Source organism: Callorhinchus milii, unplaced genomic scaffold, assembly GCF_018977255.1.
Source record: "Callorhinchus milii isolate IMCB2004 unplaced genomic scaffold, IMCB_Cmil_1.0 Scaffold2, whole genome shotgun sequence".
Classification (NCBI taxonomy): Eukaryota; Metazoa; Chordata; class Chondrichthyes; order Chimaeriformes; family Callorhinchidae; genus Callorhinchus; species Callorhinchus milii.
The window spans coordinates 40847364-40991542 of record NW_024704743.1 but is presented as its reverse complement, the minus strand read 5'-3'; the positions used below and the strand labels follow the sequence as shown (position 1 = coordinate 40991542).

Below are 144179 nucleotides of genomic sequence, written 5' to 3'. Positions count from 1 at the left end.
GTAAACGGGGAGCGGAGTTTGGTGCGGGTGAGAATGCGGACGGCAGAGTTTTGTATAAACTGGATTTTGTGGATGGTAGTGGAGGGGAGACCGGCGACGAGGGCATTAGAATATTCCAGCCGAGAGGTGACAAAGGCATGGACCAGGGTTTCAGCACGTTTCGGAGAGAGGTATTATCTTGTATCACTTTTCAGGGGAAACTAATGATTGCTAACATTACCTTCAAGTAACAATAAATACTAGCTGAGAATAAGGATATGAAGTGGGAAGTAACAGTCCATTTAATTTTTAGTTGGGGAAAACCCTTGTTATTATAATATGGAATGCTTCAAATGTTCATGTACGGCTTAAGAAACAATATCTAATATGTCACACATCTACAGTAACTCTTTGAAGAAATAATTAAAATGAATGGATGAGGGATACATAGTTGATATATTTTGGGTTTTTAGAAAGCAGTTGATAAAGTTCCCTATACCTTTTAGTGATGGTTAAGGCTCATGGGATTAATGGGGGTGTAAAAAGTGATATTCACAAATCCGAAGCTGCTGCATTGTCTGACGTTGCATAATTTGCAAACAAATTTACTAAATCATCAACAGAATAAAATGCAAGGATTATTATTATTATAAAAATTGTCGTTATGATCCAAAAAGGCCATTTAGCAGGTGGTATTTTGCGTACCAACAATTTGCCAGACTTTTCAAGACTTTCCCCATTCAAGAAATGTCTTGAAAGCAAAATTCTGCCAATGATTGCATTCTGCCAATAAGTTTCAATTAACTTGGATTCAAAATAGACTGTAATAGGACAAATCCAAAGAAAGCTGTCCTGTGTCCCACATGCTTTTCATATTATTTATATTTTGTAATATTGTAACAGTTACTCATGGTGCTACGTTATGGCGATGAAAATGAAAAAGCATTCAAAGCAATCCGCATCAATGAAGCTAGGAAATATTAGGTGGATTTTGATGTGAATAAAAAATAGACAATAGACAACTTTTACTGCAATTCTCAAATCAATGTGAAGCTGTTAACAAGGCTAATCAAGAACAAAGAAATACCTCAAGAGCAATTGATTAGATAATAATCCTTGTATTTGACATAGCATGTTAACACATCATCAAAAAATACCCAAATGCTTCACAGGATTTAACGTAGAATGTTGTGACTATATTTTGTAGTCAAACGCTGTGCCAATTTGTGCATAGCAATGTAGCACAATCATCCATTAAGTGAATGGTCAGTTTTATTTGAGGAATTGTTGGTGAGGACGCATGGAGAAACTCCCTTGACTGTTCAAATAGTGCCATGGGATCTTTATTGTCAACAGCCACAACAACATGCATGTATGTAGCAGCCTGGCACTCATATAGGACTCTTCAAATGAGGTTATCTCGAAGCAATTAACCTTTGCGGAGCTTGGTGCTGGGGAGAGGAGGGAGGTGAGCATAGGCACAGTTGAGGAGGAGGGTCTTCAGATGGGCAAGGAAGAGGCAAGGTGGAGGGATTGAGATAGAATGTTCCATAGTTTGGAGGCGTAGTGGCTAAAAGCACATCCACCGATAGTGGAGCAGAGATGATGGGGGACATGCAGGAGGCCAGAGCCAGCTGAGAGCAAGCAGCAGGCAGTGGAATAGATTTAAGCAGGCCAGAGGTAGGGAGGTGAATTGTACATGAGTGTGAGGATCTTGAAATCGATCTGTTCTGCAATTGATGGGGCCACAATCAGTTTCTCTGCAGTTTTGAGAGTTCAGAAAAGTAATGATCCCAGAATTTAAGGCTCTAATGGCTTAATTATGCTGCAGAAAGAAGTGTAATTGGACAAAGCAGATTTTTAAAATCTCCTTTCCCTGGCAATTCTAAGGAATGATGCACATGTATAGAAATAGGGCTGTGGTGCAAAACCACCTGTCCGTTATAGTTTTAATACACAGGTGCACAACATTGCCACTCACACAAATGGAGCACAGGATCCTTGTAGTCGGGTCAAGGAGAGAGGGAGAGAGAGAGCCAGGGAAGCGGATATAATAGAAGATGTGAAGGTGGTTTTATGAGAATACTAAATATCAAAGCAACAGACTGAATCCCTAAATGTACCACGCATTTCGTGTACAATGAATGGTACTATAGGCTAATCAAGTAACTAAGTCACATGGTTTCAATTGCTGTCTTTAGAGGAAAAGAAAACTGAGAGGGGACATGATGAAGCTCTTCAAAATGCTAAGAGTCACAGACCATGACATCTCAATTGCTTATTTATTAACTGGATTCCTTAAAACAGAATCCGATCAGGCACAGACAGCAACTCCTTCCAGAATCCCAAAGTTCAGAATGATGACCACTGGGAATTCCACTTTAACGCAATCTATTTCCAGAGCAGAGGTCGATGGGATTCCTTTCCAATAAGACACTCCGCAAATTAGACCCCACTATCGAGAAACAAGGTATTTAACTCTTACAATTCCAGAACAGTCGAGAAATTTTGTTGTTGCTGTCCTTGATATTTAGTTTTGTTTCACAAATATCCAACTGGACACAGAATAATTGCACACTCAGTTTGATAGTCAAATTTGAGCAGTAGCTTCATCAAATGCAGTTATTCATTGGCTGACAACTGATTACGTGCCCACAGCACAAAACTCCCTTTCCTATCGAAGGTCCTTGAGAGAGCCATTGCCTCCCAGCTTCACACTTTCCTCTCCTCCCACTCCCTCCATGAACACCTCCAATTGGATTTCTGTGCCATCCACAGGACAGAAACTGCTCTGGTCAAGGTCACAAATGACATCCTGACAATGTGAGACCAGGACTTCCTCTGTCTCGTCGTCCTCCTCGACCTCTCCACTGCTTTTGATACTGCGGATCATTCAACCATTCTCCACCGCCTCTCCTCCCACCTCAACCTCCAAGGTTCTGCCCTTGACTGGTTCAGGTCCTACCTTTCACACCACCTCCACTTTGTCTCTGCAAACGGCTTTTCCTCCAAACCCCGCACCGTCTTGTGCAGTGTTCCTCAGGGCTCTGTCCTCGGTCCCCTCCTCTTCACCCTCTACATGCTCCCCCTTGGTGACATCATCCACAGACATGGAGTAAATTTCTACATGTATGCAGATGACACCCAACTCTATCTGTCTGTCTCCACCCTCAACTCCAGGAGTACTGGTGTCCTGACCGACAGTCTGTCCAACATCAAGTCCTGGAAAAGGAACAATTTTCTCTAGCTGAACATTAGCAAGACCGAGGCCCTCCTGATTGGCTCGCGCCAGTGCCTCCGCACCCCGGGCGCTGGCAGCATCAGCCCCAACGGCTGCACACTCAACCTCACTAAGCCAGTCAGGAACCTGGGTATCTTGTTTGACCCTGAACCTATCCTTTCTCCCCCACATCCGCACCATGACCGGCTCTGCTTACCACCACCTCCGCAACATTGCCCAGACTCTACCACTGCCTCACCCCTCAGGCTGTCGAAACCCTTACCCACGAATTCATCACATCAAGGCTCAATTAGGAAATTCCCTCCTCATCGGACTTCCCAACTCTTCCCTTCACAAGCGGCAGATCTTCCAAAACTCTGCAGCTTGTGTACTCTTGCGCACCAGGTTCCGTGACCCCATCACTCTCACCCTCGCCCGACACCACTGGCTCCCCTTCCCCCAGAGGATCAAATTCAAGATCCTCGTCCTCACTTTAAAGGCCATCCATGGTCTTGCCCCATCCTATCTCTCTGGCCTGCTGACTCCCTACCAACCTGCCTGCTCCCTCCACTCAGCGGGCTCTGGTCTGCTCCATATCTCCCGCCCGACCCACCTTACCATCGGTGGCTGGGCTTTCAGCCTCTCTGTCCCCACACTCTGGAACTCCATCCCACAGTCCCTTTGCCTCGCTTCCTCCCTTGCCTCCTTTAAGACCTGTGTGAAGACCCTCCCCTTTGATCATGCCTTCAGTCGCCCTCCCACCTCTCTGCCTCCCCTCATCCCTACCCCACTTCTCCCCCATGTTCTGGTCCAGAACCCTGACTGTCGAGCACTTTGGGACATCCTCCCGACGTGAAATGCGGTCTATAAATATAATTTTGTTGTTGTTGTTGCATGTTCTAGCCATTTTGGATTGTGCCATAAGAGTGAACATGTCAAACGTTTGAAATTGTTTTTATAAATAGCACCTGAATGGTTAAATAATAAAATAATAATAATCCTTGCATTTGATATAGTGCCTTATCACATCTTCAAGACATCTCAAAGCACTTTACAGAATATACTGAGTGAATTGACTGTATATTTTGTGGGCGAAACAGAGAATGTTTAGCATAGAACTAGATTTACATAGATTTGCATTGACTACACAGCATGGAAACAAATCATTCAGCCAAACCAATCCATGCTGGGATTTATACTCCACATGAGTATCCACCATCTCCTCACTCTCTCTCATAGCTTTCTTTTCACAGCTCCCTTCTGTGTATATCTAGCTTCCTCTTAAATGCATTTATACTATCTGCATCCACCACGGCTTTGTACAGCGTGTTCCATGTTCCCACTACCCACTGCGTGAAGAAGTTCCTCCTAAATTTTCTTTTGGATTCCCTTATCACTATATTATGCAGAAAACACAAGTGCAGAATTAAATCCCTAAAGCAAGACAAGCCATTAGAAGTCTTTGTTTCTACAGAGTGATGGAATTATGAAACAGACTCGCAGGCAAATGCAGTTCAGGTGCTGATAAACTATTTGAAAAATTAGCTGGTTAAATATCTGGTTAGGAAATAGATTGAGTGTTCTTAGGATGAGTATGGATGGAAATAATTAAGTACTCCACCACTGACAATGCTCGCTGTGCCACTGAGACCAGTGAAATGTCATCATAGAAATGAACCATCAGGAATGAATGGTGGAGATATGGGGATAGAAAAATATGCTGGAGTTTCACTTGATTAACTTTGGGAGTCAGGGAAGAATTAGAAGGCGATTAAATATATGATCAGGGTATACAATTGGATGGATTTACTTTTTAAAAAAAAATCTATTTTACATTTCCTGAATGAGACTTTAAATCAATGTTTGATTATGTGTAGGGTAAAGATTCTATTGCACTGTTCAAAGTGAGTGGACTTCCTCAGAGTGTCCTCATTAATTCTCAATCCTCTTTATAAATCAGTCAGGTCTTATTTTTCTACAAAAATACTAGTTTGACAATACTTAGTGTAAAACACTTGGCAAATATTCATGATGATAAGGTACTGTAAAACTCCAACTATGTTACAGTAGCCATGTTGTTGTTGTTGCATTACATTTTGTATATGCTTTGTGCTAGACTGTCAATATATATCCAACATAACATAGGTTAGGATAGTGTAGATTAATGAGCAGTGGTTTGTGCATATGTCTGGTAGCCTATCTTACTTTTTATCATAACTTCTGGGGGAGAGTTGAGAAGATCATTTTAATGGTTTGATTTATGTTTTTGTTTTTGTTTTTATGCTTTTTTTATTGTTTATTTGTTTTACGTCAACGTAATTTTACAAGATTTACACTTTTTCTTGTGTCGAGGAGCATTACCGGTTCTATGATCCAATTCAAACTCAAGGTTATTGCCTCTCCGGGGATCATGGTCAAGCCCATGGTTTGCCCATCCAAGTCCTGCTGATGAGCCCGACTGGGTAGGCTGTCATCGGCAGAGCACTGGAGTATTGCAGACTCATGTGGCTCAGGAACTGGACTACCGAGACCGCCACAGAGCATTGGCTCATATCCGACATTCCCTTGCCAAGCAGGTCACCTTGGAGTCATTTTAGGAATTTCTAACAGCAATTAAGCAGCAATTTCTCCAGTGAATCTCCTGTACAGCACATAGAATTGCGAGAGTTGAGCCTCAGGTCTAAACCAAAATATTACACTCTGTAGAGGTGATTCCCCGGAGAAATATTGTTCAGGTAGCGTGTGTTTGCCATTAGGCACATGATAAGATTACAAGGGTGTTTCAGATGAAAAAGGCCTGTTGCCAATATGATAGTATCCTTCCACAACCTCTATCCTATTATCCTAATGGTGACACCGCTGGCTGGAGCACGATTTGGATACCATTGTCTGGGGCCTCAAGTTCTAATTATCAAATCCCTTTCAGCAAGTGATTTCAATGTTGCAGAAGGTTGAGAACAATTTTGATTGAAAGAAATAATGTGATGCAGGGACAAACTTCTACCTGATTCTGGAATTCACTCTATTTTCTTAGCATTTCAGAGTGTCCAGAATTTGGCAAATTCTTAAATACGGTCAACATTTGAAAGCAGATTTTGTTATAATTTTAAGACATACAGATAAATGGCTGCAGAGTTAAGACTGAATTCAAAAATTTGCCTCATTCTGCATGCTCTGAAATATGAAGAAAAATAAAATAAATCTAAACCCAGGTGGAATTTCTCTACATTCTCAATATTTTTTATATTGTTTGATTACAAACTTACAAGCAAATTGCTAAAACTTAAGTGTGAGTTACAGATTTTAAAGAAGTCTTTTCTGCAAAATGCTTTTATAGTTTGTGACTTCCTGCTGAAAATAAGCTTGTAATACTCCAGCACCCACCATATGGTGCCTTGTACCTTGTGGTTGAATGTCACAGCTACATCATTAGTCTTTCATCTGTGTCAGACAGTTTCCACCTCAGAATTGGGCCCAGTATGCTTCTGCGTGACAATAAGGAGTGAAAGGCTTAACATGTAAAAGAAAAACTCAGTGTACATTTAGAATAATGAACAGCTCCCATTGAGTTAAATGCTTTAATTCAATTTTGGATCTCTCCTGATGTGTAGAAATCACTTGACCTTTATTCTTGTGGTTTTATGATAGCCTCTGAGAACTCAACAATGGGAGGTCAAGCTGGGTACAAAGCAGGGAGGAGGGTAGATGAGGGAGTGGTCCAAATTATATGTTTTATACCGGTTTTGAAAGCAGAGAGGGAAAGAACACGGCAGAGAGATCTTGGAAGAGAGTTCCAGACAGCGATGGTAAAAGAGTTGAAAATTATTGATGGTGGAAAGGCAGCGGATATGAAGCAGACTGAAGTGGTGTTAGAATAAAAATCATGGAAACAATGTTCAGTAGCTTTACTTTTTCCTAGTTTCCACCATGACTCGTTCTCCAATTATAGGCTGATCTCACAAATCTGACAGTTAAATGGTGGGCAACTCTCTCAGAGGCCAGATTTCCACTGCTGGCCTCCTGGGTGTGAAAGCAGATACTAAACAGATTTCCAAAGAATCTTGACACTTCACAATATGTCTATCCATCTAGGAATATGCATCTTTTTTTCCATTGTTGCAGAGAGAATGGAGAGTGTCTGTGATAATATTGAGAGCCTGTCCATATCTGGAAACGCTACAGCTGTTTGAGGCAGTTGTAAGTTCCCAGTTTTTAATCTATTCCTAATGTCGGCCACAGGTGTCCAAAGTTGGAAAACCTCTTCCTGTGGCTAACGAGAAAGACCACCGGTGCTCTGAATTTCCGTACAAAATAAAAACAAAGAGGAATTATTTTTCAAAGGTATATGTTCATCCACATTCAAAATGTGACCTGAAGTCCTGTTCCAGAGGCTTTACTGGATCAAATATTTCTACAGAGGATCAATAATTGCAGAGACAGTATGAATTCTACATTATACTGTCTTCCCAGAGGTCTGAGATTTGATCAAATGCCCTGTTGTGAACAAAAAAGGAATGCAAAGTGAATCTAACATTTCAACTCAAGGCTACCATGCAATTACGTTCAGTAGGTCTGTGCTTGCCAATGAAGGACCATTTACGTGAATGGTCAGCAACTCAGGCTCAACACATGACTGCTTAATCTTTAGTAGTTGTATCTGGCTGCATCAGAACCCTGGTGATCCAGTACTGAATATGCATCAGATCTCTGGTGATCTAACATTGTGAGTCAAATATCTAGCAATTAAATGGCTTAGGATGCATCTGGAGCTGTAAAATATGTCCTCGCATTCTGTTGGAGAAAATAGTACGTGAACATGTCCTGCCAATCTAAAGGATGATTCTCTGTTTGCAATAGATTTCTTTGACGGACTGAGGAACCTAATTCTCCATCTTCACTGGTTAGAGCCCTGTAGAATTGGATGCCTTCAACTGTGAAGGAAATTCTACTCACTAGTGATAGTAAGAAGGTGATTATATTTGCTAAGACCTCGATGCCAATATGGTAGCAACTGATATACTCTTAAGTTTCATCTGTGAAGAACCAAAGTTTGGAACTGTAATTTGATGTAAAATCAGTACAGCTTCATATCCTTGTTTTTTATTCTCTCCTCTAATACATATCTGTCATCCACCCTTGGGCAAGTAAATGTTGCAGTACTTTGAAGTTAAACTGGGTTGTTAAATATCTCCTCTAAAAGTGTAATATTTCCTATTTCAGTTTATTGAGCAGTATGTTTAAGGATGCCAGCTGGAACCTTACCAACATGCCACAGGCTGAACATCCCAGGAACACACAAGCGGCACATAATAATCGATGGATAGAGGAAGGAAAGAGTAAACATTGTAAATTTTAACGATAGTGGAGTCAAAATCTGTTAGCTGGAAAATGCGTAGCATAATCCATAGTTAATAGAAGAATTTAAATGTTAGTTAAGTGGCTGGGGAGAAAACATGTCCAGCCTTGGGCTATTAGGTCGCATCTGGACTTGTTCTTAAGTATCCTAAAGTGGGTCAATTGGGATCACTTCTTAATGGCACATCTTCAGTTAATTACAAGGAGAAGGGCAGCATGGAAGGGATTGAATGTCTCTTTAGACGAGCTCCAATGTCAAATTATGTGTCCTAGTCTCAGTTTTCCATTGTTATAGTGGTTAATCGTCACCTTCTGTCATTGCTAGATAGACAATAATAATCGTGTTTCACTTGATTTGATTTTAAAAAATTAAAATGGCTCAGTAGGTAAATTCACTGTCCCATTGTACAACTGAGCCAAACAGACTGAAAATCTTGTCATTTCAGGCACAGATAGTGCTGAGTTAGCTAGAGAAACAGTTGCATCACGACAATTGGATTCATATCCCCTTAGATATAGAGGGAGGAATTCAGCTGTTGTTTCCATTATTAATAATTATTCATGCATGTGGACGGTGATGAGTATAGGATCAGGCTGAGCTGTAATATACTAGCTTGTTGATGCTGATTGTCTGGGTGCAGAAACATAGAACAGTTATTTGTCAAGATACCAGCAGATAATTGGTACACATGGATATATATCTTAGCATGAATGAGTTCCTCAGGAGAGAATTGGAGGAGAAAAAAAAGGAAATCTTAAAAGAATTGTAATTATTTATGATTTTTTCCCTAACATAAAATGTATTTGTTGAGGAGTGGTCCGTGGAGTCCTGTAACATACTGATTAGAGCGATTGCCTCGCAAGCGAGAGACCTGGGTTCGATTCCCAGCAGGGCGAAATGTTGTGCAAGTTTCATTACTTCACACGCCTCAGTTCACCTAGCAGTAAGTAGGAACCTGGTTGTTAGTCGATTGGAGGATAGCTTTTTCGAGGCTAATAATCCCTCAAAAAAAATGAAAAATACTTGGTCACTCAATCCAGTACTGTTTGTGGGACACTGTTATGAGCAATTGGCTGCCATGTTTCGCGCACAAAATATACAGTTAATTCACTTGACAGTTTATTCTGCTGATGAAATGCTACCTGCTGATGAAATGATGGAGCTCAGTATGTTTTCTGTTCCACGATGTCTATAATTGTTTCCAATCTTGTCGGGACTATATCTTTCATGAATACTATTTGCATTGGTTAGTGAGCCGGAAACCATAGATTTAAGGTAATTATCAGAAGAACATAGAGAAAGGTAAGGAGANTTTTTTTTACACAGAGGGATTTTAGAGCATGGAATGTCCTACTTTGAAGCAAGGTTGAAGCAGAATCTATCTAACTTTTTAAGAGTGAATTAGATAATTTATTTATTTATATATAAATATCTGAAAAGGAGAAGCTAAGTAGGGACTAAATAAATGGCCCTGTCTGAGAGTCAGAAGGGAGAAGTCATTCTGAACTGTACATTTCTATGGTTCTAGGTTCCAAAACTGACAATCAAGAGATCATATGCTTTTTGTGAGATCCAATATCTTTGCTTTATCCAAACATGGCTTTAACTTGTCAATTAAAAACATCTCTTCTTACTTCTGAAATTAAAACCTTATTGATTTATTTTTCGGTTTGTAAACAAAATAATATGTGGAAGAAAACTTTAAAAACTTCTGCAGCCATTAGGCACACCAATATATTTCTGGTGTTGTTCACTGTCAAATCAATTTTGCTCCAATTGTGGAATTGATCAAAGTCGAACATTTTGCTTTTCATCTTTCACAGCACAGAGCAGCCATAATGCTAAATGTAGTGCAGGTACTTGTCAATGCTAACTAAAATGTACATACTTAACAACCCTGGCAATGGCACAAATACATAGCAACATTTGCTAAAGTTTATAACAATTCTAGCTGTATTATAGATAAATATAATAATAATCTCTTTATTTTATATGGGGCCTTATCACATCTTTGAGACGCCTCAAAGCACTTCACAGATTATACTGTAAAGTGAATGGACTGTATATTTTGTGGGAGAAACGCGGCAGCCAATTGCACACAGCAGTGCCCCAAAATAGTCGTGGATTTATTATTATAATTTGCTTTAAAGAATTATTACCCCCAGAAAAGCATTCCACCAATCAACCAACAACCGGGTTCCTACTTACTGCTAGGTAAAGAGAGACGCATGGAGTAACAAAACTTGGCCAAAATTTGCCCTGCCAGGAATCAAACCCAGATCTCTCGCTTCCGAGGCAAGCGCTCTAACCACTGAGCTACAGGACTCCACGAATAACGTGGAATTATACATAGAGTGATACAGCACAGAACTCTTTGGGGAAAGCAATTGGGGGAGGGGGCAGATGTTTGTATAGCTAGTTTTTCAGATGGAACAACCATCCATTGAGCTGGATTTGCATCAGTAAACTGTAGATATTCTTTCCCTGGTTGAGACACATCAGTCAGGAAATCAGTACCCCCACTAAAAAAGCACCTGTTAACCAGATCACAAGAGGTCCATGGAGCCATCGGAAATTACAATATAGAACATAACCATTTAGCCCATCGTATCTGTTCTGGCTCTTTTAAAAGAGCAATATATTCAATCTCATTTCGCCCTGCAAATGATTCTTTTGTAGATATCTATCTAGTTACCTCTTAAAAGCTAATATGGATCCTAACAACTCTCTGTGTAAAAAAAATCTTTCTAATCTCCCCTTAACTGTTCATTGAAACTAAAATGCTCTGGATGTCCTTGATGTGGGAGTGTGGCCTGGTGCCTAAGGCATTTATGTGTAACAGTATGCTAAGCTATATATGGCTGTAATCTTAAGGATTTACAAACCAAGATGATCAAAAATCCTATTATAAAAATGAGCTATTTGATAGAACCAAGAGTTTGTGCTGGAGGGCTAGAGAGAAAAAAAGAGAATTAAACACAAGTATCAAATTAACAAGCTTTAAAAAGAGGTTAGATAAAAAGAGTTTATTGCCATAGAGCAAAAGATACAGAATAAATTAGCAGAAAAAGGAATTATGATGTGCTGATTGGCACCTATAAAAAGAACAGGATAATTATCGGATTAGTAACATGAGAGAAGATTTTAAGGTTAAGTGTAGAAAGTTGGATGAATGTAGTTTGGAATATGATGGTTGTCGCTTCTATAAATGAGAAATAGTGGTCACATTTGTTCTATTTCTTGACTGATTTTTCAATAATAAATGTGTGATTATCACATTTTTAAACGCATATTTAATAACAAATATCTTAATAAGAAATATGTCTTTATCACATTTCTAACCTTCCAAAATTAAATTTCTCAACTATTTTTATTTTATAAAAACATTAAACCACAGTACCTAACATGTGGGTAAATGAGGCAATTGTGATACTAGAATCACATACAGCCAGCAACTATCATTACTAATTCCACCGATAAAACAAATCAGGAGACAATACAACGAAAAAAACTACACAAAGCATACAGGGTGACCGAAAAGTTGTGATATCTACCCTTTGATCTAAAAAAAATCATAATTTCTTTGAGACATATTAGACAATGTAATGGTATCACTACTTTTTGGTCACCCTGTATTCACATAACCACTTGAGTGAAAATAACAACGTCCAGGATGGGTACAGGAGTGGCCCAGAGCTCTGTAATAGACATGGAAAATTGATGCTGAAATGTTCAACACACCCAGAGGGAAGATGAGAATTTGAGCTTTGAGAAGGTGTGAAGTCAAGAGTCTAAGTGCTCCAGATCAGTCAGCAGTCAGCCTCGACTATCTGAAGCCCCAAATAACATCGTTTTGGAGGGTTTCGGAGCCTGTCATGATCTCTTCTATCAATCAGTCCTAGTTCATCTGGACCCCTAAGACTATTAGAGGAACCTACAACTAGGAGATACATACAGTTTTTTAAAAATTAAGAAATATGTGAAGGGATTCTGCAAATCGGATCATATGCAATCCTAGAAATTGAACCAAAGGAGGAGACCAGTCGACCCATTGAGCCTAACCTGCTGCTAGCTCCCCAATGGAGCTGACTGTACTAATTTCAAATGTCTCCCCTTTCTGCATACCAAGGAATGCAGAAGGTATATCAATGATGTAGAGTGTAAGGTCACATATATATTCTGGATTTTGAGTTGTGTATGTGTGTGTGTATGTTTGTGTGTGTGTGTCTGTGTGTGGACAGAGGTGTTAACCATGAGAAAGTTTACTGAAACTTTTGAAAGTAGATTTTAAATGATTATTGAATGTTACAGCACATGAATTGACCTTTCTGTCCATTTAGTGTGGCGTAATTTTTTTTCAAGTGAGACACTTAATCTAATCCCTGCCTCCTGCTTGATCCCCATCTCTTTTATTGTTCCATTTTGTCCAACCATCTATCTAATCCCCTTTTAAAATAAGATATGGATTTTGCTTTAGCGACAGTTTGTGGCAGAGAATTGCATACCCCAACTAATTTCTGGGTAAAGATTCCGTTTTCTAACCTCTCCTTTATTGATTTGTGTGATTTGATTTACCTTAAATTTGTGTTGCTGGCTTGCTGGATATTTATTTCTACTGATCTTCATATTCTGAAAGACCACTATCAGGGCACCCCTTAACCCTTTTAGCTTGAATGATAAAAGCTCTAATTTCCAGTCTCTAGTTGTAACTGGTTGATAACTGAACCCTGATAAAAGGTGCAGCAATAGGGATAGGATAATTTTATGAGCCAAATTATCTTTTCTCATCTCATCATTTCTTATGATCCATTACGGTGGTCCTTCCTAACTTTTGACCAGTTCATAGACAATTAAAGGAAGTTTCACTCTCTGATTGCCATAATAACTTTTTAAGATTGAAGGGAAATGTTTGTTATTGAAGCAATGCATAACCAGAGAACCAAATAAATTTACAGCAAATAAGAAGACCATTTGGCCATGTGTCTGTGCTGGATATGACCTATTATTTATCAAATTGGCAATCTAGATGTAAAATATTCAATATATTCCTCTTTACTAACAGGAGAAATCTAAGTCTGAAAATGTTCAATATTGAATAAGGTGATCAATAAATACTTAGGAAGTGAGGGTATTAATGGTTTTGAAAAAATCAGATTGACAAATTGGTTTATTTTTTATTTGGGCAGCTGGATACCTGCCACAAATAGAAACCCATCACCATGTTTAAGATCTGCCATGAACTAATGAAATAGTGGAATTTTTTGTCTTGGTCAGCAAGGTGTCAAACACATGAGGAAACCTATCGCAATGTTAAAAACCAACTGAGATTTCCATGCATCCCACCTACACATGGAAATTCGTGTCTTTTGGATTGGAATGCAAACTCTGTCCCCAAAGGGAGACATATCCTGCTTACCTAATTCCGAGAATATTAGGTGTGGAACTGGCTTAATGGTCCAACTGCTATTATTCCTATGTTCAGTTACATATCTCTCGTGATCTTTCAAATTGTGCACAAATGGAACTATACTGATGGTTTCATTTGATGTATTAGCATATTTTTCTTCAGCAGTTATTGTATGGAGCTGATCAGCTCACAGAGACAACAGTGACTGTACTTCTGCCAACAGTGCAATGGTTAATTTAATAATTGTTTTGGATTTTCAGATAAACTTGTGTGCTCCCGGCATACCATGGATCATTAACTAAAAAGAGATATTGTTTCCAATATATGGATAACATTTACTTAAAGTAAAAAAGAAGTTTCATTCAATGCATGCCTTCAGCTTATTCAATGTAAGACTTAATCAATTTAACTATAACCCGGGCAGATTGACACAAACATTTTGAAGTTGTCAATCTTTTGAGATGTATTATTGTGGAACGACTTTCATTGTATCTTCTGTGGGATTACCTTCTACACTTCAATCACTCCTAGACATTATGTGTAGGGTCTATATAAATGCAAGTTGCTTTTATTGAAGTTAATGAAGTGTTTCAATTTGTGAAACAGGTGACTTAGAATACAATATCCAAGTTTACATTTCTATAGCACCTTTGACATCGGGAGGACACCCCAAGGGGCTTAATGATACTAGCTCAACATCTGAGCTGGGGATGGGAGCTGAGTGGGGGAGGAGGGAAAAGATGTCCCCAAAGCATGGTAGAAGATGTAGGACTTGAGATGGACCTTGTACTTGAGTGCCAGATGATCCTGTTTGGCATGTAATGGGAGACCTACACTTGTTGAAGTGACCAGACAATTTACTTAAACTGGGCTCTGTTTTGATTTTTTAATATATCTGTTGGAGCAAACTCCTGCAAGTAAATATTCATCGAAAATTTACAAATAGAATCTAAATAAACCTGACTTGAGTGATTAAAATCTGAAGAAGGGAAAAATTTGGTCTTCTTTCAGTCTGTTAGGAAATTTGTTGATGGTGCCTGGACCTAAGTGTTTTATCGTATTAAAAAAATCCATCAAATCTGCTATTTGGGAGGTAGGATTGTATGAGTACATTTTTGGATGGATAAGTTAATGTCTGTCTGTCAGTTTGTGTGATTGATCTGTATTTGTTTGGATTGATATACTGTAATTGCTATTGCTGACTTTTTTTGTTGAGTTAACAGAAAGTCAGAATAAAACAATAGAGGTTCAAAAAATGCTCACTGGGAAAAGGGCAGCATAAATGAAGCCAGAAAAAATGCCTTGGAACATAAAGTAGGTCTCCTCCAGGGAACATAATATATGATTTGCAGACTTGACAGAACTTGACTCCAAACTAATCTCGATTGAGGGCTAACTTCTTGCAAGTTGGTGTGACATATATATGCTTGCCTGGGGAGATGTACTTTACATCCCGAGGTGACATTTCCAACGTCAAACAGTCATTCATGCTGATATCTTTCCCAACAAGCCTCACTGTCAGGATTAAATGCAAGAACAAAGACTTACCATTCATTCACTCAAATTTGTTACTAATAATTCATTCTGATTACTGTAAATATACAGCACACACATATTCTATTGAGTAATTCACAATTTTAGTCACATCCAATAGTTGGCCTTTCATTTAAAGTAACACTTTGAAGCACTTTTAATAATAATAATAATTCCTGCATTTGATATAGTGCCCTATCACATCTTTGAGATGTCTCAAAGCGCTTCACAGAATATACTGTGAATATATGGAGAATAATCACTTTACAGAGATGGTGCCAGGCATCAAGTTGGGAGGAGGGAAGTGCCTGAAGAATAGTCGAAGAGGTAGGTTTGCAGGAGGCTTTTAAATGCAGATAGGAAGGCAATGAGGTGGAAGGATTTATGGAGGAAGTTCAGGGGGTATGAGTCCAGTGACTGAAGTTTCAGACAACAATATTGAGGCACAGGGGTCGAGGAATGCAGAGGGACAAGTGAAGCTGGAAGGGAGGGGAGGGGTGGGGCATATATGGATTTGTAGATGAATGTGAGGGTCCTGAAGTCAGTCCACTGGGAGCCAGGGATCCAATGAAACCTAGCAATATGGGTAAAAAATATAAAACTGGGCGCACCTGAACAGAAGCAAGGTTTACATTCCTTTGACTGGTTCCCTTCTAGTTTATTGTAATTGTATTAGTGGTTCATGAAATAAATGCATCTTGTGTATGACTGTGTGTTGAAATACAGACATGAAACATGGCATTCCGGCTGTAATTGCTTGTGTTTCATCAATGTTTATTCATGTAAGGAAATATTGCAACTTCCCTGATTCAGACATATTTAAATCCGAGTGAAGGCGCCTCGGGAGTGGACAGCCTAACAGAGAATACAAGCTTGAGACTGAATTCACTGTGGATCTAAGGTGGCAGTCATGCAATTATATTGTCAGAGCCTTAAAGGCAGATGATGCTGCCTGCTTCTTCCTCTACAGCTGCCTGACCCCTGAACAAAATTAATATAACGAGAGTACGCATAATGCAAATTGGTTACAGTGAAAACAATGTTCTATCAGGAGCTGTACTGTCTCAGCACCTTTGGATGTCCTCCTGACACGAAAGACGCTATACAAAAGTAATAACACATTTATTATTATTATAAATAATAAATAATATTAATATAATATAATAATAATTGTGTTATGATATTAATATTATTAATGATATTGTAATAATAATATTATTGTAATGTTATTACAACAATTATTGTTGTTGTAATAACACACTGTGCCAGCTCTTTTTCTCTCTATGATTTTTTCTTCTCTATGACTCTCTGTTTCTATAACATATACTTTCTCTCTCTCTCTCTCTCTCTCTCTCACCAATGCAGTCTCTTTCCGTACCTCATTCTCTCTCTACCTCAGTCGGTGTGTCTCTCTGTCTCTGCCTGCCCTTCTCTCTCACTGATCCTTCCATGTCTGACTCCGAGTCCCTCTCTCTGTCTCACATTTCTATCTTCGCTTTTACACTACAAGTCAGTATTAAGGACTTGCTAGCAAAAAAATTTAATGGTCACCATGGGCACTCAAAACACTGTTAACAGTGCTGCTCATATCGGCAACTTGATTCACAATGCATTACATTCATTGCCAGAAACTGATGTGTGCACATCACTGCAAAAAAAAAGCTCAGTTCATTTTTAGATCAAATTTGGGAGAATACAGTGTTTTTAGCAATATGAGCATATAATTGGTGAAAACTGTTTAAAAAAAACCTGTTATGATCCTTACATATATCACAACATTCCTTGCAGTAGTATGAACAAGGAGCCGTGTTTATTTTGTCTGCTTGCACTGTTCACCAACTGAGTAAAAATCAGAGCTTCACGCATGTTTACTTCAGTATACTCCCGCAGCTCTGCTCATTGAACTCCCAACTGTTAGAGAAATTTCAAAAGCAAAATGATATCTGGCAGAATAGTCCACTCTTTTCTAAAATTATAATTTTTAAATGTACAGCGGGCAGCCTGAGTACTTTTCAAAGGTTATTTTTAAAAGGTTAGCTGTGGAGTGGCTTCCGTTACATTAATCCTGATGCACAGCACAAGTAATCCACAGCACAAGTAACAAGGAGTCCCGACTGATTCCAGACTGCTGATTTCTGCAAAACAATCAATGTTACACTATACGTGACGTTTGCCATCAGTACAGTGCAAACATTTAACTCCAACAATGCTGAATATTGAGTTCCATGGGGGCATAAAGCTCTCATGGTTTTGCTCAGTTTTAGAAAGCACTCATTGAAAATAGATATTCCAATGACTTTGGTTTGCATGTAGACTAAGGCCTCAGAAGTAAAATAGGTGTCCTAACATGACGGCTTATAGAGTTCAAGGATTAAGGAACTTTAAGGTGGACAAAACAAATGGCATTCGGATCATATTCAATCCAGATGCATTTCTCTCATTGTCTCCAAATCTAAACAGACAATCGTTGAACTGGCTCTAAGTAAGTCAGTTACATAAAAATGTGGGAGACAGGTTTCTCTTCAATTCATAGCGAGTGTCTCTTATCAGTCTAACGTTGATCTCTTTGATACCTCTGTCCTTCATTATGAGCCAAACGCAAAGTGACAGGAGCACTCTGATTCATTGTGCAAATGAGCACTTGCATGTACCACAGTGTTAAGGCAGTAATAAAATCTGTAGCTTCAATCACTTTGTGAAATAGCTGGCCACCCATATGAAATACTTTGGGAATAATAGTAAACGTGACTGGCTCCAGTAGGACTGAATTATTTATTTTGGAGACGGAATCTATACTTGCCTCGAATCAGCCTTCTGCGTACCCCTATTGAGAAGGGATGAAAAAACAGGACAAAAATACAAGTATTATCCATTTGCAAACTACTTTATTCAATTCATGATTGTAGATATTCCCCATTAAGATTTTTGCTTTTTCTTAAACATCTATCATTTTGTTGGGGAAAAAATATACAGACATTAAGGCAATTTTCAGTCAAGTGCATAACTCTTGGAGATGATCTTCACAGCAAAATGAAGACACATTTTTCGATGGTTTTAATATCAGTGACTAGTACATAGAGGCAGATTCAGATAATGATTGGACCAGCTGTGAGATTCAACCAGGCCATCATCGCTAAATATATAGCTTGAAATCCAGAGTGATAAAGCGCTCGGTTGGTTTAGTGAAACTGAAAGAGAAATCATTTTGACAGAGTCTAGATCTTGATTTGGCTGCTAAACAGCTGTTCTCAAGGTCACTGAACCTGTACAATGTACGTTTTTTATGGAAGTGTTGGAAAGTACTGTCGAGATTGGGTTAATGAATTTAGTCTGCGGTGTAGTATGAAGATTAACATAAATATCTGTATTCTCCTGAGTGAATTAAATATCCAATTGTATCAACCTCCATAGTCCCAGCATGACATGCCAAGGCACTTCTTTCCTCTGAGGAATTATTTAATGACTTAGAGCTTTTGACTCATCTGGGCAATTTCCACTCAGCTGAGCTAATTCCATTATCCGTTAGTCATGTTTAGAGGCAGCTGACAGCTAGTAACTCATGTGCTACTCTACAACCGTGTGTAATCTTGCTCTTCTTTCGACTGGGAACTACCCACACACAGCGCAATTATCACAGACGATGTGCACCCGTCAGTCAGAGAGCAGCCCATTCTATCAGCAGTGTTGTTGTCCAGGCTTGCGGCTTGCTAATGTGCTGCTGGATTATAAACTGTTGGAATATATGCAGTAGTAAAGCTATGAAATCCTAGTTCAATGGAAAAAGGGTAAGTTAAATCTTGTATAAAAATGTCTTTCATGGCGGAAATGGTTTGTTCATGTGCATGAATTAAATGTATGTATTTCATCACTTCCATCTACGAGTGGCTCAATGCATACATCACATTTTCCTTCAGCGTGGAGTATGGTAAATGTGCTCAGTTTCCTGTCAGCACCACTATCCTGCCTCTGCTTTATGTGTATATTAAGTTTTTTTTATGAACTTCTCTCTCCCTAAGAAAAGTAAGAATGATCTGAGTTATGCCTGAAAGTCAAATTCTGGTGAATAATTTAGTTTTTCTCATCTTTGATCCAAATTAAACCATATATTTTAACTGTGATGCCTGTTCCTCCCCATAATATATAGTTGTACTGGTTTCTTGAAGTGTTTCTGGCAGAGCAAAAGAAAACAATTTTGTTTTCATTGGGCTTTTATACTGGGGTAGTTAATAGGAATACCACAATTATCTATTGTGGTATTGCTATTGTCTATTGCGCATTTATATTCTTTAACAAGCGATTTTTAAAAAAATATATTTAGTTTTGTGATTTATTTAGTAATAATGACTCAGAATCACTCAAGGACTCCTGACAGTAACAGGCAGTATGTTGATGCTAATTTATGTGAACCCCACGATTTACTTCTGGCCCTCCAAAGTGGGGACTATGTGAGTCAACCGTGATGTCCTGCCAGTTAGAAGCTGGATTCTTCATCAATGACTGTGAGTCTGTTACTCAGTTTCTGTCGAGTGACCCTGAGTTTCTGTACCTCACTCGTTCCAAAGTAACTGTGAGTCTCCTGTATAACTCTGTTAATCACTTTTACTGAGTGCCAAATGCTGTTTAATTTGACTCCCAATACAATGGTATCAGAGGAAAATCAACAGGGGAAAAAAGAAGAGGAGCTAACCGCATAATAAAGTATTATACCCCTACATAACTTGTACAAAACAAATCTGTAGTAATGAAACTATGCATTTTCAACTCAGGGAGAAGGTAAAATAATGGAAATATAGTATCACACAGGTCCATTCAAGATTGTAAGACAGGCTCATTAAATTTGTTATAAAGAGAGGAGATTGGTTGAATAGAAATGTAGCTCTGCTGATTGACATTATCAAATAAAATAATATCCTGCTCATGTGTGCTGCTAGTGCTGATAATAGAGGCACAGTCACATATAACAAGTACAAAGTGATTCTCTTCCCCTTTTCTATTCTCCAATCTCCTTGTACTCATCGGTCTCTGTCTGGGAAAGGTCTCATCCACCTGCAAGTGCAATGATGCGGGTCTGAAGGGTGCTCTGCAGTCATTTAGCATTCTCTACAGCCTTTCTAAAGAGTGTCTCTTTCCCCATAATGTTTCTTACAGTTTCTGTAAATGGAGAATCATGGTGTTGAAGGCTCTCCTGTTAATGAGTTGGAGGTTCTATTTGACTATATCAAGCAAAACAGGATGAATATCATTATATTCCTTGCATTTGATTTAGCGCATTTCATATCAAGAATGTGTATCAAAGCACTAAGTAGAAAGTGTAATGAGGGTATATTTTGTAGCAGAACATATTCTCTGTAAGGTAGTCAATTCTTTCAATATCTTCATATATTTTGTTTGAATCTAAGCCTACGTTTTGGATCATTAAACTTTGCCAGCTTTGTGATGATAACTATTGATTGATTCAGTTTATGAGTATTTTCCAATTTTACTGAAAGTTGCTTTATACGGAGTCCTGTAGCTCAGTGGTTAGAGCACTCGCCTTGCAAGCGAGACACCTGGGTTCAATTCCAGGCAGGGCGAAACCTTGGGCAAGTTTCCTTACTCCACAAGCCTAATAATAATCCCTTCAAAAAAAACAATAATAAATTGGTCATTTTCAATCCATGACTGTTTGTGGGACACTGCTGTGTGCAATTGGCTGCCGAGTTTCGCCCACAAATATACGGTCAATTCACTTTACAGCATATTCTGTGAAGCATTTGAGACGTCGAGAAGACATAAAAAACGTTATATCAAATGGAAGGATTATTATTTATTTATATGCCTGAGATGAGTTTGTCCTGTTTTACAGTGGCAAGGGTGATGAGCCCCCCCCCTGTAAATGGTCTGGTTTAAATCAGGCATGTTCACTTATGATAATCTCTTGTAACATCACATCAAGATCCTAAATAGGTCATATTTCACCTTTACGTTATGGCACGGTTAGTAGATTTCACAGTTTGTAACTAGAAGTCCTTAATATGATGGACGAGTTGTAGAGAGGTCCCCAGCCTCTCCTACATTTTCATGTGGTGCCTTCAAATCCAGTAAATCTGGGCTCAGTTGTTACAGAAAATTAAAATCCATAACAGGGATTGCAATAGATCTTACATTGTATCTTAAAACCAGCAGCAGCGATTCCAAAAGACTTTGTCTAGTTCATTTATTAAACTTGTAAACTTGGCATATCTTAAAACGTACTTCTTTCAATTAATTTACCTCTCCCCAGCCCCTCCTCGGCTCGCATCCCCGGGTCGGCTGCCCATCCAGCACTGAGAAGTGTTTTGAGATGTCCTACTGACATGAGAGGAGCTATATAAATGTAAATTGTGTTGTATTGTGCTTTTCTCTAAACATTGAAGAACACCTGTAACATTGATGAAGAATAGTCAATTTTACACTTTGCAGATAATGTCTGCTTTGCTGAAGAACAAGCACTTTGTATGATTCTGCAATGAAATGACAGTCAAACCTGTTAAGGCAACCACCTCTATTCAGCAACCACTTGTCTATCACAACCAGTGGCCATTCATTTTGTAGTCCTGTTGGTTATTTGTAAGAGAATTTAAGTGTATTTACCAAGAATGAATTACCAATTTCCATAGACTCCTTTAGACTCCTAGCACATAGCTTCCCTCCTCACCAGTGGTAAATGCACTAGGAGTCTAACTGGAGCTTAGCTCCCGGGACCATGGAAATATTTGACCAGTGAAAATGTTTTTAAAAAAATTCGGACCTGGCTAACAAACCAACAAACCCTTATGCAGAGGCCACTCTTATATAAATACACTTTGATCCAGTCCCCTGAGTGGTTGCTGAAAACAGGTTTGACTGCAGTTGGATTATTCGTGGGGTTTCCTGTAATACGCATTACAATGAACACATTATGAAAAAAATCCAAATTTCACCGCTGTCTCATTTGGACAAACTGTACTTATAAGCCGCAAGTAATTGTTTATTTTCCTGTTACATACACGAGGGAGAAGGGAATAAAGGAGTACGGGAAAGGGGTTGGGATAAGGAATTAGGAGGGGTGGAGGCGCCTGTGGAGGTTAAACATTAGCACAGGTCAGGTGGGATGAATGGTGATCCTTTTGTCAGGGGGACAACTGTCAGATATCTAATGAAATTTAGTTTACCATTTGAAGTTCGCTGCAGTGCTTTAAATGTGTTTGTTTTCAAAAGCAGAAGTGGTTTGCTATCTTGGATCAATATTATTTGTGAAAATATAAATTCCTGATAAGAATACATTTTATTTTATAAAATCAGAATTGATTCTTAGACAAATGGACCGCAGTGAATGTATGAGATGTACATTACCAGACAGAATAGGTCACAGGGCAATTGCAGTGCTGACTCCTTTAACATTAGTATCAGGACCAAAATTATATGTCTGATCTTGGGGCATTCAACCTTAGCTAGACTGCTGAATTAAATATCCAATCTGGAGCAGTTTTGTACTGTAGATTCAACCACTATGAGCTTTATTGAAACTGACAGAACAGAAAGACAGACAAACAGACAGATTAATTGCTTGTGTCTTCTGAGAGCTGAATCTCCGGAAGTGGTAGAAACAAGTGCTTCTGAATGATCTTGTATATTGTGCTACCTTATTCTCGTGTGAGGCACTGAACACACATCTTTAAATAAGATGAACTGACCTTAGCATATTAGCTACTTCTAGACAAGTTTTTTTTAAAATATATAATTAGAACTAAATCCAGAGTGAAAATCTATTTTAATTCTGTGCATACTTCTTAACAGAATCAGAAGTGGGAATTTGATGTATCGAATGGCACTCAGCATCAGTGCTCCTACACAGAAGATTGTTTACATCTGAACTGTGAAGACGGAAAACTTACAGAGACCTGACTGCCTACTTGAATGCCAAGTCATCTTTATAGCCAGCAAATCTATTTTTATATATATGCTGAGCTGTACTCTGTCACATACAAATGCTGATTGTGAATTGCTTGTCGCTGCTTCTTTGGATCCTGTTTGATGAGGGTCTTTTAACACCTCTGCAATCGCTGTCACCAAGGACTTCAGGACGCATAGACAGTGACCAAATAATTGATCTGTCAGGAGATGGAGCTCCTATGCTCCAACGTGTTAGACGTGGCTGGATCTGGAACCAGTTCTTTGTGCTGGAAGAATATATGGGGTCAGAACCCCAATATGTGGGAAAGGTAAAATATTTTACTTTATTTTTCAATCAAATGCATATTACTTACTACTTATGAGCTATTACTTATTTTGTATGATCAATAGTACTTGCTTGGCATACTTCTTTAAAGTTCTAATAATATTTATTTTATACAATCACAGTTCATTTCACAGTTGTTTTATTTCTTGCATTTTGCACACAGACAATGAAATGCAATGTAGTGAATGATCACAAAATATTTTCTCATGCACTCTGTTGTCAAAATATTAAGTAAGTGTTTCATTTGGATGTAATGGGATTTAAAATGCAGGTCAGGCCAATAGCACATAGGGTAACATGCTCTAATATACAGGTGCTCTCAGTTATGCAATAAAATGATTACAGAATCACCAGAAATTATTTTCATTGGTGGTTGATTATATAATTGAGTGTTAAGTGTGTGTTTGAACAAGGTTAGCCCACAGACAAATAACCCAACACACGTTTTAGACCCCACTATTATTTCTAAATTATGTATTTATCATTTTAATACTCCCTCTACATCACTTATTTCAATATTTTATCTGTTGTAGTTCTATTCCTTGAACCATGTCTTTGTCCCACCATTCATTTAGAAACTGTCAGCAAGTGCCACAATACATTATCGTCAATGACAAAGCAGAAAGAGCAAGTTTTAAATGCAACCTTTTCTTATCTTTCTTTTTTATCTGTTGTTTAACATTTAGAAAAAAAAAGTGGAGTAAATATTTAACCTGAATCAGAATTCTTCTAGGGACCCTGAAGCACGTTTTGCAAATTTTCATGTCTTCGGTAACAGCTGTGTCACATTTGTCGGGTATCGTTTTGGAAAAAGGATGCCATGCCTGTTCTTGTAGGGAAAGCTTATCTTTGCTTCAGCTCACATATCTACAGTATGTAGTTATAATAAGAAGATGCATAATAATAATCATTGAAGCACTTCATAGAGTGTACTGTAAAGTGAATTGACTATTTAAATGTTTGAATTTAATATTTTCTGGGCGAAGTGGAGCAGCCAATTGTGAACAGCAGTGTCCCACAAACAGTCGTGGATTGAGTGACCAAATTATTTTTTGGACAAGTTTAGTTGGCAAGTTGAACTGGAACAATACTACCAAACATACCAAATTGCGTTTAGATTTGTTTAGGCATTGAAATTCTTCTTTTTGTCTCTGTACCAGCAATTCACTGAACTGAGTCCCTCCCTTTCCCTCCACCTACGGTTTGTTTGTAACCATCACTGTGATATCTTAGTACCTCCACTCGCCCTCATCACAACATTAACACAGGTACCTTTTTTAGTTTTAAGATAACAATTCCAACGATCACAAATCTAGCGTACCATTTAAGAGGGGAGAAAATAGGTTATGTGATGTGATACATCACAGGATGAGTGTGTCAGCCTGATGTAGCTTGTAGCGCTAATGCCTCTGAGTCAGAAGGTTGTGGGTTCAAGGCCAACATTGTGACTTTGAACTCATATAATCTAGGCTGATACTCCAACACAGTACAGGTGGTTGCTGCTTGTTGGAGGTGCCATCCTCAGATAACATCTTAAACCATCCCATCTGCATGGAGAATGTCAACTCAATGTGGATTAGATGAAAACTTTCCCCTTCAGTTTCAGCCTTTGTTGCCTCACTTTCCACTCTGACATTCCTCAGCCTTCCTGGACTCTCTCAAATATCCTGACTGGTGCGCAACTTTGGCATCCAATCTGATCCCCAGCTTCTTTACTCCCTCACATCTGGCCCCTTACCAAGCCTGTCTTCCTTCATCTCCACCACATCGCCCACCTCCATTTCTATCTCACACCCAATAGCGTTGAAATACCTATTCACATCTTCATCATATTCCACTTAGACTTTTTCAATGCATTCCTCGCTGATCTACCGAGCTCCACTGTTCACCAGTGGCAACCCATTCAAAACTCCACTATCCGAATTCGCACCCGCATCAAACTTTGCACACTTATCAAACCAGTTCTCATCTATCTCTAATTAATCCCTGTCCCATAGCAGATTGAATTCAAGGTCTTCACCCTCACCTATAAATCCAGGTGAAAACTCCCTTCAACTCCCTGACCCAATTATCTCTCTAACCTTCCCGCAAACTTACTCCTCCACTCTCCCCTCCGCTCAGCTAGTTCGGGCTTGTTGTGCACTCCTTCCCTTTCCATGCCAGCATAGGTGGGTGAGCCTTCAATTACTACACCCCTAATCTCTAGAACTCCCTCTACCACCCAGTCTCACCCTCACTCTCTCATTTTATCTTTTTACCCTTCTTAAATCCTACCTCTTTGAATAGACTTATCACTATCTCCACCTCCTCTCTCTCCCATCACCCTTGTGCAGCATCCATCCCTGTCTCTCCAAGGCGTTACCATATATATACATATGTATAATTGTTTTTGTTGCTTACCTCAAAGATCCTATGCCAGTATCTGAAAGAGAAAGGAATATCTTCCAGCATCCTAGCTAGACGTTCTCCAAATAAAATTGAAATCATTCATTTCACAGCTATTCGTGGGACATCTGCTGTGCAAATTGGCTGCTGAGTTTGACGACTCAATGCACACAGTCACTACACTATACGGTACATCCTGGGCAGTGCTCTGAGGCTTATTATATCAAAAGCAAAGATCACTCTTATAATACACATCACTTTCCCTCCCCATGACATTGAATTAAAATGAACTTAATGATTTTTACAAACAGTTAGGAATTGTGAAGTCATCCACTATGCATCCAAATATAACAAAACAGAATATTTTCTAAATGGTGAGAAACTAAGAAATGCAGAGGAGCAAAGGAATTTGGGTATAAACGTACACAAATCACTAAACTCCAACTCACTGGAACAAAAAGTTATCAAAAAGGCTAATGGGATGTTGGCCTTTATCTCAAGAGCATGGAATGTAAAGTAGAGGAAATGATGCTTCAACTGTATAGAGCCTTGGTCAGACCCCATCTGGAGTACTTAGTTCAGTTTTGGGCACCGTACCTCAGGAAGGATATATTAGCGCTGGAGGGGGTGCAGCACAGATTCACCAGAATACTACTGGGTCTTAAGGGGTTAAATTATGAGGAGAGGTTGCATAAACTCAGTCTGTATTCCCTTGAGTTTAGAAGGTTGAGGGGTGATCTGATTGAGGTTTTTAAAATAATAAAGGGATTCGATAAGGTAGATACGGAGAAGCTATTTCCTCTGGTGGGGGAATCCAGAACAAGGGGGCATAATCTTAATATTAGAGCTGGGCCATTTAGGTGTGAAATCAGGAGGCAGTTTTTCACCCAAAGGGTAGTGAAAATCTGTAACTCTCCCCCCTAAAAGGCAGTTGATGCTGGATCCATTTACATTTTCAAGACTGAGGTGGATAGATATGTGTTAGTTCAGGGCATCAAGGGATATGGAGCAAGGGCGAGTAATTGTAGTTGAAGTACAGATCAGCCATGATCTTATAGAATGGCGGAACAGGCTCTGGGCCTGAATGGTCTACTCCTGTGTCTACGTTACTATTTAAGTTTGTCACTTGTCATTTATCCAACCACACTACCTTCAACAGTGTAGGTGATTCACTCTCTATCTTGGTGCCACAATTGGTTTACTAAAAACAGTGCTGGTATCAAATATACTTCTCGACGATCTTATGTTTTATGATCAGCAATTTGAAAAAGAAAATCCTCTCCTGCTAAGCATGACTTCCTTGTTGTGGTGGCCACTGGCTTTGTCTCTCACAGGCTATCAAATCATCTAATGTTGCAGCACAGATACAGGTTTTTCAACCCATCAAGTCTGTGTTGGAATGTTTTTGTGCATGAGCCTCCTCAACTAATCATACTCTCCTGGTCGCTCCCCAAATCCTATAATATTCCTCTTTCTAATTTATTTTAACAAATGTATCTAATTCTCTTTTAAATAAAATTAAGGACTCTACTTCAACAAACTAATGAGAGTGTTGCTATCCCTAGTGGTATAAATCTTATGTTCAGTTTATGTTAAACTCTTTCTTATGCAGTTACACATAGAGCATACGATAGTCCAGGGTGTAATCTTAGACTGCAGCGACCCGGGAAGCTAAGTGTTTCACTTGGGTTACAGATAAAATCAATGAGTGATTCCTAGATTGTCCTCAATACATGGCACAGATTAGCTGCTTTATTTACCTGCACATCCCAACATTCTTTCTATATACAAATTTTTTTCAAATTTATTTCCAAATCACCATCCCATTCTTTCACTGTGCTATGAATTTTCGGTCCTGTCTGCCTTGTGATTCAGGTGGATGTAAAGGGACTGTACTTCCATTGATATTTTTTCAAATAAATAACTTGCAATTTCTTCCTCAACTGAAATTCATCCAAATTCAAATGATTTGGTTCTGCAGCTTATTGTGGATTGTGGAACAATGCTGTGGATTAGTTTGCTGTGTTTGCTGACATAATAACATTCACTACATTTTCTAAAGTGCACTGAGATATTTATATTAATGTGAAAGGCGTTACTACATAAATCCAAGTTGTAGCTGTACTGATCTGGGTGAGATTGCTTATCTTATTTTGTGTTGGTTAGTAAACATCTGAATATCATCTCATAACAGCTGGGAAGATAATAAGGTACAATTGCCCACAACATTGTTAAATTGATCAGCAACTGGAAATTCACCTTTAGCTTTATCTCTGACACGGTAATGGGAAAGCTTACTGTACAATATAAAACTGATTCACAAGATTCAGAAGGTCTGAGGTTCAATCTCTGACCTCTACTTATTTAGATGATTGTTTTAGCTGATTGATCCAGTCCTTTGGATGAGCTATTAAATCAAGGTCTTGTCTGCCTATTCAAGTGGATGTTTAAGATCCCTTGGCACCACTTAAAAACAGAAGGGAGTTTCTCCCAGTGTGTTCGTCAATAATCTGGCAGATAAAATTGGCCATTCACTTTGTGGCTGTTTTGGGGTCATTATTATGTACAAAGTCACTGCCACATTTGTCTACAAACTACATAGTCACTACACTTTGCAGTAAAATCCTGTGATGCACTTTGACACACCTTCCAAATGTGATAAGGCTCAATATTAAATGCAACGAATATTGGATTTTTAACTCATTCAGTGGTAGGGAGGGAACAACAAACCACCTTTCCTGCTTCTGATCTCTATTTAGTGGCTATATATTTATATATATATTTATGTGTGAAGGTGGGGGTCAGAACAGGACTGGGCACAACTGTGATGAGCCTACGGTTGAATAGCCTCACAATGTCAATACTCACACATAAACTACCCAGGTACGAGTGGGTATATGTTGCTCAATATGAGCAGTGTAGTGTGGATGAACACCCTTAGCAAAGAAAGATCGAACATTTGAAAATTTGAGGGGGCAAAAAGAAATAGATTTACTTAGTAAATAAATTCCACCCTTTGCTATGTAACCGGAGATTACTTGCCTGTGCTGTACAAGCAACAATGAAAGAAAGGATTTGTGTATGTTGGGGGCGGGAGAACCACTGTTTTGATCGTGATACAGAATCATGGCAATATTCAGGGCACAATCATGCCCACAAATAATAGTGATACATTATATATATATGACATATAATATATACTCTATATTGTATAAGCCGATTGAAGCACTCATTCCCTGAGAAGTTTAGTAGCCCAAACATTTAATTTCTGACCAGGAACACTGTGTAGTTGAGATGCAGGATAATGGTGGGTTCTCAGTCAGGCCACTAGATGGAGATCTGAACAAAAACAAGGGAGGTGAGAGGAAGAGCGAACAACATTCTTGATCTTCCCTTATTCAAATAAGGGGAGAAGGTCGGGAAAAGGAGAATATCCAATATGTAAAAAGCAAATTCTCTATAAAATAGAAATAAATGATCTTTCTTAATTATTTATTATTATATTTCTGCACAGTACATTTAATTCTCCTTTTATATTAAAAAAATCCCTAATTTGTTGTAGTGCCTTTCACGTCGGAAGGACATATCATAGTGCTATACTGTAAAGTGTAGTGACTGTGTGGTTGGTAGGCAAACACAGCAGCCAATTTGTGCATAGCAATGTCCCACAAATAGCCATGAAGTGAATTGCCATTTTTATTTCTGGCATTGATGGCCAGGACACAGGGATAAACAGAGGCTCTCCTGCTTGGCTCCTGTCTGCACATCCTCACCTCAGGCTTCAACCTGCAAGGATGCACACACTAACTTGTTGAGCCAGTGTGGAACCTCTGTGCCTTGTCTGACTCCCATCTTCTTTTAAACCCCCCAGTCCATACTCCAACCTGCTCAGCTTTCCTCCACCTCTGAAATATCACCTATCTTCGCAAGAACCTACTTCTTTCCTAGGGCTGCTGAGACCCTCACCCATATATTTATCCGTCTAGGCTTGACTACAGCAATGCTCTCCTCACCAGACTGCCCAGCTCTTCCCTAAATAAGCTGCAGGATGTTCATAACTCTGTAGCTCATGCCCTTTTCCACACTAGGCTCCATAAGCCTATCACCCTCATCCTTGCTCAGCTCCATTGGCTTCTCATTCCCCAGGGCACCTAGTTCAAGATACTGGTCATAACATTCAAAGTACTTTATGGTCTCATCCAGCCCTCCCTCTGTGATCTCCTCAAAGCATAAAAACCTGCCTGTTCCCACCACATATCTGCTTCATATCTCCCCCGCCCCCACCCAATCGGAGTCGTGGAGTCCCTCGGATGACTGACTCTCTCCCTCACCTTGTTCAGGGTCTGTCTCAAGTCAAATCCTTTTCTTTCGATCATCTTTTCCTTCCCACACCCCTCAGCTCCACCCTAACCCACCACCTTGACCCCGAGTGTCCAGACAATATTGTTAAGCCCCATGGGACGTCATCCTGAATTGAAAGACGCTATATAAGTGTAAATTTGTATTAAACATCCCCACCATCCATTGTTCTATTAGATTTTTAATCAGTCGATAGTTGAATTTGTTTTGCATGCTGATGAAATAAGATGTCATTATTAATGTACAAATAAACCATAATTATAGAACATATTATTCAGTTATCATTATAATCTGAGAGCCAGTAGTAATGAACACCAAGAATAAGAATTAGCTGTTCAGCTCTGATCTGAATGAAAGATGTTTTTCACATTACCTGTGTTGTGAATTAGATCTCTACAAATTTATTTAGACTGTACAGCACCAAAACAGGCCATTTGGCCAAACTCGTCCGTTCTGATCTTTATACTCCACAGGAGCCACAGGCACTTCCCTATTCTCCTTCCCTCATGTATAATTTATCCCCTGAATTATAGGTTGGCTGAATGCAATAATTATGCATAATAATGCCAAGTATAACAATCTGGAACGAAATAAATGCTGATTCCAAAGGAATCGCCTGCCCTTCAGCAGTAGATCAATACTAAGGTTGTTCTGCTGGTCAAGCGGTTTAACATCAGCAATGCAGGGTTGAATTTCAACCTGATGTAGTGTTCAGACATGAACTTATCTCAGGGCCCACAATTTCTCTATATCATATGCATGCAGATGGGGCACACAGCGAGTTCCGTGTCTTAACTTTGGCATCAGGAGCTGGTGCCAAGTAGAAGCCAGGCACTTCCCTCAGGGAACACAAAATGAAAATCCCAAAGCCTGCGATCATGGATTGCTGTCCTGCAATTACTGGCACCTATCCACAGTGCAACATTCACAGATGCTGCCATCAGATCTCCAATCTGTCAACTTGGCCAGGAAGGTGCCTGCTTTGGAGAGACTCTGAATGGCAATGGAGAAAACACATAAATAAAACATCATCTCTAAATAAAAATAATAATAAATAACATGCATTATTTCTTTCACCATTTTAACCCAGTTATTGATGTTTTTACAAGCCAGACTAAGATTTGGTTGACAAGTAGACATCAAAGCTTGTTGACAGATTTTGAATTTGGAGGTAGTGTGAGCATTCTATAATCTCCTTTAATACTACAGCGTTTATACAGATGTGCTCTATAATGCTCATTGAAATATCTCTGCCAGAATTTCATTCATGAGCATTGTTAGGTGGTGCCTGCAGCAGCTGATAAGTTCACATTCAGGTTAATGTTATTAATTTACAAAGTCATTTCTTATTGTTATTTATTCTACTGTAATGATAATTGAGTACATATTTTGTTTACAGAATAAACTTGCCAAAAACATGCCAATTTATTATTTATTCTTACTATGATCAACAAAGTCCCAGATAAATTTGGTCATTCACTTCATAGCTCTTTGTAAGACATAACTGCATGTTAACTGGCTGCAGTTTGTCTACAAATGCAGTCTCTGCAGTTCATAATAATTCCTGCACTATGAGATATCTCAACGACATGGTGGAGTGCTATATTAAATGCAAGGATGATTATTTTGTTGTATATAACACATGCACTCACACATACACACACAACCACATGCATTCTGCTTTAGAATGTGAATATATTTTGCCAGAATTAAGCTTTTAGTCTTCATAACAGTGTTTTTTGTCCAAGTTGAGAACAGATGAGAGAAAATGGGATGACAATCTGTTCCTACTTAAAATATAATGTGACCACTTAATATTGGGGCATGCATGGGTTAGAATGCATTGCTTTTTACCTCTGGGACCAGTGTTTATGTCTCATCTAGAATGGTAGAACCAAAGTATTCTTTCTCTCAGATGCCTAGAGGGAGTCTAAGTGAAATTAGTTCAGGCAGATTCAATCCCACTGGGTGCAAGTCTATACTGCAAACTGCCCACAATTTGGCACTTAATTGATAATAAATTAGCAATCTTGTTCAGAGAGATTACAGAGATGGCTGGTGTGCATAATAGAACTGTTATACTTGTGCAGCAGCCAGTGTGCTGATCTTGTGGTTGAATTGAGCTGGAGTAAAACGATCTTTGTTTCAAAGTATGAAAATGTTCTAGTCTCCAGGTCAAATATCCCAAACCTTATCATGAGCACAAAAGTTAACCTCTACCCCCAAAATGTTTAAAAATATAAGGGTGAAAAATGTGGTTTGTGAACCAATCTGGGAATCTCCATTCTTTTTTAACTCGTGTAAAGTTGGCATTCAACAAACCGGCACTAAAATGCAGGGATCAGTGTGATGGCAGGAACACAGACATTGCCAGCAAAAGTAACTAGCTTTTGAATGAAATCAATTAAATAAAGTTGAGGCGTGTTGGAGGGTGGGGGGAAGTTCCCATAACAGGCATCGACTGGGCATCTCCATGAGTGGATTGTCACATGTTTGTTAACCATTATATCGCAAATGGCTCTTTTCACCCAATAAAATATTTGCAGATAACTGAAGTGTAGTCAAATAAAACATGGTATTGAGTGCCATTGGAATTTTGTGAAAGAATGACCTATTTGTGAACATCGGTCTTGTGTTGTGCGCCACTGTAATGTGATTGTCGTTGATAAAACATGACAAATAACTTTAATTCCTGTGTTAACTGCATTGTTAACACAGGCACTGACAATATCACCATACAAGGATGCACACTTCACCTTACTAAGCCAATCCGGAACCTTTGTGTCTTGTTTGACCCTCAATTAATCTTTCTACATCAATGCCATGTCCCGCTCTGCCTTCCGCCACCTCCGCAACATTGCCCGGCTATGCTACTGTCTCACACCGCAGGCCGCCGAGACCCTCATGCATGCATTCATAACATCCAGGCACAACTACACAAAGTCCCTGCTTGTCAGCCTCCCCAACTCCTCACTCCACATGCTCCAGATCATCCAGAACTCTGCAGCTCTTGTCCACACCAGGCTTCATGACCCTATCACCCCCATACTCGCTTGACTCTACTGGCTTCCCATCATACGGAGGATACATTTCAAGATCCTGGTCCTCACCTTCAAAGCCCTCCATGGCCTTGCTTCCCCCTACCTCTGCGACCTCCTAAGCCCCTACCAACCTACACTCTCCCTCTGCTCAGCAGGTTCCAGCCTGCTTCACGTCCCCCACCTCGCCCGCCCCACCATTGGCGGGCGGGCCTTCTGCCGATCTGCTCCCACCCTCTGGAAATCCATCCGGCCGACCCCCCACTTTGTTCCCTCCCTTGCCTCTTTCAAGACTCATCTCAAGACCCTCCTCTTTGACCATGTCTTCGGTCACCCTCCTTCCCTCCAGCTCTCCACCCTCCCCTAACCCGACCTACGGCTCAGGTCCGAAACATTGATTGTCCAATGCCTTGGGACATCCTCCCGACATAATGGGCACTCAAATTTTATTTTGTTGCTGTTGTTCAGAGTTCCATAAGAATAACAAACATGCACCATACTTGCAGTTACCAAGTCTAATAACATTTTGTTGAGAAACACTTACAGATATAAACAAACACATTGGGATTTCTATATTTTTGCCCACAAAATATACAGTCAATTCACTTTATAGTATATTTTGTGAAGTGCTTTGAGATGTTTCAAAGACGTGATAAGGTGCTTTATCAAATGCAAGAATTATTATTATTACCATCTGATCTCCTTTTGCAATTCAAAACATTTTAAAATGCACCAAATGGAAACATGCAAGTGGTCTAGGACTGTTCCATTGAAGGGTCTTTGTTAGTTTTGATGAGTTTTCTGCTAGGAGCCACTTAGCTAAAACTCCACTCAAACATTGTCATCCTTGTCACTGAATATATTTTTTATTATAGCAGACACCTTATCCCTTGCAGCATGAAGACTCTTGCACTGGACTTGATTGACAATTCAATGGTGCTACATCAGCAACTGCATCACTGTAGTTTTCTCCCTCTAAATTATTCACGAACCACTCATCACAAACTGTCTTTCAAAACAATATTTCTTTGAATTAACTGTTTGACATAGCATCATATTAAAACATTTCAGAGAATTATTGACCCAAAAAGGCAATGAAATCATATTTCTTCTTATTTGACTTTTTCCCCCTATCTTTCTTTAATTTGGACCTAATTCTTATGTCTGATATAGTGCTTTTCATGTTGGTAAGACATTTCAAAGAGCTTCACAGAATACATCGTAAAGAATAGTGTAAGAGTATTGTTTCAGGTGAACACGGCAGCCAATGTGCACACAGCAATTTTACACAAATAGCCATGAGGTGAATGACCAATTTTATTTGTGGGATTGTTGGCCAGGACACTGGGAGAAACAATTCCTTTCCGAGTAGTAATTTCATATCATTAACTTAACTGACCACGTTTGCATCTTTAAATTTCCTGTTTGTGGGCTTGCTTCACCACTATATAAATACTTGGGGATGCCTTCCTGACCTGAAAGACACTATATAAATGTAAATTTGAATCATATCTTCAATGGATCTTCTTTACAGATGGAATAAATAACTGACTGCGATATCCATTGGAACCATAGCTTACAGGACATAGTCACACATTTGCAAATACTAAATGTATTAATAAGTGGGATGGCACGAGCAAAAATTGATTATCCGATGATCTGAACATTGGGTTAGTTCTCTATTACAGTCTTTAAATTGCATTTCACGTGTTTTCTTTGAAAACCACACTTATTATTGCAGAGAACCATCTTTTCCAATTTTCTTTTTAGACTTCCAGAGCATCGTGGATTTTTTGTTTGGAAATGCAAAGTCTACAGTTCTTCAAATAGTTCTGAGAGAAGTCAACAAAGAAACGGTTATTTGTAGTGTTTCAATTTGATTTTATAGTCCAAATTGTTAAATATCTAATTTTTAAAGGTTATCATTGCAACTAAAGGGATGATCAAGGAAATAGCAGTGTAAGAAGCATGTGAAAGGGAAGAATTCCCAGCTCATAAAGTGAATCTACTGCAGGGAATCCTTTTAGAGCAGAGTTCTCATGTGTCAGTATAACATACATAAGGTTTTTTGGAAGAGATTCAGTTTACGTTCTCATGAACTTTTTACAGCAAGTTAACATTACTACTTTTCTGTTGTGAGCTTTTTAACCATTATATTTGCTGCCTACAAGATAAATAGTGGCTAAATTTTACATTTTACAGTAAATCCAGTGAAGTGCTTTGAGATGTCCTACTGATGTGAAAAATGTATATTAAATGCAAGGATTACTCTTATTATGTTGTTGTTTTACCATTATTCTGTAAATAATAGTTTGCTTTCTCTCTGTTTTCCTAGTTGCATTCTGACTTGGATAATGGTGATGGTGCTGTAAAGTACACCCTCTTGGGTCAAGGAGCTGGCACCATTTTCACCATTGATGAGATAACAGGAGATATTCATGCTATCAGGAGCCTGAACCGTGAAGAAAAGTCTTACTATGTTCTAAGTGCACAGGCTGTGGACACAGAGACAAGTAAACCTCTGGAGCCTCAATCTGAGTTCATCATCAAGGTTCAGGATATTAATGATAATGAGCCAAAGTTTCTCGATGGACCCTATACTGCCAGTGTTCCTGAAATGTCTCCAGCAGGTAAATGCAGCACATTTCAATCTCCGAATTCTACTTTTATGGTACCTCATGCCTATTTGTTGAATGTTGCTGTGTGCTAAATGGTTGTGTGCCTAAAAAAAATCACTGTATACTTACAGTAATTAGCTTTGAGACAATTTCTGCGATAAGGTGTTCTAAAAATGCTTTTTTTGGTTCTCTTAGTTTAACTTTGCTTCAGCTTTATCCAGATCAAATGGCCAAGCTAGCAAGTGTGAGGAAAACTAAATATTTAATTTCATGAAATTTAAGGCTGATGACCTGATTATTCTAGACACCATACTAGACTGCCAGAGTGAGATGAGAAAGTGCTGTCATTCCTGCTCAGCTCTTCCTTCTCGGAAAAGCCATTCAAATAACAAGTATTTTGAGGAGGACGGGGAGTGAAGAAATCAGCAGGTTGTGTCTTCCACAATGGTATATCTTCAGCTAATAAATAAATAATCAACGTAGCATTGACAGTGGCATCCTTAAAGTCCTTGTCTCAAACCGTTACATAGATTTACATAGACTGCACAGCATAGAAACAGGTCATTTAATCCATCCATTCCATATTGGTGTTTATACTCCACATGAGTCTCCACACAGTCTTTACTCCCTCCCACACTGCTCTATTCCCTTCGCCCTTGTGTGTATGTCTAGCTTGCTCTTAAATGCATGCCTTCCTTCTTAGTTTGAAAAAGACTTCAAAAAGTGCCTGTTACAGTTTAGCATCGTTTTTATTCCCAGCAGTCTCACAGCTGTTCTCTTTCGCGAGCATTTTGTCCCCACTATCTGGAATACTGTCTATGCTATGCCTTTACTATTTGAACAATAACACCATGTGCTACTAGTACTGCTTGCTTTTCCTCCATATTATCAAGTCTTTCTGAAACACAAATATTATGACACGGATCAGCAGTTTGTAATCTAAAGTAAACACTAGGTTTGCTTACATTGCTATTTGGAAATTGATACACACTCTCTAAATATTCACTGCACAGCATAATTAAACTGCAATAAAATCATCTTTTCAGGCTTCAAAAGGCTACGTTATCTATCCAGTGTCTCTCAGTGCTTTCAAGTGGTTCAGCTTCTGTATTGTTTCTTACCATTTATTAAGTGTTTATCTTTCTTCTGGCCTGTGATATTGGGTTCTAATTTGCAACATACATAACTTACAGTGCCAAATTGAGCCACCAAGATTGGTCTGACTATTGGATAAGGGTTGGAGATTTTGGAAAGCCACCAAGGTACAACAATACAATACAAAATTACATTTGTATAGCGCCTTTCATATCAGGAAGATGTCCTAAGGTGATAAACAGTCAAGGGTTTGCACCTGGGCAGGTGCAAGAGAGGTGGAGGGCAAGGGAGGTGGGGGTGGGAGGATGATCAAAGGCATGCTCAAAGAGGAAAGCCTTGAGATGGGCCTTGAAGGGGACGAGAGGGGATGAGGTGGAGGGGGTTGGGGATGGAGTTCCACAGGGAGGGGCCAGGAAACCTGAAGGTCTGCTCACCCATGGTCGGATGGACAGAACAGGGGACGTGGAACAGGCCTACCGTGCAGAGGGAGCGGGCAGGTTTGTATGGTTTTAGTAGGTCGCAGAGGTCGGGAGGAGCAAGACTGAGGAGGGCTTTATAAATCAGGATGAAGATCTTAAACTTGATCCTCTGGGAGATGGGAGGCTGGACAAGGGTGGGCTTGATTGGCTCACAGAGCTTTATGCAGAAGAAGCCACAAGCTGCAGAGTTCTGCATCTTGTGGAGGCAAGAATTGGGAAGTCCGACAAGCAGAGAATTAGGATAGTCAAACCTGAACACAATGAAAGAATGGATAAGGGTCTCAGCAGCCAGTGGGGAGAGGTAGTGGCGGAGGTGAGCAATGTTGCGGAGATGCGGCAAGGCAGAATAGATCATGTTCAGATGGGCAACAAAATGCCATAGAGTTAAGCAACATTTTGCCTTGGGCAACTCTTTCAATATCCAACCCTTTTTTGTATCTACAGTCAAACTAAGATTGAGGAGTGACGTAATAGAGCTCTTTAAAATTATGAGAGGGTTGATAGAGTCAATTGGAAAAATTATTTCCACTGGTCAGTAACTAGGAGAAGTGAATTTAAAACAGTAAACGATCAAATGGAAAGGTTAGGAGAAAGTATTTCATGTACAGATAGGCTACGGAATGCTGTGCTGACAAAAATCCATATTGGCCTTCAAGAGGGAACTAGACCAACATCTTAAACGTGTCAGCTGCAGAGTTACAGGGAAAGGGGTTTGAAATGATTGCTCTTGATGGAGCTGGCGTGGACCTAATGGGATGAATGGTCATCTTCTATGCCATGAATTTCTATGGTTCTATAGTTCTAATGCTCACCATCCTTTTTGATAATATTTGTGAGACCAAAAGTAACAAAATTCTCCTTGTCCACAGTATCAGCAGCTTCAGCCTGACTCAGCGGTAAAACTCATGAGTTTGAGTCAGATGGTTGTTAGTTCAATCCCCACGTGAGGACTTGGTATAAGCCTGACACTCCAATGCAGTGTTGAGTTGTCAGAGGTGCCGACGTGAAAAGCGCTATATCAAATGCAAGGATTATTATTATTATTATTATCCTTTGATCCCATCTGCCTATTTAGGTGGATGTTAAAGATTCATGGCACTATTCGAAAAGCAAAGGGAGTTTGTCCTGGTGTCCTGACCAACAATCCCCCGAATAAAATTGGTCACTCACTCCATGCTTGTTTGTGGGACATTGTTGTGCACAACTAGCTGCCATGTTTTGCCTATCAAATACATGGTCAATCCACTTTACAATATCCTGTGAAGCGATTTGAGACATATCAATGACATAATTAGGCACTATATCAAATGCAAGGTTTATTATTATTATTAATAAGTTACAGTACATGGTTTGCATATTGTCAAATAGGCATTGCTCCACAGATTACAATATTTACACTACTCCTCTTCGACCGTGCCTTTGGCCACCATCCTACCCTCCCTGCCCTCCACCCTCCCCGATCCTGACCCACAGTTTGGGTCCAAATGCCTGTCTGTCCAGCGCCTTGGGATATCCTCCCGATGTGAAAGGCACTATACAAATGTAATTTTATGTTGAATTGTACAATAAATAACAATAAAAAATTACATTTGTATAGCACCTTTCATGTCGGGAGCACGTCCCAAGGCTCTGGATAGTCAGGGATTTGGACCTGAGAATGTGTTTGGGATCAGAAGTGTTCGAGGGCAGGGAGGGTAAATGTAGGAGTGTGGCCAAAGGCGGTCGAAGAGGAGGTTCTTAAGACATGCCTTGAAGGAGGCAAGGGAGGGAGCGAGGCAAAGGTACTGAGGGATGGAGTTCCAATGGGTGGGAGTAGTGAGGCTGTAGGCCCGACCGGCAATAAATGATGTGGCGCTGGGCGGGGGATATGGAGCAGTCCAGAGTCTGCTGAGTGGAGAGAGCAGACAAGTTGATTGATGTTAGCAGGTCACACAGGTAGGAAGGAGCAAGGCCATGGAGGGAGTAGTTGAGAAGGCTGATAAGCAGGGAGTTGACTTAGTTAAGCCTGAATGTAATAAATGCATGGATGAGGGTTTCGGCAGCTTGAGGGAAGAGGCAATGGCAGAGTCAGGCGATGTTGCAGAAGTGGGTGAAGGTAGATTGGGGCATGGCAAGCACTTGGCTGCATCTAGAATTAAAACTAGCTTCAACATCTCAAAGATGTGATAATGTGGTATTTGTGGAGTCCTGTAGCTCAGTGGTTAGACCACTCGCTTTGCAAGCGAGAGACCTGAGTTCAATTCCAGGCAGGGCGAAACCTTGGGCAAGTTTCCTTACTCCACACGCCTAATAATAATCCCTCCAAAACTAAAAACAATAATAAATTGGTCATTTTCAATCTACGACTGTTTGTGGGACATTGCTGTGCGCAATTGGCTGCCGCGTTCGCCCACAAATATACAGTCAATTCAATTTACAGTCTACTCTGTGAAGCGCTTTGGGACGTCCTCCCGACGTGAAAAGCGCTATATCAAAATGCAAGGATTATTATTATTATTATTTCAAATACAAGGAAAATTATTCTTATTATATCAAGGTTATAGAAGCATTCAGTGCTTGCTTGATCCTCAATTGAAATTCGGTATACACCCAGTTGGATTTTGTTTTACAAAGGAGGACACTAAAACCTCTTTAACTATGCCTGCAGCCACCTCCCTCTTTCCTCTTCCTCTTCTTACTTGCTCGGTGTCCAACCCTGTCCTGCACATTTTATGTTGTGACAATATCCCACAACACTTTACAGTATTTTACTACAAAGTATAGTAACTGTGTATTTTGTAAGTGAATACAGTAGCCAATTTATATACAGCAATGTCCCACAAACAACCATGAAGTGAATAGCCAATTATATTTTGGGAGTTTGTTGGCCAGGAAACAGGGAGAAACTCCTTTCTCTTTTCGAATACTGCCTTGGGATCTTTAACGTTCACCTGAACGGGCAGAAAGGACTTTGGTTAACATCTCATACAAAGGACCGAATGCAAATATTGAACATAATGTTATATCATTTGTTTGAAGGGGACATAAATTTAACAAAATTACTAATTTGTTTGGTGCGAAATATATTTCTTCAAGCAGGAACATGTTAGATATGAACAACGACAGCTTGCACTTATAATTTATTAATCATCTGATTGTTCAGTTTAAGAAGAACACCCCTCCCCTGACCTTTGAAGTGGGCAAATCAGTATAATTCCTATCATGCACTCTCCAGGCATTTAACCCCTCAACAAAACCTACAAAAGTGTAAGGGACTTAAAAACAAATAAACTAGTACAAGGATAGGTAAATAAACTGGAGAATTATTCAAAATATATCAATTGAGAAGTTCCTAGCCACAGCTTTTGACGTCAGTTCATAGTATCATATAATTATAATAATAATAAATAATCTTCATTTGATGTACTGCCTTTAATATCATGACACAGTCTCAAACATTCACAGGATTTACTGAGAATTTCATAGGCAAATGTTTTGAAAGGAGCATTGAAAGGAGCCATTTCTGTCCACTTAGTCTAACCTGGGGATTTTCTCCACATGAGGCAACAAAGCTAATTTCACTCTCCTACTACCTCTCCAAGTACTATAAGCTTTTTTTCTACAAGCCTTTGAACTATAGTGCTCTTTTTTAAGTACCTATCTAATTTATTTTCAGAAGAAGCATTTCAATAGTAATGCAATGTAATAAAGTAATTCTTTAATTTTTATCCATATTTTCATTTCTTTAAAAAAAATTGCTGAATACAAAGGTAAAAGAATTTAACAGAGCAGACTGTATTATTCAAGGCGCACACAGGAACAGATTATGCTTTTCCAATTATTCTTGTTTCATTAAGTATTAACCGTTCTTCAATGGTAGCATTTGTCAGTCAGTAAAGCTACAGGAAAACCATGTATTGATGTACGCACATTCGACCCACAGCTATGGCAATATTTTCTAAGTATCCATCCAACTTGCTTAGGATATCCTCAATATTTAAACTAATTGGTATAAGCAACAGAGGACGAATGAATTACAAGGCAATTGAAAGGCAGATTTTCATCATAGAATCATAGAATTATAAAGCACAGAAGGAGGCGTTTCAGCCCATTGTGTCTGTGCTGGCTCTTGATCAACTGTGAAAGCATACGAATTGGGTGGTGCAGCCCTTTCATCACTGAGACCTGGATTCAAATTGATCTGAGCTGATGTAATGTACCTTTCTCTGCTTGCTGTAAGTGTCTGTAGGAAGATTAGTTTGAGCAATGTTTAACCGGTCCTGGTGGATGAAAGAGTTGAAAATTGTCTATCTTTCATCTCTAATTGGTACTCGACCAAGGCTCATACTCTGAGAGTGTGAGGATGGTTGATGTGGGAAAAGAATAAAAGTCCCAAAGCAGGAGATGCTATATTGAGGCTGAAGTTATTATATATATATAGGGGAGTTACAGGGTCACTTACACTGGATTTTACTTGTGCTATATCTGACCTGAGAATACTAGATAGTAGAACTGTATGAAAAGCTTTGACCCACTTTTATCACATACAAAACACCATCACCTCTACCTGATAGTTATGAGTAGATACGAAAGGAGGATGGAAGTGTGAAGGGTTGTCGAAATCCCAGTCAATGAAGTGAGTCTCAAAGTGAGCTTCAAAAATGGGGAGGGAGGTGTCAGTCAGATGCAGTTTCAAACAGAGGATTTTCTCCACATGAGACACCAAAGCTAATCCTACTTTCCTACTCTCTCTCTCTCCGTGTACTATAACCTACGCTTCTATAACCTTTTTAAATGTAGTCCTCTTTTTTAAGTATCAAATTCCCTTTCAAAACAAGCATTTCAACATTTAATACAATGTAATAATGTAACTTATATTTTTATCTTTTTTTCCATTCTTCTATAAATAGTGCTGAAGACAAAGGTAAAATGATTTTGTCTGAAAGTTCACATTTTATTACACATTGTAAACAAAGCAAATGCAAGCTGTTGCAAAACAAATATTTGTTAATAACTGTACGATTGACAGAATAAAATATGACAAGGTCATTTCCCTGTGTCAGATAAATTATTTACTCTGTTTATAGCAGAAAAATACTGATGTTGAAGTGTGTCAGGACATGCAAAAAGAGATACACAGAACCCAATTTAACATGACAGAAATTACATTTTACTGATTGAGTTAGGAAGAAATTAAATGGGGATAAAAATGTGATTCTTTCAAATCTGCATATAAATGGATTTGATTGCATGCCAATCGGATAGATCAAATTGTGACTCAAATTGCATGTTGCTAACATTTTAATAGTCACCTGATGGTGATAACGCCTACAGTCCCAAGCCTTTGTAAAATTGAAATTCTCAATAGATAGCTGGTGGTTCCATACTTGGCCGCTTGCCTGCCTTTTCAGTTGGAGAAATTGCATTAAATTGAAACAGCAACACAATGCGGAGAGGAGGAGAGTGGCAAGGATCATTTGCCGGTTGGCAAGAAATTGTTCTTTATGAAACACTGCTGCTATTTAAGGCAGTTGTTTATCTTTATGTTAATTGACCATAATATAGATTGCTCATTAGTTTATTCAGTTCCAACGCTTGGTGCAAAAATTACATGCAAATTATACACTTTTTTATATTTTCACCAACAAAGTAGAAACCTTTTCGTTTCCTTGCAGTTGCCTTCTGGCTTTGCTGATGACAGTTTTCCCAATAGCAGTGATACCTGGTTAAACAGGTTATCGAGGGTAATAGGCTGAAGTATAGTGTTGCGATTAAGTGTTTCATATTGTACGTTCCATCTGGTGTTATTTTTACTGGAAATCTTGTCTGGCAGCAAACAGAAAGATGTGTTGGTAGCAACTAAAATCTTCACGGTTTTATTCTGTGCAATTTTTCCTGCTCCATTCTGATCCTCCTGTCCCCCTGTCACTTCATAACAAATCAGCTCCTCCAATGTCACATGAAGTTAATTCAATGCATAGATTGAGTCAGTGATGTGTTAATTTCTACCAAATCAGCAATTAGAGCTACAATTAGATTTAAACGTGACTTGGTGGAAGGAATAAAATCACACATGGTTTCTGATCCTTTCTCTGTATGGGGGTGAAAGAGTGGAAAGATGGGCGTAGTGTTGTTATGTCAAGTTTGAAGAGATAATACCTGCCAAGGCATAATGGAAGAAATGATCTCCTGTGGTGTTGCAAACCTTCGCTAATTCCTGAAAGGCATAGATCAAAATAAGACCATTCAGATAAGTCCATCCAGTCCACTCCCTCCACAGCCACACAAAACCTGCCCCCACATTGATTTCAGCTCTTTCATGTTATTCCTTGAGAAGAAGTATCATATATATACTCTACTTACTATTTCACACCCAACACCACTGAAACACTTATTCATGCCTTTGGCACATCCTGCCTAAACGTATGCAATGCACTTGTTTCTGATCACCCTATTCCCAAGCTTGGGAGCAACCAAGCAATTCACAAACTACAACTCAGCCAGAACTTGCTGTCCCTTGTGATCAGCACCAAACTCCATCACCCATCATCTCAGTCCTTGCCAGTCTCCACTGGTTTCTTGTACCTCAAGCTGATTGATTTCAAGGTTCCCACCCTCACCTCCAAATCCTCTCCCTGGCATCTCCCTATTTCTCCAATCTTTTTCTGCTCTATTCATCTGCATTCCCCTCCGTTCAACAAACTTGGGCTTGCTGCACATCTCCAACTTCTCCAAACCACCAACACTGGCCAAGCCTTGAGTTCCTATGCCCCTAAGATTCCATCTCACCCAGTGTCTTTCTATCTTTATCTCCAGCTTCAAATCTTACCTCTTCAAACCTGCCTTTGACCATCTCCCCATCGCCCGCTCCCTTACACAGTGCCAACCTGTGTCTATAAAGCACTCTGTGACATTGGACTATGTGATATGTGCAACATAAATGTAATTTGTTGTTGTTGTCCTGTAGAAGTTTGTTAATGTTAAACTATAACCGGTAGTTGTGTTCATGAGGTCTCTGTTATTTGTTAGCATCTACATGACTGATAAATAATCTTAATTCTTGACTGATATTATGCCTTTTATGCTGTGATTATATCTCAAAGCACTTTACAGGATTTACTGCAATGTATAGTGAATATGCATTTTGTGGGTGAAAGTGGCAGCCATTTATTCACAGCAATACCTCATAGCCAGGAAGTGAATGATTAATTTTATTCAGGGAATTCTTAGCCAGGAACCCAGAGAAACTCCCCTTTTCTAATAGTGCCATGAAATCTTTAACATCCACCCAAACAAGCAGCCGTGACTTTAGTTTAACATCTCATCCAAAAGACTGCATCTCCACCAATGCAATGCAGCCCCAACACTGCATTGGAATGACAGATTAGACAATATGGGTTCAAAGTACAAATGTTTGTCTTGAATCCTCAACCTTCTAACTCAGAGGCGAGAGTACCTCCGACTGATCCAGGCTGACACTGGTCCATTGCTCATAATTTGAAAGATTATGACTTATAACTTCCTTCAAACTTTTTTTTCTGAAATGAACGTTTTAATCATTTCTCTTTATATAGAACTCTAAAATCAGGAATCATTCCGATTGTTCCTATCTGTTGCCTATATTTTACTCATTTGGTATCATATTTATTACCTGGCAGGTATTTCTATGTTGTTACTGAAGCTCAGTGTCCTCATTTTTTTTAATTACTGGAATCCTCATTACTGCTGACATTCTGTCCCATTCTTTATTCCCTATATTCTGTGAAATGCTTTGAGATGTCTCAAAGATGTGCTAAGACACTACATCAAATGCAAGGATTATTATTATTATTAGCCTCATCTCGCTAGCTGTGATTGGATTATACAGTCTTGTAACCAAGCATGTTTGAATCTGCGTTGGCGGCAAGTCACTGAGCATCAATGTTCCTATGTCCTTTTTTAGCAGCCAAAGTTCTGTGACTTCCTGGACTATCTTTACCATAATTGCATTCTGACTTTCAAATTTGACCTGATGGAAATCTACCTTGACTCCCATGTATCCTTCATTTAGTTGAAAAATATTATTTTTTGTTTCAAAATGTACTGGGCAGTTATGGGATGGTATGATTGGGATGAGTGACTACCAAGCACTGCTTGTATACACATCTCATTACCTCAATTTCATTCTTATTTGTCTTTGTTCCAGTGTTTCTATAATTTTTGTTCACAGATATTACAATAGTACCTTTTGACTGCATCTGATATAAATAGTGCTGGATCATCCTTTGCATGAATTCCTCTGCTGTGTATGATACAGTTAAATGAAAAAGTTATAGAAAATCTGTTCCCGACTTACAAAGAACGTAATGTGTACCATCAACTTACATTAATTGAATTGAACTGTATTATATCAAGTACTAGGTTCTTTATCTCTCTGGAGATAAAGATATGTAATCTTGTTGTTGTTTGGAAAATTATGACTAATACATCTGGAATTTTCCACCCTAATTCTTTTAATACCCTGAGGTGGAATCTATCAGGTCCTGGAGAGTTGTTTATCTTTAGTCCCATTATTTTCTCCATTACCATTTTTTATTTATATTATGTCCTGTTGGTACTTTTGTTTGGCTTATATTTGTACTGCTGTTAATTTGTCCTCTTCCTCTACGATGAAAACGGAAACAAAGTATTCATGCAACAATCCTGCCATTTCCTTATTGTCCATTATAATCTCAACTTCATTTGTCTTTTACATCTGTTTTTAACGGGCCCACATTCCCCTTTACCACTCTCTTTATCCTAATACATTTATTAAACCTTACTGTTGTCGTTGATATCCCTTGCAATTTTTTTTCTCATATTCCTTTTTTGCACCTCTTATTACTTTCTTTGTATCTCTTTGTTGCTTTTTATAAGTCTCCCAGTCTTCTTGAGATCCACTTTCTCTTGCATTGGTGTAAGACTGTTCTTATGTTATAAAATACAGATTTTTGTTGCTATAATTCAGCCCTTCTGGCATTACTAGATTTATTCATTTTTGTAGCATTTTACATTGTCCCAAATTTAGCAAAATATTAAATGCAGCCTTTAATTTTCAAGCAGGTTTTCTGTAGGTTAGTTTTAAGAACCACAGAAAAATTATCTCAAAGTAAAGACTGAATTCAATAATTCACAAATTCAGTTTGCTCCAAAATGTTACATAAATAGAGTTGAAATGATCGTGTTGTCCATCTTTTATTCCTCAAGTTTGTAATTCATTTACCGCAATACATGGCTCGGGGTATCTCAAAATTGTAACAATGAAAAAAATGCTTTACTATTATATGGATTATCCTCACATGAAATACAACAACAATTTGCATTTATGTTCTCCCCTTCACCTAGATAACATCTCAGAGAGCTTAAATACATTTATGTACCGCTATATAATGGCTCTAAGCTGATAGCCTGCTGAGAACCAACTTAAGAATATATTTCACCAATTTAATCATCCATTGTTCTGTATTTATACTTATATTCAGGATACACATAGATATTTTCACTCACATTTGTATCAGATGTAGTCCAAATGTGTTTGCCTTTGGGTTCCACTGCTGTTTTCACCACAGAAGCACTAAGCTTCCTTCTTTTGCTTTAGGGAAGAAACAATTCATCCTGTGGTTTTCTCCATAGCAGCTGTCAACACCATGGTTTAGTCCCCAACAGGAGATGAGCTTATGCGAGGTGGGACTGGTGCTTGAGAGCAATGAGGATGATTCCCTCATGTTAGAAGAATGAGCAACGTGCAATGATTAGACAAACTAGGGCTTTTCAGTCTTGAAAAGATACATCTCATAGGGACCTTATATAGGTGTATAAAATTTTAAAAGAAATTGAAAAAGTAACACAACATAAGAACATAAGAAATGGTAAATGCAAAAAGACCAAGGTCCATCATGTTAGGTCTCCACCATCCTGGAGGTCGCATGGATATATGTCCCGAACTGCTTATGTACTGTAGAAAGCTATCTAATCCGTGTTTGAAAGAATCAACACTTCAAATCAAGATCAATAGTACATCCAGATTAATAGTTTAGGAAGCACAAAGGCAGTACAAATTGCAAAGGCCAGTTTCAGGGCAAATGGAAGGTAGTTGAGAAATGATAGTTGAGGCCCGGTGTTGGACTCACTTTTAGTTTAAAAAAAGCTTGATGCTGTAATAGGAGTAAAGTAGGGTGAGTATTCTGTAAGGATGTGATCAAATAGTTCAAAGGACGTTTGTCCTTTTGATCTTGTTCTAGTGTTTCTCCTCCCCATTATTTTCAGATTTGACCTAGTGTAAATCTTCCTCAACTTCCTGCCTCCTTCATTTAGTTGAAAAATATTAATATTTCTTTGAATTGTTGAATCATCTGCGCAGTTATGGAATACTGTGATACTGCATTGGTGGGTGAGTGAAGCAAACTGTCTGTTTAGTGCACTATGTTATTGGGCTTGCACATAACAGTACATTGAGAATTATTATGGGCAAGCAAGCTACTGCTTTCCCAAAGAAAATAGCTGAGGTTTAGTCTTTTGAGGTTGGCATTAGGCCCTACTGTTTGTTTGAATAATTTACAACTAAGAGCTACCAACTTGTCATTTTCATAATGCTTTTATGTGTAAAAGGGAAAGAAGACACAAAGAGGAATTTGACTGATGTATAGAGGGGTACAGGAGGGGTGAAGAATTATGTGGAATATAAACACACAGACTAATTGGGCTGAATGGCCTGTTTCCGTACTGTGGTGTTCATTATAATCCTTTGTAATTCCCAACTTTGGAAGTGACTATTTTTTTAAGAGAAAAGATATTGTTGGACAGAATATATTTTCCCTCCCAAAGGGTAGACAATATAAGGAATCAGCTCCCAGATAAAGCACTTGATGAACAATAGCAACAACAAATTATAATTTTTATAGCACCTTTCACATCGGGAGGATATCCCAAGGCGCTGAAACACACGATGAAATCAATCAACATGTTTTGAAAATAATTCGATAAATATACTTTGAGGAAATTAATTGAGAAATATAAGGAAATAAATGGTCAGAGATAACAATAATGGCAATTTCAGAGAGAATCATAAACATTTACAGCACAGAAGGAGGCCATTCGGCCTATCAAGTCTATGCCATATCGCAGGGCAAGGTGCTCACTCAATCCCACTGCCCTGCCTTATCCCCACACCTCTTCAAGACTTTCTTTCATAATACACCATAATACAAACAGGCAAATGGCATCTTGGTTTAATATGCCCTCCAAAGCACAGCGGCTCAAATAATGCAACAGCCCTTCCCTGTTATAGCATTGCAGCAGACTTGAGTCCCAACATCCCAACATTTTGCTTGAACCCCATAGCATTTTTGACCTAGAGGCAAAAGTGCTTGATAATCCTCGGAAGGGAGAGGTGTACAGGAAAACAGTAGAGTACATTTTCTAGAAGAGGTTCGAATGCATGGGAAAGGAGAAGTACAATAACAGGATAGTTGTGGATGGATTATAGAAAGAGCTTGTATTTTTATTAGCATTTCTTGTTTCAGCCTTTCTCATTGTTCTTTTAATTGATGATAATAATAATGTTTAATATTAAAGTTATTCTTTCATACAGAAGGCCTGCACTGACGAATTTACTCTGTATTTGTGCAAATATTACTAGTTATGAGCTCTTCTTTTGCTTGTGAATACGCTGGAAGGAAATAGGAATATAATCTGTGAAATCTGTGATTGCTTTTTTTTAGGTGCCTTTGTGAGACAGGTGACAGCCACAGATGCTGATGACCCCACATATGGAAACAGTGCCAGAGTGGTGTACAGTATCCTGCATGGACAGCCCTACTTCTCTGTGGATCCCAAAACAGGTAGTTATTTATCCCTTTGGGATTAATATTACGTTATCTCAATGTTTATCCAAAAATACTTTTACTCAAAAACAAACTCAATAAGGAACAAGCCTGCTGCGATAATTATTTAGGAACTGTAAGCTGTCAGGCTACTAAGTGTATAAAATCAATCCAGCAGTCAACAGCAGGGGCTCCGTAATATCTGCAAGATATTTCAGAAAAATACAATGTCTTAAAGACCATGCTCAAATGTGAATGCATTGGAAGTTAAACATAGTCAGACAATGGCCACATTCTTTCACACCTCACACTTGAATAAGTCCTTTGAAACCCCAATGAACTTCAAGGATTTGCTAAGATCAAAGCCTTTTGTTCAGATGTGAGCAGACTCAGTGATATCAACCAAAGATATGGGATCAACTTCTCTGTGTTTATTGATGGCATCCAAATCTACTTTTCCTCCTTTGGCCTCGACCCCATGTTGACCAATTGTTCTGTCCTTCTGCTTGTCTGACATCAAGGCCCGGATGAGCGCCAAATTTCTGCAGCTGAATATGAACAAGACAGAAGCTATACTACTTGGCTCCTGTTAATGTCTTCTCACCTGCGGCTTGGGCCTCCTTAAGCTCTATCACCCATCCCTCAGACTTAATGAACCTGTGCACAACATTTGACAACAGGTTTGATCCCTGGTTATCTTTACTACCTCACAGCTGGTCCCTAACCAATGCCACTTTCCTCCACCTCTACCAAGTAACAGGAGCCAAGATCACCTACAAATCACTTCAGGTCCTCAAACCTCTGTACCTCTCCAACATGTTCACATCCCATTCCTCTACTCACCATATGAATTCAGCCGGCTCAATTCTTCTACACATCAGTAGACCTCATCATCAGCATCCGTGCTTTCAGCCACTATGTCCCGAACCTCTAGAACTCCATGCCTCAATCCCTCTGCCTTGTGTTCTCTTCCGATCACACCTGAAGACTTTTCTCTTCCACTTTGCCTATGCTCGCTTCCCTTTTCTACCCAGCTCTGTGTCTAACTCCACCATTGTTCAGCGATCCATGACAATGCCCCACATAAAGGGCATTATATAAATGCAAATTGTTGTTGATGACCAAAATAGCTTATTTTCTGGAGATTGAATGACAATGTTGACCAGGATACTGGGAAAAAAAACCTTTCTTTATTTCGAGTAGTGCTGTGGGATAATTAATGTTCACCTCAACAGGCAAAATGGACCTTGATTTAACAATTTGTCTGAAGGATGGCACCTCCAACAATGCAACACCTCCTCACCCCCCGCACTATATTAGAGCGTCAACTTAGACTAATGAGTTCAAAGTCCCAACATGTGGCTTGAACCCACAACCTTCTGATTCAGAGGTGAAAGGACTATTGTCTGAGCAAGGCCAAAACTATCAAAACACTCCTCCCTCCCACCACCACCAGCAAATTATAGAGGCTCGACTGTATTTCATTATGAATTCATGCTAAGTAAGCCTAGTATTGAGGCAGACTGAAAGCTTATGCTTTTATTCTTTCAGCTTTAGCTTCATGAAAAAATCATGATTTTCTGCAACGGATGTCTCAGAATGATTAGCCTGTGGGGACCTGAGCTGTCTGACAGGCACAGCGCTTGGGGCTTCTCTGAGTTGTTGCTGTGTTTCTCAGACACTGGACCTGACTTCCTTCAGGGCTTTTGTTGGAACAGATACAAGAGATACATTAAATGTGTTCAGGCCACTTTTTTTATATTCCTTTATCAGTAAATAGGAACCCAGTTGTCAGTCGATTGGCGGATCGTTTTTCCAGGGGTAATAATCCCTTTTAAAAAAATTATAACAATAATTTGGTCACTCAATCCACAAATGTTGGTGGGACACTGCTGTGCACAATTTGCTGCCGCGCTTCGCCCACAAAATATACAGTCAATTCACTTTACAGTATATTCCGTGAAGATCTTTAAGACAGCTCGAAGACGTGATAGGGACTATATCAATTGCAAGGATTATTATTATCTTTCTCATGTCATGAATTGAGATTCTGAATAGTGCACAGATTTTAATTTGTTCAGGTACTATCAGGATAAAGTAATTGGTGAAAATACAGTCACTCTTAATTACAATAAAATGTCCTGTGAAATGCTTTCAGATGTCATGATGTGCTAAAGTGCTATATCAAATCCAAGGATTTTTATTATAACATGTTCTCTGCAGTGTCCATTATTTTGGGGTTGATCACTGCACTGAACTTTCAATTTTTATGTAACCGTATTTCTCTTATTGTTTGACGTTGATACTGGCAAGGTGGCAGACCCATTCTGTTGTTGATTTTCTTATTATGCACAAGAGTAGTATCTGTTTGGCTCAATTGGCAGCATTCTTGCCTACGAGTCAGAATTATGTAGAATTGCATAGGTTGATGCAGTACGTGGACAGACAATTTGGTCTGATACAACTTGCACTTATATAGCGCCCTCCATGCAGGGTAGCATCTCAGAGCACTTAATAGTGGTGGAGCCTGATTCCCAGTCAGGGGGATGGGTAAGGTGGCCGTAAGTACGGTCGAAGAGGAAAGTTTTCACGTGGATTTGAAAGAGGAGAGAGGAGGGGCAAGGCGGAGGGATTGAGGAGAGTGTTCCAGAGTTTTGGGGTGTAGTGACTTCCGATGGTGGGGCAGAGGGTGTGACGGATGAGCAGAAGGCTGGTGCCAGTTGAGGGGAGGCCCTGGGTGGTGGAGTGGGGAGTGAGGAGGTCAGAGAGGTAGGGAGGTGCCAGGAAGTGAAGGGATTTGAACACGATTAGTCCTTGCCAGTGCTTATAATCCACATAATACTCCAGCATCATAAATTCCTCTCAATTTTTCCTCTATTCTCTTTTCTGTCAAATATGCATTAATTCTTCTCTTAAACATTTTTTCTTCAATCCTTCAATCACATCTTCTGGTAGGGAGTTCCACATTCTCACCACCCTCTGCCTATATGTACTTATAACCTTTCTTTTAGATGCGCTACTGGCTATCGTATATTTATCTCCCCTCATTTTGGACACAATAACAAGTGGAGGTTGAGGGTTTAAGCCCTATGTTGGAACTTTAAACTCATAATCTAGTATGATTATGACAGTCTAGTGCAGGGCTGTGGGAATGCTTCATTGGTGGTGATGCCATCATTCTGATGAGATGTTAATCCAAAATTATTTTGCTGGTTCAGATGGATGTTAAAGATCCCATGGTATCACTTAAAGGGTGAAAGGAGTTTAATCCAGTGCCCTGGCCAACAATTTTCCAGATAAAATGGATTATTCTCTTCCTGGCTGTTGTGGGACTTTGCTGTGTGCATATACAAGAAAACTATCCAGAACTCCGCAGCCCTTGTCTTTGCCCTCACGAGGCTCCAGCATCCTCAAGCTGGGCCTTTGCCTCCCCAAACCCAGTGAATCAAGTTTAAGATCCTCATTCTCATTTTTAAATCCCTCCACTGTCTTGCCCCACCCTATCTCAGCGAACTCCTCAAAATGTACCAACCAGGCCATTCCCTTCCCTCAGCAGGCACTGACCTGCTTCACATCCCCTGGTAGAAAAAGAACAATTTGCATTGCATTTCATATTCACCCACAAAATATACAGTCACTTCACTTTACAGTAAATCCTGTGAAATATGTTGAGACATTTTGGTGCTATTAAGTGCTCTGGGATGCTACCCTGCGAGAGGGGTGCTATATAAATGCAAGGATTATTATTAAAGTGTGTATATATACTTGATATACCGCCATACTTGATTCAAAAATAGTGCTAGATTTGGGAATTAGTTTCATTTTGATTATTCAACTAATTCAATTCAAAGCCAATCCTATCTCAATTTTTGATCTATAGATTATTGTTGGCGGAGTTAGCTGTGTATTTATTTGGATTATTCTATAAATAAATCCACTGTGTTATCAGTGGATTCGAGTATTGGACATTTTAGGAGATTTAAGGCACGCATTTCCACTGGTAAGAAGTGTGCGCTACTAATGAGATTCATAGTGGAAGGATTTATCAGGATATATAAGTATATAGTCAATTCAGCTCTGTCCTTACATGACCTTTCTATGATTATTTTTATATGTTAATGAATCCCCTCAGTGAGTGTCCTTGTTATGTTGGATGATTCATTAGTACAGTACAAACAGTTCAGTGACTGAGAGGCAAAGTTGAAGTAAATAGATGACACTGCAGTTTGCTGAGCTAAGCTATCACTATTTTGTGTACATCATTTTACAGAATTGTTTGGACACTTATTTCTCCTTAGGGAGGTGAGTATTTTTAATTAATCTACTGTAACTTTTTAATTGAACCATTGAAATAGAGCAGCACACATTTTTACAAGGGGTATGTTTTATAATTTGACACAGATGTTGGCAATAACTCATAGAAATATATTCCATATCTCTGTGAAGAACACAGCACTGCTATTGCTTGTTCTGTAGTCTTAACAGAAGCTTGGTTTATCGTTTTGGGGTGGAATTAGATTACAATTTTTCTCCTCTCCCGAAGGTGCTGACAGTGTTGGTCTTTAGTTCCAATGGACACAAACTGCCTTCCGGTACTTCTGCAAATTGCCTTTCTTCAAATCTGAGCTGAATTAATAAGTGAGTGAGTGAGAGTTGGGAGCTTATTCACCTCTGGTGTTTTGCTTTGGTCAATGCTATCTTCTCTGTTGTCCACATAGCCAGACCTTACCATTTGATCTCACTCGAGAGAGATTGGGAATGGTAATCCTAGTTCTTTAACCCTCTTTCCTTGCTCAAGGTGATCAAAGCCTGCTGACATCAGTTAAATCAGCACGCACCAGAAATTGTTCTGTACTGGGTAACACACCAAACCAAAAAAGCAGATGATACAAAATTATACCTTCTTTTTGCCATTTCTTTCCACTCATATTCCAGGTCTGATACATAACAATTCATATATCTACATTTGAAGTACCACTTCAAAAATGCTCCCTTAAATTGACTTAATTTGAAGTGTAACGACTGTTATTTGGTAGGCAAAGCGACAATAATTTATATCAGCAGCAATAGCTTTTATCTCATCCCTAGTTTTCTTGACATCGTATGACTTATCATTATTTTTAAATACTCTTTTAACAGTAATAAATTCTAGATATTGAACTGAAAAGACATGTGTTTTTATTATTCGAAAAGAGAAGCAAGTCCTGCCCAACAAACCCATCGGTAAAATTAATCATTTTCTTTATAGCTGTTGCTCTTTATGAACATTGTTGTGTGCATATTGGCAGCCAATGGGGTAATGTCTTGGAGCACTGAAGCACCAATCCCTTTCCCCTTGATAAGAGGTTTTCTGTCAGTAAATTGTCACATTTCATGGTACTTGCCCAGCTCAGGCTTACAGGTTTTAGAGCATGTCCACATCTTAAAATCTCTTTGATATGCTATGGTCTGATCAACACTGCCTTGAATTCTGTCTATGAATTCTGTTTTACCAGGGTTCCTTCCTCAGAGCCACTTTAATTCCATGAAGCCCCCATTTTCTACCATTCCACCTACAAGGAGGATATTTGTATCTGTCAGGCTAGGACATAGGTTAGAAAACAAAGCATCTTAAATGTTTTGAAACATCACCCAAATAATAATAATATTCCTTGCATTTAATATAGTGCCTTATAGTTCTGTTCGACCCTGAGCTGTCCTTTCTCCCTCACATCCGCGCCACAACTGGCACCGCCTTCCATCACCTCCGGAATATCTCCAGACTACGGCACTACCTCACCCCTCACGCTGCTGAAACTCTGGTCCACGCCTTTATCACCTCAAGGCTGGACTCTCTCCTCGCCGGCCTTCCCGGCACCTCCCTCCACAAGCTGCAGGTCATTCAGAACTCTGCAGCTCGTGTACTGTCCCGCACCAGGCTTCAGGAACACATCACTCCCACCCTCACTCGCCTCCACTGGCTCCCCATCCCCCAGAGGATCGAATTCAAGATCCTCATCCTCACCTACAAGGCCATTCACGGCCTTGCTCCCTCCTACCTCTCCAACCTACTATCCCCCTACCTACTTGCCCGTACCCTCCGTTCCTCTGGCTCCGGTCTGCTCCACATCCCCCACCCCAACCGCCCTACCATCGGCCTCTCAGCCACTAGGCTCTGGAACTCTATCCCCCAGTGCCTTCGCCTTGCCTGCTCCCTTTCCTCCTTCAAGGCCGGTCTCAAGACCTTTCTCTTTGACCGTGCCTTCAGCTCCCCTCTCGACTCTCTACCCCCTCCTAGCTTCCTCCCTTCCCTCCCCTCACCCTGACCATTTCCCCCTTGCTCGGATCCTGACCTAACTGTACAGCGCCTTGGGACGTCCTCCCGACGTGAAACGCGCTCAATAAATGGAATCTTGTTGTTATGACATCTTAGAGACGTCCCAAAGCGCTTCACAGAACACACTGTAAAGTGAATTGACTGTATATTTGTGGGCGAACTTCATATGTTTATGGTCCATGTCTTCAGTCCCTGATCAGGATTAGTCTTTTGAGGGGCACCCATCAGGCAGTGGCTGAATCAGACTTTACAACAACAAAATTACATTTGTATAGTGTTTTTCACATTGGGGGGGACGTCCTAAAAGACAACAAATTTATATTTGGATTGTAAGGCACCTTCTACGTTCTTTTTTATGATCTCCCTCAACTATACCATTTGTGTTACACCCTCTTGTACCTACTGACATATTGTTTGTTTCCTTTCTCCCTTCTGAGAGTAATTTCATTAAAACTATGGAAAGACAGAATGGACATACAGTAATGTCACATACTGTGCTGCACAGTAAAGCGTATTAGGAAGAACAGTCACTGAAATTAATTCATTGTCTAGATAAAAAAAAGCAATGATTGTCTTGAGTTTCTCACATATGTTAATCTATGACTATCAATGCTGCACTGAAATCCGAAGTTCAAAAGGAATCAAATTCGTAGCTGCAATGTTCAAATATCTCTGGAGAAGGGAGAGAGGGTGATCACAACATTCAACAGACAGTATGAATGTCTCTTTTCCCCACATAAGGGATAAAGTTTGTAGCTTTTCATATCGCTTTCCTTACATTAGCAGCATGTTATGAAATGCTACACATACTTCCCTAATTGCTGCATTGCATTTAAATGAAATAAGATTCTTTTCAAATAATATTGCACCGTTAATATGAACAAAATTCTGCAGAAGGGGATTTGTAATGAATTACAATTTTGTTTTTGGCATTTCTTGTTATTTACTCAAAACATTTTCAAGAGTTATGGTTAATCCTACCTTGGTAAATAAAGCAACCTAATGCCATCCATCTAAAATGGTGGTAGAAAATCCAAATAATAGATACTCGCTCGAATGGATTATAATGGTTCTTTAATACTCAGAATCCCAATGGGTTAATACACTCAGTTAATTGCCCGCAGGCATAGCCATCGTCCCAACTATCTACTAGTTACGATCGTACCGGACATAATTTCTGCGAGTACCAAGGCCACCGTCCCAAATATTTACTAGTTACGGTCGTACCGGACTCATAAACACGTCTACTGCTGAGTGTATTAATTCAGAGTATCTTGCCGAATCCCAAATTGTTTGAAAATAAAATCAGCCAAATCTGTAAGGAAATAACACTAATTCCTTTAACCAGATATCTGACTGTTTTATTATTATTCGTTCGTTATTCCCCAATATCCCGATGGGTCAGACCAAAGGCCGGTACAATCAACAGATCTTATAACAGAACAATACCACTGTAGATATCTCGAGTTCAACACTGTGTCTTTACAACACACAAGCTTGATTCTTCATGCTTTCAGTCTTCTTTCTTACAGCTTTCAATCTTCCATCTGATATCCTCAGTCTCAGTGTTTCTAGCTCTCAGTCTTCCATCTCCGTACCCTTGTCTCCGCAGCCCGGGATGGCCCCATCTCCCGTATCCTTGTCTCCACGACCCGGGACGGCCCCATACACAAAGTTATCGGAACTCTTATACCGATGTTTGTCCAATCATGGTGCGGACATTAGAGCACCTGTCGAAATCATGCTGGGTTCACGTGAACACCTCATGGGGTGTACGTGCCTCACACACATACACATTATCCTTAAGACCCCTGTTATCTGATCTAATTGTCTAAAATAGAGGATTGATCAGTTTAGGGCTGTATCTGGTGCTCATTATTTTGTGGTGTGGGATCATTAGTACATTCCTTTTAAGTGACTGGTTATTTCTTATCAGTATCCCGGGATGGTACCAAGGTCCTCTAGTTTAAGCAACTTGCTCATTAGTTGCTATTCTTGAGGGTTGTTTTCTGTCGGTTGGCCCTGTCAGAATCTAGCGACTTATTGCTCAGTCGAGATCCTGTGTCGACTGGTACCTTGGACCGTTACTTCTGTGGGCGTGTTGTCATTTACTGATAAGAGGTGACCCCCTGCCCTTTTCCAAAGCTGTCCTGTTATTGTTTCAAGAGCAGAGAAAACCAGATGTGTCCTATCCCATGACTGTCAGTTCAGTTGCCCCCCACACTTAAATTAAAAGTTAACCCGTTCGCAACATCTATTATGATTCTAACATTATACAAAAAGTGTAAATTCTAACAATGGGATTCATTGCACATTGCAATTCCCTGTCCGGCAAACAGGGGAAGCCAACAAAATGCAAGTCTAAGGGAGAACCGCACTGTGTCACTGTTCCTCTGCGAAGTTATATGTTTGTGGTATTAAAAGAAAATACATATCATATCATTGTTTTTTGTAATAATTACAATGTCAATGAGTCATTGAGCTGGAAATTGGAAGTAGCACGTGAATAAAATAAAGTTGTGTGTTCTCAGTGCTATGGCTGAGGTATTTTGCGATTGAGTGTTGGAAGTATTTACAAGCCCCACAGCTAAACAGATTATGCAAACAGAAAATCCTAACTCACCAGTGATGCTATTTATCACATGTTAATGTTGGCAATGACATGTTCTCTACCTAGTTGATGCCTTTGAGCTGTGATCAGTTTGGCTCCACTGACATTTCTATTGAACCATCTGGCAGCACATGAAGGAAGGAAAGGGATGTGCCTACTTAGTTAATTCTCCCAATGGATTTGATTGTGGGTTTGATGTTCAGCGATATTATGGAAATTTTCTGAATTATTATGGAGAAAGATCACGATTGCCTGCATAATCTTTTTTAGAATTTCATCACCCTCCATGAAGCTTATATATAAAGGTATTTCAAGGCATCTATATGGATACATGCTCTGATGGTGTTGACTCTCCTGGGGTACAGACCCATAAATGTTCAACACCCTCCGATACGTCAGGTATTTGAGTCTCAGTTTGGCTCAATCAGTAACACTCTGGACTCCTAAAAATATACAGTCACCACACCTTACAGTAAATCTTGTGAAGTGTTTTGAGACATTTTGATGATGAGATTTGGTCCTGTAAACCTAATATCCTCCAGTCACAGCATTGAGGTGTTTTTTTTAAAGTGAATTCAGTATCGTTTCCTCAACCATTGTTCTTGGTAACAGTTGTTCATGTTCAAATCCCTTCACTCTCTGGCACCTCCCTATCTCTCTAATCCCATTCCCCAATCCACTCAAATCGCACTGGCCTCCTGCTTTTCGCTTGTGCCCTCCGCTCCACCATTGGATGTCGCACATTCAGCCACAATGCCCCGTAACTCTGGAACATTCTCCTTCAATCCCTCCGGCTTGCTCCCTTCTTCCCCCTTTTCAAGTCCAATCTGAAAACCTTCCTTTTCACTCCCCACTCCCAGCTTGGGTCAGTCTCCACCACTGTTAAGCACTCTGAGACGCTACCTTAAGCGGAGGGCGCTATACAAGTGCAAGTTTTTTGTTGTTGTTGTTGATTAACTACTGAATACAAAAATACTTCCTGCTTTCTGAACTGAAAGTGCCCTTTGCAAAGCTAAACCTGTGATGCTCTATTTCTGCTATCATCATGCATCAGAAGATATTGTTCTGGGATCACCTTCTCAGTTCTATTTAAAATCTTGCATAACATGTGTCTGAATGATTTTGCTTCAAGGACCAAAACTGCTGAATAAGCTTCACCAATGTTCATGACTGAGATAAAGATAAATTGGTGATAAAAGCAATCAGCTGCAGTGAGGAAAATAACAACAACTACAACTTGATTTATGTAGCACCCTTCACGCAGAGAGCTAGGACAGGCTCTGAAATATTTTTTAAAAATTAATTTTAAATGTCTTTAGTCTACACTAAAGACCCTAAGAATGTTCAGCTGGGAGAAGAGTTGATAGAATGAAGTCCATATTATAGTAGATTTTGTGTGAAGAAATAAAAGAGGAAAATGTATTTGGAGCAGGTGGCCATGTATAACACTCCCTTGTTTCCAGCCTTCAGACGAGATGCTAAACTGAGGTCCTGTCTGTCTGTTCAGGAGGACGTCATGGATCCCATGGCACTATTTGAAAAGAGAAGGGACTTTCTCCCTGTGTCCCGGCCAACAAATCCTTCAAATAAAATTGATAATTTGCTCCATGGCTATTTGTGGGACATTGCTGTGTGCAAACTGGCTGTCGAGTTTCGCCAACAAAATACACAGTCAATCCACTTTGGGTATATCTTGTAAAGCTATTTGAGATGTTTCAATAACGCGATAAGGTGCAATATTACATACAAGGATTATTTCTATTATTACATTCTTATGGGTCAGAGATGACATCCAAGGTAAGTCCTATTGACTTGTGCTCGTATGTTACTTGTTATTTGAGTTAATTGCTTTATTTTGTATTGGGATTCCTAATTAAGCGAATTCCTTATCAGAACATCTGGAATTGTGAATCAGTGTGATGTACTTCCGATTATTCTATTGGAAGGATTCAACAACTTGAACTCCTTATGAAGAACTCTCGTTAAGAAATGTCACATATTGGACCCCATTCTTGTGAAAGAATAACCATTCTAAAACATTTCCCTTTTCTTCTGTGTTTTGTGATCAGGTGTCATCCGCACAGCTCTATCAAACATGGACAGAGAAGTAAAGGAGGATTATGAAGTGCTCATTCAGGCCAAAGACATGGGAGGGCAGATGGGAGGATTAGCAGGGACAACGACCGTAAATATTACCCTCACTGATGTCAATGATAATCCACCAAGATTTTATAAGAGTAAGCATGGCTTCTGCTTTCTTTCATTAGTACAAAACGCAAACTGTTAAAAATGGATAATCTAATGGTATGTCCCACAAATTATCTGTATATATCTCAGTGAAAATGATTCAAAGGTGCATGATTTCAACAGATAACTTTTATGCAATTTTTTTTTAAAAATTGCACCAAAATTGCGGCAGTGCTGGTGGGGAGGGGGTTAAGGGAGGTAAGTGTTTACATCTAAGACCAGTCAATGATTGATGAAACTTGATTGGACCATAATTTTCAGTGATGTGAAAATTATTACCATAACAATTTTATCACACCATGGATCACAATGTGTTAAATGAATACAGTGTATGACATGGTTGCACTGTGGACACTGTTTATGCACATGTCTATAGCCGGCCAGTTCTCTTCCGCCACATAGGCTGAGTTTGGGTATTAAACCTGCTAGTCTTTAAGTCGACGTCAAAATCACTTTCTGCTTTCTGCAGATTGTGAGATGACATTGGCAGCAACCTAATGACCCAGAAGTAGCTTTTTAAGTGTCCATTTTAATTTATTTTCACATTAGCTAAATAAAGGTGGCCAACTTCTGGACAATCAGGTCACCACCAATACCACTCCTGCTTTGCATATGCACTGCAGACAGGAATAATATAGCAATGATCTATTTAACCAAAGGTCAGTCATTTTTTCAGAACTCTGCAGTTCATGTCCTCTCTCGCACCAAGTTCCATGACCCTATCATCCACACTCTCACCCAGTTCCACTGGCTCCCCATCCCCCAGAGGATTGAGTTTGCCTTCAAAGCCCTCCATGTCCTTCCTACATCTGTGATCCGCTAACACTATATCAATCTGCCCTACGAATCGGAGATCCCCATGCCATAAATTAATTTGCAACCATGTCATAAATTAATTTGCACAATAGTAATGTGTGTTATAACAGTCTCTCTGCCCCCACCCTATGGAACTCTATCCCACATTCCCTTTGCCTTGTTCCTTTCATTGCTTCCTTGAAAGCACGTCTCAAGACCTTCCCCTTTCACCATGCCTTCGGACACCCTCCTACCACTAACCTCCATGCCTCCTGATCCCAAAACCCTGCCCCGGTCCAAATCTCTTTACTGTCCACATCCTTGGGACGGCCTCCCAATGTGAAAGGCATTATACAAATGTAATGTGTTGTTGTTGTTTAGGTGGACGTTAAAGATCCCATGGCACTATTCGAAAAGTTTGGGGAGTTTCTCCTGCTGTCCTGGCCAACAATCCCCCCAAATAAAAATTGGTCACTCTCACTTCATGGTTGTTTGTGGGACATTGTTGCATCCAATTGTCTGCCACATTTACCCACAAGGTACATTCACTTTTGTGATTTGCTTTGATATGTTCTCCTTAAAGATTGAAAGATGCTCTACCAAATGCAAGGATTATTATTATTATTGTTATTATTATTATCATCTGGGAGACAAACTATAAGCGCGTGTTCCTGCTTCTGACCAGTGACTTTGAATGGAAAGTGCATGTTGGAGTAGTGACAAAATCAGGCGTGATTATGATGCCTCAGCCCTCACTGTCTAGGCTCATACGTGATAAATAACCATGTGGCTGAGGTACTCCGGAGGACTGTGTGCATCTGTGGAACAAACCACCAGATTCACCAGAGGAAAGGATGCAAAATGATAAAACAGTATTAACAATTCCATGCAAGGCAAAATACCCAAACCAGCAAAAAAAATCTACAGTAAATGTGTTACTGTCCAGTTAGACATTAAGCTTCAAAAATGTGCTAAGCATTTGCAAACAAAATGTGATTCAATGAGAAACAGTTCACATTTATATGATTTTCCACTAAAATTTATACTAATAATCCTTGCATTTGATGTGGTGTTTTATCAAGTCGAAACATGTCAGAGAACTTCACGAGTTTTTCTCTTAACTGGAGTGAGTGTGTACATGTAGGTGAACACAGCAGCTAATTCACACACAGCAATGTCCCACAAACGGCCACAAAGTGAGTGATCATTTTCATTTGGGAAATAGTTGACAAGGACATGGAAAGAAATTCCTTTCTCTTCTCAAAAAGTGCCTTGGGGTCTTTAACATCAATCTGAACAGGCAGAGATGGTTTACTGTTTCACCTGAAGGATGGACTTTCTCATTTGAAGGACAAAATTTTAACTTTGAAATGGGAGAACCTCTGGAACATTTCTCTATGAACTCCTTAAATGTGAATGCTTCAGATAAGAAAATTCAATGCAGTAGAAAAACAAGTTATTCACTTTCCAGTAATGGACCATGCACCAAAGCCTTTTTGCTATGGATATCATGCTTTCATGCACCTCGCTCTTAGATAACAGGTTTATTCTCTCATGATTGAACTGTAATGTAATTACAGTTGGCCTCTGATGCATATCAGAAGATTAGGAAAAAAGCTTCAGGTTTCAAATAGGACTTACAAGCAACACAGAATTAAAGATTCTCCATGGTCCTAATTGTCACCAAACTCGCAAAACATCAGGTTAATCTATCATCATGGCACAAGTTAATTTTGATTCAAGGCACAAGAGTTAATGGAGGACTTAATCTAAGGAAAATTAGCAAAATAAACCCCTTATGCCAGAGATACTAAAATAAAATGCAGCAATACAGAAGGGTCAGATGGCAGAAAGAAAATTACTTCATAAGAAGTTCTGCACAGAAGGAGATTATTTTGTCCATTGTGTTTGTGCTATGCCAACACTCCACTGGATCTACCTACCCTTTTTTCCCCCAAATCCTTTTATATATATTTATTAAATGATCTAATAACATATTTGACTCAGCTTCAGTAGCTACTTGTAGTAACGTTTTCCGCATATTATTGTGCAAGGCAGTTCTTCCAACCTTCCTCTTTAAGCATTTATTAATACCCCTGAACTTATGTCCAATCATAACTAATATTACAGTGTTGTAATCAATCTATCATGGTTTACCCTCTCAAATGATCTCATCATTTTAACCACTTTTTAATTCCCTTTAACCTTCTCTGCTCTACTAAATACAGTAAATATAGTTCTGCATCCATTAATGTAAAGACTTGAGAGATACATTTGCAAAGCATCAAGAGTTCAACAGTAATTTATAGAAACCCAGTTTAATTGAAAAGGGTGCTTTTTCATCTCTATATTTTGCTCATATTCATCAACAAAAAGAAAGGTTGAGAGATGATGCAGGGCCACACAACTTTAACTCTGTGATCTTAAGGAGGTTATTCATTTTAGATATGTTTCCCTTTGAGACAAGGATATCACTTGCGGAACACTACCTTTCTTATTAATCTCAATATGTTCATCAGGGCCAAATAACGTGACCCTTATAAGAACTGCAAATATGTGTAGAACTTCAATAATTTAGTGTACTTGTAAGTGACAAGTGTTACATTCATGGCAAAGTCAGTGGCAAATTTAATCAAATATGTAGTTTAATAAACAGGGATAGATAGAAGTGATATATAACCAGGGCATCCAGCACAGGAGACAAGTGTGCTAACTTTTAGAAGTAAAATGAATCTTTGAAATAATGTTATAAAAGTCCAAAACTTGTAGGTGTAATAAACTTCTTGTAGAAGTGGGTGGTCTCTGCACAAATGCCCATGAGAAGCTTCAATCTCTTTCTTCCAAATGAATTATTTTATTCTCTGACTCACAAGAGAGATAAAAAACAATCTCTATTAAAAGCATTATGTTTCTTTGAAAAAAGGGTTCCAATAAAAGTGATCAAAGCATTTTATTTAATACTAAATGTCCCAAACTTGCTCAGATTGTAAAATTACATAATTGCTAGAACCTTGAAAGATTGGCTTCAAAATATGCGATTTCCCAAACTCTAAGATCATATGTGTGACTTAATAGAAATATTTATAGATATTCCTTATCTGTAGAAAACAGAAACACTTGCTCCATTGCCTGGTTTGCAATGTTCCTTTCATATTTTGTACAGCTCTGAAACATCAAAGGGAAACACACCTGCCCATTCACCTTTTAGCCTCATCAAAAAAAATTGTGGGCTGACACATTGCTCATCTTTAAACCCAGTAATTGAAACTTGTGACAATTTTATTAACATGGGAACCTCTTGAGGGAGAGAGAAAAAGGTGTCATATGTTCACCCAATTTGAAGCATAATCCAGAATAGCTTTTAAAAGTTAATTATTTGAATATTTGAAAAATAAAAGTATGAAAAAGTTTCATGAAAGATCAGGAAGGGGAACTGAATAGATAAATCATTCAGAAAGTCTATCCAAGCACAATGGGCCAAATGGCATCTTTCTGTGCTGTAAAATTCTATGATTCTAGGATGTTATTTTTAAAGAATAGGATACCTTGGTATAAAATGGTTACTTGGATCCGATATCTAAGAGGCCAGGTTATTACAAAGCACAAAGAAAGGGCACCTTCTAAATTGTCAGGTTGCAACTGATGACACAAGATGACAGCAACAGCATTTCCTCCACTTAGTATTCTAGCACAGTATGCAGAAAGTGACACTAGGGACACTTCCTACATATCCAGGTCACTACCCCACATGAAGAGTGTTATATAAATGCACGTTGTTGTTGTTATCAGTGGTTACCTGATGACCTGGAAGTTGACCGTTTTTAGCATGGCGAGCCATGCTAGACAGCACCAGAAGTCTAGCTGGACCTGCAAATTTGCAATACTGCTAAGCAAACCTGTGCTGATATGAGGCCTCAGCGCCTTGGGTCGTCCTCCCGATGTGAAAGGCGCTATACAAATGCAATCTTGTTGTTGTTGTTATTATATCTTTATTTCACTAATTGTTTAGGCTTTGTAACTAATTCTATGACATACCATTGAATTTTACGAAGTTCAGTTTTTAATGATATCCACTGTTACAAAAGGAAACAGGATGAGAAGTTCTGCCATGAGCTAATAAAAGACAGAACAGCCTCAATCAACTGAAAGGTCTACCCCTTCCTATGGTCTTGCTACTTGGTCGAATATGGTGCTGTCATCCAACTGATTAAAAGCAATTACTTCAATTACTTTGACCACAGTATTCAACAAGAGCTCACATTGTTTAATTCATACCGGTGAACCTCATTTGTGCTGCTTGCTGCCATGTAAACTTGTGTATCTAGATTGTCTTCTGGGGATTTCCAGCTGTGGAGCATTAACCTTTCTAAGTTGACACTTCTATTGCTTTGCAGATTCAAGGCAGCATCAGTCAACTGTTAAAAGTATCCCTTCTCCATTCATTGATCATACATACTGACTTGTGGAGCAGAAAGTGCACTGTGGTAGTTTTCCCGTTACTCAGTGACAGATTTCTATAACAATCAATGCAGATCAAAACCAATACATGTGTATGACTCTTTTTTTGACTTACAGCAAATATAAAACTAAATTTGTAGAGCTTTGTTTTCATTAATATTCAGAGGAAATATTTTACTCATATTTGCAAAGTATGTAACCACTGGTTACATTGGTCAATATTTTCCAGTCCATTGGTGATTTAATTTGCTCACACTTCCTTCTTACAATCTGGGAGACAACGGGAGCTGTTCATGGATCAAATGTATTGTATCCCATCCATTTGGATTTACTTTCTTTATCTCCATAGGGCACCAAATTCCACCTGGTCTAAGATTGTTTTAGCCCAAACTCTGCTGGAATGGAAAATTGCAAAAAATTATTACATTTATTCTTATATTGGAAGTCACTTTCGATTGTTCAGCAAAAGACATACAAATTACCATACAATTTACAATTCAATATTGTACGCAGAAAGTGCAGTCTCTTAACCACACACACCCAATACATAAAATACAATACAATTTACATTTATATAGTGTCCTTCACTTCAGGAGGACATCTCAAATCATTTCACCCGGCTGGATGGGCACCCATATTAAGACGAAATGTAATAATATTTCACAATGCTACATGCAATATTTTAAGACAAAATTATCTTGTAGGTTAAGAATAGGTGGAATTTAACATTCTTTCAAATTAGGTACATTAGGCAAGATCTGCTTGCTCATCTCAGCTGTCTTGCACTATAAATTTATACATCCTCTCAATTGCTGGTGATAATCTTCTACTTGTTATGTCTGCACCTGTTTCAGCTTCTCTGAGCTTTTGCTCTTGAGGTATAAGCATTAGGCAGGATGTCAGTTTTCGAACACTCAAATTCTGTCTAATTGTCAGAGATGAGTGCTCAGGTTACTTTGAACTTCCAGTTCAATTTCAGTTTGGAATATTTTTGTGGTGCTTCTTGTGCTTTATTTTGGGTAGCCTAGTTATAGTATGATTGTCTGCATCCAATATCTCAGTCGCCATGTTATAGGTGAGGTTGTAGAAATTAGGTCACCACTGACATATTCTGTACCGTGCATGCATACACGGCATGCACTAGGAGAACAAGAAGCATCATTTCCAGCGTGCTTTGCATGTCTGCTATGCACAGGAAGTGCTCCTGTCATCACTTCCTTTGTGCAATGTCTTTACTGATGCTTCCTGTGCACAGTGCACATGAACAATATGCAACAACAGCAACAACTTGCATTTATATAGTGCAATTCACGAGAGGTAGTGTCCCAGAGCACTTCACTTAGCCAGGATGTTATGCCAGTGGTAACCTGGAAGTTGGCTGTTTTAGGTGCATAAAGTCAGCTAGTCAGCCATAGCACTCGTCCAAAGGACGATGGCTCCCGCAATGCAACAAGCCCCCAGCATTGCATTAGAGTTTCAGCTTAGATTATTGATTCCAAGTCCCAAGGTGGCACTTGAACCTACAACTTTCTGACTCAAAGGTGAGAATGCTATCACTGAACCTAGTTTACGATGGATACACAGTAAACCCAGCATAAAAAACAGAACTCTGTTACTACAATAGGTTTCTCCTGTCTATTGATTTCTTATCGTTCCATTGTGATAAAAAGCAAAGTCACTAATGTAAGGAGTCCTGTAGCTCAGTGGTTAGAACACTCGCTTTGCAAGCGAGAGACCTGAGTTCAATTCCAGGCATGGCGAAACCTTGGGCAAGTTTCCTTACTCCACACGCCTAATAATAATCCCTCCAAAACCAAAAACAATAATAAATTGGTCATTTTCAATCTACGACTGTTTGTGGGACATTGCTGCCGCGTTCGCCCACAAAAATATACAGTCAATTCACTTTACAGTGTGTTCTGTGAAGCGCTTTGGGACATCCTCCCGACGTGAAAAGCACTATATCAAATGCAATGATTATTATTATTATTATTAAGGATTAATTGTGGACAACAAACCACACCAGTAATGATTTCAATCAAATTAATACTTTAGTAAGAATAAATATAAACAAACATACAAAACAAAATCTCAATCAGTATAGTAGAGACAATTCGATATTTGATAACATAACAAACTAACTCAGAGAGTGAGTATGATCTCTGTGAATATTTGGCACTAATTTTCTGGTGCGAGCTTGTATCCAGACTCTTCTTCACCAAACTTAACTAAACTTTCATCTTTTATACTCCACAATCAGTCCATGTGACCCATACAGGCAAAAGTGGAGTTCAAAGAATGTTTTGCTCAATCATAGTTCAAAGTTGAATTGTCCAATTGTAATTTGGATCTGTTTCATTCAATCGCCTTTCCATATGCAGGGTATGTACATATGTCACCCATATCCTAACCTTGAAGGTTCATGTTCTGATAGCGAATGGGGTCAGAAATTAAGGCTAAATGTCCGTCATCCTACTTTGACAGCTAAGGTCATGAAACACTTTCTTTATCAATGCAGAATCCCATCTTATTTTCTTGGGATAGACTGTTGTGCATTAACTTTCGTGAAATGTTACAAGCCATTTGGTGCCAATAGTTTTTGTCCTAACTGGCAAGTTCCAATTAAGGAAGGGATAACATCTATCCATTAAGTATATCAAGTCATGTCAAAGAAAACAGGGACACAACACCAATTACCTCTGGTCCACATCCTTTTCCACCTTCTAGAGATTAATTAAGTTGCCACTCTCAGTTCTTTCATACATCCGACCTCACATAAAGCAATGATTTTAACTATTTCCTTACAACAAGCTCTTTCCTTTCCTTATTATTATTATTTTTATTATTATTATTATAATGAAGAGAGTGTGTCATCCTGGTTCAGTGATAGCATTCTCGCCTTTGAGTCAGAAATTTGTAGGTTCAAGCGCCACCTTGGGACTTGGAATCACATAATCTAAGCTGAAACTCGAATGCAATGCTGCGGCTATGTTACATTGTGGGAGCCATCGTCCTTTGGACGAGACATTAAACCAAGTTCCTGTCTGCTTGTTCAGGTGGATGTTAAAGATGCCGTGTCACTATTCTCCAAATAAAATTGGTGGGACATTGCTGTGCACAACTGGCTGCCATTGGTTCGTCTATAAAATACACAGCCAATCCACTTTAGAACAAGAACACATTTGTAAAGTGCCTTTCACGTTGGGAGGACGTGCCAAAGCGTTGGACGTTGTACAGCATTTCAGTACACATGCTAAGAAGCACTTTGAAGTTTCTCAATGACATGAAAAGGCACAATATCAAATGCAAGGATTATTATTATTACGTTACAGTACAAGGTTTGCACATCATCAAACAGCCATTGCTCTACATACCACAACATTTCCAATACAATTGACCTGATCTATAATTAAACCTAGCTTAAGGATCAATTTTGATTGATCTATTCATAAAGGTGATGGTGCAAATCTTGTAATAACAAATCCCGGTTAGGAGCCAAGAGGCCTGCTGACATGTGAACGGAATAGAGGTCATGATGCCTTTCCAAATAAACACGTCAGAATATGTTAATCATACAGAAAGGAGCACGTCTCCATCTAGGTTGTCAGTACAGTGCTTACAGCAGTAATTAGTACTTAAATTTGTCAGTATGACCCTTCTAAATTCTATTCAATGTCAAGCCTAGTTTTAAAAAATTGACTTGAGAGGAAAATTAACAGTAACATGTGATCAGATTAAATGTATTAAGGGCAGAGTAAAAAGCTTGAATTTAACATAGAATTATTTATTTCTTCTTTCTAAAGTGGAACTTTGTGCAAGTGCACTCAGTCTTCCATTAACCTGTATTCAGATGTTAGTTACCTTTTAATTCAAACAGAATTTAAGTATTCTAATAGAATTACAGGCCTTATTTAAGAAACAAACTAAAATATGTTTCATAACATCCCTCTCTCCCTGACTGAATAATGTGAGCTCCCACATCTGCCTGAAAATGGTAGGAGCAACTATCTTGGCTTCACATTGACTTGTGTCACTTTCCATGTTATCTGTTTAACTAAATCCTATCCTGTAGAGTGGCATTTAAGATCAAAATACGTCAATGACATAATTTTATGGCAATATCTGGTGAATCGACCCAACATATTTCTGTGATTAGTAAGAAATTCAGCCACTGCTATATCAAACATATTAAATCCTCGGCAGCAAATAATAATAATAATAATAATCCTTGCATTTGATATAGCGCTTTTCACGTCGGGAGGACGTCCCAAAGCGCTTCACAGAACACACTGTAAAGTGAATTGACTGTATATTTTTGTGGGCGAACGCGGCAGCCAATTGCACACAGCAATGTCCCACAAACAGCCGTAGATTGAAAATGACCAATTTATTATTGTTTTGGGTTTTGGAGGGATTATTATTAGGCGTGTGGAGTAAGGAAACTTGCCCAAGGTTTCGCCCTGCCTGGAATTGAACTCTAACCACTCTAACTCTAACCACTAACCGAGTGCTCTAACCACTGAGCTACAGGACTCCAAAAACTATTCCCCTGAAGTTGGAAGCAGTGGGGTTTTCATTCTCAAACTTTAAGGATAGATTTTAAAGATAGATTTAAACAACATTTTGTGTCAATGATTGCACTTTACCCCCTATATCAATTAGTTACCACTTTATATCACTATCAGGGCACAAACATATAATAACCTTTGCAATAATGGAACAAAACTCCCTATTGAGCATTCATATCAACAACAACAACAACAACTTGGATTTATATAGCACCCTCCATGCCAGAAGGCGTCTCAGAGAGCTTTACAGTTTAGGATCCCGGGACCAAGCCAGGGGCAGGGGAAGGAAGGTGACCAAAGGCATGGTCGAAAAGAAAGGTCTTCAGCAAAGACCTGAAAATGGGAAGGGAGGGAGCGAGACGAAGAGAGAGAGGAAGGCAGTTCCAGAGCCTTGGGGCGTAGTGGCTGAAGGCACGGCTGCCGAGAGTGGAGCAGAGGACTTGGCGGATAAGGAGGAGACCAGACCCGGAGGAACGAAGGCAACGTGTACTGTGCTGAGGAGAGAGGAGGTCAGAAGGTAGGGGGTTGCAGAGGAGTGCAGGGACTTGAATACGAGGTGAGGATCTTGAAATCGATCCTCTCTGGGATAGGGAGCCATTGCAGTCTGGCAAGGACTGGGTGATCGGGGAGCGGAGATTCGTGCGGGTGAGAATGTGGATGGCAGTGTTCTGAATTTTATCGATGGTAGTGGATGGGAGACCGGCGAGGAAGGTGTTTGAATAATTCAGCTGGGAGATGACAAAGGCATGGACCAGAGCTTCAGTGGCTTTTGGGGAGACGTATTGACGGAGACGGGCGATGTGTCGGAGGTGGAAGAAGGCGGTGCTGGTGAGGGAGCGGATGGGGGGGAGGAAGGATAATTGGTGGTCGAACCTCATGCCAAGGTTGCATACGGCTTCGGAGAGTTTTAGGGGGAGGTCGGGTAGGTGGAGGAGGTGAGAACCATGAGATTTTAGACGTTGACGAGAGTCAAAGAGTATGGCTTCCATCTTGTCAATGTTCAGATGAATACAGGAGAGCTGATTATTTGGGACTGGACCCATTGTGTATCAGTTTCCATAGTAATTTGCCGCTTGGAAGAAATCTGTTAGGCCCATGCGAATAATTAATCTTCATCCAAAATACAAGTCAGCCACAGTGCTAACCAAAACAAGGAAATATACTGTCACTATTAAACCACACTTTATCAGGACCCTCTCTCTTTCTGTCTGACTTCTCTGTGCTATTCTCTCTCTCTCAGAGCTTTTTTCGCTTTTTAAGTGCTCCGAGGCAATGCCCGGCTTGAAGGGTGCTATATAAATGAAAGTTGTTGTTGTTTCTGTGTCTCTCTAATTTCCACTTTCTCTCTCCTTTTCTCCATCTCTTTCTGCTTTCACTCCATTTCTGACGTTTTCTCCATCTCTTTCACTTGCTTCTTGTCTCAAATCCTACACTGTACCTGTAATAATTTGTTAAATATAGCACTTATCTTTGTGCTGACAGCTCACAGTCACCTACTCAGATACATTACATTCCTAGTACTTTATGTGCCTCATGTGCTAATATTTATTTTATACATATTGCAGCCCTGCATTCACTTCCATTTTAGAGTTTGTCTATGAAATGCCCAGTCACTACACTCTCCAGTAAATACTGGGAAATGCTTTGAGATGTCCTCCTAACCTGAGTGCACTATATCAAATGCAAGGCTCCATCCCTCACCTTTTTCAAACCCTGTCCCAATGCCTACCTCTTTGACTGCACTTTTGTCATCTTTCCCCTCCCACTCCCCCTTGCCTACCACAACCAGTTTGTTTGCCAAGCCAGGACTATTAAGTGCCATGGGATGTCCTCCTGGTGTGAAAGGTACTATATAAATGTCAAATTGTATTGTGCTTATTGTAAGGCTTATGATTATTATCATTAGATAATCGGTGTATGGATGTACACCAGTTTACTATCACTGCACTTTCTTCGATCATCAATCACATAGTTGTTTTTACACAGAATAGAGGGAATTATCCTAGCTCAGTTGACAGCAAAATTACCTGCGAGTCAAATGGTTGTAGCTTCAAGTCCTAATTTGGAACTGTGAGCTCATTGTCTCGGCTGGCACTCCAGTGCCATGCTGGGGGAGCGCTTCATCAACCTCCATGGTTGCCCACTACAACTCACCAAGCCAGTCAGGAACCGAGGTGTCTTGTTCAACCCTCAACTGTCTTTTCTTCCCCACATTCAAGCCAGGAATGATCTGCCTGAAAGGGTAGTGAAGTCCGATTCGATAACAGCTTTTAAGAGAGAACTGGATAGGTATCTGGGGAAGACGGGTTTGCAGGGTTATGGGGAGAAAGCTGGTGATTGGGGTTAGTGAAAGTGACTTGCTCTGTCAAAGAGCCGGCACAGACTCGATGGGCCAAATGGCCTCCTTCTGTACCGTAACACTCTATGAATCTATGAATTCTATGAATCCATGACCCGCTCTGCCTTCCCTCACCTCCATAACATCGCCCGACTCCGCCACTACCTCACCCCTCAGGCCACCGAAACTCTTGTTCATGCCTTCATCACCTCCAGGCTCAACTATGCAAACTCCCTGCTTGTCGGCCTTCCCAACTCCCCCCTCAACAGGCTGCAGATAATCCAGACTCTGCAGCCCATGTCCTCTCCTGCACCAAACTCCGTGACCCCATCTCCCCCACTCTTGCCCGATTCTATTGGCTCCCTATCCTTCAGAGGATCCAGTTCAAGATCCTGGTCCTCACTTACAAAGCCCTCCATGATTTCGCCCGACCCTACCTCTGTGACTTCCTAACCCCCGACCAACCCGCCCGTTCCCTCCGCTCAGCCGGCTCCAGCCTGCTCCACGTCCCCCGACCCACCGGCCCACTATTGGTGGGAGAGCCTTCAGCCACTCTGTCCCCAACCTCTGGAATTCCATCCCCCAATCACTCCGCCTCGCCCCCACCTTAGCCTCCTTCAAGTCCCGCCTCAAATCCCTCCTCTTCGACCATGCCATCGTCCACCCCCCTTCCCTTCTCCCCCCCTGACCCCAGCTCGGGTCTGAAATGTCCAGCAACTGGGGACGTCCTCCCGACATGAAAGGCCCTGTCAAATCTTGTTGTTGTATTGTCGGAGGAGCTGTTCTTTTGATTGAATGTTAATCCAACATCCCATTTGCCTATTCAAAGGTTAGTTAATGATGTCATAACTTCCTTGAAAAGAAAAGGAAGTTTATTTTGGTATAATTGCCAAATACTCAATGCTCTGAAATGTTACTTAAATTGAGCAAATCTAGACCCAAGTCTAACTTCTCCCCAAAGATTTGTAAATTAGTATTGAATATGCACACCCATTGACACTATATGTTACACAATCACTGTGTCACTGAACCGCTTTAAATATTTTACACATCATGTTTGGAATTATTCTCTGCTGTTTGGGAAATTCATCAACGACAACAAGCAGCACAGAATTATTCTCCACCTTTATGTTTACCTCACTTGGTTGATTTACAGGGTGCCCAAATGTCGTGACATAATTTCTTTAAGACTTATTAAACATTGTAATGGCATCACAGAACATTGATCACCCTGTACAATGGTATTTTCCATTATTTATGATTCCATAAAAATAATAGGCAAATTATATCCTTATGAGGCCGGTGCTGCACAAGAATGAGTGGTCTATGGGTAATGTAATTTTCCATTCATCTGTACAGGCAGACAGGACCTCAGTTTAATGTTTCATCCAAAGGACAGCGCTTCCAACAATGCAATTGTACACAGCCCCCAGCACTGCTATACCAAATGCAAGGTTAACAATGGTTTAAACTATATAAATTTAATCAAATGCAAGGATTATTATTATGACAATGTCCTGACGTGAGGCTTCAATCCACAACTTTATGACTCAGAGGTGAATGTGCTACCACTGTGCCAGGCTGACGCACAATGCAAGTGGAACCAATAGATCAAGCCATAAAAAAATGTTGTAGGCATGAAAGAAGATGCACAGCAACTGGTGGCATTTGGATTTTGTATAAATCATGCAGACAGATACCATTATTTAATTTCAAATGTGATCTTTACATGTGGCTGTGGGTGACCCATATTTTAGATTATTTGCAGTAAAGCCTGAGCTGAGTAAGTACTAGTCTAACTCGTTCTCATCATCCCTAACTCCAAGTCTATATGCATCTATTTACTAGATGTCTTGACCTTGTACTTGGTATTTGACTCTTTTTAAAATTGATATGTTTTGTGCATCATACGTTTCCACGAACAGACAATCACATATCACCTCCTCACTTGTCAGTCTCTACATGGCACAGTAAAATCCTAATCTCACTCCTCACCATGCCTTGACAAGGTGATAGGGCACAATATTGAATGGAAGGATTATCTTCATGTTACATATATCCTAGGGGAAAAAACAAATAAGTGTTCACAAGATGTTCACAAGCACGCAGATGACATTTTTCTGCATGGTCCTTTTCTCTCAGGGACAAGAATAGCAAGAGGATGCGTTTAATAGTTTATTTTCATTCAGGACTCACGTATTTCCCATGAATATTCATGTTAAAACACTGACGTCTTTGAACTAGACCTTGAGAATTTACTTGACTTAGAAAAATAAACAAGAGATTTTTTAAACTTATTTCCGTAATATCAAACCATTCTGTAAATGGTCCTTCAGATCTGTGCATTCTCCACTCTTAAATAGCTTCAATGGCACTCAACAAACTTGGACAAGAAAACAGAAGAGGTAATTGCATTCCAAATTAGAAAATTTAACCTGAAGGAAGTGGCTGCACTTCTGCAATGTTGAAGAGTATTGGTGGGAGGTTGAGGGGGAAATTCAATAGCATAGCAGTGGATCAATAAATCATTTAGATGGCAAAAAAATACAATTTTCATGGATGTGATATTACAAGGGAAAAAAATTGGCAGGTAAAATCCATAGTGCTTAAAACGCAATGGGGTAAAATGCTCTTTCATCTATAATGGTGCCTAGTTTGTAACAGTTTCTAATTCCCGTAGTTTAATTAATAATATTCCTTAATTTCTTAGATTTTCTGTTGACCCACGGGAATTCTGCTCTGGAAGTAAATTGTGTGAGAGATTGTATTAGATCCCCTCCTCTCTCCCTACTTACCTTCCACTGTGGGTTTCCTTAATTAAATAAAACAGTTGTACATTACACCGACTCATGGGATCTCTTCTCTAGTCTTTACTTTCAATGGGTTAATTAATTTACAACTACTGCAAGTCCCAACTCAGATTTCTGGATTAAGAAGTCCTATTAGATCTCATAACATGTTGGACCCACCATGGACCCATTTATGTTTAAATAAAACTAGATTCGTATTTGACTCTTATTTCCATCATTTTGATAGGTGGAATAAAATAGGAGGTGGAGAAAGCGGAGTGGGTCATAGCATGGATGTGGGGTAGAAAGAACAGTTGATGGTCAAACAAGACACCTGGGTTCCTGACTGATTCAGTGAGGTGGAGTCTGCATCCATGGATGCTGATGCTGCCAGTGCCTAATAGTTGCAAACCACAGTTGTTCTTGTTTAATTTTGCGACTTCCGTTTAGTGAAAGGGGCAGCAAATTCCATGGCCCATCAATCCCAAATTGGGAAAAGTCCAAAAACAAGCTGACAAGCAAAATGCCAGCAGGACAGGAAGCTACTTCTCTTAAATTTGACTGAACTCCGTTCTGCCACTGTTTGTCAGCTTGCTCAAACATCCTTCATTGACAACGTCTCTTGAAATAGTGTAATGATTAGATCCTGTCGCCTGCATAAATTAAGAACTATCAGTAGTAGTTGTAGAAGTACGAGGAGACCTAATAGAGGTTTTCAAAATCATGAGGGGATTTGATTAGGTTAGAAACGGAAAAACTGTTTCCACTGGTGGATGTGTCGGTGACTCGAGGTTACAGATGTAAAATAGTTTCTAAAAGAAGCAGAGGGGAGGTGAGAAGAATTTTTTTCACGCAGCGAGTTGTTCGAATCTGGAATGCATTGCTTGAAATGGTGGTCGAGGCCGATCCGATAACAATTTTTAAAAACACGCTGGACGGGTATTTGAGGAGGACGGGTTTGCACGGTTATGGGGAAAGGTCTTAGGAGTGGGATTGACATTACGTTGCTCTTTTCAAAGGGCCGGCACAGACTCGATTCGCCGAATGGCCTCTTTTTGTGCTGTACAATATTATAATTCTATGATTCTAAGCAACATTCATAAAAAACATTGAACAACAGAAATCTATGATACAATGGGAAGCCATTCACCCCATTTGGATTAACATCAATGTTGCTTTTTCCATTGAAGTTCAAAGAAACTGTCTATTTCATAGTACTCTTTAGCAAGAGATGAAAAGACATGGTGTTTCTTAATAAATTTGATAACATAAGAAGCTGTCTCGCCCCATCTCTATCTAATTTTCATTCCTGTGAAGAAAAACTACAACCTCAATCAAGCCAATGGTCATCTTTGGGACATCCTCCCCATGTGAAAGGTGCTATACAAACGTAATTTGTATTGTATCTTCCTTCCAACCCAATTTTTTTGATTTGTGAAGACATCTGAGAAGTTATTCTACTTGAAGGAAGCTGCATAAATGCAATATCTTATTGTGTCTATTGTGACATTAAATACATGTGCAAATACGATTTTGTTTTGTTCAGTCAGATTTCTGATACATGTGGAAATTTGTCCCACTGTTTATCCAATATCCAAACCAGTCCGAGGATTTCATCCGTTTGCCATCTAACCATGGAAATCTCCATGCGTCTGGAATGAAATGCACATTCTTACCCTGGAGGGATGCAGTCTTCTTATCTAATTTCAAAGAGTATCAGGTGCAGATTGGTGAGAACAAAGTATAGAGTATAGCTGGAGTTTAACCAGCTAAAAATGGGAAAACAATTTTTTGCCAAGTATTACCGGATTAGAAGATGCCCAAAATATTGCTGAAAATGCCTTTTATTTTTTCTAAATGTTACTTGGTATTTGACAATTTATCTCAAATGCTCAAATCCTTGTACTTTGATTAATGTTCTCATTATATTGAGGCTTGCCTATGCAAACTCATTGCTTGTCAGCCTCTCCAAATCCTCCCTCCATAAGCTGCAGATCATCTAGAACTATGCAGCCCGTGTCCTCTCTGGCACCAGGCTCCATGACCCTATAAACCGCATCCTCGCCTAAATCCTCTGGCTTCCCATCACACAGAGTTCAAGATCCTGGTCCTCACCTTCAAAGCCCTCAATGGTCTTGCTCCCCCCTACCTCCACGACCTCCTAACCCCCTACCATCCTGCTTGCTCCCTCCACTCAGCGGGCTCTGGCCTACTTTACGTCCTTCGCCTCACTCGCCCCAATATTGGCAGGCGGCTTCTGCCACTCTGCCCCTACCCTCTGGAATTCCATCCCACAGTCCCTCTGCCTCACCCATTCCTTGTCTCCTTCTAAACTCTTCTCAAGACCCTCCTCTTCAACCGTGCTTTCGATCTCCCTACTTCCCCCACTGCCCTCCATACTCCCCAACCCTGAACCCCAGCTTGGATCCCAAACTCTGTCTGTCCAGCACCTTGGGACATCCTCCTGACGTGAAAGGCACTTTACTAATTTAATTTTGTTGTTGTAATGAATAGGACATAAGGATTGCAATAATCCATGGGAGGACATCAGTGCTGCAGTAATCTAAAACACTGTATGGTGCAAAACTGTTGATTTAAGCATTTATCAGGATCATGGCTACAACACGTAACAATAAAAAGATATCTTGTAGTACTGACATGAAAATGCTTCTGTAAGATCACCCTTTGTGTTTGGTCTGTCTCCACATCAGTCAATAACCAGTTACCTTTCATTCCTGTTTCTTCGGTGAAGTTGTCTTGCATGAGAACGTCAAAGAGAAAACCTTGTTGCTTGACCTTATTTTATATGGCTGTTAACCCTTCTTTCAGATATCTTCCACCTGAAGGTTCCTGAATCCTCCCCAGTGGGATCAGCTATCGGCAGAATAAAAGCCAATGACGCTGATATTGGGAAGAATGCTGAGATAGACTACAGCATCGTTCCTGGAGATGGATTGAACGTGTTTGACATTACCTCTGACAAGAGCACGCAAGAAGGAGTTATACATTTGAAAAAGGTCAGGGTGATTAATGTTTAAAGTGAAATAAAAAAGGAGCCCAAGCCAGATGTCACGCTTGTAGCCTAATCAGTTCATGAAATGTTGAATATCTCCTCCTGATCTCATGTTTCTAAGATTTTTATTCACATAACAAACTACAGAAAACTTCACCTGCTGAACAACCCTAAAATTATGACTTTTCCTTTGTTCACCCGTGCTCCTTCATTCTGCCAACAAATATGGAGTGCTGCACTTGATATTAATAACCTATGTAGCACTGTGAGATGTTTCAACCTCATAGGCAACATATTAAATGAAAAGACATTTATTAGCCTTTTTCGTTCTTCTTTTGACCGATTTTTGATGCTGTTCACTGCTTTCTATTTTTGTTTGTTTCTTTGGCAAATAATGCTCTCAGTTTCTCATTCCGTATATACTTCTCCTTTCTTGAAGTTTGATTCACTGTTATCACTTGATTATACTCCCATGAAAGCCCAGATTGAACTAAATTTTGACATCAAGCACACACAGTATGGACAAATTCCTCATCTGACACATGATCTTGGTTTATTCGTGTCTGTTCATTCTTCTAGCCATTTCAATGTGTTTCACAATGTGTCAAGAATGTTTTCATGCAAATTTGCGTTTATTTTCTATCTGATAACAATTATATGTTTGCCGACAAAATAAACAGATACTGATTTTTACAATAAATCTTGTGACGTCATTTGAGATATCTTTCCCTTTAGGAAAGTGATTATATCAAATTATTATTATGTCAATAATTTGTGTTGTCAATCAGATAAAACTATGAGCTTTGATTTCTCATCAAATAACCTACTATAGTACAAAATCCAGTGATCCATCAATCTCATGGGGGTATGCAGTATAAAGCTAGTCAATAGATTATACTGTAGTAATTGTTTGTATCTGTGATAATTACTTAGTAATGTTTGTTATCTGTATGTGTTACATTTTTGAAAATACAGCACTTGCACAAACATATCTTTTTTTCAGATACTGAAAACCTCAGTTGTGCCTTTATAAAGTTTGACCTGAAATATTAATTATTGCAACAGTTTCAGTGTCAATTGTTGCAATGTCACCTTTAATACCTCTTTTGTTAATTGGCACTTTGTGTTTTCCTTTCCAAAGCCTCTGGACTATGAAAATAAAAAGTCATACATATTCAAAGTTGATGCTGTGGATCCACACCCTGATCATCGCTTCCAGTCCATGGGTCCTTTCAAAGACACAGCAACAGTGAAGATCACTGTTGTTGATGTGGATGAACCACCAGTGTTCAGCAGAGCCTTTTACATCATGGATGTGTATGAAGATACCAATGTGGGCAGCATTATAGGTGCGGTTACAGCACAGGATTCTGATGTCAGCAACAGTCCTGTCAGGTAAGCAAAACAAATGACATTTAATTTAATTTATCAAAAACTTTGTTTTACTTTATATTGTGTATGTTGTGATAAATGCTGCTTGCATAATACTTTAGAATTTGTGCTGAAACACTGGCTGAGTCATTAATAAGACACACAGAGAGATAGTGACTGAATATTTAATAACTTCAGGCAGTAGAATGGCTTGAAGCTGATTTATCCAACCTCTACAGATCGGGTTCAATTTGCTGCTATATATGTGATGGAAGTTTGACAGGGTCTCAAGCTGTGGTTTGCTAAGGACCCATATTGATGCTTAGGTACAAGAGTTCACTGGTTGTTACAGGGCTCAGCTGCACAATGTTAAATGTAGCTTTCACATAATTTTGGTCACAGGTTGAGCTCAGCAGTCTTTCTTATGTGTGATACGCTTGTCAGAGCTCAGCTGCCTTGCCAGTGAGTGAAACAGCCCAAGCAACTGAAGTCTTCCAGTAAATGTGTCTCCCAAAGAACCTGACTTGAAATGGTATCACCATTTGTGTTTCAAAGAGTTGGACTATTTAGTCCTACACAACTAGGATAAACTCTAAAGCAACCATTTTACTTTCAGGCCTTTTATTTTTTGCTCTTTGCCGACTTTTAGAAAGCACAATTAGACATTTAGCAACTGTTGTAGAATGGACCATTAGCAAAATGTGGACAAACCAAGGGTCATACAATAATATAATAAAGCAATAAAATGCAAGAGCATGATCGGTAGCTTTTTTCCAATCATCCCTAGTCACAAAAATGCAGAATTCACACAATATAATTTTATTTTGCATTAAACCAAAACACAACAAGATTCTTACTCTGATCTCTGTGTCTTGGGACGTCCTCCCAATGGGAAAGGTGTTCATATAAATGTACCTCAAGTGGTGACTGAAATGATAGGATGTGCTGTTCTGGACATGTTCTGACTGCCAGGACAATGTTTTGAAAGAAACTGCTGTGATGTCATAAGACTGATCAATACACATGCAAACGAATAGAAGGCACATATTCTTCCCCCATCCTGATATGATATCGAACACAGAACCATCTTACAGTCAAATGCTTTTTGTATTAATAAGATATTCTATGAAAAAACAAATTAATTATGCACACGTTCCCTGATTTTACAAAATTCAGCACTTACAGACCAGGAACTCACAAGTTCAACACCCTGATTTTACTGATGTTACTGGCCACGGGAAGACTAAACTGACCTGGTCCTCCCAGATTTAGTAAGGGAAAAACAGCTTAGTTTCGTACTCTTGGCCTTTCTTCTGCCTCCTCTGCTGGTGCACGCGTGACAGCCAGCAAGCTAAAGGCCAGGCTTGCTTTGACATCCTTTGCAATCACTGCCAAGGCTCACACATGAGCAATGGCCATTTGGGCAGCATACCAGAGGATATCCCATGCTGTGTGACCACGCTCCAGCAAGAGAAGGTCAGACCAGGAGCAGAGAGGATGCGATACCAGGAACAGAAAAATGTTTGTCAGTAGGGAGAACATTAGAAAAAATATTAGACACACTTTTCTTTAATTCAGCATAACAAAATGGTGTCATTTTTAAGCTACATAATCTTAGAAAATTTATGGTTAGTTTAGCAGATATCAGTAGATATATATAAAGAAACAGTTTATCTGTGGAAGAGGGTGTAAATCACTGTGTCCAGCACTTCATGAGTCAATAGGTCATGTCGACTCATGTCTTTGGGTGTTGAGTGCACATTTTCATTTCAAGGACTTTAATGCTGAAAAAACAACTATTATTACAGTAATAAATCCACTCGTGCTTGAGTAAAAACTTTATTACTGGAATATTGAATTTAAGCCACAAAATGTGTACAGAAATCCCTAAGTAAAGTAAAATTGAGTAATTTGAAACCTACATCTGTACTTCCATTGTTCCCACATTCTGCAGTATTTTTGCTTTCTTATTCTTTCTCTGTATTTTAAAAATGTTTGAAATTTATTTTCCACCCTTTTTCCTTGTTTGATCACTCCGACTCATAGAGTGAGGTCTGAAACGTTGCCATTTTATTCAACCCTCGTCTCCAGTTCAAGCCTCTATCATTCAGGTTCTGACCATGCCGGCTTTCCTCCATCTTCACAACATCGCCCTCTTCCACCACAATCCCACTTACAATACAGCCAAAACCTTCATCAATGGCTTTATCACTTCTGTTCTCGATTTTTCCAATGTCTTGCTTGCCAGCCTCCACAGCTCTACCCTCAACAAGCTCCAGATCATCCAAAACTCTACAGCCTCCTTTTTCCCCCACCAGTAAATTCCCTGAGCCTTTGCTTGCCCAGCTCCCCCAGCTACCTGTAGCCCTTCAAATCAACGTTGCAATCCACATCCTCAACTTCAAATGCATCCACGACCTTGCCATACCTTATCCCTGTGACCTCTTGTGATGCAAATACATTTTCATTTCACCAACTCTGACCTACTTCACAATTCCCGCTCAATCAGCCCCACCATCAGCAAGTGAGCTTTCAGCCACTTTGTCCTGACCCTCTGGAGCTCTGTTCTGAAATCCCTCTTACCTTGCTCACTCCCTCTCCGCTTTCAAAACTGTTTCAAAATATATGTATTTAACTGTGCATTTGACCACTTATACCACCTATTTCCCTCCCAGTTCAATCTGTGACTCTGTAAAGTACTTTGAGATGGAATCTTATGTGTAAACCGCTTATAAGTGCAAATTATTATTATTGGTGGTGTTCTTGTATCCTTATTCCAAAATATGTTCAGGCTCCTTCCATCTCAAACTTTGTTTCTCACATTTGTTTTTCTCTGGAAGGTGGGAACAGCATTTTAAAAAAAAGTTATCGCGATTGGTTTTAAAAGCTGCTTTGACAGTCGATCAACAGCTACAGCTTGAGGATTAACAGGGTAAGGGCATTGACCCTCTCTCCAGAAAAAGTGAGTGAGATATTGGAATTGTAGTCAGCCTAGTTAGCGTTTGTGAATTAATGTCAGTGATACCCTAGGGAAAGGAGAGTCCCCCTGCACCCCGACCCCCCCCCCCCCCACACCACACATACACGAACACACGTAAATACTAAACAGTGAAATTCTAATGATTTTAATTTCAGAAATATAACTTAATTAAGCAATCAGAATGCCATGTTGCAATATAACATTTACAGAATGTTTATGCGAGCACAGGGACAAATTCACCAATTTTTCCAGACAGAATAGAACTTAGTCCACATCAAGAACAACAACTTGTATTTATATAACACCTTAGCATCTTGGAGTGTCTGTGATATGGCAACTGTAGATCATGGGGGCAGATAATCCACCTGGGTCCAGATTCACTCTATTTATGTTGCATTTCAGTGTCCAAAATTTAGCGAATCGTTGAATTCAGTCTTAATTCTATTATCAGTTTTCTATAATTTTCTTAATTATTTGTCAAAGATCTGCCTTCAAAATTGAAGCTGTATTTAAGAATTTTTCAATTTTTGATGTTCTAATATGCTACATAAACAGAATCAATCTAAGGACAGGTGGAATTTCTCCCCAATAATTTTCCTGGGGAGATCACTGCTTTGTAATCATTCCCAAAGGGAACACCTCCTCATCTACCAAACAAACATGCACAGTAACAACACTTTAGGAGATATGCTGTGAAGTGCTTTGTGATGTCCTCCTGATGTGAAAGATGTTATGTCACATGTAAGGATTATTATTTCTGTGTTATATTACTGTGATGCATTTGTTCAACTCATCGATATATCATACTTATTGTTCTTTATTGCACATAATGTATTTCCTCCAGGGCTCCCTTCTATGGCTTTGTCTCAATCTGAATGAATGAATCACGTTGGATGATTTAGGATATGTTCACATTTTACTGAACTCACAAACTTGAGATGAGGTCTACTTCACTGGCTGTTAGAGGTAGTGGTGACTCCTGATTCAGAAGTCGCTGTTTTAGGCAACCATTTAACTCATGTAAATTTTTGAATTCAAATTAGAAATTAAGATTCAGACTTGCCAAAGCAAGCTCATCCCTAAAGTCTCTAATCCATCAAAGATGTTGTGTCAGTCAATAAAATTAATGTAATGTCACTGTTTACCATGGTCAATCATGCATCACTCTATCAACTCCCTGCCTGTGGCGTATTTCTACAGCCCCACTTGTGATGTGAGATGAAAATCCTCATGGATCATCCACCGAGAGACAACGATTATATGTCAGAGAAAAATAAATGAGCTGTAATAATCATGACAATATCAGCTGCAATACAAATCTGCACTATTATGCAGCACCAAGTTGGCATAACAAACATTGCAAAGTGTCAATGAAGTGCAAATTCGCAAACTTGCATGTGTTAGTTATTGCTAATTATCAATATTAAGAGCCTTGAGACGTCCTCCTGATATAAAGGTGCTATACAAATGCAATTTTGTATTTTTTGTATTGTATTGTGTTACTCGATGTCTTTATTGTCGACCATTCTATCCTCCTACACAGTCCCTTCTCTCAGCTCAATCTTCGCTGATATACCCTTGCCTGGTTTGAATCCTACTTCTCCCACCGTCTCCACTTTGTCGCCATTAATAATAATAATAATAATCCTTGCATTTGATATAGCGCTTTTCACGGCTTCTCGACATCTCAAAGCACTTCACAGAATAGACTGTAAAGTGAATTGACTCTATATTTGTGGGCGAAACGCAGCAGCCAATTGCGCACAGCAATGTCCAACAAACAGTCGTGGATTGAAATGACCAATTTATTGTTGTTTTGTTTTGGAGGGATTATTATTAGGCGTGTGGAGTAAGGAAACTTGCCCAAGGAATTGAACCACTGAAACTTGCCTGGAATTGAACTCAGGTGTCTCGCTTGCAAGGCAAGTGCTCTAACCACTGAGCTACAGGAATCCACAACGGCTTTTCCTCCAGCCCGTGCACCATCACATGTGGTATCCCTTGTGGCTCTGTCCTTGACTTTTTTCTTTTCAATATCCATATGCTCCCCCTTGGTGACATCATCCGCAAACATGGGATCAACTTCCACACATATGCGGATGAAATCCAACTCTACCTCTTTGCCTCCATCTGCGATTCCAGGACGACTGCTGTCCTCACAGATTGCCTGTAGGACATGAAGTCCTGGATGAAAGCTAACTTCCTGTAGTTGAATGTCAACAAGACTCAGGCTATTCTGCTTGGCTCCCATCAGCGCCTCCACACCTCGGACGCTGATAACATCTCCCGCTACATCTCACAGAGCCAATATGGAAACTCGACATCCCGTTCGACCCTCAAATGTCCTTCATGCCCCACATCTGTGCCATGACCCGCTCCACCTTTTCCTACCTCCGCAACGTTGCTTGGCTCTGCCACTGTCTCACACCGGAGGCTGCCGAGATCCTCATACACACATTCATAACATCCAGGCTCGACTACGCAAACTCCCCATTTGTCAGCCTCCCCAACTCCTCCCTCCATAGGCTGCAGATCATCCAGAACTCAGCAGCTCATGTCGTCTCCCACACCAGGCTTCGCGATCCTATCACCCCATCTTTGCTCGACTCTACTGGCTTCCCATCACACAGAGGATACAGTTCAAGATCCTGGTCCTCACTTTCAAAGGCCTCTATGGCCTCGCTCCCCCTTCGCTCTGCGACCTCATAACCCCTTACCAACCTGCCCACTCCCTGCACTCAGCGGGCTTCGGCCTGCTTCACTTTCCCCACTTCACCCACCCCAATATTGGCGGGTGGGCCTTTTGCCACTCTGCTCCCACCCTCTGGAACTCCAGCCTGCAGTCCCTCCAGCTCGGCCTCTTCCTTGCCTTCTTCAAGACCCGTGTCAAGACCCTCCTCTTTGACTGTGCCTTCGATCACCCTCCTTCTCACCCTCCTCTCCACTCTCCCCGATCCTGACCCCCAACTCGGGCCCGAAGCACTGATTGTCCAATGGCTTGGGACGACCTCCCAATGTGAAATGTGCTTTACAAATGTCATTTTTTTGTTTTGTATTGAGGCGCTCACCACTGAATTAGCTCTACATCTTTGATCTCACAGTCTAGGTTGACACTGCAATGGAATGCTGGGAATGTCCTGAACTGTCAGTGTTGTCGCCTTTCAGATGAGACATTAAATCAAAGTCCCGCTTACTTGTTTAGATTGATATGTTAAAAATCCCATGGCACCATTCAAAAAGAGAAGGTTGTCTCTTCTGCTGTTCTGAACAACAATGTCTCTGATAAAATTGGTCACTTTATGGCTATTTGTGGGATATTGTGAGACACATTATTAAAAAAATAATAAATCCATACTAATAAAGACGGAATGTCTGTCCGCCAAGAATGCAATAACTGATTGACATAAAGACAGGATTTTTACCTCATCTGAAAGATCTTGCATAGGGGAGTATAACAATCATATTATTTTGGAGGTGTCTCCTACCATTGATGAGCTATGACCTAAACAAGCTCATCATACATGTTTTGATTAAGGTGTTCACAGTGTTTAGTTAAATGGTTTGTGAGTGGTATCACTGAAATCTACCTTCCATATTGGATCCTTTGGTTGCAAGCGTAGCTCCAATGGGTACAGCCAGTTAATAAATAAAGATAGGCTGCATTTTCAAATATATGTAAATTAACAACATTATTAAGATATCACAAGTTATTATTTTCACCCCCATAATTGTTAAAATGTCATGCTTTCAACTTGGGTAATATATGATATGTTTTGATATGAATTCTAATGGTGGGAAATGATCATGTTGAAGATGTTAGCAGGTTAAGCAACCAATACAATATGCTGTGAATATTTGCATTACAATCGAGAGTCTTGAAAGTTCTGACTGCTCTAAAGGAAAACTGTATTGAAATGCAACACAGTACAGTGATGGGAGTGCGTGTGAGAGCAGTGTAAGTAGGCAGGTTGTGAACTTATATTGTTCTCCAACTGGGGAAACATAACTCTCGCCTGTGTACTTAAAAATATGTGGGCAGCTCCTCTTACCGGTCTGCAGCTGCCAGCAACATTTCTAAATATAGACAGGAGCTTTCTGACATTATAAATGTGAACTGGATGCAACATGCCATCTGGGTTTTTTTAAATGTTACATTTATGTTTGAAAGGTTGATGTAGTGTTATGGATACCCGAGGCACCACTTTTAGCTGGTCCCATTTCCAATTCCAAAATGCCAATTTTTGACAAACTACTAACATTGATTTGAACTTTGAACATTGGTGTGGGGCAATCGATTATGTTGCATTGTTAACAGAGTGTTACAGAAATTATCATCTATCAAAATATGATCAATGAATATCTTAGATTTTGAGGAACAGGTATACACCTTAAACACTCTGTAATGTACAGTCTGTAATTTAACTTTCAGGTCCTAATCCATCATAGAAGATCATAGTTTGAATGTAAAATCTCCACCTGATCTCCTTCTCACCGAATATAGCCTTTTTCCCACCCACCAGAGAGCCCAAACTGTTTTTTTAAATGAGTCCACTGTGGACTTATGTAAAACAACCACCTTTCCTGTAACCTGTTCCAATCCCCCTCCCCCTTCCACGCAAAAACAAAAAACGACCGACATCCAAGATATCAGGTGACCACCAAAGTCTTGTTCTGTTTTGCTGCAGGGATACAAAGCAGGACGTGAGGTCAGTGTCAACCTAATGACCTTGAGGTCAACCATTTTTTACACAAATGTCAGCTGGAACACTGGGAAAGGAGGCTACATACAGCAGAATGAATAGGGTCCATAGTGTAACTACATTATAATCAATTTGCGCTATAAAGAAGCACAATTTAACACTCTATGTAGAATGCACTAATACATCAAAAAATATTTAAAATACTCAAATTTATCATAAAATCCTTCCCAATGCCTTGCCATATCATTGTTTGAAAGAAATATAAAACACATAGACATTTACGGCACAGGAGAAGCCCATTCAGAATTGAAACAACTGCAGTTGTTATTGAACTGTATATGTTACTGAAAAACATTGTTGTTTGTCAGCATTCATTTCTGCTGTTTCAATTCATGGAAATGATAATAAGGAATGGAAGCTTGCTTAAGGAAACAGCTCCACTTGCCTCTTAAAGCACACATAAAGTAAAAAAGCAACATTCCTCCTGTGTGCAGTGTTCAATGTTAAGTCAGTGTCAGCGTTCAGTCAGGCATAAATTTACACTATTTTCGGGGAACAATTATCACAGCTATCACAAACTGTTTATAAAGATATTCTTAGACATATGGTAGTGCTGTCATTAAAAAGCTGAGTTCTCAATACTCAATACAAGCAGATTGTAATTTATCATTTGGCTTATTTGTGACTTTCGTTCTTCAGCTCAACGTGCGTAAAACTGAGGCCCTCCTGATTGGCTCACGTCAGCGCCTCCGCACCTCAGACGCTGACACCATCAGCATCCAAGGCTGCACTCTCCACCTCTCAAAGCCAGTCAGGAACCTCGGCGTTTTGTTCGACCCTGAGCTGTCCTTTCTCCCCCATATCCGCACCACAACTGGCACCGCCTTCCATCACCTCCGGAATATCGCCAGACTACGGCACTACCTCACCCCTCACGCGGCTGAAACCCTGGTCCACGCCTTTATCACCTCAAGGCTGGACTATGGGAACTCTCTCCTCGCCGGCCTTCCCGGCACCTCCCTCCACAAGCTGCAGGTCATTCAGAACTCTGCAGCTCGTGTACTGTCCCGCACCAGGCTTCACGACCACATCACTCCTACCCTCGCTCGCCTCCACTGGCTCCCCATCCCCCAGAGGATCGAATTCAAGATCCTCATCCCCATCTACAAGGCCATTCACGGCCTTGCTCCCTCCTACCTCTCCAATCTACTATCCCACTACCTACCTGCCCGTACCCTCCATTCCTCCGGCTCCGGTCTGCTCCACATCCCCCGCCCCAACCGCCCTACCATTGGTGGTCGGGCCTTCAGCCTCTCAGCCCCCAGGCTCTGGAACTCCATCCCCCAGTGCCTTCGCCGCTTCCTCCCTCTCCTCCTTCAAGGCCGGTCTCAAAACCTTTCTCTTTGACCGAGCCTTCAGCTCCCCTCTCGACTCTCTACCCCCCCTCGCTCCCCTCCCTCCCTCCCTCACCCTGACCGTTTCCCCCTTCCTCGCTTCCTCCCTTCCCTCCCCTCACCCTGACCATTTCCCCCTCCTCGCTCCCTCCCTTCCCTCCCCTCACCCTGACCATTTCCCCCCTCCTCGCTCCCTCCCTTCCCTCCCCTCACCCTAACCATTTCCCCCCTGCTCGGGTCCTGACCCAATTGTACAGCGCCTTGGGACGTCCTCCCGACGTGAAAAGCGCTCTATAAATGGAATCTTGTTGTTGTTGTTGATGCACAGTGCAACCATATTCTAAACAAAAGTGCCTCATGATAGATCTGTGCTCTTTGTAGAGCAAAATAATGCATTAAAATATTTCAGATGTTCCCATTTATCATAAAATCCCTCCGAATGCCTTCAACACATCATTGACTCAGATTGCATGTCAGCCGAGCTCAACTGGTAGCAATTCTCACCCCTGAGTCAAAAGCTGTGGGTTTGAGCTCCACATTGGGATTTGAAATTCATGTAGTCTAAGATGACACTGCAATGCAGTGTCGGGGGTGTGTTGGAAATGCCGTACCAAACCAAGGCCCCCTCTGCTTGTACGGGTGGACATCAAAGATTTCATTGCACTATTCGAAAAGAGAAAGGAGTTTCTATTGGAGCATTGGCAAACAATCCCCGCAATACTACATCCTGCAGAACAATATTTTTATTATAATCAGCAAAATATTGCATGAGAGGGGGGGTGAGGAGGGGAAGCACGGGAGAGGAAAAGAGAATGTGACTGGTGACGTGATATCACCGGTTATCATATTGCAATTCACATGGTCATTTATTACATGAGTATATGTGGAATATTGGTGCGCACAAATTGGCTGCCAAGTTTGCCCACAAAATACAGTGGTTCCACTTTACAGGAAATTCTGTAAATCACTTTATCTGAAATGCTCTGTACTGAAAGTCAAGATTGATATTAATATACAAAGGGGCATCTCTTTTGATGTGTGGCATGTTGTCAAGTGTTTCACTCGAGTGGGTAACAGCTTGTACTTAACAATATACCAATCAGAAATTCATGAGCAATAAAGGACTCAGTAAAGTCCAACAATTAATGGATTTGATGAATCCTGAGTTTACATGGAACGGTCTTATAACACATTGTTGTGTTTGTGGATGAGTAATTGAAGGCAATAGGCATTAGGATTGTATTTTCATTTACACAATGGATATTATATTGTTGTAGATTTAGATCTGACAAGTTGACAGATCATTATTTAGTAAATATTTTATCATAAGTTTAAGTAACGGACTGGCTGACATATCTAAATAGAATAATTGAGTAAATCATTCAAATTAGTCAACCAGAGCTATTCACTGTCAACAGTTCAGGTAATTACTGCCTGTGCACAGATTGCGCCAGTGTGTATTGTGCTTGAGTCAATTATTTGTATTTGAACTTTATTTAAGACAGCTTATATTGTCATGTGTTATCAAATATCTGTCATGTTTGTATCGCTTAATTGGATAAGTATTAATTAAAAAAAAGCTTTAATTAAATTTTTACAAATTTTAGGAACAATGCAAACAACTCAATCATTTACCTGAAAACCGACTGCATTCTGCAAAAAGGGATGAAAAGTGCAATGTGAAGTAATAATTATCATTAGTCATGATTTTCAAAAATTGTGGATGAACTTTTGATAATTGAAGACTAGCCACCATGTAAAGCTTGTGCCCCCACTACCCACAACCCCTCCCCAACTTTGCCATAATATGCGCTCTCAAAACAGCCAGAAGCTTTCAGCGGTCAGCTTTGCAATTGCCGCCCAGAGAGCATGATGTTTAAGTGATGTTTTCAGGAATCCCAGCCAAAATTGGTTTGAGTGTGAGGCAGCAATAAACAAAGCAGATAGGATGCTGGTCTATTTTACTAAACTAGTTGAGTTTAAATCTCCAGATGCCCTACGCAGTGCTCTGGTCAGTCCGGACTTTGAGACCGCACAGTTCTGGTCACCACGACCTCAGGAGCTGCCCAGCTCAAGAGACAGTGGAGAGGAGAGCAACGCGGTTGATCTTCAGTGTTAGATGAAGGAGCTGTGAGCAATGATTAAGCAAGCTAGGGCTCTTCAGTCTTGACCAAAGATGACTCAAGGTGAACTCATATAGGTGTACAATATTTTAAATTGGATTGAAAAAGTAAATCCAGAACACTATTCTAGGATGTTACAAGACAGTAGAACATGAGGACATAGGTTTAGAGTTGTAAAAAAGAATTTTAGGACAGATACTAGGACATTTTTATTTATTCAGAGGATAATCAACAACTGGAACAGGTTGCCAGAAAAGGTGGCAGAGGTCAGGGCATTCAACACACGCAAAAAGCAGATTCATGCTGTGAATAGATGGATGAGATTGGATGAGCCGAAGGGCTTTCTTTATGCAAAGCAATCTTTTGATTTTGTGAAGCTGATGTCCCATGAAGTAGCACACTTTGCTTTGCACCCAAAATGATTGACTTTCACATTCATTGTCAAAGTTGCACATTATTTGGATGTGGTTATTGCAGTTTCAGATGTTATTTGCTCAATTGCTTCCTTTGGTATTACAGTCCCCCCTTCCATCCACCCCCTTTATTTGTGTAGCAATTTATTATGTGGGTATTTCTATTTCACAAAGAACCATAATTATAGAAATCATTGCTTCACAACTATTCCTATTTTTTCTCTATAAAACAATTATACCCCCAAATGCAGTTTTGTATCTTTGAAACAAAAACATTATTTTTCTAACTTATTTTGCAGGTAGTGTGATTTTAAACAGGGGGTGTGGAGGTGTAATTCGACCCATAGCAGAAGTCTCTAGGCTTAGTAGAAAACCACTAATTAGATTAAGATTGTCCTCAGATAATTGTCTGCGTTGGCAGAAAACCTGCAGAACAATATTTCTATTATAACCAGCAAAATGTGGGGATGGGGGGTGGGGAGCCACGGGGGAGAAGAAGAGAATGTGACTGGTGATATGATATCACCGGTTACATATTGCAAATCACGTGGTCTACGTGACTGAGATTGGCAAAGATTAAACCAGATTTCTACCCAATTTTCAATTTCTCAATCGGCACAAAACTATCACAGAGATTCTGCCAATGTCTTGGAAAATTATCCAAACAGTGATCTCTAGTATTTTCTTTGCACATTTTCTTCTGATCAGTAAATTCAATTTGTGTCGCTGGTGATACTTTTGAGAATGTATTTGTTTTGTTGAAATGTATGACTGCCAACTCTCTATCTGAGTTCTAAACTCATGGGATCTTTGCATTTTCAGATTATGTTATCAGTTTAAATTGTATTGAGTTCCCAAAATGAAAGAGATACAGTGTTACTGCCATGCAGAAATGGCTAATTTTTAACTCAGAAGATTATGCAGTCAATTAGTTGTGGGTGCTGTCAATTACATAATTTCTTTATTAGCCGAATGCAGGACAGATATTTCCAGAAAGTTGACATTTATGTTGTACTCTTTTTTTATTAATAAAGAGTCCTGTAGCTCAAAGGTTAGAACACTGGCCTCACAAGCGAGAGAGCTAGGTTTGATGCCCGGCAGGGCAAAACCTCGGGCAAGTTTCCTTACTCCACACGCCTGATAATAATCCCTCAAAAAAAAACAATAATAAATTGGTCACTTCAATCCATGACTGTTTGTGGGACACTGCTGTGTACAATTGGCTGCCGAGTTTCACCCACAAACATACAGTCAATTCACTTTACAATATATTCTGTGAAGTGCTTTGAGACGTCTCGAAGACGTGAAAAGCGATATATCAAAGGCAAAGATTATCATTACTATATATTATAAGATATTGTTCTGAAATAATACAGAACTCTTACTAGTTGATATTATGTTTTACTGGAAGAGTAAAAAGGATCGGTTGGCTTGTTAACACAGTGGGTTCAAAACAGATATGTTGAAAATATATTGGCTCCTTATTTGACAAACAGGAATGGTGCATTGAGATCTGAATGGCATTACAAATGCCAGCAAGAGCAGAATTGCTATGCTAGTCTTTTCTTTTGCTGTCAATCAATTAACCTTTCATACATGAGACTGGAATCAAAGATTGATTGTTGCTCTCAGGCAGTGTGTTTTTTACTCTGATAATCCTCTGTAAGACTAAGAAACAAAAGAAAGGTTTTCCCTTAGATCACTGATAATTTGGCCCTTGTGGAATATGCAGAATGAAATCATCTTTATTAATTTAATTCTCCATAGTCTTGCTGGCATAACAAGCAAATTTAAAGTCATGATTTCTGCAATGTTTCAGCCTTTCTCCAAATGAACAAGTCAAATTTACATTCATGTGAATGAAAAGATAATTGTGATCCTATGCAATATTACTGTGAACTGTATTAAATGGCTTTATTCATTGTTTTTCAAAAGAAAATCTGTAATTGTAGGAAGTCAGAAGTAATTCAGCGAATGCTGGAAATTGACACTCACTAAAACCAGCCTTTGGCAGAGAAAGTGAGGTCAATGTTTCAGGTGTGGTGCTTCATTATCATATCTCAAATATTGGTTTATCATTCTCTGTCTGGTACTGACTGACCTGCTGACCTGATCTTGTGCATTTTCTGTTTCATAAGGGGTTGACAGCCAAGTCACAGTGACAGCCTAGCCTGTTCAGATGGCTATTAAAAATTCAATCGCACGATTCAGAAAGAGAAGAGAGTTTCATCCAGTGTCCTAGCCTACAACCTGCCAAAATAAAATGAGTTCTCAATACTCAATACAAGCAGATCGTAATTTAAATGGTAATTGTCACTCACCTCATGGCTTTGTGGGATATTGTTGTATGCAAATTGGCTGCCTTGTTTGCTTACAAAATAACAGTATCTACACAATCCAATAAAATCCTGTAAAGATTTTTGAGACACCTTGATGATGTGATATGGCACTATATCAAATGGAAGATTGATTATACAATCCTCACTGCTCATTGGTAAAATTGCTGACCTTTTTTCTGTGAGATCATAATGAATTTTGCTGTTGTAAGACCACAACATCTGTAATTATAATGAAAAATAGAGTAAATATGGAATGGTAAATTTATTAATTGCACTCTAAATATTTATATTTAGTAGTTTTACACAACATTAATGCAAAAATATTATTTTGTTAACCAAACAGGTATTCAATTGACCGAAGCACTGACCAAGAAAAGTACTTTACTATCGATGACGTTGAAGGCACAATTGCTACAAATGAAATTCTGGACAGAGAGGATGTTTCTCAGTACAGCATCTCTGTTATAGCACAGAAACTCAGTAAGTATTGAACTGTGAGTCAGACGCAAATGACCAGGCAGACTAACAACCAATTCCATGGGAGATGAGGGGTCTTTAAAATAAGTGTGTAGCTCATTGAGCAAACAGATTCACAGTGAAAGAAAAATTAAATAATGACTGCTTCCATTGAATTCAGATAGAGATGTATTTACTGTGGTTGGCGCAGTGAAAGTTTGGATATAGTATATTTCTATGTTATTCAGCATGACACACAATGATTTCTATTGACTTTGACTGAAGATTGGTATCAGTGCTGTTGGCAGGATACATTTCATATTAATTTGACACAAGAAGAAGAATGTCCCCTGCTGCCTTTGTTAAATTCTTTATTCTGAATTGTGCCTGAATAATAATAATACAAGTTCATCATTTCGCTTTGTAAAATGAGTTGAAATTAGATTAATATTTTAGCAATCTGGGAAATTGCTTGCATGCAACTTGATTCAACCTCATATTTTGTAATCACATCCTGTATGGGTATTGAAATAAAATAAACCACAGCACAAACATAGTTTAACTCTTTCAGTGGCATTTACTTAGAAAGAGTTTTGCAGGATTTGTCACCAATGGGTACAAGTTGTGAAACACAGGTAATTTGTTTTGGTTTCCACAAGTCAGTTGGAAGAATTCAAAGACCCATTGCTTTAATAATACTGAGTTCCCAATAGCAAGACTGTGCTAGATTTTATAAGTTGAATGAATGTTATGCAGTGCATCCTGTTTCTAATTGTCATCTGGCTTTATGCCTTTCTGTCACTATTCCTCACACTAACAATTTCTCAGTATCTTGCATCTTGTATTATCTAACTTGACACTTAAACTAACACTATAATGACTTGTTTATTTTCCATTTTTCCAAGTAGTTACACATATTACAGTGCACTATTATATTAATAGAATTTTTTCATTTTTCTCATTTCATAAGTTGACACACAGCACAAGGCACGGGATCACAGCCTGAAGTCTCTCCCTTATCCATGTGGAAATCAACTCCTCGATGCAGTACGTGCATTTGAGGACCTGTGTGGATAAAATACAGCTTGCCTGTTTCCACTGGTCCAAAAAGCACTCTTTCTGGCTAATTTGATTGAGTAATAACAACTACAACTTGCATTTATATAGTGCCTTTCATGTCAAGAGGATTCTCCAGGGCATTGGATAGTCATGGGTTTGCACTCGAGCTGGGAGTTGGCATCAAGAGTGATGGAGGGCAAGGGAGGGGAGGGTTGGGGTGATGTCCAAATGCACAGTCAAGGAGAAAGGTCTTGAGATGGGTCTTGAAGGAGGCAAGGGAGGGGGTGAAGTGAAGGGTCTCCCGGATGGAGTTCCAGAGCCACAAATTCTGAAGGTCCGACCTCTAACAGCCTCCTGAAAGTGTGTGAAATAAAGTGAAACCTCCATAAATGATTTATCATTCAAACAAGAATTAAATCAGAAACAGTTCTGACGAAGGGTCGTGGACTTGAAATGTTGCCTCACTTTCCTTTCTCCATAGATGCTGCCTGACTTTACTGAGCGTTTCCAGCGACCTCTGTTTTGTTTTCAGATTTCCAGCATTTGCAGTATTTTGTGTTTTTTCTTTTTTGTTCTTCTTAAGAATTAAATCAACGTTTCCTGAAAAAAATTGCTCAATTCAATAAGTAAATCATTGAGTCCCTTTTTAAAGCTTTTTAAAGATCTTGGTTTCCTCTTTGATGAGTGCTTAACTCTCCTCTCAATTCCTGTTGATCCCAGGTCCACCAATTTCCAGAAAATGTTCATTAAGAATCATTGGGCTGTGCTAAACGATACATTGCAGGGAATCTTTATTAATCTCCATAATAGAACAGACCCCCTCCAATTAAGTATAATTGTCAGATAATTTATGTTCTGCTCAATAATAACAAAAACTTGCATTTATATAGCACCCCTCATTCAGGGTAGCACCCTAGAGCACTTGAAGGGTAAATGTGAAAAGGTACCTATAAAGGTAAGTGCTTCACATGAAGTCAATGTAATTTTTAAAAAGTTGTAAGTGAGGGACTCAATGATTTACTTATTGAATTTTAGTAATGTTTTTAAGGAAGCTTTGATTACTTCTTATGTGAATGATAAAATCCTGTTGAAAAGCCCAAAATATGTCATTTTTCTGTTTTACTGGACACCCATATATACTGCATATAGTCTATTCCCCAATTTTATCCAGTGTTCTTCCCATTAACTTCCCTTCTCAGGATAAAAAAATGCACCCCTTACCTCTTGGTACTCTTTGCCTAAATCCCTCTGCCTTGCCTCTTCTCTCTATTTACCTATCTTGAAAGCCCATCTGAAAACTTACCTCTTTGTCTGCAACTTTGGTCACCTCCCCTCATTCGGCATCCAAACCCGCTACTGTACAATGCACTGAGACATTATCCTATGTGAAGGGAACTATATTAATGCAAGTTGTTGTTGTTCACTTTCCAGTTAATTGTGCATGATCAGACAGTTCATTTTCCTGCTCAGATAAAAACTCACTATTATGTTATCAACCAGAGTTACCTTAATGTAACCAGATAGCTGTGCTACTCCTCTCATCCTAACAAAGCCTTCAGAGCTGAGCAGAAGGGCAGCACGGTGGCTGGAAGTTACTTATTAAAGAGAGTTTTCAAATCAAGTCCTCCTTAGAATAAAGAAGATAATAATAATCGTTGTATTTGATATAGCACTTATTATATTGTCAAGATGTCTCAAAGCGCTTCACAGGATGTTACTATACTGTGAAGTATATTGACTGTATTTGTAGGTAAACACAGCAGCCAATTTGCACACAGCAATGTCCACAAACAGATATTGAAGCAAGCTGAGGTCCAGTCAAACAGAGTGTGGTAGATAATCAAGGTTGAGAGAACATTGTTCCACTAAAATGTAAGGCAGAGATGAAAGCTATTTAACCCACTGTGCTGTGGTGACTCCCTCAAAAGCAATCTTTTCAATGCTACTTTTTTCCCATACTCTTGTACCTGACTCTTGTAAAGGTATTTTTCCAGTTTCCGCTTGAAGGCCAAAATGGGTTCTGCCTCAACTACCATTCCTTACATGGCATTCCACTTTCTGCCTACTCTGCGTGTGAACAAGATTCTCCTAACCTCCCCAAATGCTCATTTACTAACTATCTTAAATTGACGCCTTCTAGTTACTGACTCTAGTTATTGCCACTATCAATGACAATAATTTCTCTCTAATGACTCTGTTAAAACCCATCATAATTTTAAAGACATCTATCAGGTCAGTCCTCATTCTTCTTTGTTCTATCAGAAAAAGTCCTAGTCCCTGCAGTCTCCACTCATAGGTCAAACCATTCATCCCTGGTATCATCAAAGTCAATCTCCTCTGCACCCACTCGACAGGAGGAGTTCTATAGCTCAGTGGCAGAGCACTGACCTCGCAAGCGAGAAACCTGAGTTCCATTCTCAGCAGGGCAAAACCTTGGCCAAGTTTCCTGAAAATTATCCACACACCTGAAAATTATCCCTCAAGAGAAAAAAACAATTTTTTGTTGGTCACTTCAATCTATAACTGTTTATGGGACACTGCTGTGCGCAATTGGCTGCCACGTTTTGACAACAACTATACAGTCAATTCAGTTTATAGTATATTCTGCGAAGCCCTTTGAGACATCTAGAAGATGTGAAAAGCTATATCAAGGTGCAAGGATTATTATTTAGTTTTAATTGCCTTGACATCTTTATTAAAGTGCAGTGACCAACACTAATTACAATATTCTAATTGTCATCTAACTAATGATTTATACAAGTTGAGCATTATATTTTATTTCATGAATATATGTTTTTTACAAAATTACAGAGTAATGCTGTTTGATCCATCAAATCCATTCTCTCCATGATAGCAACAAATGAGCCCATTATGGTTTCTACCCAATCTATTCAATCTCCTGAAGGAGGCAAAAAGTCATTGGTAAAACTAGACATCACTTTCCCAAACAGTAACACACAAATCTTCAGGATATGTAACCAACATTACAACCCACAATTGTAATTGAAGCCAATTGCATTCCACAACACAGCAATTATCCCATGGCATTATTCAAAAAGAGAAGGGAGTTTCCCCTAGTGTCCTGGCCAATAATCCCCCAAATGAAATTGGTCACTCATTCCATGGCTATTTGTGGGACATTGCTGTGTCCAACCAGCTGCCGAGTTTCGCCCACAAAATACAGTCAATCCATTATACAATATATCCCATGAAGCGCTTTGAGACAGCTCAATGATGTGATAAGGTGCTATATCAAATGCAAGGATTAGTTTTATCATTGTCTTTTGTAGCATATTTGGTCAGCCATCTCTATCATTAGTGAGGGGTGAATTCCTAGATTTTTCCAAAGTCAGAACGCACTACAGAAATAGCTGTCCTTTGCAATAGGTTTCAATGTGGCTTTAAAGAAATCACAATGATTTTTTGATCATTTTAAGGAAATAACAAAAAGGCATGAATTGGTAAGCTTGTTCCGTTAAATGTAGGCATATTGTTGGCAACAACAATTTGCACTTAAATTGCACATTTAATTTTGGTAGAATGTTTCAATCACCTTGCAAAGATTGTACAGGAGCCCAAACTATAACAACACAACAACTTGTGTTATACAGCGCTCTTCACATGAATAGCATCTCGGAACTCTTAACAGTGGTGGAGGTTGATGCTGATTCAGAGACAGAAGGCACTTGACTGTAGGCACAATCATAGAGGAAGGTCTTTGGGTGATCTGAAGATGGATAAGGTAGGGGGAATGTGGAAGGATTGAGGCAATGAATTCCAGAGTCTCAAGACATAATGGCTGAAAATATAGCCACTGATGGGTGAGTGGATGGGGCAGGGGTTGTGCAGGAGACTAGAGCCAACTGAGTGAAGGAGATGGAAAGATGAGTAAGCAGGTCAGATAGAGAGAGAGGTGCCAGGGTATGAAGTGATTTCTATGTAAGTGTGAGGATCTTGAAATTGATCCGTTCTGCATTAGGGAGACAGTGAAGCCCGGCAAGGCCTAAGGTGACGAGAGTACCGAATTACTATGGGTTAAGATACAAGCAGCAGAGTTTTTAATTGATGGGTTTCATGAGTGGTGGATGGTGGAGCTGGGGAGAGCAGGGAGGAGAGCATTGGAAAAATCAAAGCTAATAAATATTTTCCAAATAGATAATATGGGTTGCACAGATGATGTCAATGAGTTGAGATCTAAGGTGTCACTACTGTGCTAAACATACGCTAACATAGCAATTTATTCTTATTGTAACTGCTATCAGGTTTTTAGATGAAGGATGGGGAGGTTGAAGCACACAAGAAGAGCCTCAGGAAAAGATCATATGTAAAGTAGAGATTCTATTAAGCCAGCACATCATTTCTGACAGTAACACAAAAGGTAGGGTCGAGAAAATGTTTCCTAGAGAAACAATTATTGAAGTGTGTCAAATGGTAGCAGAAGACTAGATCGTGTCCCTTGTGTCAAGAACAGCTGTTGAGCTCAAGGTGAACCTGAATATTTTGGTCGCTAGATCATAATAATCATAAAGAAGAATTTCCCCGATGGTCTCTGAGGAAACATATATCCTGCTTTCTGGAGTTTAGTGATGACTTGCAGCTTTTATTTTCAAAGGAGATGCAATTCCACATCACAACTGTCTCCCCTTAACCCCCCCCCCCAATTGTTTTGGGTGTAATTGACTGCACTCATTTAGCAATAGAGTTTCTCAGAGCCATTGTGATGACCTCTATCAACTGCTGTGCAGACAGCCTGTGAAACTTCATTTACAAGCCAGATTAATAACAAGTTACATACAGCGTGCCACCAACCTTTGGGGAGAAATTTTACCTGGGTCTAGATTTACTCTATTTATGTAACAATTCAGAGTGACCAGAATTTGGCAAATTATTGATTTCAATCTTAAATTTGAAGTTGGTTCTTCAAAAATCTGACAGAAAAGTGGCTTCAAAATTAATGCGTTATTAAAAAATTTGCCAAATTCTAGTCATGCTGAAATGTTATAAAACAGAATAAATCTAGTCTCAGGTGAAATTTCTCACCACCATTCCATTGTCTTTAAAACATTTGCATGCATTTTTTTGCCAAAACTGATGCATAGAATAAATTAGTTTGTGCATCATTGTTATTGGACCAAGGATTATTCCCATGACTGGAATATACTGGGCCTTCTGCCAAGTTAGTATAGGTCATACAACATAGAATAGCTTGTGATTTAAAATAACTTATAGTGTTGTCTGAGTGAATGCTAAGTGTGCCTTTTGTACATATATAGTGGTCTTCCTACATGAAATCTGCATTCTTGTCTTATACCTATGATGCTTCCTACGTGGAGTCCTGTAGCTCAGTGGTTAGAGCACTCGCTTTGCAAGCGAGAGACCTGAGTTCAATTCCAGGCAGGGCGAAACCTTGGGCAAGTTTCCTTACTCCACACGCCTAATAATAATCCCTCCAAAACCAAAAAACAATAATTAATTGGTCATTTTCAATCCACGACTGTTTGTGGGACATTGCTGTGCGCAATTGGCTGCCGCGTTCGCCCACAAAAATATACAGTCAATTCACTTTACAGTGTGTTCTGTGAAGCGCTTTGGGACATCCTCCCGACGTGAAAAGCGCTATATCAAATGCAAGGATTATTATTATTATTATTACTTTCTCTTTCTACAACAACAGCTTATGTTTGTATGGCACCCTTCCCTCAGGGTGGTGTCTTGCAGTGTGTAATAAAAATGGAGCTTAAAAGAAGTATCACTAATGAATGATGGTTGGTTCAGCTGAACTTTCACTTGGTTCTGTTGGAAACATGACATTTACTTGGCTGATTATTTTCTAGCTGGATTGGAAGGAAGCAGGTACTGAGCTGAAAATTGCCACTATCCAGGCCATTATGTCCTGTACAATGAAAGACACTTCAATGTATGTGAGGCAAAACATACCTGTGGTGTTCCACTTTCCAATCAACCCATCTGGATGATTGCACAGCCTTTACTTTCATAGGGACCAAGAGGCTTATTTCTTGATTGTTAAATTGTTGAAATCATTATTTTGGTTGAGCTCTGATTAAATGTCTTGCTACATTCCCATTTGTTTGGAAATTAAGGTGACCTCCAACTGCTAAGGAGCATAGAAGACAAAATCTGGAAACATGACCCATCACTTCTGTAATTTGTTCTGACAAGGAAGATAGTTAACCAATTAACTTGAATAGATCCAAATTATATTTTCTTAAAAAAACTGTTTTAAGCTGTTTTAAGTCTTTGTAAGTGTTAGTGAGTTTGTTTCAGTTTTTTATGAGTCATAGAAAAAGGAGTAAGACGTTCAGCCCCTTGAGCCTGTTCCGCCATTCTATAAGATCATGGCTGATCTGTACCTCAACTCCAATGAGCTGCCCTTGCCCCATACGCCTCAATACCCTTATGTAATAAATATCTATCCACCTCAGTCTTCAAAATTTGAATGGATCCAACATACACAGCCATTTGGGGGAGAGAGTTCCAGATTTCAGGGTCAAATAGCCACCCCTCTCTCTCACCTTACATTCCAATTATGAAAGTGTGGCAGAACTTTGAGTATTTGTTACAGAGAAGTGACTCTGGGAAAGCAGAATCTTGCACATCTTGTGAGATTTGCATAAGTGGATCCTACAAGTACTTGGATGTGTCTAAGGCCAACTCTTCAGAATTCTGCTTGGGTGTCAATCTTGGCTTTTACTTCTGTGAAGCCAATAGAGGCTCCTGGTGATTGCCAGAAGATAGGCGGAAACTGGCACTGCATCAAGAATGTAAGTTGTTTCCATTTACATTGAAGAATGTTGTATAACCCACGAAAGAACCGTGTAAGATTGCCAAGGAAGAAATGTTTTATTAAGTATCCGGTCTCACCCCTTGGCAAAACATATTACGTTGACTCTCATATGATTGGCTCAATAGAAAAAACTACTGAAATAATGTTTGAATACAGAGGAAAACTTGTGCAATTATCCATCTAGTTACCAAGTGGGATATTCACCATTTTTGAATGTAAATGGGAGCAACTAGATAAAGACACTGAAGGCAGATTACAGAGCACTGCAGTCTCAGATGTGACGTACCAATACTATATTTTATGATTCTAAAAACTCGTTTATCTGGAGACTCTTTGACAGGCAGCCCATTTCCAACCCTGTTGGGCCAGTACCACTACTAACAACGCTTCGTACCATCTCCTAGACTTGATGTTTTCGTCCCATTTTACAACAGGGAACTTCTGCAATTAACTGCTAGGTCGATTTTCTATTCTTGTGCCTCTGTAGCTGAACCACCTAGATATAAGCTATTTACAATGTCAACTTCATCTCATTTACAGAACAGATGGTTAAGCACTAAAGTTGCTTTCCCGAATTCAAACTGGGTTACTTGTGTATTCTGCCAGTCAAAGATCTGCGCACAGCATCTTTGTATAACAGAGCAGATGGTTTATTAATCTTTTTTTCTCTTAATTTAATCTTGTGTTCAATGTATTTTCTTTTGTGGTGTTAATCAGCTCAAAAAGTATCAGGGGACGATGGAAAGCTGAGCAACTGCTCTAGTGACATAACACAATATTCTGCTTCCACACAACAGACACACAGTACATCCGATTAATGCCATATCATATCAAAATGTCTCAAAACACTTCACAAAGTCATTACTTTCAAGTATAGTGACTGTTTCTTCAGATAAACCTTGTACAATTTGTGCCTTCAATATCCCACTCATAGTCACTGATCAAGGAGGTACAGAGGATAACAACAAGGATGATATGCAGTGTTTGTGGAATTTAACTTGATTGAAAAAGTAAACCCAGATAATATAATAATAATCCTTGCAATTGGTACCCAACAACAACAACAAAATTACATTTGTATAGCGCCTTTTACATCGGGAGGATGTCCCAAGGCGCTGGACAGTCAGAGTTTCAACCTGAGCTGGGGGGTCGTGATCGGGGAGTGTGGAGGGCAGGGGGGCAAGCAGGGAGATTGAAAGCATTATCGAAGAGGAGGGTCTTGAGATGGGCCTTGAAGGAGGCAAAGGCGGGTGGGAAGTGTAGGGACTGTGGGATGGCGTTCCAGAGGGTGGGAGCAGATTGGCAGAAGGCCCGCCCGCCAATAGTGGGGAAAGCGAGGCATGGGATGTGAAGCAGACTGGAGCACGTTGAGCGGAGGGAGCGAGCAGGATGGTAGGGGGTTAGGAGGTCACAGAGGTAGGGGTGAGCAAGAACATAGAGGGCTTTGAAGGTTAGGACCAGGATCTTGAAGCCATTGATGGGAAGCCAGTGGATTCGGGTGAGAATGGGGGTGAGAGGGTCGCTGAGCCTGGTGTGGGAGAGGACACGGGCTGCAGAGTTCTGGATGATCTACAGCCTATGGAGGGAGGATTTGGGGAGTCTGACAAGCAAGGAGTTTGCATAATCGAGCCTCAATATAATGAAAGCATGTATGAGGGTTTCAGTGGCCTGCGGGGTGAGACAGTGGTGGAGCTGGGGGGAAGGCAGTGCAGGTCATGGCACAGATGTGGGGTAGAAAGGATCCGGACTGGCCTAGCAAGACGGAGTGTGCAACCATGGGTGGTGATGCTGTCAGAGCCTGAGGTGAGGAGGTGCTATTGGGAGCCAATTAGGAAGGCCTCAGTCTTGGTGATGTTCAACTGAAGAAAATTAGCTCTCATCCAGGACTTGATGTCTGATAGACTTTCTGTCAGGGCAGCAGTGGTCCTGGAGTCAAGGTTGGAGGCAGAGATGTATAGTTGGAGCCCTGGCGAACGCTACATGAGATGGTATGAGAGCTAGAGGAGAAATCATTTATGGAGATAAGTGGAGGCGGTGTGAGAGGTATGATCTGAACCAGTCAAGGACAGCGCCTTGAAGATTGCAGTGAGAGGAGAGGCGGTGGATGAGGATAGAGTGGTCAATGGTGTCGAAAGCAACAGTGAGGACGAGGAGGCAGAGGGAGCCCTGGTCAGTGATGGACAGAATGTAATTTTTCACTTTCACCAGGCCTGTTTCTGTGCTGTGGGTGGCACAGAAACCCGATTGGAGGGGTCCGTGAAGTGAGAAAGGAAGGAATGAGGCTGGGAAGCAAGAACTCGTTCCAGGATCTCGGAGAGGAAAGTGAGATTGGCGATCAGACTATCGTTTGGCTATATATATAATGCCTTATCATGTCATTCGAGGCATTTTAAAGTGCTTCACAGAATGTACAGTGAAGTGGATTATTACTTTAGGATGTATCATGACAAGAGAACAAGGGACATAGGTTTAGAGTTGAAAGGGCCATTTCAGGACAGACACCAGGACGTTTTTCTTTACTCAGAAGTTAATTACCAACTGGAATAGGTTGCTAGGAAAGTTGAGAGAGGCCAGGACCCTGGAGTTGTTTTGAAAAGTAGCTTAATGCAATGATAGGGGATCAGTAAAAGTCTGGAGAGGTGAGATGAGATGGGCCGAAGGGCCTTCTTCATCCAGATTGATCATATGATCAACATATCTGGAAGATTGTTGGCCAAGACACTGAGAGAAACTCCCCTTTCATGGGATCTTGAAATACATCTGAAAACACCCAGACAAGACCTGATCTCATTCAAATGAAAGCAATCAAACCAACAAGGTTGATGAGGCAATCAAATTAGCTTTTTGTTGGAGATTGTTGTAAAATTAAAATAGTTCCTACGGTAAGATTTTTGCTGAATAAATTTTTTAAATCCCTACATTCATTTTTTAGGGATGTGCTATCTTTCTAGGCAATAGAACAAAAAGGATCCTTTTGTAAGGCCCCAAATCCACATAATCTTAGCTCATATGATTATTTTAAAAATAAAAAGTTGTAAAATTTCAGATTGAGCAAAATTGTAGAAAATTCTTAAATTCAATCTTAATTTGGAAGTCTGTTATTTAAGAACTACACAAAGATGGCTTCCAAGTTCAGACTGAAGTTTTACAATTGTGCACAATTCTATCAGTGCTGTGTACAATTAGCTGCAGTCTTTCCCCACAAAAATATATAGTCAATTCATTTTACAGTGTATTCTGTGAAGTGCTTTGAGACATCTTGAAGACATGATAAGGTGCTATATAAAATGCAAGGATTATTATTATTATTATTACCCAATGCTAGATGGAATATCGGGGCTAAAATGTTAAGAAGCAGGACAAGTGACAAGAGATGAAAAAGAGAGAAATTGGGGATTATGTTGCAAAATTCACCAAACAATCTGTAAAGTAGAAAATCCTGCAGTTACATGGATGAGTCTCAGACCAATGCTCTGCAACTCCCCTCAGAAGCAAATCACCAGTTTTGACTTAAGTAAAGCAAGTTGGAAGCCACACTAAGTAAAGATGATAGGTAAACATAATTTACAGTGAAGTGCAGCTCCAGCGAAGGGAGAGAGAGGTATAGCAAATACTGGTAATAGAGCACCTTATCGGTATGAAACACTGAAAAGTTTCATGACAGATGCCCTACCTTTTAACATCTTGTGTCTCAAATTGTTGAGAACAAGTCTACACTTCCAATTGCTGAATCAGTTCTAAGTAGTCAAACAGCAAAACCATGGATCATGCAGATTAAAGAGAATTTAGGAGGAAGTACTTCACGCAGAGGCCAGTGAGACTTGCTGCCTGAAATAATGGTTGAATCAGATAGTATAGATGCATTCAAAAGGTAGCTAGATTTTTACATGAAGGAGAGGGGAATAGAAGGGTATGGGAGGGAGTAAGAAGGGGGTGGAAACTCATATGCAGTACTAACACAGGCAAGGATGGGTTGGGTCACATGGCCTGTTTCTGCGCTGTACAATTCTTTGTCTAGATGTTCTTAAGAGGAAACGAGATAGACACATCAGGGAGAAGGGAATAGAAAGCTATGAAAGGAAGGAAAGAGAGGATGGAGACTCATGGGGAGTTGAAATATCGGCATGGGCTAATTGGGCTGAATCACCTTTTTCCATGTGTATAATCTATGTAAATCCATAAAATAATAACAATCCTTACTGATGATATAATGCCTTTCACATCAGGAAGTCTCTCAAAGCACTTATATTGTTGAGTGGAGTGCTTCTGTGTTTTGTAGGTGAATGTAGTACAGCCTGGCTGCATCAAGTATGCTTTCTATAATAATTCAACCGCCAGTTATACAAGCCTTTTCTCAGGAACATACAGCCAGAACTGTTGATCTCCCAACTGTAACTGCAGAATCCTCTGTGCAGGTATATATGTATATTCAAGACATGTCTGTGCACACAGTTGGAACATTTTCCACTGGGCTTCATCTAATTTAGTGCCAAATCTTTGCTTTGATGCATTAGTGCTGTATTTTGAATCATGGTGACCTTCAGTCACGGAGAAAACAGGGCTGGATTGCAAAGCAGGCTGCTTGAACCTCGGCTGTTAATCTCTGAGCTCTACATCCTATGTGAATAAAATACATTTGTTTATTAATAAGCAGTCCGGGACATTACCCTGCGTGAAGTGCAAATGCTCTATAAATGCAAGTTATTGTTCAAATCAGTAGCATAGGGATGGGATTTTTTTATTTACAAATAATTGTTCAAAATCTCATATCATATTTTACACTAATTCATATTTTTAGAGGACTGTGTTATGCATTAAGTTAGAATATTATAATTGTATTATCGATATTTAGGTTGAGCGTTATGATGACAGTCTCTCATTGTTATGATACCTTGTGAGTTTTGACAGCCAGTAGGCAATGGGTTAAAGACTTGGTCCACACCCTGGAAAAACATTGCTTTCATATTTTTGCATTAATTGCCATCAGCCTAGTTCATATGTGTACCTTGCTCAGTTGATAGCTCTCTCACATCTGAGTCAGAAGGTTATATGTTCAAACTTCAAGTTGGATATTTGAATTTGTGATCCAGGCTGATACCAATACATCTTGTGGAGTCCTGTAGCTCAGTGGTTAGAGCACTCGCCTCACAACCAAGAGGCTTGGCTTGAATTCTCTGCAGGGCGAAATGTTGGGCAAGTTTCCTTACTCCACATGCCTCTGTGTATCTAGCAGTAAGTAGGAACCCAGTTGTTAGTTGATTGGTGGATAGCTTTTCCGGGGATAATAATCCTTAAATAAAATTTTTTTAAAAATGTGGTCACTCAATCCACCAATGTTTGTGGGACACTGCTGTCTGCCATTGGCTGCTACATTTCGCCCACAACTAGAGTCAATTCACTTTACAGTATATTCTGTGAAGCACTTTGAGGGTCTAGAAAACGTGAAAATCGTTATATCAAATGCAAGGAATATTATTATTATCTTGGCAATGCAATCTTACCAGGTGGATGTTAAAGTTCCCATTGCACTAACTGAAAAGAGAAGGCCAGTTTCTCCCACTGGCTTGGCAAGAATTCCCCAAATAAACTTCATCATTCACTTCAGGACTGTTTGTGGGACATTGCTGTACAAGAATTCCCATATTTGCCTCCAACTACAGAGTCCTGAACTTTACAGTGAAGCACTTTGACATATCTTTCTGATATGAAAAGCGTGATATCAAAAGCAAGAATTATTATTATTTTTCAACACACACAGCCATCTTCTCAGTAATCACTTGAATGAGGGATTCAAGGTAGGTTTGCAGGATTTTGACAGTCAGCCTTAAGCAAATTTTTTTGTATATTCTCATGCTCTATAAAAGCATATTGCATTTTTTTGGCCACTATGGGGCGCTGAGCACATATCGTGTCCTATAATATTCAGGCTCTGCAACACCATTTTTCTTGGTATTACTTCTTTCAGTCTTGAAATAATGCCACCCATAGGTATTTTTTAGTATCTTCCCAAAAGTATGTCCCAATGAACACGTGTGCAGCTTGTGGAAGAAGAACATAATTATTTATCCATTCTGAGCGAGTGTAAAACTCACTCCATTTCCCCTGTTTGCTTGTAGTAATATAGAATATCTAACAAATATCCTTTACTCATCAGTGAGAGTTAATGTTCTGGGAATCATAAAGGTTCTAATTTCACCAGAGATAATCTGCTAATTTAAATGATATTATTCCTTAGTCACTCAGCTGCTACCAGTGTGGTTGAGCATTTGCTATTATGTATCAATGTTTGTTAGGAGCATTTGGACCAACTTTTCTCATGTTATCATTTGCCTGTAGAAATATTGTGCAAAGTGTATCTGGGTCCTTTTTTTAAGAATACACTGCAAATTTGAGCCGAATACTTGTAACTCAAAGCAAAAGATATAATGATAATCATAATCATCATCCTTATTCTTGATCTAGTACCTTTCACAATGAGCGGACAACTCAAAGTGTAGTGACTGTGTATTTGTCGGTAGAAAGTGACAGCCAATTTGCACACATCAATGACCCACAAACAGTTAGTACTACAATACTTTATAATACATAGGAGAGCACATACCACAACATGGGACTTTGCACTACTGAAGCTGGCCCAGTTGATAAGTACTGCAGAAACCTCCTTGCTTCATTGAAAAGGCTTTGTCCAAAGGTTACTTGCTGTAACTGTTCAGTCTAGACAACATTTGATCCTGTGCTGCACAAATCCCTGCATTTTGTCCACCCATTGTGAAAGGTGCTAGATCAAGAATAAGGATGATGATGATTATTATTATTATTATTATATCTTTTGCTTTGAGTTACAAGTATTCGGCTCAAATTTGCAGTGTATTCTTAAAAAAAGGACCCAGATACACTTTGCACAATATTTCTACAGGCAAATGATAACATGAGAAAAGGTCAGGAAATACTTTTAATAAAGCTGAAGTTAAGTCAGTATTCCCTGAACTGATTGCACTCTCGTATATTCAGGGCTTTGAATCTTTTTGATTGTTCTGCCGAGAGTTAAGCAGTTGTTACTGAAGCTCCATGCTTTCAACTAATGGAGCCATCGTTCAGTGGGCAGGGACTTGTGGCTGAGCTGTGGGTGGCAGTAAGGTGGCAATCCTCTCACACAATTCATCCTAAGTAATGCTGTTCACCCAGAAGCTCACTGGGAGTTTATGGTGCCCCATAATAACCCTCGTTACTAAAATACTAAATAGCGATTCTTCTTCTTCAATGGGAGGGAAGTAGGATCTCTTTGGAGCTTTAATAATAATTCTTGCATTTGGTTTAGCACCTTATCATGTCGGAAGGATGTCTCAAAGCTCTTCATCGGAATTACTTTGAAATGGGGTGACTGTATTTATGCACAAATGCAGCACACAGTTTTACACAGCAACATCTCACAAACAGCCATGAAACAAGTGTCCAACTTTATTTGGGGGATTGTCACCGAGGACACCGGGAGAATCTCCATTATTTTTTCGAACAGTGCCATGGGATCTTTAACATCTACCTGAACAGGTAGACGGGACCATTGTTTAACATCTCATTTGAAGGACAGTACCTCTGACAATATAACCCACCTCCCAGCACCCACAGCATTGATTTAGAGTGTCAGTTTAGTCTATATGAATTCAAGTCCCAACATTGGATTTAAATCCACAACCTTCTGACTCATAACTTGAAGGTGACTTGGTTGGCAAAGAAATATTGAAATTGAGTCAATCCTCTGTGGTGGACTCAGTAGTTCAGTTCCTGAGCCAGGTGGATACTGCTAATAACAGATCAGACTAACTTTGTATATTCTTGAAATAATGACGCCATAAGATTTCAACAAATGTGTTTTTGCATCAGCCTGTCTTTTTGGTAGGACTTGGAGAGGGGAAGCTTGCCAAACAATGGAGTCTATGGCAAGCTATGCAGTTTATTAGACTCTAGCAGTACCCAAACACACATTTTGGGTTCCCCAAGATCTCACCAACCTGTGCCTAATTCTCTCTGAGATTAGGTAAACAGGAAGCGTCACAGACATTCTGCAGTTTGTGCAAGGAGGAGTTGGGAATCCTGGCAATTAGAGAATTTGAATAGTCAAGCCAGGATGTGATAAGGGTGAGAATGTGAGTCTTGGCAGCCTAGGGGCTTCGCATTATTCAAATAGTTTTTAGGTAACAAAGGCCAACTTTCTGTTTTGAAAAGTGCTGGAGGAATTGAGTGCTCAATGATTTATTCCCCATTATCTCTGCAGGTGGAACTCAACATCCCAATGAAAGCCATTTATATTCTTTTAAATGTTTAAAAAAAGCGACAGCACTCAAAATGAAACCTAGAGAAGTATGTGGTTGTATTAACCCTTTAAAATGGAGATCACATAGTTCACAATTTTATTTATTTAAAAAAAACTCCTGACAATGATAGACACTTTTTAAATTTCTTAATGTATTTCTTTGTGTGCCAGAATCGTATCTCAGATTCTCATTTTTCTCTTCACAGTAGGGTCATAAAGCTGAAATAGACATAAGAGATCATCCGAGACCACGATAAGTGTAGATTGTGCGTGCACTTGGAACAGAAATAAAGCTATAATATTCATGTTCAGGCTGTATTTAATGAGCTAACAAGTTAAGTGTGAGATTCCTAGATTGTGGCTTGATAAATCTACAGAATATAATTAAGAATTGGCATTTATCTGGCTGTTGTGTGAAAATGGGTGAAAATATAGGGGGAAAACATATTGAGTTTATTTTGTTTAAAATGGATATGTTTTATTAAATCATTCAAAATGGGCTAGGAAACATTTTGATATGGCTGTCAGAAGCACAATTGACATTTGAATTTGCTTATTTATTCAAATTACACATTTTGTAATGAAGTCTCCTAAAGCTCTTCAGCTTATTCTTACCCTCCATTTGTAAAGCCAACGTCTTAATGTTTAATGTTATTGGTGAAGGAATTATCAACAGAGTGTCTGTACTTTAAGGTTAATAATACATCTGCTTAATTTTCTTTCAGCGTAGGCTACAATAAAAGGGCAAGATTATTAAAAGTGATGGAATCAACATAAATTACACTGTAAATACTCGCCTCTCCAGCTCTCAGGCTCCACCTACAGAGATAATGGGGAATAAATCACTGAACACAGAATTTCAATGGTACTTTCCAAAACAGAAAGTTGATCTTCATTACCTCATAGTTACGTGATTAATGTGGTTGAATATTAAGAGGAATATAAAGGCAGATCTAGTGGATGCGGATTACTTTTCCGGGGGTAATAATCCTTAAATAAAAAAAATTGGTCACTCAATCCACAAATGTTTGTGGGACACTGCTGTTGTGCGCAATTGGTTGCTGAGTTTTACCCACAAATATAGTCAATTCACTTTACAGTATATTCTTTGAAGCGCTTTGAGACGTTTCAAAGATGTGATAAGGTGCTATGTCAAATGCAAGGATTATTATTATTGGGGATACTCCTGTGGTATGGTTCACTGTTTCTACTTTCATCATCTATTGTCAAAAATAACTGCTCTCAAGACAGTTAAAGAATGACCGGATGTGGAAGAATAAAAGGACCTACTTCCATATTTTTACACTCGTATTCAAATTCATTCACTCCCTGGCACCTTCCTAAGTCTCCCCTCCTCACTCCCCAATCCACTACCCGGCACGTCCTCTCGACTGACACCAGCCTCCCGATCGTCCCTTGCAACCTCTGCCTCACCACTGGAGGTCGTGCTTTCAGCCACTACACCCCAAAGCTCTGGAACACTCTTCGTGAACATTCCCTCCGCCTTGGCCCCTCTTTCCCCTCTTTCAAGTCCTGCCTGAAAACTTTCCTCTTCAACCGTGCTTACGGCCACCTCCCCACTCCCCCCGGCTCGGAGTCAGGTTCTGCCACTCTGAGACGCTACCTTGCACGGAGGGTGCTATATAAGTGCAAGTTGTTGCTGTTGTTGTATACCTGGTCATACTTTAATTGACTTGATTATGACGGCATAATTCTGCAGGGACATCCCTGATCTGATGTAATCAAAATGAATTGGGTATTTAATGCTGTTGTAGAACAAATAAGAGAATAATAATGATCCTGATACAGAGTGTTAGAGGTGGAGAATTAAGGTGCACATTTCTATTGGGAAAGAATGTTGCAGACCTTGTTTGTGTACTTATAATGTGAACATTGCATTATGAGCATAATATAGAATCATAGAATTATACAGCACAGAAGGAGGCCATTCAGCCCATTGTATCTGTGCCGGCTTTTTGAAAAGAGCTATCTAAATCAATCCCACTCCCCCACTCTCTCCCCATAGCCCTGCAAACTTATCCTCCCCAAGGAGGACCAGAGCAACAATATAGCACCAAATACATCAATTTTACCAGGTTTAGAATGTACCATGTACGTTGGTTGCAGTGTTTGCCTGCAAAATATATGTCAGTACACTAAATAGTAAAATCATGTGAACGACTTATTGGTAGTATGATAAGGTACTATATCAATGCAAAGGTTATATTATTTGCCCCTAGTTGGTGAACTAGATTAACAAATTGACACTTCTCCTCTGCTACAAGAGATTGAGTGCAGCCCAGTTAGACAGAACAAAAATCATATCTCTCAATGGGGCTTAAGATCCCACAATCACCCACAAATATACGGTCAATTCACTTTACAGTCTATTCTGTGAAGTGCTTTGAGACGTCTTGGAAACATGATAAAGCGCTATATCAAATGCAAGGATTATTATTTTTTATTTTCTGGGTATAGGTATAGCTGGCCAAGTTACAAAAGCAGCCCTGAAAGAGACTTGGAACAAGAGTGCAATTTGTTACATGATCACTGTTACTATAGCATTTGAATGTCTTTAACTAGTAGATGTGATATGACCCCATGTAAAAGGATTGGAAAGTGTTGATTTAAGTCTCTGTGAGATTTGTTTTGGGGCCAGCAATTTTGTGTGGAAAAAGGCCAGAAAGAGAGAGAAACGTATGGCTGTGGAGAGCCAGTGTTGTATTCCCCAGCTTTTTTATTCACGCTTTGATGGCTTTTGGAAATGATAATTAATGCTTGCCAATATCAAAGTGCCAACGTTAGACTTTTTTTTAACAGTGTAAAGTGTACACGTCTGGTTGCTCAAGCAATTAAGATTCTTGACATCCAGCCAGGACGATGTGAATTAGAATCTCATGGCTGGTCTGTCACTGGAACTAAATTGCCTTGGTGCAATGTTATTTGTCAGTTTTGAGCCATGCATCAACAATAATTATCCTTCAGAAATGAGACTTTCAATCTCCGAGAAGAAGAAAAAGGTGCATTCAGTCCAACATAAACTATATGTTCTGCTGACCAGTCAGGAATAGTATCAACAGTGGCAGTGGTGCACATATCTGAGGTCCAGACTGATGCTTGCAAACTGAGGAGCAGTGAGGCAAGAGATGAGGATACATGATCAACAATGCATCTGAAGCCACTTATATCACATAAATGGGCTCACTTGGTGGTAGAAATTCCATTCACGACATGGCAAATGTGATTTTGGATTGGTGATGTAATTTGAAGAACGTAATAAGCTTGCAAGTATCTTCACTCTTACCTATCCCAGTGTCTTCAATATGACTCCTGTATTAAGTTTTCCTCCTGTACCCAACTTATCACTTGTAGTATTTCTCAGGGCTTTATCTTTGGTCCTCTCCTTTTTCTCATCCACATGCTCCCCCTTAACATCATCTGCCAGGAAAGGGTTCAACAATAAATTGCATTCATATAGAGCCTTTCATGTTGGTAGGATGTCATTGGATTCCAGAATCAGACCATTCTTGAGGCAGAAATCAGCGAGCTTTACTCGTTTGCTCATTCAGGTTATACCAAGAAATGATAGCTCAGACATATGGTTTCTTGAAAAGTATCTGATTTCTCAGTACAAACATCCCTAACCTCGATGAGTAACAACAAATGTACAATAAAACCCTTTGATACTGTGTTTGAAATGTGTAAAGAATGATTGAGGTCTAAAGTGCATTAATTCCAAATGGAATTCCTTGATAAGGACTCCTTGTACAAATCGAGATCTCTTCCAGTCACCGTAAGTGCATCATAGATACTTGTGATCCACTTCCAGTTACTGGATTGTTGGTGAGTCCAAAATGAGAGGGCATAAATATAAGATATTTAGAAGTAGATCTAATAGGAAGTTGAGGAAGAACTTTTTCACAAAGTGGACCGTGAGAATGTAGAACCCATTGCTGTAAGCTGTGGTTGAACCAAAGAAAATCAATGCATTTAACTAGAAACTTGATGTATACATCAAGGGAACGGGAATAAACGTGTATAGGAGAGACCAATTGAAGGGGTGAGGGCTTATGTGGAGTATGAACACCAGCTGAACAACATGATGCAAAGAATCCTCATTTTCAATGTGGAGGTCTTATTAAGAAATCCAGGTTGAAATCAACATGTTTTAGATCCTGCTATCACAGTAGCTTCTCCATATATAGGTAGGTACGGTACCAAGAATCATTTGATCGAGTGCCACTGACTGAAACCTTGGTGTAACACTCAATGTGCAATTGATGCACTCTTGGCATTGATTTAAAGAGTGGCTCAAACACTCTAGTTTAAAGAACTACACTATTCCCTTATTTAAGTTGTGAATCTGACTTGAATTTCAATTGACTGTGTACTTTGCAAAAAGCATTGCGATCCCAGGTAAGGAACAAGAGAAGAATTTAAGTTTAAAGAAAATGCAAATGATCCACTTGGCACCTTGAGAGAAGTATTACAGATTATACAGAGGCCTGGAATTTCCTGGAAATGAACTGCCAAGTATGTCTCCATAAACTTACAGTAATTGAAGCACAATCATTAATCCCTTGGTCTGAATTTCCTCACAGATATACAGCACCCGGTGAACTGACAATTGACTTATACTTCATTGCCTTTTCCAAGTTGTGCAGCAGAATTTTGAAATTTCACATCAAATGTGCTTCAATATACTTTTGTTTCTCAAAACATACTACCACAAGGAAAACTCTTTTGTAATATTGTGAGCTTCCAGTGCTGTGGTCTTGTTTACACTGAGGGAAAGTCACATAAACATCATATGCAGAACGTGAGTCAAAAGTATTTTTTTAAGAAAATGCAAAATTATTCACTTGGTAGTTTGTATCATCTCTGATGTTTGGAAATATTCTGTACAGGCACAATTGTAAAAATAAAATGCCCTTAGCCCACCCTCAGTCACAAAGTAATATAGGACTCCAGAGGTGGAATTTATATCAGTGCGGAGCTAGTGGGAGTGGGGGGGTGGGAGGCTCATGACACCCCCCAATCACTTTGAGGTCGGCCAATTTTGAATGTCAGTTTGTGATACTTGATTGAATAATTTAAATTCTTTTAAATTATTTTTAAAATTTCTTTAAATTCCCGAGTGCAATTACATTGCCGTTGAAAGACTACTGCAATGTGACATTGTTGTGGTTGTGCTGTGCGCAGTTGCACTCAGGTTAAGTCTGGGCCAAATATTAGCACAAATGTTGATGCTTGTAAATGTATTGAGGAAAACCATTCTCTTTAGCTGAGTTTTCTCAGCTCTGGAGACTGCAGGACCATCATGTTTCCCTTACAACAACAGCAACAACTTATATTTATATAGTACCTTTCACATGGGTAGTACCTTTTATATAGTATCTTTCATATCTTGGAGCACTTAACAGTGGCATGGCTTGACACCGAGCTGGGAAGGAGGGAGGTGACTGAAAGCATGGTCGAAGACGCACGTTCTTCAGATGTGATTTGAAGACCTTGAAAGAGGGCACAAGATTGAGGCTCTAGTGGATGGTGTCATTCTGCCCTCATTGAATTCTAGATAAATCTGTAGTCTACTAGCCCAGCTCATTTGCTAGAACTCTTCCCTTCTGAGTCAGAAAGTTGTGAATTCAAGCCCCACGTCAGAACTTTGAACTCATAGTATAGGCTGATGCTCCAATTAGTGCTGGGATATGTTGCATTGTTGGAGACACCATCCTTTGAATGAAAACTACCATCTGCATAGTCAAGTGGATGGTAATGATCCCATTGCATTATTTAAAAAGAGAAGGGAGTTTTTACCATTGTCCTAATCAACAATCTCCCCAAATTATATTGGTCATTCATTTCATGGTTGTTTGTGGGACATTGCTGTGCGTAAATTGCTGCTTCATTTGCCTACAGATACAATCACTACACTTTACAGTAAATCGAATAAAGTGCTTTGAAACTCCTTAGCATGAAAGGCTTTGTATCAAATGCAAGGTTTATTTATTTCTTTACAATGTTTTGAGATTGCCCTGCAAATGAAAGATTGGGTGTTCACCAGCTGGTCCGGGTGATATAGTCAGAAAAAGTTAGCAATGATATCAGCCACAGCTCTTAAATTACCAGAGGCACAGTATCAATTATTTCTACAAACTTTAGCTGCAACTTCAACATTAAAAATCAATAATAAAACTTCCCCATTGCTTAGAGAGGCAGAAATTGTCAACATCAAATGATAGAAGGTGTCGCTACCGTACAAAGGCAGTTTAGATTTTACAATATGGCACTCTGTTACAGACATGCATTAGATTGGTAGAGGCTATAATATAGTCCAGTAGGTCATCACATTACTCATGAATGAAGCACATGGACAATAAATATGATATATATAGGGAATCATAGATAGCTGAGAGCGAATCACTAGCCTGTAATTTTGTCTAGTGGTTCAAATGTCATCAAGAGCAAAGCCTACATGAATCTCAAAAATAAATGATAGCCTCAGAGTAACTCACACTATCTTTTGTAAGTTGGGCTCAGTAAAATGAAAACAATGTTAATGACCACTTTAAATGGTGCTGAAATTGCATAGCAGGAAGACTGAGAAGCAATTCAAATATGGAACTGCAGAAAATACCATGTAATAATAAATGATTTACAGGAATATTTAAAGGAAAGTAATTCTACTTATGAAATAGAATTATATGTGAATTAAGAACCAGGTTCAAGATGAAGATATATAGAGAGGTAGAGAGAGAACAATATAATGGTTGGTTTACAGGATTAAAAATGAAGTAAAACAAGTTGATCTTCATTCAATTTGCTTTTGAATCAAGTAGTAAATGAGTTTAGTACTCCAAAATGAATTGGCTATGTATCTGTTTGACAATGGTATTGGAAAATTGAATGATAGGTGCAGTGAACATGTACTTCACATTACCCAATGATTTCTGTGGAACTGAGCCAGGCAAGAAGAGAATGCAGTCTTCAGAGTCAGGTGTTAATAGTGGAAATATGGGAATAGAGATGTACATGTAATACAATACAAAACATATGAAGAGGATACAGAGGAGGGCAACCAAATTGATTGAGGTGATGGAGGGACTGGACTACAAGGAGCGAATAGATAAACTGGGCATGTTCTCGCTGGAGATGAGAAGGTTAAAGGGCTATAGGATTACTGTCTTTAGGATTCTGAAGGGAATAGATTATGTAGATCGTGGGAAGCTGCGTTATCTTTAACTGAACAGTAGAACCAGAGGACACAGCCTGAGATTGAAGGGTAAATTCAGAACAAATCTGCGGAAACACTACTTCAGTGAGAGAGTAGTAAACATATGGAACAGGTTCCCTAGGGAGATGGTGGAAGCAGAAAGTGTTGAATCTTTCTAGAACAAATTAAATAGATTTCTTTTAGGAACTAATATCTTAGGATATAATATATAGTTTGGGACGCAACGTGTCATGAGACTCCCAGGAAGTTGGAAGGTGAACTGGAGGACCTTGGTCTTCTTTTGCCAACAAGTTCATATGCTTTTATGTAAAATTTACATGGCACGTTCACATCAGGAGACCATGGCAAAGTGCTTGACACTGCTAGCTGGGCACTCAAACTGGGAGTGGGAGCCAAGGAGGGTGGGGAGGGGAAAGATAGCAACAAAAACTTTATATGGCGCCCCTCATGCAGGGCAGCATTCCAGAGTGCTAGACAGTGGCAGAGCACAACACCGAGCCGGGTGGAGTGGGAGGTGACTGTAGTCATGGCCGAATGGGAAGATTGGGAAGGAAGGGGCAAAGCGGAGTGATAGAGGAAGTGAGAGAGTAGTGAACATATGGAACAGGCTCCCTAGGGAGACCGTGGTAGCCAAAAGTGTTGATTCTTCAAGAACAAGAAATTAGATAGATTTCTTTCAGGATATATCTCGAGATACAATATATAGTTGGGACACAACATGTCATACGCAAAAGTATGATCAAAGAGGTCTTGAGACTTGCCTTCAATGAGGGGATGGAGAAACAAAGGGACTGTGGGATAGAATTCCAGAAAGTGGGGACAGAATGTATAAAAGCCTGCCCACTTGATGGTTGGTTGAATAGGGCGGGTTACATGAAGCAAGCCAGTGTGTATTGGGCGGCAGATTTGGTACGACTGAGAATGAGGATCTTGAACTAGATCAAAGGGGATGGGAAGCCAGTGGAGGCAGGCGTGGATGGGGGTGATAGGCTCGTGGAGCCTGTTGTGTGAGAGAACACAGGCTTCAGAGTTCTGATAGTCTGTAGCTTGTGTAGGGAAGAGAATAGTCCGGCCAGGAGAGTGTTAACGTGTTCAAGCATGGACGTGATAAAAGTGTGGAAGAGGGTCTTGGCAGGCTTAGGGGTGAGTAGTTCCAGAGACGGGTTTCGCAGATGGAAGCAAGCTAAGCCAGTCAGTGAACAGGATGTGGGATTTAAGGTACTGTTGTACCCAACACCTTGGGATGTCCTCCTGACGTGAAATGTGCTATATGGATGTAAATTTGGTGGTGTTGTTTTACTGCTGTTGTTGTTAGGCGCCAAGCATGACAACGATATTCCATACCAGCTCTGCAAGGTGGAACATGCTTCCACGTGAGTTGATGTTGTCAGCATCTGTGGGAAGAAGGCACTAATGGGAGTAAAGCAGGAGAGCCTCTGTCTTGTCGACATTCAACTAGAGAAAGTTAGAGCTCATCCAGGACTTGATGTCTGACAGGCAATTGGTCAGAACAACAGTAGTCCTAGAATCGAGGGTGGAGGCAGAGGATAGAGTGGGGGAGAGAAATAAGGGAAAAACAAAAGCAGGGAGAGAAAAGGAGGATTCGGATATTTGTTTTAGCCCAATTTTCCAAGAGATAGCATGGGGAGGGGAATTCACAGTGAAGACCATCTGTCAGCTCTGATGCTCTGTAGAGGGAACTGGCTTGTTTGATAACATACTGTTTCCTCATTCCTTTCTGATGTTCTTGATTTCTTTTGCAGTATTGTGATACTTTAATGGATTTTAGTGAAATGCTGCAACATAGCCCTCCATCTAGTGGTTCAGTTGAACAGTGACAAAACTCCTTTCTGACATTAGTAATTTATCTGGGAACTATGATTTGCAAATAGATTTGGGACCTGCGCTATCTTTGATTACAGTGATGAATGGATATGCATGCTGAACAATGTGTACGTATTATGGAAAAGAAATCTAACAGACGATCATTTTTATTCACATATAATTTAAACACAGCTATCTCCTGTGGGAAGTGGCTTCCGCACTATAAAAAGTCATATATAATGGTCAACCACTTTCAAACTGACAAATTTATGTTTAGTCTTTCCCTTACCCCTTATCGTTCACCCCCAACACACATGACACACACAAGAAGGAAGCAGAAAAGCCCTCAGTAATGTCCAAAAAATAAATTCAGCCAAGTTTAGTTTGACCTTGAAGTGGAAAAGGAAAATAATACTAACCATTCAGATGGTAAACAAAAGTATGACTGCCCACTGGCTCATTCCTACAGTCAATCAGATGACTGTATCTTTAACGATAAGTTCTTTTGAAAGTTATAATCAACTTCTGATTGAACTGTAAATCTGAACAACCTTAAATTTGAACTAGGAACATTTCCTCCAAATGATCCAAGTTTTTAATGTTCCGTTTTAGATATTTTCTTCTCTTGTTAGTTTGCCTCTTTATTTATTGAAGACATTATAGCTAAGCTGAAAGCATGTTCACAATGGGGTTCTCTTTGAGGGTGTGTGGGTGAGACATGCAACCAAGTGCAAGAGAAACAGCAGCTGATGCTTTGCAGATCAATGTGATATAATCATTACCATTTCTGATTCCCTCAGTTCAGTATTGCTGTCATTTCACTGTAACATCTGATATTTTATTAAAATCTGTGAGGCAAAGGTGCTGACTACAGATTGCGGTGGAACAAACTAAATAAGATTGGCACTCCATATAAGCAAGAATCTTGGCTGTTGTTTGTTTCTGCTAAATCAGTGCAATACTCACTGCAGGTCTGTCACTGCCACGATCGGTTATGGTTTGCATGAAATGATCTTAGTGCAAGCTATTTTATTAATAAAGGTGATAAATGAGGTATTTGCTACAAATACACAATCACCACTTTATATGATTTGGACTTTGAAATAAATCTACATTATAGATACTATATGCATTGTGCCATCATTTGGATGAGATGTTAAACCAAGGTCCTGTGATCCTGTTGAGGTAAATATTAAAGATAATGCACAATTCAAAAACCAAAGGGAGCTTCTCCAGTTGTACTGGCTGACAATTCCTCAAATAAAATTGATCATTCACTTCAAGACTGTTTGTGAGACATTGCTGTGTGCAAATTGGGTACCGTGTTTGCCTATAAAGCACAAAGTAACTATATTTTACAAAGAATTCTGTAAAGCCCTTTGAGAAATCCCTGACATGGAAAGTGCTATGATCATTTATTATTATTATCAAATGCAAGGATTATTATTGAGTGATGTGCTTAGTGTTTATCACTACGAGTATCATTGATAATTAGTGCAAATACCACAATTGTCTCCCTTAGACAATATTGCCATTGTCCATTCCTTCTGTGGTGAAACAAAGTAAAGTTTAGCAAAACATTTTTTGGAAATCTGGAATCAAATATAATCCCATTTTCTTTCACAGACTTTGTAGCTAAACAATTTCAATGTCAAACTGCTATATCATCATTGGGATGAATGCATTATGTATGATTGCTGATTAATTCTAGCAGAATCTTATAAAATCGTCATTTTACTTTGCTGATCAGTTTGCTAATGTGAGCAAGAAGGGCAGTATGTATAGAACAGTATACAAGCACATCACAGTCAAGGTTAAAACTATTTGTGCCAGTTGCCAAGGGATCACTGACAAGGGTTGGATGAAATGGATTTCTGTGGTTTATTTCGCAAGGTAATGACATGTCAAAATGATTTGGTTGTGCGTAGGCTGAGAATGTACTGTTTCTATCGCACAAATGGGAAATTCATATTCTTTCTCATTAGTTTTACCAAATTAATGAGCATGCTTAAGTACTGTACCTTCAGTGGACACAAATTGTGGAGATGTGTATGGGAATTAGACAGGTCTTTAATATCCTAGTTTACATTTTGACAATAATATTACATTTGATGGCTCCCTATCACACTGGAACACCTTAAAATTAAATCCCTCCACCTTGCCCCCTCCTTGCCCATTTTAAGATTGCATCTTAAGAACTTCCTCCTTCACCATATCTAATAATAATCCTTGCATTTGATACAGCGCCTTATCATGTAAATGAGACGTCTCAAAGGATTAGGGTTTGCCAATAATAAATAAGAGTCAATTGGATTGTCAGTTATTCAGTCATGAATTTGGGTGGTGCTATGGGTGACTGCCTCACTTTTCTTACACTTCACTATTATGGTTACCAAAGGATAGTGCACAGAATGGAAGGAATAAGTGATCCCAATGTTTGCACTTCTGGTGGGTTTATGCTGTCCATTTGGGCTTTGTAGGATATGAAAGATTGAGCACTGTAACTGGAACACAACCTAACAAAAGGATGATGATGATATTAAGATAAACATCTGCTGGTCTCATAATTTAACAATGATTAATCAACTGATGTATTTTCAAATGCAAATTCCTTGACGTCTATTGCTGAAACAGAGCCCAGGACAATGCAGTGGATTTTACCTCTCAGATCTGGATGGAAATCTGCCCATGATGGAGCAACATAGCAGCTATCCACTACAATTAAACTAAGTAAGGTAGCATCAGTATCACTATCTCACTGGTGGGGTCCACAATACCACATGTGTCCATAACGTAGACATATTTGCAGCAAGCTAGCGTTCGGATACAGCCATTCGCTTGTCTGAGCGTGTAGTTAAAGTACATTGTCGAGGAATTGGGTACGCACTGGACATGAGATCAATGTGACCAGAAGGTTTGAGGGTTCATTCAGATCATCATCTTTTGAGGCCGATGAAAGTTAACCAGGATTTTTTGGGGGGAGTGGGCTGAATTTGCTCTAATGTGATATGATGGGCAGTAGTCTGAGGCAATTCTGATGCCTCCAGCCTCACAAACCTTTTGAGTGTGAATATAGCAAAATTAAAATGGACTATGAAAAATGCCAGGGTATACAAATGTGTTTCCAATCATGAATAACATTGTATCATTGCTTTCTGAAATCAAAAGTGAATTGTGGAGGCAGGTAACCAACTCATCAATTTATTTATTGGTAAGAAGTTAATTCCTAGTTAGGAGGAATCATTGTATCCTCGATTCAAAATAGAAGTGTTTTTTACCAATCACATTATTCTTATCTTTGAAACATATGTATTTATTCTGTTTTACAGGCAACCCTGACCTAATTAGCAGAGTCAATGTGACCATTCAAGTTTTAGATGTGAATGAATATGCACCTGAATTAGCAGTACCTTATGAGAACCTGATGTGTGAAAATGCCAAGAATGGCCAGGTACAGTATGAATTGTTTTAAAGAGTCCATGAGCAACACATATTTTTGGATAGTTTTCGTTATAAGTACACAGGGAAGAAATCCCATCTGGGTCTGGATTTATTCTATTTTCGTAGCATTCCAGAGCCTCCAGAAATTGGCAATTTTTTAAAATTCAATCTAGATTATCAAGCTGATTTGCTAAATATTATTACATTGAAATATTTGTCTCCGAATACACTGTCATTACACTTGCAGAAAACTCTATGAAGTGATTTGAGATGTGATAAAATGCTATGCCAAATGGAAGGATTATTTATTTATCAATATTTTTATTTTTTCCAAACGGTGGCAAGGTGTTGTCTGAACAGTTTTACCGTTTTATAATTATAAGAAAAATGTTGTTAAGTATTATTAATATCTTATTACTATATTATTATATTGTAGAGTTTGTGGAAAATGTATGTTTCACAGAATAGCCGTCATTCAGTGAGAATGATTGTGAAATGCATAGACTTGCTAGTGCTATGACAGTCTGAATCACAATTATTTAGATAGATATCTTCTAATTCAATTTGTTTCTTCATATTTAACACCTGACTTATACCAAATGCTCCAGCAGTGAATTACAGTCGATAATATGGTATATTTACTTTCTCGTATATCTAACATCATAAATGTACACCTCGGGATGCAGGTTCAATAGCAATAATAATCCTCGCATGGGATACAGTATCTTATCACGTCACTAACACTTCTCAAGCCACTTCATAGAAAATACTGTAGAGTGTAGTGACTCTGTATTTTGCAGGCAAATGCATCAGCCACAGTTGCCTGAAAAAGTTTTTCTAGTTGAGATAGATATCCTTGTTTCATAGATTACAGACATTGCACACAGCAATGCTGTGCAAACAGCCATGAAGTGATTGATGAATTTTATTTAAGGAATTTGTTGGGCATTACACGGGAGAAATTCCCTTCTCTTTACAAATAATGCCATGGGATCTTTAACAATCCCCTTGGACAGGCAGATGGGACCTCAGTTTAACATCTCAACAACAACAACAGCAACTTGCATTTATATAGCACCCTTCACAAGGGGTGATGTCCCAGAGTGCTTCACAGTGGCGGAGTCTGACAACAATCTCATTCAAATGATGAATGAGATCATTAGTTAAAAGACCAGACTGGGGCTTAAAGTGCTTTATTCACAAACTGGAAGTCACTGCATCAATCATGACTTTGGGTTGGGATCGAAGTGACGTGATTCACAACTAAATTTGCTGAAGAATTCACCCAAAAATTACAAAGGGCTATGCTTAGATGCTCCAATATATTAGCTTATCTGTGACTGAATGGGCCGAAGAACCTTTTTCATCCAGACCAATCATCCAGAAAGACTCCGTCTAAATGCAACTTGGTGTTTGGTTGTTTTGTAGAAGCTTAGTCTGCAAGAAAAACACCAGCCGGGATCATGATTTCCCTTTGCAAACACCACATTTTAGCCTCTGCAAAAAAAGCTAATGAAAGCTAATCGCCCACAAGAATATACAGTCAATTCACTTTACAGTATATTCTGTGAAGCGCTTTGCGAAATCTCAAAGACGTGATAAGGCCCCATATTAAATTAAATTATATCATTATAATGAAAGTTTTGTATAAATCTTGTAGCTCTTGTAAATCTTGTAAATCTTGTGGAGTCCTGTAGCTCAGTGGTTAGAGCACTCGCTTTGCAAGCAAGAGACCTGAGTTCAATTCCAGGCAGGGCGAAACCTTGGGCAAGTTTCCTTACTCCATACGCCTAATAATAATCCCTCCAAAACAAAACAATAATAAATCGGTCATTTTCAATCTACGACTGTTGGTGGGACATTGCTGTGCGCAATTGGCTGCCGCGTTCGCCCACAAATATACAGTCAATTCACTTTACAGTGTGTTCTGTGAAGCGCTTTGGGATGTCCTCCCGACGTGAAAAGCGCTATATCAAATGCAAGGATTATTATTATTATTTGCCTCGCAAACAAGAGACCTGGGTTTCATTCCTGGCAGAGCAAAACGTTGGACAAGTTTCTTTACTCCACACATCTCTGTTAACCTAAAAGTAAGTAGGAACCCAGTTGTTAGTCGATTGGTGGCTCGCTTTTCCGGGGGAAATAATTCCTTCAAAAAACATAATGAATTGGTCACTCAATCTATGATTGTTTGTGGGACACTTCTGTGCGCAATTGGCTGCTGCGTTTTGCCCACAAAATAATTCACTTTGCAGTATATTCTGTGAATTGCTTTGAGACGTCTTGAAGACGTGATATGGAACTATATAAAATGCAAGAATTATTATTCTTATATATATAAAACGTTGAGTTGCATTATAAATCCTATCAATAGATGGTGCTCCAGGCTGATAAATGCACAGGGTTTGGAGCTGGGTCACACCACACACAATAATATAATTCCTTTGAGACTAAATTTGATATGAGAAGTATGTTGGCTGGGGGAACTTGGATATTCTTGGTCAATATACAAAAACAAATCTTTTGCCTGCCTAAGGTGTGAGAGATGTATGTTCATTCTTTAATTATATGACCCAATGGTGGGTTTACAAAACTTGTTGGCTTTGTCACTCAAACTGGATTCAGCTGTTTATTTGCAAATCAGTCTTTAATGTCACTCAAATCTTTACAGCCAACAAGTAACATTATTTTTCAGAAATTGGTCGGTGAATCAGTGCCCAGAGTGCAACAATTCAAGATGACTTACAAAGGGAGAGATTAGTAAGATTATTGTTCTGTAGTGAGTGGTTAGGATGTGTAATGCCCTGCTGGGTGCAGTGGTCAAGGCAGTATTGATAGTAGCTTTCAAAAGAAAACGAGATATCTGAAAAAGAATACTTTCCGGGGGTTTGAGGGAAAAGACAGGTAAATGGGACTAAATGGAGTATGCTTTCAAAGAGCCAACGCAAACACGATGGGCCAAATGGATTCTCCAGTTCTGTACATTTCTATAGTTGTAAATATTTTAAAAAGATTAAGTAGAAGACACCATAGGTTGTGAGTGTTATACTTTTCTCTGATGCTATATTAAACTTTAAATCATACCCACTCCTCTGTCTGCCCTTAGCTCAGCAAACACAGGACTGCTAATATGTCTCCGACCTCCAGACCCTTCAACACCACCGTCGGTGGCCATGGCTTCATCAATAACACCCTTAAACTCTCGAACTCGCTGCTTCAATCCCTCCACCTCACCTCCTCTTAACCTTTATCTTTATATCCCACCATTAGACCTACCTCTTCGACCGCACTTATGGTTATTTCCACTCATCATTCTCCCTTTCTTGTGGCCAACTCTGCCACTGTGTGAAGAGCACTGTATAAACCCAAGTTGTTGTTGAATATCATGTTGTTTTCATGTGGACTCGTGATCAAGGACAAAAGGATCTAATTAGCTGATAATCCTCTTTCCTGTGAGTTTCACAGTGACAAATGGCCTACTTAGTTCCTCGCTGTACAGTTTGTAAACCTGCTGTAAAGCGTTGAAACAGTGCAGGGAGGGGTTGTCAATCATTAAGTCACACCTGATATTTATATTATATTTCCAGCTGTAGCTACCTTTTATGTTAGAAAGAGATAGAAGTAAATAGCCAGTCTCCAATAATGCATGTTCATGCTTCTGACACTGTTAGAGAGAAATGGTCTGCATTTTGGGGAGGGGCGGAGGGAGAGAGGGCTGTGATGGCAAAAGGGAGAGTTGGTCATGCAAGAATGTATGTCGTATAATAATCCTCGTATTTGATACAGCGCCTTATCACGTCATTGAAATGTCTCAAGTTTATCAAGATAGCGAGGACAAGTTGAATAAAGATTATTGTAGAAAGCTTAGTTTAAGGTACATAGTGAGGACTTACACCTCAGATTTTCTCATCTGGAAAATTACGTTCTAAAATTCCAATGTGTGGGGTATTCATTGCAAGTACTGGGATTTGAATACAGCAGTGCCCTCTTGTGGGTATTGTTGACATCATTACATTTGCAATACAATACAATAGAAATTTCCATTTATACAGTATGTGAGTACAGGGCAATGTTGGTGGTTTTCTAATCAACCACAACAAATTACACTTGTATAGCCCCCTTCATATTGGAAAGACATCCCAGGGTGCTGGACAGTCAGGAATTTTTGGACATCAGACAGCATCTGGTACACTTTTGACAGGTTTTAATCAGCTCTCAGCTGTTATCCAGGTCTGTACCTTATGAAACAAGGATATCTAACTGGAAATACCTTTTCAGTCAGCTGGTTCTTGGGGCAGGTTTAATGCTGGTGTCTAAGATGTGATCTGTGAATTGAGACTGTGCTGCATTTGTATTCTGCATGAAGGGCAGGCAGAAATAAGAGTTACATGGAATGGAAAAAAACATTCAGCTTAACATGTAAATTCTAGTGTTTGTACACAGTTCCCCACTCTTCTGTTTCCCTCTATTCCCTTCTCTGTCTTTCAGGCATCAATTTTTTTCTTAAATATGTTGATGTCATTTGCTTCAACCACAGGTTCCAGCTGTGAGTTCCACATCGGAGGAGTGAATGTACAGAATTGCTTTTGCTCTGTTGCTCTTTTTTTTTCCTGCTCATTGAGAGAATCTGTATAGCATTATGAATTATTGGTAATGTTTTGATTCTTGCCCACATAGAACTTTGTGACTCACACTACCCTCTTTCAACTAAAAGAAGAGCAGGTAGAAGCAGCAGGCAAAAATCTACCAACAAATTTCCATACAGAAAAAGCCTTTAGGTAACATTGTAGACAAATTGTTCACTTTCCTATCTGAATTCCTTTCATCCACTATTGTCTACGGAAATGTGCAACAAATAGCAGGAGATGCTTCTTGCAAAACAGGCTCTTTTTCTCCCTCACCCCTGAGAATAGTATGGTTCACCATCACAAGACACTCTGCCTGAACCCATCATTAGACAAGTATGTTGAACACTCAAGGTCAGAATTGAAACCCCAAGTCCCTAGGTAGGCATTTACTACTTCACAGCTGAAGCACTGGCTGATCTTGTAGTCAAGAGCATTGTTTCTCAGTACTAGCTGGCTCTTATATTCTTGGATTATTAGAGAACCGACTTCACTTGGAATGGCTTCTTAGCTGAACTTGTTATTGACTATCATGGAGTCCTGTAGCATATTGATTAGAGCACTCGCCACACAAGCAAGAGGACCCGGGTTTGATTTCACGGGCAGGGCAATACCATAGACATATCAGCCTATCTGCTCCCTCTGCTCGGCGGACACCGGCCTGCTTCAGGTCCCCCGCGTTACACGCCCCACCGTTTGTGGTCGGGCATTCAGCATCTCTGCCCCCACACTCTGGAACTCTATCTTGCAATCCCTCCACCTCACTCCCTCTCTTGCCTCCTTCAAGTCCCATCTAAAGACCTTCCTCTTCAACCATATCTTCGACCATCCAAATAATAATAATAATAACTTGGTCAATCAATCCACGACTTTTCCTGGGACATTGCTGTGCAAAATTGACTGCCACGTTTCACCCACAAAATATACAGTCAAGTCACTTTACAGTATATTCTGTGAAACGCTTTGAGCCTGCGCCTACTTACTCAGGTATTTAAGCTCGCGGCGGCAGGGAGTGCAGCTAGGGGGTGTGGGGGGAAGGGGTGGGGGCGGATCGGGGGAACCGCTGACGTCATAGTTTAGTTTTCAGGAGTGTGTGCACGCAACAAAAAAAAACTCAGCGCCCCCCCCCCCCACCCTCCCCCCCAGAGCTCACATCCGGGCCCACCATGGTCCTGTTGGGTGGCTACCCCAACCCCAGCCTATGGGTTAATGCCATCCACCTGACCGCTCGCTCCCGGTCCCCGCATGCACACTATGGCTGCCGCTTTGACCCGAGCCCCCTCAGCCCCTCCCTCCCTCACCCCTCCTCTCTCCCCCCAAACCTTTCACCTCCTGCATCTCTCCCGCTCTCTCCTCCTCTCTCTCCGTCCCTCTCGCCTTCTATCCCCACTTGACACTCCCACAACCTCCCTCTGTTCCAGCCTGGGAATCCTCCGCCGGGCTCACTGTGGCACTCGGCATTGGCTGTCCAGCAGCAGCCACACCGACTGCCCCATTCCCCACAACACTCGCCAGCCACCCCGGACACAGACCTGGGGAGTCAACCTCTCCTCACTCATCCCCATTCCCCCCACTCCTGCCTCACAACCTGGACCCCCCTCCCTCCCCACATACCCTTCTGTCAACCGCTCCCTCCACATCGGACTACAAAACGTCCGCTCCCTCTGTAACAAGGCCCTGGTCATCAACAATCTCACCCTTGATGAGAGCGTTGACATCATGGCCTTAACGGAAACCTGGCTCACCCCAGGCAACACCTTCCCCCCCACGGAGGCCACACCACCTGGCTACACCTCCCAACACATCCCTCTCCCCAAACGCCATGGCGGTGGTGCAGCCCTTATCGCAAGGACACCACTTGCCCTATCCCCCTACTCTTCTGGCTCTTTTCCCTCTTTTGAGCACCTCACCCTCTCCCACTCCTCCTTCCTCTCACTCAAAATCCTCCTCCTCTACCGGCCCCCTAAAACCTCTCCCACCTTCATCTCCGATATTTGAACACTTCTGACATCTCTCTACCTCTGCTCTGATCGCCTCATCATCTGGGCGACTTCAACCTGCACTTCACCCCGTCCTGCTCCATCTCCTCGGACTTCTCTTCCCTGCTCTCCTCACTCAACCTCTCCCTCCACATTAACTCCCCCACTCACAGTCATGGCCACCCACTCGACTTGGTGATCACCCGGGGCCTCAGTGTCTCGGATGTCACCATCACCGACAAGGCCGTCTCCGACCACCACTTCAAATCTGGCTGGAACTCCTCAAAATCAACCGCTCCACTCTAGCCTCGGCCAAGTCGTCCTTCTACTCCAGGATAATCCTGGAGGCAAAGAACAACCCAGGCTACTGTTTTCCACCACAACCCGACTCCTCCGTCCCCCCCGCCACCCCGCGCAGGTCATCTCCTCCAACCTTCACTGCGAGGAGATGCTGGATTTCCTTGAATCCAAAATCAAGGGAATTCGCTCCGCGGTCACTTCCCCTCCAACATCCACCCACCCCCACCCCTCCCTCCCACACTCCGACTCCTACCCATCCTCCCCTACACACTTTCGTACCCGTTTCCCCACCCTCTGTCACCAAACTCATCCTATCCCTGAAACCCACCACCTGCTCCCTTGACCCCATCCCCACTCCACTCCTTATCTCCCAGCTCCACCTCCTTGCCCCACATATCACAGACATCATCAACCTGTCCCTCTCCTCTGGCTCTGTTCCCATTCCCTTAAAAACTGCCACCATCACTCCCACCTTGAAAAAACCCTCCCTTGATGCGTCGCAGCTATCAAGCTACCGGCCCATCTCCAACCTCCCCTTCCTGTCCAAGGTCCTTGAAAGAGTTGTCACCTCCATGCTGCGCTCTTTCCTCTCCACCCATTCATTATTCGAACCCCTTCAGTCAGGTTTCCGTGCTGCCCATAGCACAGAAACTGCCCTGGTCAAGGTCACCAATGACATCCTGACCATCTGTGACCAGGGCTCCCTCTGCCTCCTCGTCCTCCTCGACCTATCGGCAGCATTCGATACGGTCGACCACACTATCCTCCTCCACCGCTTGTCCTCCCACCTCAACCTTCAAGGCCCTGTCCTTGAGTGGTTTAGGTCGTACCTCTCCCACCGTCTTCATTTTGTTTCCACAAACGGCTTTCCTCCACCCCCGCACTGTCTCGTGTGGTGTCCCTCAGGGCTCTGTCCTCGGTCCCCTCCTCTTCACCCTCTATATGCTCCCCCTCGGTGACATCATCCGCAGACATGGGGTTAACTTCCACATGTATGCGGATGACACCCAACTCTACCTTTCCTCCTCTACCCTCAACTCCACGACCACCGATGTCCTGACAGCCTGCCTGTCCGACATCGAGTCCTGGACGAGAGATAACTTTCTTCAGCTCAACGTGCGTAAAACTGAGGCCCTCCTGATTGGCTCCCATCAGCGCCTCCGCACCTCAGGCGCTGACAGTATCAGCATCCAAGGCTGCACTCTCCACCTCTCAAAGCCATCAGGAACCTCGGCGTTTTGTTCGACCCTGAGCTGTCCTTCCTCCCTCATATCCGCGCCACAACTGGCACCGCCTTCCATCACCTCCGGATCATCGCCAGACTACGGCATTACCTCACCCCTCACGCTGCTGAAACTCTGGTCCACGCCTTTATCATCTCAAGGCTGGACTATGGGAACTCTCTCCTCACCGGCCTTCCCGGCACCTCCCTCCACACGCTGCAGGTCATTCAGAACTCTGCAGCTCGTGTACTGTCCCGCACCAGGCTTTAGGACCACATCACTCCCACCCTCGCTCGCCTCCACTGGCTCCCCATCCCCCAGAGGATCGAATTCAAGATCCTCATCCTCACCTACAGGGCCATTCACGGCCTTGCTCCCTCCTACCTCTCCGACCTACTATCCCCCTACTTACCTGCCCGTACCCTCCGTTCCTCTGGCTCCAGTCTGCTCCACATCCCCCGTCCCAACCGCCCTACCATCGGTGGCCAGGCCTTCAGCCTCTCAGCCCCCAGGCTCTGGAACCCTATCCCCCAGTGCCTTCGCCTTGCTTCCTCCCTTTTCTCCTTCAAGGCCGGTCTCAAGACCTTTCTCTTTGACCGTGCCTTCAGCTCCCCTCTCAACTCTCTATGCCCTCGTCCCTCCCTCCCTTCCCTCCCCTCACCCTGACCGTTTTCCCCCTGCTCAACTGTACAGTGCCTTGGGGTGTCCTCCCGACGTGAAAGGCGCTCTATAAATGGAATTTTGTTGTCGTTGTTGTTTGAGATGTCTCAACAACATGATAAGGCACTATATCAAATGCAAGGATTATTATACATTATGTCATCCTCCAAGATAGTAAGTAATGTTTCTATACTCTATTCTTATAGAACTGTATAATCTGGGTTAACAATTAAACCACATAACTTACCTCTGTATTTGGTGCAACTCACAGTATAGAAAAGAGCAATAGAGCTGTACTCCAATGTTGGATGGTGTACTGTGAGAAACGATTAGTAAGTTTGAAAAAAGATGTCTCAGAGGCAAGGTACATAAATAATGGTATGTGAGATGCTCAATTGAAGTACAAGTTTAAGGGTAATTTTGTGGCATAAATCAGAAAGTATGTCTTTACCCAGAGGGTATTTAATAGCTGAAATGAGTTACCAGGAAAGAAGGTGGGAGACCAGGATGCTGAGCACTTGATATAACTGTTCGATGCTGTAATGGAAAGGCAATAGGGTGGGAATTCTGGAAGAGTATAAATGAGTTGAAGGGGTTTCTTCATCCAAAACTGTCTTGTCTTAAAAGGTGAATATTGCACCATAGGCTACAACAACAACGACAACAACAAAATTACATTTATAGGGCGCCTTTCACATCGGGAGGACGTCCCAAAGCGCTGAACAGTCGGGTGTCGTGGCCCGAGCATGGGGGAGGGGGTTTGTAGGTGTAAGGGAAGGTAGAGAGGTGGGAGGGCGACCGAAGCCATGATCGAAGAGAAGGGTTTTGAGGCCAGCCTTGAAGGAGGCAATGGAGGAAGCGTGGCGAAGGGACCGTGGGATGGAGTTCCTGAGTGTGGGGGCAGAGAGACTGAAAGCCCGGCCACCGATAGTAGGGTGGGTCGGGCGGGAGACATGGAGCAGACCAGAGCCCGATGAATGGAAGGAGAGGGCAGGTTGGTAGGGAGTCAGCAGGTCAGAAGGTAGGAGGGGGCAACGTCATGGATGGCCTTAAAAGGTGAATATTAAAGACCAAATTAAAACTTAAAAAATGCAACAGAGAGAAAATAATATAGTAATACCCATATTATATACACTGACAAGTTCTTGTTAGATTTATTTTGTAATATGCCCTTTGCAGAGGTGTACAGGACCAGATTGCACATTTTAGCACTAATACAATTTGATGACTGTGCACTTCAGCTCATTATAACCAACCCATTTGCACAGGAAACATGTACCATGGCCCATTGACTATCTTTACACATTTCTGCTTGAGAAAATCTGAGTTTGTGAATGCTAAAACAAAGAGATTGTCACTCTGACTAGGTTTTGACTTTCACTTTACATGCTTGTAATAATCGCACTCCAGCCTTTTTCCTTTCTGTAGAGTGTTTCTGATTAAAATATGTCAAAATTTTATTTTAGAATAGTATTTGCAGGCTTCGGTTGCTCCTTATTTCAGTATTTTTGTAAAAATTCAGTGAAGGTAATTTGACAAACAGATAAACTGTCCAAACATTACGAACATCACAAAGTCTGTTATCCTGAACGGATAAATGGTAGGGTGCTTGGTCGATTTGATACGCTAGAGTAACAATTTTCAAAATCTATGTCGATTTTAAAGAATTTGTTAACAGTTTCTCACCATCTCTCCTTGCTGTGATCTTTTCAGATAATTGGGTCTATCGGTGCTGAAGACAAAGATAAACCACTCACTGAGCAGCAGTTTCACTTCAAGCTGTCACCCGAGAGTGCCACAAACCCAAACTTCACACTCCACGACAATGGCAGTAAGACTCACCACATTACTTCCTTGACAGAGTTGGAAAGAGATTTTTTGCACATTAATTTCTGCAGATTAATATTTTTTGTGCAGTCTTTGTAGGAAAAATAATATTCAAGGCTTGTTGGTGTCATGTAAATGACTGGCAAAATCGGTACATTGAAATGTTCAAATCACAGGACAATTTTTAGTTGAATTATCACCATGACTAGAATTTGATTTTCATTTTACATTCTTATAATAATCCCACTCCAGCCTCTTTCCTTTCGGTAGAGTGTTTCTGTATAAAACTACATTATTTTAAAGTCACAGGTTTGATATAATTTTTATTTCAGCTATGCTGAACCAAGCATATTTGCCATTTGTTATTTGAAAAAAATATTTAATTTTACGATAAGCAATACTAAATAATGAGGTCTTATCAGAATTCCTCAATAAGGAATGCCTTAAAATTCCCAACAACCCACGGGAAATCTGCTCTGGTAGTAGACTGTATCAGAGTGATGTTTCTACAGCAGAGTGATGTGCTTCTGATTGCCAGAATAAGCCACAATTTGTGTGATTTAATAAGGAAGCCTGATAAAAATACTACCAGTTAGACTCCATCCTCATCTCTTCCAAGTTTCTCCATTCTTCTCCTGGTGCTGACAGATTTTCCAGATATTCTTCTGCCCATCATAAAATCCCTATAGTCAAATATCAGCCCAGGCTATGGGGGATCTGAGGGGTGTGAATGCAACCTGACTTAATCCTGTCCTCGCCCAATGCCCACACATAGACAACAGCAAACAAGAACAAAATTACATTTATATATCGCCTTTCACGGTGGAAATACATCCCGAGGGGTGTGGAATCAAAAGGGGTGAAGGGTAGGGAGAAGGGGAATATGGCCAAAAGCACCATCAAAGTGGAAATGTTTGAGACGGGCCTGAAGAAGGCAAAAGAGGGGTTGAGGTGTGGCGATTCTGGGTTGGAGTTCCAGAGGGTGGGGCAGAAAAGCTGAAGGCCCAACCACCAATGGTGGTCTAAAATTTAAGATGAATGGTTTTGAAGATGGGGAGAGAGGGATTATGGTTATGGCACAGATGTGGGGTAGAAAGGATAGATGAGGGTCAAACAAGATGCCAAGGTTCTGGACTGGCATAGCAAGGTGGAGTGTGCATCCTTGGATGGTGATGCTGTCAGCGCCTGAGATTCTGAGGTGCAGACGGACGCCAATCAGGAGGGTCTCGGTCTTGTCAGAACCCTGCAGATTTTTGCTGCTTAATCTAAGGCTGTTAAACACCTCAAATCCTACACTCATTGAGAACAGCTATCCCGGTGCATACCAACATGGAATCAAACCCAGAACTTTTGGGGTCTGTATGGGTCAGATAAAATTCATCATTCACTTAATGACTAATGACCTTGTAACATTGTCGTGTGCAAATTGACTGCCGGAATCATCACAAAATGCACATAGTATATCCTGTAAAATGCTTTTGGATGTCCCCCCAATATGAAAGGTGCTATACGAAATGTAAGGATTATTGTTATTTTGTAGGTGAATGTCATGACAATGCCATAAATGTCATGATAATGGTGGATTACCTCTGGTTAGATCCTGAAGATGTGACATGACCATTAAATGAAATAGTTATTGTTTGTGACCATTGAAATTAAATATTGTTTGATTTGATTTTCAGGTAAGGTGTATTCAGGGAAATTGCTTGGGTACAGAGTATGTAATGACTTTGAGTCCTGCCCCACTGGGAAGCCTACTGCAAGTCAGTAGAGGCTTGTAATTATTGTAATTATTATTTTTTCAACAAATACCATCTGTTTTATTTTCTGTACAATTAAAGCCAAAGAGATTTGATTCTAGTTTGGCTTTAGATAGTGCTATTGGGAATTGTAGCTAATTAATCTCAAGCATTTTCCGTGCATTGGGATTAAAACAGAGATTTTTCATAACAATAAAATGGCAACAATTTACCTTTCTATATCATTTTTTCACATCAGTAGGACATCTCAAAGCGCTTCACACAGCTGACTGCATGCCAGAGCTAGGGATGCAAAGTTGCTGGGTGAGGAGAAAGGTGGCTAAAAATATAGTTTAAAAGATAGACCTTGCAGGTAGTTTTGAAGTTATGGGGAGAGATCCTCTGTGAATTTTGGAAGAGCTGAATGGCTGGTCTTGCCCACCAATGGTGAGGCAGATTGTACAAGAGACATAAAGGCTAGCTGATGTTTCCTGGGACTGCATTGTCGCAGAGGTAAGGTACAATAAGGTTGTGAAGGAATTTGAAAGTAAGGGCGAAGTACACACCTCCTTATGAATTCAATCCGATGGAGAATAGAGAGCCAGTGGAGCTGAGTGATGATGGTGATGATAGTCCTGGTGCAGGAGAGGACGTGAGCTGCAGAGTTCTAAATAATCTGCCGCTTGTTCGGAACTGACCCCACCATTCTGCAGCACTCCCAAACGCAGTTGTGTGTAAGGAGCCACTATATTAAATGCAAGCTATTGTTGCCGCACATTTCTTTTGAATTGTGTGATAAAAGAAGGGACAGATGTATGATTGCAAGAAGCCTGATAACTTTATTGTTTTTTGTTGTGCACATGGTGGGATCACTCTGCTCAGGAGTGAGATATTCTTGACTTGTAACATAAAATATTTTGGTTATTTTATTTGAATCTACCTTATATGTTACTTCCCCCCTCCCCCCACATTGAAATAACTACAGTGTGTGCTCCATTGTAGGGTAAATCTGACTATACTTTTGGACCCCATTATCTGTGTTTGTGCCAGTCGACCTGCTCATTTCCTATGTGCCAGCGACTAATAATAAAAAAACACAATTTACATTTATGCAGCATCTTTCACATTTGGAGGACATCCCAAAGATCATTCACAGTGCTGGATGGGCACCCATGCTGTGTGTGAGATCCAAGGGTGGGGTGGGAAGGGGAAAGATTATCATAAACACTGTCAAAGAAGTATGTTTTGGGATGTGCCTTGAAAGAGGGGAAGGAGGAAGTTGGGGAGTGATAGATGAATTTCACTTAAATTAATCAACAGAAAATAAATAAATCACATTGCACTTTATTACTACATTCACACTTTGGCAGTGTTTTACTGTATTAAAGAATGATTGTCCATTTACAGCGCAAATTTGGTGGTTAGTTAGAAATGAGATAAGCTGAGAAATTCACTTACAAAGGATGATTCATGCACTCTGAGACACTACCTGAATGAAGGATTCCATATAAACAAAAGTTGTTATTATTGATGATAATAGGCTAATAGGTTCACAAATAATGGCACACCTTATAAGTACCTAATTGTCATTTCTCCTTTCATTGATCATCTTTGCTCAGCTATGTTATGTAACCTTGTCATGAAGGACCTGATTTCTCACAATAGCTGCTCTTAACAGTCGATCAGCAAACTGGGTTTATGTGCTCACCATGGATGTAGCCACAAATCCTCAGCACTAATTTCAATTACCTGCTGTTGGGAGAGGAATACACTGTGCATAATACTATGAACAGATCCATTTGTGGGTTTTGAAAAACTCATTGGTTGAAGAGTTGGTTTGTTTCACTCTCCATTTTCTCAACCTTGGCTGTTTTTGTTGCAGACAACACAGCTGGCATTGTAACCAAGAGGAATGGCTTCAGTCGCAGGCAGCAGGAATTCTATTTTCTTCCTATTGTGATCTCGGACAGTGGCTATCCAGTACAAAGCAGCACAAATACACTGACCATCCGGGTGTGTAGATGTGACGTGGATGGCACTATCCTGTCCTGTAATGTAGAAGCAATCTTCCTACCAGTGGGTTTGAGCACAGAGGCACTGATAGCAATCCTGCTTTGCATCATTATACTACTTGGTGAGTCTACTCCAGTAACGTAGCATGGGCAATGTTCATTGATTTCACTCATACACTTTGAGCAAAACAATGTTAATCTGGCCATCAATCATCAATAAAATAGGAAGCAAGCTGAAAGCAAAAGGTCACTTGATGATATGGTTGATTATGTTCTCCATATATTTAGTTGACTGCTGTGTCTTTATAAGAAATCTCTCATACATACTCATGCATACACACAGGTTGACCAAAACATCATGAAGCTACCCTGTTACCTAAAAGAAAAAAATCATAATTTCTTTAAGATTTATTAGACATTGTAATGGTATCACAATGTTTTGGTTACCCCGTACAATGGTGTATCTAAACAGAGGTAGACCACAGTATTAGCAAAACCGGAAGACTTGTTAACTATTCATTTAGTAAGTGAAGAGAAGCATTGAAGTCTGAATGTGTAGTTATAAACATACATAACCAGAATAAAATTTAGCTGGTGCCGGGGAAGATACCCTGCTGATTTCAGTAGAATGGTTGGGCCCAGAGCTGGCCGAAGATAGCAGCTGCTGTTATCTTTATTATTAGTGATCTCTAATTGCTGCCGTACAATTGTGATTAATGAGATCTCAGCTTGATTTTAATAATTAACGATAATCACATTCCCCCACCCCCACCACCAATTTGCATGTCTTGGACACCTTATTTTAGAATTGCATTAAGAAATATTGCAAACTAAACCTCAAATATAATCGGTTGAGCTAAAAAGAAATAAGGCTCGGTCGTTTAATTACTTTGAAGAAAAGTGTTTACTTAAACTTCCTTTTTTTTCTGCTTTACTCAGTGATTGTGGTGCTCTTTGTGGCACTGCGAAGGCAGAGGAAGAAAGAGATTTGCATGACCTCTAAGGAAGATATCAGGGACAACGTGATCAGTTATGATGATGAAGGAGGAGGAGAGGAGGACACACAAGCCTTTGACATTAGCACACTGAGGAAACCAGATGTGATGGAAGATGCTCAATTGCGTAGGGATGTAAAACCAGAGAAGCTCCATCCGCAACTTCGAACCATTGTTATACAGAACAACACAGATATCAGAGATTTCATTAACCAGAGGTTGCAAGAGAATGATGCAGATCCCAGTGCACCTCCTTATGATTCCCTAGTGACATATGCCTATGAAGGAAATGGTTCCACAGTTGAGTCACTTAGTTCCTTAGAATCAGTTACTTCAGAGACTGAGCAGGAATATGATTACCTCAGTGACTGGGGACCTCGGTTCAAAAAGCTGGCAGACCTTTATGGAACCGAAGAAACTAATAACCCACAAAATACCACCAAGCAACTGTCATTTTAAGAGCTGGTAGATCTAAGAACATGCCAAGTTTCATCTTTTCTATGGCTGCCATTGTTACTTGCTATGTCAACTATTATTTTACTGTGAAATAGTTTTATTAGGTGCTGCAAAGAATACAGCTTGTAAGATTGATGTGACATTGTGAAATTGGAGAGAGGCAGACTAGTGCAGTTGTAATAAGATTCATGCAATTGTAACGGATAAGAGAAAAAAAAACTTTTAAAAAAAACTGCAGGTTTTTCTGTATTCTCCACTAAAGTGCCTGAACAAACTTTGAACACTGCAGAGGTTTATGCTCTCCAGTAAGAGTGTCTGTTTTTATTATACAAAATGAAGATGTTCTTTACTTGAATTACATGACATTTACTTCAATTAAAGAAACAATAGCATAGACACATCTGTTACACTAATTATTGAATTTGATATAACACCTTATGTGTAATTGAAATGTTTCAAAACATTTCACAGGATCGACTGAAAAGTGTAGTGGCTGTGTATATATAGCTGAACGAGCTACCAAGTTGTGCACAACAATGTCCCACAAACAGCTCTGAAATGAATTACTTTTATTTCTGTAGGATTGTTGGCCACTGGGAGAAACTCACTTCTGTTTTTGATTAGTGCATGGGATTTTTAGCATCCACCTGAACCAGCACACCTTGGTTTAACATGTCATATGAAGAATAACACTTCCAATAATGCAGCACACCCACAATACTGCAAAGGGGTGTCAGCCTAGACAGCTATTGCGTCAATGATATGGATTATTGATTGAGTCATAAAACTTGCAAATACTTGAGAAATACACTGGTGAAGAATACATATCTAATTTCTTCTGCAACATCTTCTTCTCCAGGTAATGAATTAGTAGTTAAATTAGATAGACAGCTAAAGCAAAAAAAAAGGATATGGGAAAAGTAGACAAATGGCATGAAATGGACTACTGTTTCACAGAGATTGCACAAACATGATCAGAGGACTGGCTTTCTTCTGCATTGTAATTTTCAATGGTTCAATTGTACCATATGGTACCTGTCAGTCCCAGTCTTCTTTCTCGAGATGAGGATGTTTGTTGGTCGTTCCAAGGATTTTGACATTTCTGGCAATGACAAATGGCTCATTATTTTTGTTAGATTTTAAGGAAAGATCTTATATATATGCACATATATATATTCCAGGGTGCATTAAGTAGCAAACCCCATGGAATGAACAGATTTTCTCCTGCAGAAGAGAGTTTGGTTGCCAAGAAACTGGATGTTTCTTGGGAAATTATAATAATAATTTGATGTAGAGTCTTATCACATCATTGAGATGTCTCAAATCACTTCACACAACATACTGAAAAGTGTAGTGACTGTGTATATTGTGGGCAAATGCAGCAGCCAATTTGCATAGAGCAAGGCCCCACAAACAGCCATGAAGTGGGTGATCAATTCTTTAATCTGGGGCATTGTTGGCCAGGACACCAGGAGAAACTTCCTTCTATTTTTGAATTGTTGAGATCTTTGATATCCACCTGAACAGACAGTTTGGAACTTGGTTTAATGACTCATTCAAAGGACATCACCTATAACAATGCAGCACCTCCCCTTATCACTGCCGTCGAGTGTTAGCATACAATATACGGGTTCTAAATCCTAATGTTGAGCATGAACCCACAACTTTCTGACTCAGGTGAGAATCCTGCCAACTGACTCAGGCTAACACACAATTGAGCTATGATTGGTTGTTTCTTTTGTTCACTCCCCACCTCCAGTTTTCTCTTTTTTGTCTCCCAAAGATGATCTGAATTCTAGCTGTTTTCTCCTTTCCCCAGCGAGGCCAGACAAGTTCAGCCTTCCCTCGGGACGTCCTCCTGACGTGAAGGGCGCTGTACAAATGTAATCTTGTTGTTGTTGTTCCCATATAACTCCGGCTGATACCAGCAATTTAGCACTGGGATTTGAACCAGCAAGCTTCTGGTCATGCACACTGCGGCTCTATTCGCAACACCCCCAAGGCCCTTCAAGCAAGTAATTGCTCTCAAGTGCGGTGTAGGTGTAGACAAATATCACCTATTTATAGACTATCCTATCTTCATTAGCTATTGCAAAGTTCGACGGAATGTTTTGAAGTCAATCACTATTTATACAGAATACCATCCTGCAGTTTTGATCTCATCTCCAGATTGACAAGTCGAACAGTCTGAGTGGTCTCACAGCTGATTTATTAAAGTTTTATTTACAGTTGGATCTTTTGTTGTGATGTTAGACCTAATGCCGGTAGTCATGGTTGCTTTGAAGTCTCAGGCATGCTGTAGAAGCTTTAAATGGTTGATAAACATGTCTTTTACAGATAGATAAAAGAACAACAAAGCACTGCATCTGCAGAATTCGCTGCAAGTTGCAATTTTGAAATACAGTATATATATTATTTATATATGTGTAGGATTTCCAAAGCATGCGCCGTTGTCTCCAAACTAATACAGGGTAAGTCGGAGAGGTGGTGTCATTATTCCTGTCTGAACAAAGTGCTACACTTTGATTACAGGGGAGGGAAGGAGGGAGGGACCTGACAGATTTCATTGTGCACAGCCTTCTACCTGCAACAATCCCAGGAGTTTGCTGGGGATGCTGGAATCAATTTTGACTGCTTCTTTCCCACACAGTCTGTAGAATCTTAATTTTTAAATATTCTCATACCAAAATGTCATTTTTGTTCTATTTCCGCGTGCCAGTTCAAACTCAAGTCAAGTATAGTTTTATTTTATTCATCTCCTTCCCTTCCTGTCCTCTCTCACTTCTCTCCGCGCTCTCCCAAATCCTCTTTGAATTATTTACCTGGTAAGTAACACTATGAATGTCCTCCCACCTCTCTCCCCTTGCACTGTCTCCTCTAGCCTCTCACAGCCGCCATGCCTGTGGGCTGACCATGCCTCGCTGATTGCTCTGCTCCCAGACTCGTCATGCACGTTTGACTGCCAGCCCTGACTCGAGCGACCCCCTCCCAAAATGCCCCGCTCCTACTCTCCACCCTTCGTGACTCCCACAGTCCTTCTCGCCTACCATCCTCCCCGTAGTCTCTCACCCCCAGTCCCTCTCACAGACTCCCTCTGCTCCAGCCTGGGCACTCTCCACCGGGTTCACCACAGCACTCGTCGATGCCTGACCCAGAGCAGCCAAGCCGACTGCTCCATCCCCCACCTACTCCACAAGGCCTACCTCCCCAACAGTTAAACCACCATTCTCTCATCCACATCCTTTCCAACTCTCCCTCCTCACACCCGATTGCTGTTTCTCCCCCATCCCACCCACCCCACAATCTACAACCACCCACAAATCCAGGTCCCTCTCCAAGCCTACTCACTCTACTGGTACAACAGTCATCTCCGTTCCTCAAATCCCAAATTTGGTTGCTCAAGCGCAGATGGCACAAAACTGGCCTCACAGTTCACTGCCAATTGTGGCTCGAGCATCTTTATGCGTACCGCTGCTCCCTCTCTCATGCCAAAACCATCTTCTACTCACAGGTCATTCTCGAGGCCAAAAACAACCCCCAAATCCTGTTCTCCACTGCCCACCACCTCCTTCACACCCTCTCTCAAAAGCACCCTCGATCCTCACTTAAGATGGTAAAATGCAAGGATTATTATTATTATTATTAAGTGCACAATCAACCAGTCCCTCTCCTCAGGCTCTATCACACTCCTCCTCAAAACTGCAGCCATCACTGCTCTCCTTAAAAAACCTATCCTTGATCCACCCTCCAACCTCACAAACTTCAGACCCATCTCAAACCTGCCCTTCCTGAGCAAAGTTTTGGAACTCATCATTGCAAATCAACTTCACTTACACCTCTTTCTACACTACCTATTCAAACCCCTCCAGTCCGGTTTTCGCCTTGCCCACAATACAGAGATAATGCTCATCAAAGTAACAAATGACCTTCTCTCTGTGAACAGGCTTCCCTCTGACTCCTTGTTCTCCTGAATCTCTCCGCCGCATTCAACACAGTCGATCATGGCATCCTCCTACTCCGCCTCTCTCTCATCTACCTTAGTGGGACTGCACACGCATGGTTTGACTCCTACTTAACACACTGCCAACAATACATCTTGGTAAATATTTTTTCCCAGCTGGACTATTCCAATGCCGTCCTCGCTGGTCTCCCCAGCTCCACCATACACAAAATTCAACTAAATGAAAATTCTGCTGCCCAGATACTCACCTGCACGAAACTCCGTACCCCCATCACACCGGTCCTTGTCAGGCTCCACTGGCTCCCAATTACCGAACGGATCGATTTCAAGATCCTCTCACTCATTTTCAAATCCCTTCATGCCCTTGCACCTCCGTACCTATCTGAACTGATTACCTCCCACTCCATCACCAGCTGCCTCCGCTCGGCTGGCTGCTGCCTCCGGTTTGTCCCCTGTCCCCTCCGCTCCACCATCAGTGGCCGTGCCTTCAGCCACTACACCCCGAAACTCTACAACTCTCTCCCTCAACCCCGCTGCCTTGCCCTCTCCCTACTTTCAAATCCCGCTGCCCCGTATGAAGGGCGCTATATAAATGCTAGTTGCTGTTGGATGGAATTCAGCTTAGTCAGTTTAACACTGTCTCCAAAATTTACTTATTCGCCAATACCAGATCAAACATTGAGCTCAAACAGGATATCACAGGTGATAATTATCATATCAAATGCTGGGTTTTCAATTCATTCTTCCAGTTTATGGCACTGGACACTAACCAGCATGCTAAAAATATGGATTAAACTTTAACTGAAAAAAAGTTACTTTTCCTGACAGAACTAAGGTACCGATAGCTTTTACATCTGAAACAAACTGCACAGCAAGTAACAAACGTAGATGATGGGGATGATTCTCCGCTGATCTGGAAATGTACTATCCTTGACAAATGAATTCTGAATGTTCGGTTGGTAAACAGTGGCAAGGTGAGATTATAATGCGTACTGCTACACACCTTGGCAAGCAAGTACATCTGAGTCTCCACTGGTCAGTAAACTGACTGATGTTGTCCGTGTGAGTTAACAATACAAGTTTCCAAATTATAAACTCATCACAGCGCAACCAGCAAGAAATAAACCATAAGTGGGCACTAGATATTTAGCTAATTTACATCCTTCACTTGGCCCATGAAGGAAACTTTACAGGGAATGGTCAATGGGGGGAGGGGCTGTAAGCCTTAAGCCCAATAATAACTATTGATTACTTTTTTCGCCATAATAATTATTGCGCATGTTGGCACCA

At 40.1% G+C, this 144179-nt stretch overlaps 1 protein-coding gene and 1 non-coding gene across 5 annotated transcripts; one reads left to right on the top strand and one right to left on the bottom strand.

The window, feature by feature from the left end:
• Nucleotides 1-10809: 10809 nt before the first annotated feature.
• trnap-cgg lies at nt 10810-10881 on the bottom strand. Its single transcript has one exon. It is a non-coding gene; the product is annotated as a tRNA-Pro (tRNA).
• Nucleotides 10882-23483: 12602 nt separating this feature from the next.
• On the top strand, nt 23484-139132 carry LOC103179927 (cadherin-12). Of its 4 annotated transcripts, none has more exons than XM_042331887.1 (12): nt 23580-23717; nt 35852-36146; nt 49426-49545; nt 60524-60691; nt 78479-78666; nt 79804-80057; nt 94326-94462; nt 102562-102570; nt 123001-123122; nt 133613-133730; nt 137348-137599; nt 138417-139132. In XM_042331887.1, the coding sequence occupies exons 1-12, from the start codon at nt 23628-23630 to the stop codon at nt 138929-138931; spliced, it is 2268 nt and encodes a 755-aa protein (XP_042187821.1). In that variant the 5' UTR covers nt 23580-23627; the 3' UTR covers nt 138932-139132. The 4 variants fall into 4 exon arrangements, with proteins under 4 accessions (XP_007893653.2, XP_042187819.1, XP_042187821.1 ...); XM_042331888.1 differs by lacking the exon at nt 102562-102570 and adding an exon at nt 121470-121484 and having other exon boundaries at nt 94326-94466; nt 123020-123122; XM_007895462.2 differs by lacking the exon at nt 102562-102570 and having other exon boundaries at nt 23484-23717.
• Nucleotides 139133-144179: the final 5047 nt, after the last annotated feature.

Bases quoted from the DNA above. Each gene is read 5' to 3' on its own strand.
- LOC103179927 (XM_007895462.2), top strand. From the start codon at position 23,484: ATGCTGATTGTGAATTGCTTGTCGCTGCTTCTTTGGATCCTGTTTGAT. The intron at 78,667-79,803 runs GTCAGGGTGATT...TCCTTTCCAAAG, and splicing joins GAGTTATACATTTGAAAAAG to CCTCTGGACTATGAAAATAA. The intron at 94,463-123,000 runs GTAAGTATTGAA...TCTGTTTTACAG, and splicing joins TGTTATAGCACAGAAACTCA to GCAACCCTGACCTAATTAGC.